The 112,106-nt window shown below is 42.0% G+C and overlaps 4 protein-coding genes across 5 annotated transcripts; 3 read left to right on the top strand and 1 right to left on the bottom strand.

Annotated features, from left to right (window-relative positions):
- The first annotated feature begins 3,695 nt into the window (after nucleotides 1-3,695).
- ccer2 (coiled-coil glutamate rich protein 2) lies at nucleotides 3,696-32,320 on the top strand. Its single transcript, XM_062962440.1, has 6 exons — nucleotides 3,696-3,925; nucleotides 16,843-16,889; nucleotides 17,863-17,956; nucleotides 26,807-26,875; nucleotides 28,191-29,062; nucleotides 30,501-32,320. Exons 1-6 carry the CDS (start codon nucleotides 3,874-3,876, stop codon nucleotides 30,576-30,578), a joined length of 1,212 nt encoding a protein of 403 aa, XP_062818510.1. The 5' UTR covers nucleotides 3,696-3,873; the 3' UTR covers nucleotides 30,579-32,320.
- Nucleotides 32,321-32,809: 489 nt separating this feature from the next.
- Nucleotides 32,810-42,544, bottom strand: nfkbib (NFKB inhibitor beta). The gene is made up of 6 exons (XM_003229344.4): nucleotides 41,679-42,544; nucleotides 39,219-39,324; nucleotides 37,942-38,170; nucleotides 37,128-37,216; nucleotides 35,879-36,112; nucleotides 32,810-35,741 (listed from the first exon to the last, which is right to left on the bottom strand). The coding sequence occupies exons 1-6, from the start codon at nucleotides 42,113-42,115 to the stop codon at nucleotides 35,703-35,705; spliced, it is 1,134 nt and encodes a 377-aa protein (XP_003229392.1). The 5' UTR covers nucleotides 42,116-42,544; the 3' UTR covers nucleotides 32,810-35,702.
- A 22-nt stretch (nucleotides 42,545-42,566) lies between these two features.
- sirt2 (sirtuin 2) lies at nucleotides 42,567-52,711 on the top strand. The gene is made up of 16 exons (XM_003229343.4): nucleotides 42,567-42,718; nucleotides 42,852-42,931; nucleotides 44,472-44,517; nucleotides 45,400-45,516; nucleotides 45,779-45,820; nucleotides 46,452-46,558; nucleotides 46,662-46,718; nucleotides 47,562-47,630; nucleotides 48,034-48,163; nucleotides 48,274-48,333; nucleotides 48,904-48,959; nucleotides 49,098-49,174; nucleotides 49,271-49,322; nucleotides 50,263-50,330; nucleotides 51,715-51,781; nucleotides 51,921-52,711. The coding sequence occupies exons 1-16, from the start codon at nucleotides 42,703-42,705 to the stop codon at nucleotides 52,080-52,082; spliced, it is 1,206 nt and encodes a 401-aa protein (XP_003229391.3). The 5' UTR covers nucleotides 42,567-42,702; the 3' UTR covers nucleotides 52,083-52,711.
- Nucleotides 52,712-52,858: 147 nt separating this feature from the next.
- On the top strand, nucleotides 52,859-104,069 carry rinl (Ras and Rab interactor like). Of its 2 annotated transcripts, none has more exons than XM_062962437.1 (13): nucleotides 52,859-58,484; nucleotides 60,680-60,861; nucleotides 63,962-64,086; nucleotides 64,260-64,401; nucleotides 67,059-67,170; nucleotides 80,308-80,380; nucleotides 81,737-81,825; nucleotides 83,286-83,633; nucleotides 88,115-88,768; nucleotides 96,846-97,160; nucleotides 99,545-99,673; nucleotides 101,334-101,506; nucleotides 103,562-104,069. In XM_062962437.1, exons 3-13 carry the CDS (start codon nucleotides 64,034-64,036, stop codon nucleotides 103,916-103,918), a joined length of 2,445 nt encoding a protein of 814 aa, XP_062818507.1. In that variant the 5' UTR covers nucleotides 52,859-58,484; nucleotides 60,680-60,861; nucleotides 63,962-64,033; the 3' UTR covers nucleotides 103,919-104,069. The 2 variants fall into 2 exon arrangements, with proteins under 2 accessions (XP_062818507.1, XP_062818508.1); XM_062962438.1 differs by having other exon boundaries at nucleotides 52,859-55,331.
- The last annotated feature ends 8,037 nt before the right edge of the window (nucleotides 104,070-112,106 follow it).

Below are 112,106 nucleotides of genomic sequence, written 5' to 3' on the forward strand. Positions count from 1 at the left end.
CCCCCCAGTAGGGGCTGGAGCGATCCAGGGGGGCGGTGATTTATTTATTTATTTATTTATTTACAGCATTTATATTCCGCCCTTCTCACCCCGAAGGGGATTCAGGGCGGATCACATTACACATATAGGCAAACATTCAATGCCTTTTAAACACAGGACAAAGACAAACAACATAGCTCCGAGCGGGCCTCGAACTCATGACTTCCTGGTCAGAGTGATTGATTGCAGTTAATTGCAGCTGGGCTGCACTCCCGTCTGCGCCACAGCCCCGATGATGGCACCTATTAGGACCTGGGGGCGGGGCCAGGGCCGAGCACCTGAGGTGCCTGTTAGGACACCCAGGGGGCGGAGCTAGGAAAGGGGGCGGGGCCTCCTTTCAAGAGCCCGAGACAGGGCTCAGCCTCTATACTTCTCCTGAGAGGCCTTTTAGGACTAAAGGGCGGGGCTAGGTAAGGGGGCGGGGCCTCCTTCCAAGAGCCCGAGACAGGGCTGAGCCTCTATACTTCTCCTGAGAGGCCTTTTAGGACTAAAGGGCGGGGCTAGGGAAGGGGGCGGGGCCTCCTTTCAAGAGCCCGAGACAGGGCTCAGCCTCTATACTTCTCCTGAGAGGCCTTTTAGGACTAAAGGGCGGGGCTAGGTAAGGGGGCGGGGCCTCCTTTCAAGAGCCCGAGACAGGGCTCAGCCTCTATACTTCTCCTGAGAGGCCTTTTAGGACTAAAGGGCGGGGCTAGGTAAGGGGGCGGGGCCTCCTTTCAAGAGCCCGAGACAGGGCTCAGCCTCTATACTTCTCCTGAGAGGCCTTTTAGGACTAAAGGGCGGGGCTAGGGAAGGGGGCGGGGCCGCCTTCCAAGAGCCCGAGACAGGGCTGAGCCTCTATACTTCTCCTGAGAGGCCTTTTAGGACTAAAGGGCGTAGCTAGGGTAGGGGGCGGGGCCTCCTTTCAAGAGCCCGAGACAGGGCTGAGCCTCTATACTTCTCCTGAGAGGCCTTTTAGGACTAAAGGGCGGGGCTAGGGTAGGGGGCGGGGCCTCCTTCCAAGAGCCCGAGACAGGGCTGAGCCTCTATACTTCTCCTGAGAGGCCTTTTAGGACTAAAGGGCGGGGCTAGGTAAGGGGGCGGGGCCTCCTTCCAAGAGCCCGAGACAGGGCTGAGCCTCTATACTTCTCCTGAGAGGCCTTTTAGGACTAAAGGGCGTAGCTAGGGTAGGGGGCGGGGCCTCCTTTCAAGAGCCCGAGACAGGGCTCAGCCTCTATACTTCTCCTGAGAGGCCTTTTAGGACTAAAGGGCGGGGCTAGGGAAGGGGGCGGGGCCTCCTTCCAAGAGCCCGAGACAGGGCTGAGCCTCTATACTTCTCCTGAGAGGCCTTTTAGGACTAAAGGGCGTAGCTAGGGTAGGGGGCGGGGCCTCCTTTCAAGAGCCCGAGACAGGGCTCAGCCTCTATACTTCTCCTGAGAGGCCTTTTAGGACTAAAGGGCGGGGCTAGGGAAGGGGGCGGGGCCTCCTTCCAAGAGCCCGAGACAGGGCTGAGCCTCTATACTTCTCCTGAGAGGCCTTTTAGGACTAAAGGGCGGGGCTAGGGAAGGGGGCGGGGCCTCCTTCCAAGAGCCCGAGACAGGGCTGAGCCTCTATACTTCTCCTGAGAGGTCTTTTAGGACTAAAGGGTGGAGCTAGGGTAGGGGGCGGGGCCTCTTCCCAAGAGCGCGAGACAGGGCTGAGCCTCTGTATACCTCCCCTGAGGCGCTTGTTAGAACACGGGGGCGGGGTAGAGGTTCAGCCCTGTCAGGCACTTGGGAAGAGGCCCCGCCCCCTCCTCTAACCCCGCCTCCTGTGTCCTGGCAGGCACCGCAGGACAGGGGTAGAAGCTCAGCCCTGCCTCAGAGCTCGTAACTCCGCCCATCCCAGTCCTGGCTGCTCATTTGTGGCCCCGCCCACCTCCCCTCAGCCCTGCATCTTGGACTAGGGGAGAGGCTCAGCCCCGCCCTCTTGAGCAGGAGCCACGCCCACCCCTCTAAGCCACGCCCCCTTTCCAGGCAGCGCTGAGTCATATTTTTTCTGGAAAGGGGGCGGCAGGCCAAATAAGTCTGGGAACCACTGCACTAACATGAAGGCATGTAAGTGGGTAATACATGATAATAATATATAATAATTAAATTATTACTATTATAATATAACCTCCCTAGGTTATATGGAAAATGTGAGTGTTTATGCCTCCAGAGGTTTAGCCCCAGATCTGCATACATATATGTGTGTGTGTGTATATATATATATATATGTATGCATGCAGCAGGGAACAAAAATAATATTAAGTGGTGCCAAACTGCGTTCATTCTACAGTGTAAATAGTAAATAGGAAGATAGTTCCATCTTGTCTTCTGTGCCATAACAACATGCTATGCTAAATTTATAATAATGTATAAATATATAATATATTGTATATACATATAATATTGATAATAATATTATAATGGAATACAATATTATACTACTAACAATACAATATAATAATATTAATTATCTATATATACAAAAGGGTAATGAAATTTCGGCCTAGGACAAAACAACAAAACTACACATCCCAGAAACACTAAACTTGGCAGCACAACCCCTCATCCATGCCTCTACGTTCATACAACAAAAAGAAAAGAAAAATAAAGTCCCAATTAGAGGGAGAGGAATAATTGTTTTTATCCAATTGCTACCAGTTAGAAGGCTAAGCTCCGCCCACTTGGTCTCCTAGCAACCCACTCAGCCCAGGGGTCAGGCAGAGTTAGGCCTCACTTAGGCCTCTTCCACACTGAGAAGGAAGTGAAGCAGTGTGTATTACCAAAGTCATTATTATTACTATCATTACTAAAAGTTTGCAGGTTTGAATTGGGGGAGTGGAGAGAGCTCCCACTGTTAGCCCCAGCTTCTGCCAACCCTAAAGTTCAAAAACATGCAAATGAGGGTAGATGAATAGGTACTGCTCCGGTGGAAAGGTAATGGCGCTCCATGCAGTCATGCCACATGACCTTGGAGGAGTCTAAGGACAACGCCAGCTCTTCAGCTTAGAAATCGAGATGAGCACCAACCCCCAAAGTCAGACACGACTGGACTTAATGTCAGGGGAAAACCTTTACCCTTTTCCTTAACTACCACCAATTCCTCAATACTTTATTTCCCATACCACCATACTTCACCACAGCAACGCGTGGCCGGGCACAGCTAGTATATTATATATTAAGTGTAATATTGCTAATAATATTACCATATAATGATATAGTACAATATAGTAATTTAATGCTTATATTGTGAAATGCTAATAATATATTGTATGTTCATTTGATTTGTAAGCCGCTCTGAGTCCCCTTCGGGGTGAGAAGAGCGGGATATAAATGTAGTAAATAAATAAATAAATAATAATAAATAAATGCTCCTTGAATGGCTAAAACCTCCCTCCGGTTAATGAGCTTTCCTGCTGCAGGCATCATTAAGATATGCTAAGTCTCTTCTTTTCTCCAGCTGGAAATGCTGCAATGCTGGAAATGCTTTAGAGGAAAGGACTGAAAGCATGCATTTGCAATTATTATTATTTTTTGCCTTGGAGCAGCATCTGGACCGGTCTTTGTGTGTGTATATAGATGTTCCAATTGCATTCAGGTAAGGAAAGTGCCTCCTGCCTTTCAATGCAGGTGACATCACTTCCTTCGCAGCCTATTTAAAATCCAGCCCCCCTTCTCCTTCTTCTCCAGTGTCTCATCTGAGCCTCCGATCATCTCATCGCTGGCACACAAAGAAGCGTGTCCTTCAGCATCCAAGGGCAAGAGGAATCCTGCATCCATCCTTTTGGCCTTTTATCCATCTCGGCTCCCAGCGCAAACCTGGCTTTTGGAGATGGGGACCATCCTGCCTTTGCAAGCTATCGTCCTGCTGTGCCTTTGCAGAGGTGAGTCTCCATGGGACCCAAAGTTGTTCCTTCCATCCGGGATGGGGACCTAGTTTTGCTAAGCCGAACTAGGAAAATGAAGCATTTACTTCCTTCCCATATTTCTCTTTACTTAAAAAAAGCCATTTATACTTTAATCCTAAACTTTACCCCTTGCAGTTTTATTCTGAACTCACTTTTAAACTTCATCTACACTATAGAATGAATGCAGTGTTGTCCCACTTTAAACAGCCTGCATTGCTTTAAATGTTGTGAGCCACTCTGGGTCTCGATCAAGTGAGAAAAACTGGGTATTATTATTATTATTGTCACACATGGTACTAGGTAATAACAATCCTAATACAAATAATAAGTGCCATGGCACAATGCTATGAATAATAATAATAATAATAATAATAATAATAATAATAATAATAATAATAATAGTGTCACTCATGGCTATGGGTAATAATAATTCTAATACTAATAGTAAGCGCCATGGCTCAATGCTATGGGTAACAACAACAACAACAATAATAGCCTCAATCATGGCTATGGGTAATAACAATAATAATAATAATAATAATAATAATAATAATAATAATAATAATAATAATAATAATAATAATAGTGTCACTCATGGCTATGGGTAATAATAATCCTAATACTAATAGTAAGCGCCATGGCTCAATGCTATGGGTAACAACAACAACAACAACAATAATAGCCTCAATCATGGCTATGGGTAATAATAATAATAATAATAATAATAATAATAATAATAATAATAATAATAATAAGTGCCACAGCTCAATGCTATGGGTAATAATAATAATACTAATAATAGTGTCACTCATGGCTATGGGTAATACTAATAGTAAGTGCCATGGCTCAATGCTATGGGTAATAACAACAACAACAACAGCCTCAATCATGGCTATGGGTAATAACAATAATAATAATGATAATAAGTGCCATGGCTCAATGCTATGGGTAATAATAGTAATATTATTATTGTTGTAGTTATTGAATGCTCAATGCTAATAATACTAATAATAATAATAATCTCACTCATGGCTACAGGTAATAATAACCCTAATACTAATAACTGACATGGCTCAATGATATGGGTGATAACAGTGATAATAATAATAATAATAATAATAATAATAATAATAATAATAATAATAATAATAATAGCCTCACTCATGGCTATGGGTAATAATAATTCTAATCGTAATAATAAGTGGCATAGCTCAATACTATGAGTAATAACAGTACTATGGTAATAACAGAACAATATCAATGATGATGATGATGATGATGATAATGATGATGATGATGGCCTCACTCATGGCTGTGGGTAATAATAATCCTAATACTAATAATAAGTGTCATGGCTCAATGCTATGGGTAATTAATAATAATAATAATAATAATAATAATAATAATAATAATAATAGCCTCACTCATGGCTATGGGCAATAATAATCCTAATACTGTAAGTGCTATGGTTCAATGGTATAACAGTATTATTATTAGTCAGTGTTCAAGGATAATAATAATTATAATAATAGCCTCACTCATGGCTATGGGTAACAATAATCCTAATACTAATAATAAGTGCCATGGCTCAATACTATGGGTAATAACAGTAACAACAACAGTAACAATAACAACTGCCCATGGCTGAAAGCTATAGAATAATGTGATTTGTAGTTTGATGAAGCACCAGAAGTCTTGGGCAGAGAAGCACTTGGAAAACTACAATTCCCATGATTCTAGAACATTGAACTAATAACTGTTAAAGTGGTATCAAACTGCATTAATTTTGCAGTTTAGATGCACCCAAAGATTGCAAAGCATGTCTCCTTTTTGCTGCTTGATATTTTTTGCTAACTTTCTTTATAGAATTGAATCATAGCACTTATTAGGATTACTATTGCCCATAGCCATGAGTGAGGCTATTATTATAATTATTATTATCATTGAACACTGAATAATAATAATACTGTTATTACCCATAGCATTGAACCATAGCACTTACAGTATTAGGGTTATTATTGCCCATAGCCATGAGTGAGGCTATTATTATTATTATTATTATTATTATTATTATTATTATTATTTACCCATAGCATTGAGCTATTATTAGTATTAGGTGAATGCAGCTGAAAATGACGGTGCCCTTAACTTGGATTGAATCCCAACCTTTTAAACATTTCAGGGATAGTAGCAATGACTCATTTGTGTTTAAGTTATGTATTTGCTCCAGTTAACTGGGGTTGAGATCCATGAAGTTCTTTGAGTCTTCCCAAACAGCCCTCTGCAGTTTGTGGAACCTTTTCCATTACTGTGGTCTTCACTAAAATACTATAATTCCCACCATCCCCAGTCCAAGTGGCAGACTGGGATTATGGGTTTTGCTATCCGGTGCACCTAGGAGGGCTTTGGGTTGTGATAAGGCTTTATAAATACATACATCTATATATATAAAAGAGTGATGGCATCACAGCAATTCACAAAACAACAAAAGTACAGGCCCCCCAACCTCAAAATTTGACAACACAACCCATCATCCACGCCTCAAGGTTGATACAACAAAAAGAAAAGAAAAATAAAGTCCTAATTAGAGGGAGAGCAATAATTTTTTTTATCCAATTGCTGCCAGTTTAGAGGGCTAATCTCTGCCCACTTGGTTGCCTAGCAACCAAGGGACAGCCAGGTTTCAGTTAGGGGACAGGCCGATTTAGGCCTCACTTAGACTTCTTCCACAGATTATCTAATTTGCACTGGATTATATGGCAGTGTAGACTCAAGGCCCTTCCACACAGCTATATAACCCATTTATAATCTTATATTATCTGCTTTGCACTGGATTATCTTGACTCCACACTACCATATAATCCACTTCAGTGTGCATTTTATACAGCTGTGAAGAAGGGGCCTCAGATCATCCAGTTCTAAGCAGATAATTTAAGATTATCAATATACAGTAGAGTCTCACTTATCCAACGTAAACAGGCCGGCAGGATAAGTGAATATGTTGGATAATAAGAAGGGATTCAGGAAAAGCCAATTAAACATCAAATTAGGTAATCGTTATACAAATTAAGCACCAAAACATCATATTATACAACAAATTTGACAGAAAAAGTAGTTCCATGCGCAGTAATGCTATGTAGTATTTACAGTAGTCTCACTTATCCAACACTCGCTTATCCAACGTTCTGGATTATCCAACACTTTTTTGTAGTCAATGCTTTCAATATATCGTGATATTTTGGTGCTAAATTCATAAATACAGTAATTACTATATAGCATTACTGTGTACTGAACTACTTTTCTGACAAATTTGTTGTCTAACATGATGTTTTGGTGCTTAATTTGTAAAATCATAACTTAATTTGATGTTTAATAGGGTTATCCTTAATTCCTCATTATCCAACATATTCGCTTATCCAATGTTCTGCCGGCCCATTTATGTTGGATAAGTGAGACTCTACTGTACTGTATTTACAAATTTACCCCTAAAATATCACAATGAATTTAAAACACTGACTACAAAAACATTGATTATGAAAAGGCAGACTGCGTTGGATAATCCAGAATATTGTATAAGCGAATGTTGGATAAGTGAGATTCTTCTTTAATATGAAATAATTACTGGGATAGAATAATGCAGAACAATATAATCTCTAAAACCAGGACAGTAAATAAACAGGGGAATTCCACACAGGAAACAATCGGGGCCAGCTAACACCTCCCAACAAAGTATTCCCATCATCAAAGTCTGGAAAATCCTCTGTTTTCTCAGGGCCACAGACAGTAGAAGCACATAAAATATCGCAAACAACACCACTCTGAAAACAAGGGAATTCCAGACAGGAAACAATCAGGGCCAGCTAACACCTCCCAACAAAAAATTCACTCAGGGAGGAAACAGCCAGGCTTTAAAGCTGCAAGGCCATTACATCCTAATCATTTTTCCTAATTGCAGCATTCATACTTGCCTCCAACAAACAAAAAAAACCAATCAGAAATATTGTATATTCACAACCTTTCGGAAATAATATCCCCTGATGGCGCAGCGTGTTAAAGCGCTGAGCTGCTGAACTTCTGGACCGAAAGGCCACAGGTTTGAATTGGGGGAGCGGAGAGAGCCCCCACTGTTAGCCCCAGCTTCTGCCAACCCAGAAGTTCGAAAACATGCAAATGTGAGTGCATCAATAGGTACTGCTCTGGCGGGAAGGTAACGCCGCTCCATGCAGTCATCCCACATGACCTTGGAGGAGTCTACGGACAACGCCAGCTCTTCGGCTTAGAAATGGAGATGAGCACCAACCTCCAGAGTCAGACACGACTGGACTTAATGTCTGGGGAAAACCTTTACCCTTGAACTTAACTACCACCAATTCCTCAATACTTTATTTCCCAGACCACCAGACTTCGCCACAGCAACGCGTGGCCGGGCACAGCTAGTGTGTGTATATATGTGTGTGTGGGTGTGTATTAGAAAATACCCGGCATGTATTAGAAAATGCACTAAGATGTGGGTAAACTACAACTTCCAACATCGTGGGGCAATTCCCTTCAATCCCTGCCAGTATTCTAAATTGGGTATATTTACCAAGTGTGGTCCAGATCCATTGTTGGTCAGGTTCACAGTGGTCTTTGATTGTGGGTGAACTACAACTCCCAACATTGTGGGGCTATTAATTTCCTTCAATCCCCACCAGTAGTCAAAATTGGCCATGTTGGGTCTGTGCGCCAGGTTTGGTCCATATCCAGTGTCATTTAAGTTCACAGGGCTCTCTAGATGCGGGTGAACTATAACTCCCAAAATACAAGCTCCACCCCTCCCAAAGCCCACCAGTATTCGAAGTTGGTCATGTTGGGTATGTTTACCAAGTGTGGTCCAGATCCAGTGTCATTTAAGTTCACAGGGCTCTCTAGATGCGGGTGAACTATAACTCCCAAAATACAAGCTCAACCCCTCCCAAAGCCCACCAGTATTCAAAGTTGGTCATGTTGGGTATGTTTACCAAGTGTGGTCCAGATCCAGTGTCATTTGGGTCCACAGGGCTCTCTGGATGTGAGGTGAACTATAACTCCCGAAATCAAGAGTCAACCCCCCTCAAACCTTATATGGATGCAGAAAGCCCTGTGACTCCTGCCACCTATGTATAATATTTCATTATACAGTAACAATAAACCATAATATAGATCTACGCTCCTGCCTTCCTCAATTCCTAGACCTTTACAAACTACTTATCCCCTTTGCTAATAAATTATCCTCTATTCTTTTCCGGGGGGGGGGGGGGCATCTACATTGTAGAGTTAATGCAGTTTGATACCACTTGAATTTCCATGGCTCAATGCTATGGAATCCTGAGAGTTGCTGTTTCCCAACCTTCTTTGTGAAAGAGTGCAAACTACAGCTCCCAGGATTCTATAGCATTGAGCCATGGCAGTCAAAGTGGTATCAAACTGCATTAATACTGCAATGTAGACGCACCCCGTAACGATTCCAACCATGGTCACAATCCAACACTCAAACTATTATTATTATTATTATTATTATTATTATTATTATTATTATTATTATTATTATTATTTATGACACAGCAAACAAGATAGACATGCTGGATTTCGTTTCACAAAATCACAAGTCGAACACTTTCCAAGTGTCTAGGACTGTGTGATGTATTTTCAGATGATGCGTGCAGATCCCAGTCGGGTGGCCTTTTGCAGTTGGCAGATCATGATTTTGTCAATGTCTATTGTTTCCAAATGCTGGCTGAGATCTTTTGGCACGGCACCCAGTGTGCCCATCACCACCGGGACCACCTGTACTGGTTTCTGCCAGAGTCTTTGAAGTTTAGTCTTGAGCTCCTGATAGCGGCTGAGTTTTTCCTGTTGTTTTTCGTCAATGCGACTGTCACCTGGGATGGCGACATCAATGATCCAAACCTTTTTCTTTTCCACAACTGTGATGTCTGGTGTGTTGTGTTCCAGAAGTTTGTCAGTCTGGATTCGGAAGTCCCCCAGTATCTTTGCATGTTCATTTTCCAATACTTTTGCAGGTTTGTGATCCCACCAGTTCTTTGCTGCTGGGAGGTGGTACTTGAGGCATAAGTTCCAATGAATCATTTGGGCCACATAGTTGTGCCTCTGTTTGTAGTCTGTCTGTGCAATTTTCTTACAGCAGCTGAGGATATGATCAATGGTTTCGTCAGCTTCCTTGCACAGTCTGCATTTTGGGTCATCAGCTGATTTTTCGATCTTGGCCTGAATTGCATTTGTCCTGATGGCTTGCTTCTGGGCTGCAAGGATCAGGCCTTCTGTCTCCTTCTTCAGGGTCCCATTCGTGAGCCACAGCCAGGTTTTATCCTCATCAGCTTTTCCTTCAATTTTGTCGAGGAACTTTTCATGCAATGTTTTGTTGTGCCAGCTGTCAGCTGTAGTCTGTAGTGCGGATTTCTTGTACTGGTTTTTTGTCTGCTGTGCTTTGAGAAGTTTCTGATTTTTGACTTCAATCAAAGCAGGCTCTTCACTTTGCTTATTATTATTATTATTATTATTATTATTATTATTATTATTATTATTAATAGGACCTGGTATCTGTGGTTTCATTTATCCATATCCTACCATAGATGTCCTCTCTAGTCATTTTCTATGCAGTCTAGGAATGGATAGATGCAGATATCATACGATACTCAGTTTTCCATCTGTGTTTGGTAAGATTCAGGTGTATCACTTTACCCAATCTACTAATATTTTAAGATTATTTTGTCGGAAGGGATCCCCAAAGGTTATCTAGTCTAACCCTCTGCTATATAAGATCGCACAGTCACAAGGCTCCCAAGAAATGGTTATCCAAAACAATATAAAGAGGCCACAGATTGATGGATCCCAATGTTGTATTCTTATGCAAGGAGACTTGGAGGAGTTGGCTAGTTCTACTCAGCATCTCTTTCCATTGTTTTGCTGCTCTGAACCTGTTCTTATGCAATCCTCTTATGCAAGGCGAACAATTAGATCACCTGAACAGCTCAGCACTGGCTTACCTTCCTAAACCACGAGTCCCCTTTGTCTCTATATTTACTAGAAGAGCTAGGAAGAAGAACATCATCCTCTCAAGGCAGTTTAAACCCATAATCTCCCATCTTCTAGGTCCAAACTGCAGCCTTAATTCCCAATTTCATATTTATAGGAGGTTAAATCTGAAAGCTTGAAGCTGCATCTCTGTTATTAGTAGTATTAGCATTAGTAATATTGATATTAATATTAATATATTGCTATATTATTTCATAATATTTTATATTATTAGTGTTATCTACATTAACATATTATTTCATAATATATTATCATAATTATTATAACTATATTATTATATAATATATAATAATATACTTTATAATTATTATAAAAACATACTTTTATTATTGATATTAATGTAATGATATATTATTAATTTATAATATATTATTATTGGTATCAATATAATGATATATTATTATTTCATAATATATTATTACAGTAGAGTCTCACTTATCCAACATAAACGGGCCAGCAGAATGTTGGATAAGCGAATATGTTGGATAATAAGGAGGCATTAAGGAAAAGCCTATTAAACATCAAATTAGGTTATGTTTTTACAAATGAAGCACCAAAACATCATGTTTAACAACAAATTGGACAGAAAAAGTAGTTCAATACGCAGTAATGCTATGTAGTAATAACTGTATTTACGAATTTAGCACCAAAATATCATGATGTATTGAAAACATTGACTACAAAAATGCGTTGGATAATACAGAATGTCGGATAAGCGAGTGTTGGATAAGTGAGACTCTACTGTATTATAAAACATACTTTTATCATTGATATTAATGTAATGATATATTATTAATTTATAATATATTATTGGTATCAATATAATGATATATTATTATTTCATAATATTTTATTACTAGTGTAATTGATGTTAATACTATATTATGTCATAACATATTATTACATATTATATATTATTATTGCATAATATATTATTATTAATATACTACCTGTTCATTATAAAATATATTTTTATTATTGCTAGAATGCAATATATTATAATATATTATTACTAGCTGTGCCTGGCCACAGTATTGAGGAATTGGTGGTAGTTAAGGTAAAGGTTAAAGGTTTTTCCCTGACATTAAGTCCAGTCGTGTCTGACTCTGGGGGTTGGTGCTCATCTCCATTTCTAAGCCGAAGAGCCGGCGTTACCCGTAGACACCTCCAAGGTCATGTGGGATGACTGCATGGAGCGCCGTTACCTTCCCGCCGGAGCAGTACCTATTCATCTACTCTCATTTGCATGTTTTTGAACTTTAGGGTTGGCAGAAGCTGGGGCTAACAGTGGGGGCTCTCTCCGCTCCCCCGATTCAAACCTGCGACCTTTCGGTCCAGAAGTTCAGCAGTTTAGCGCTTTAACACACTGCGCCATCAGGGGATATTATTTCCTAAAGGTTGTGAATATACAATATTTTTGATTTTTTTTGTCTGTTAGCTAGCCCTGATTGTTTCCTTTGTGGAATTTCCAATTTCCCTGCTTTCAGAGTGTTGCTCTTTATTTACTGTCCTGGTTTTAGAGATTATATTGTTCTGTATTATTGTATCGCAGTAAGGATTTCATATTAAAGTAGAATCTCACTTATCCAACATTCGCTTATCCAATGTTCTGGATTATCCAACGTGTCACGCCCGAGGCAACAGAGCACCAAGAACCATACACGGAGGCCAATATCTATCTAATATCTTTATTAAGTAAATATATAAAAGTAATAAAAACAAGTGAAGAATATAGTTCAGAAGCAGACCTTCCAAATGAGGTCAAATATAGTCCAAAAATGTATTGTCCAATAAATGATATTAGAGTTCAAAGTTTTTAATCCACTTAACCGAAACACACACTATTGCCAAGCAATAGTGTGGGGAAAATGCCCAGAGTCTTTGAAGTCCAAGGTAGCTTGAGAACAAGGCTGGAAACAAACTTGAATCATTTAACAAGGTCCGTGACTAGGAACAAGGCGAAACAGAGATTCTAAGAACAAGGTCCGTGGCTAAAAACAAGGCTAGACAAATCTTGAATACTTGATCCAGAAAGCAAGGAACTGGGGTTGCGGACTTTGCGAAGTCCACACAAGGCTGGAAACACAATGTTGCTCCTGAAGCTGCTCAGTTGACTCCGCAACAATTCTAACGTGCCAGGCACCTATATTGGGGTCTCGTTTTCCCGCCAACGACCTCTTTCCCTAGAGAACGGGAAACGAAACCCAACTTTGTCCAGATGTGAAACTCCTTAGAATTTCCCAAGGGAAGCATGGCTAATCAGCCTGTTGTTTAGCTGCAATCCGTAAACTCCTGCGAGTCTGTTCTCTCACTCCCCTGTCTGCAGAATAAGACTGCCTCCTAGGGAACGGGGGTGAGGAATGCCCAAGGTCTGTTTTACTGGGTTCTTGGGCGAAAACATCAGCATCCGGCAGCTGGAAAGATTCCGGCTCTTGTTGAAACGGTGAAAATCCCATGTTTTCATCTTCATCTGTCACAATGGCACTAGGAGCAGGACTACAAGGCCCATGAGGCATCACACAACGCAGTCTGCCTTTTAGTAATCAATGTATTTGTAGTCAGTGTTTTAAATACATTGTGATATTTTTGTGGTAAATTTGTAAATACAGTAATTACTACATAACATTACTGCACATGGAACTACTTTTTCTGTCAAATTTGTTGTATAACATGATGTTTTGGTGCTTAATTTGTATAATGATTACCTAATTTAATGTTTAATCGGCTTTTCCTGAATCCCTTCTTATTATCCAACATACTCACTTATCCAACATTTTGCCAGCCTGTTTATGTTGGATAAGTGAGACTACTGTATATTTATAATCTTATATTATCTGCTTAGAACTGGATTATATGAGGCCCCTTCTTCACAGCTGTATAAAATGCACACTGAAGTGGATTATATGGCAGTGTGGAGTCAAGATAATCCAGTTCAAAGCAGATAATATAAGATTATAAATGGGTTATATAGCTGTGTGGAAGGGCCTTGCGTCTACACTGCCATATAATCCAGTGCAAATTAGATAATCTGTGGAAGAGGCCTAAGTGAGGCCTAACTCTGCCTGTCCCCTGGGCTGAGTGGGTTGCTAGGAGCCCAAGTGGGCGGAGCTTAGCCTTCTAACTGGCAGCAATTGGATAAAAACAATTCTTCCTCTCCCTCTAATTAGGACTTTATTTTTCTTTTCTTTTTGTTCTATCAACCTAGAGGCGTGGATGATGGGTTGTGTTGTCAAATTTCGAGGTTGGGGGGCCTGTAGTTTTGTTGTTTTGTCGGTCGCCGGGATTCCCTCACTCTTTTATATATATAGATTGCATAATATTATATTATTATTCCATAATATGGTATTATTATTGCTGTTTGATTGTGGAATATATTACCTTGGAAGACGATGGATTCTTGTTCTTGCACAGTGACTGGATGTCCATCTGTCGGGCGTGTTTTAGTTGTGTGCCCTTTCTAACTATTAGGATTCTAGGATTGTGAGATTCACTTGACACATCCCCTCATTAAACAAGATCCTCAAACAGAACCGAGAAATGCTGTTCGTCAAGCTTCGTAATAATAAAGTGTTCCAATTTAATAGATCTAACCCTCGTCCCACAGCTGAAAAACAGCAGTTTATGCTTCCTTTGAAAAAAACAATTAGGAACATGCTGTATCAGGAGGAACAATGCCAAGTGCCTTCGAGGTCTTTGTCAGCTTCTGTTGAACAGCTGTTTCTCATACAATTTTAATAAGTCTGGTTCAGGTAGAATTCAAATAAAGGGAATGTGCCACATCACCTGGACATGTTGGGATATTATGAAATCCTCTATTATATTATTTCACTGCAATGGAGACAATACAAAAGGCATTTCATAATGACAAAGGCAATAGTGTTGTAAATCCTGGACTCCTGAAGTGGTTTGGCTTTGCCTTCTTTTGCCATCTAAGACCACTCTGAACTCCATCAACAATGGACCTGGAACTAGCATGGCACACAGAGCACCCATGACAAACAAAACAACTGGAGGTCTTTGGTGGGATTTATAGGAGTTGTAGTTCACCTATATCCAGAGCGCACTATGAACCCAAACAAGGATGGATCTGGACCAAACTTGGCATGCATACCCAATATGTCAACATTTGAATATTGGTAGATTTTGAGAGGAATTGGCCTGGACATTTTGGAGTTGTAGGTACTGGGATTTATAGTTCATCTGCAATCAATGAGCACTCTTAACTTTACCAAAGATGGAATTGTACCAAACTTGGCACACAGAACTCACATAACTAGCAAAATATACTGGAGGTATCTGGGAGAAATTCATCTTGATTTGGGGAGTTGTAGTTCACCTACCATGTTTCCCCTAAAATAAGACAGTGTCTTATATTATTTTTTACTCCCAAAGATGCGCTAGGTCTTATTTTCAGGGGATGTCTTATTTTTCCATGAAGAAGAATTCATATTCATTGTTGAACAAAAAAAAACCCCACATTTATTCTATACTGTACAGTAGTTGTCATCACAAACCAACATAACTAAACCAGACAAACTGTGACTCCTGTCAAGAATTTCTTGTTACTACCATTATTTACATATACAACTGGTATGTAAGCCGCCCCGAATCTCTCTGGAAGAGAGGTATAAAAATAAAATTATTATTATTATTATTATTATTATGACACAGCAAACAAGATAGATATGCTGGATTTCGTATCACAAAATCACAAGTCGAACACTTCCCAAGTGTCTAGGACTTTGTGATGTATTATTATTACAGTAGAGTCTCACTTATCCAACATTCGCTTATCCAATGTTCTGGATTATCCAACGCATTTTTGTAGTCAATGTTTTCAATACATCGTGATATTTTGGTGCTAAATTCATAAATAGAGTGATTACTACGTAGCATTACTGCATATTGAACTACTTTTTCTGTCAAATTTATTGTATAACATGTTTTGGTGCTTAATTTGTAAAATCATAACCTAATTTGATGTTTAATAGGCTTTTTCTTAATCTCTCCTTATTATCCAACATATTTGCTTATCCAACGTTCTGCCGGCCCGTTTATGTTGGATAAGTGAGACTCTACTGTATTATTATTATTATTATTATTATTGACACAACGACGTTGTATGACACAGCAAACAAGATAGATATTATTATTATTTACATTTACTGATCCTGCATGCTCTGGTGTTCTGTTTGGCGGGCATAATTCCAAATAAAAACTTTGAAGGTCTTACTTTTGGGGGAGGCCTTATATTTAGCAATTCAGCAAAACCTCTACTAGGTCTTATTTTTTGGGGATGTCTTACTTTCAGGGAAACAGGGTACATCCAGAGAGCACTATGAACCCAAACACCGATGGATCTGGACCAAACTTGGCACAAATATCTGATATGCCGAAATTTGATTACTGAAGGAGTTTAGGAAGAATTGACCTTCCTTTCTGGGAGTTGTAGTTCACCCACAGCCAGGGAAACTGTGACCTCCACCGATGATGGATCTGGACCAAACCTGGCACATAGAACCCCCATGACTAACCCAACATCCTAGAGGGGAATGACTCACCATAGTGGGAGTTGTAGTTTACCCTACAGCCAGAGAACACACTGAACCCCACTGATGATGAATCCAGAGCAAACTTGCCCAACATAACAAACTTTAAGTACTGATGGAGCTTTTTGGGGTTAACCTGGCATGATGGGAGTTGCAGTTCACTCACAACCTTATGCATTTTGTACAATTTAAAAAATGACTATTTCAAATAACCCTGGCAATGCCAGGTGCCCAAACTAGTTTATATATATTTTTTGTTTTCCTTTTCAGCCTTTGCCTTGCCGCTAACCACTCAGCTGTCAGAAGAAGATGAAAAGGTAAGGATAGGAAAAATAGGAGCAATGGAATACATGTCCCATCTGTCTGGATTTATTAAAAGAGACAATAAAAGAGACAATTAAAATAGACAATTAAAAGAGACAAATAAAGCTAAAGATAATTCTAATCTTGGACATGCTTAAAATTTTATATAATGTGATTTTATTTTGTAATGGTATCTGTTTTATATGAATTGTTGTTTTGTAGATTGTTTTATATGAATTGTTATTTTTACATTGTTTTTAGGCATTGAATTTATGCCTATTTATTGTAAGCCGCTTTGAGTCCCCTCGGGGAGAAAGGCGGAGTAAAAGTGATGTAAATAAATAAATAATAAATAAATGGAAATACAGTAGAATCTCACTTATCCAACATTTGCTTATCCAACGTTCTGGATTATCCAAAACATTTTTGTAGTTAATGTTTTCAATATATCGTGATATTTTGGTGTTAAATTCGTAAATACAGTAATTACTACGTAGCATTACTGCCTATTGAACTACTTTTTCTGCCAAATTTGTTGTATAACATGATGTTTTGGTGCTTAATTTGTAAAATCATAACCTAATTTGATGTTTAATAGGCTTCTTCTTAATCTCTCCTTATTATCCAACATATTTGCTTATCCAACGTTCTGCCGGCCTGTTTATGTTGGATAAGTGAGACTCTACTGTAGCTGACAATGAAATTACAGGCATTGCCTTCTTCTTGGCTTTCAGGTAGCAAATGAGTTGCTAGCTGGGGGTGATGGGATTTGTAGTCCAACACATCTATGCTGGGAAAATGTTTGAAATTAAGTGAAAGAAGAGGGGTAGAAGAAAGGACCCCTACATACTTGCGCTGGTATAATTGAAATAGAGTGAGATATTCTAGATTTCAGTCTTAATAAATATAGGGTGATGGCATAAGGAAATCTGGGTTGGAATAGGAGATGCTATAGGGACCATATGTCTTTCTGATTTTCCATACCAGGTGACCAAATGCATCACCGAAATCTTGGCAGATACCCTTTCCGGACCCAGCCCGCATCCAGTGACCAGCAAATGCATGAAGATATTAAGAGAAGGTAAGTGGATGTTGCTATGAAAGAAACTAAAGCAATATCCAGTGGTTTTTAATGTTAGTAATTCTGAGTCTCCTTTGGCAAAGAAAAAGCTGAGTATAAAATAATAATATTACTACGCATTATTATTATTAATTCCCTACTGTGAAATAATAAATTCTTTCTCTTGACTCCTGATGAAATGACTGTTCTGTTCTCTTATGGGAAACGTTTTGATCAAAGATGATCTATTATTGTTGTTGTTGTTGTTGTATGACACAGCAAACAAGATAGATATGCTGGATTTCATATCACAAAATCAAAAGTCGAACACTTCCCAAGTGTCTAGGACTGTGTGATGTATTATTATTATTTACTGACTCCTGATGAAACGGCTGAGCTGTTCTGTTCCCTTGGGGAAAAAGCTTTTGATAAAAGGTGATCAATAATAACAATAATAGATAATCTTTGATCAAAGAGTTTTCCATAAGAGGGTAGAACAGTCTAGTCATTTCTTCAGGAGTCAAGAGAAATAATTATTTCACAGGATGGAAACAATGATATTATTATTATTATTATTATTATTATTATTATTATTATTATTATTATTAATATTTATACACTGATTATTATTATAGATCACCTTTGATCAAAAGTTTTTCCCCAAGAGAACAGTTCTGACCAAGACACAAAACAGCTCACATTATTATTATTATTATTATTATTATTATTATTATTATTATTATTATTATTATTTTATGACACAGCAAACAAGATAGATATGCTGGATTTCGTATCACAAAATCACAAGTCGAACACTTCCCAAGTGTCTAGGACTGTGTGATGTATTTTCGAATGATGCGCACAGATCCCAGTAGGGTGACCTTTTGCAGTTGGCAGATCATAATTTTGTCAATGTCTACTGTTTCCAAATACCGGTTGAGATCTTTTGTCACGGCACCCAATGTGCCAATCACCACCGGGACCACCTGTATTGGTTTCTGCCAGAGTCTTTGAAGTTAAATTTTGAGGTCCTGATGGCGGCTGAGTTTTTCCTGTTGTTTTTCATCAATGCGACTGTCACCTGGGATGGCAACATCAATGATCCCAACCTTTTTCTTTTCCACAACTGTGATGTCTAGTGTGTTGTGTTCCAGAACTTTGTCAGTCTGGATTCGGAAGTCCCACAGTATCTTTGCGTGCTCATTTTCCAATACTTTTGCAGGTTTGTGATCCCACCAGTTCTTTTCTGCTGGGAGGTGGTACTTGAGGCATAAGTTCCAATGAATCATTTGGGCCACATAGTTGTGCCTCTGTTTGTAGTCTGTCTGTGCAATTTTCTTACAGCAGCTGAGGATATGATCAATGGTTTCGTCGGTTTCCTTGCAGAGTCTGCATTTTGGGTCATCAGCTGATTTTTCGATCTTGGCCTTATGTTATGATTGAGCCTCGTGGCTCTGTTACTGACAGGCGTGGGCGTAAGACTCCTCGAGAGTCAGATACTCTCGAGGAGCGAGAGAGAAAAAGACTGCGAGACATATTTGCAGCACCATCTGATGAAGAGTCTTTCGAGGGGTTTACGGAGAGAATGGAGGAGGGGCAGGTTAGCTCGGAGGAGGATGAGATGGATTGGACTCGGGTAAGGGAGGAATTGGGTGCCACTGGCCATGATGGGGCAGAAGATGAATGGGGACCTTCAGGATCAGATCCATGGCTTAGCTGGAGGGATGGGACGGGATCCACAGCTGGAGATGCTGCTGGGCGTAGTCAGAGGTGTTCCAGCTCTGACGAGGAAAGTGATGAGGAAACGCCCGGGTTAAGGAGGACAGCTGACAGTGATGAAGATTTGTAACTGGCATAAAATGGGGCTTGAGAGCAATTGCAAATTGCGTTGGGCAAGGTAATCTGGGCAAACGCTTGGGATCCGTGTGTGTGTGGGACGCTTCCCTGAAGACTTGTGTGCTTTCCTGTGCTGAGACGTAAGTTGATTGGAATCCAGGGTCAGACGGCGGGAGGGATTGTGTGGGCATTTGTTTGTGCAAACCTGTGCTTACTCTTATTAGCTTGACCTTCCGTCGTCTTCTTGACGGACGCCATCTCCTGCTTTGAATACCCGGACTGAACTGACCACGGCTTGGCTTCATCCCCTTCTTGGACTTGGGAAAACTACAAACGTCTGCTTCTGGCTTTGAACTACGGAACGGAACTGGTCTACTCTACTGTTGCATTCCCTGGCTGATTTGTTCGTGCTGGAAATCCTGTCTGCTGTGTGTGTGTGGGAGCGACGCAAGTTACTGTAAACACTGTGTTGGCAGCAGAGAGGAATCTGCTGCCAATTAGCTGCATTCTTTGTATCTTTTGTTCTTGGCTCTCGTTTTGTTTATATTCAGGCTGAAGCAAGCAGTTTGTTTTTTACCCGGATTAAACTCCGGTTTAATCCGGGTTATCTTTTGAACATTTATTTTGCCCCTTTTTGCTCCTAAAGGCAAATACTGCCTGGCCCTTGTGTTTTACGGGCTTGTTTTGAGTTCTGTAACCTAATAAACTCTGTTACTTTGAATCTCGTGGCGTTCTGTCCTTGACAGATTGCCCAACGCCCATAAAAAGTTTATTGCAGCAATAAACCCGTCAGGAAGACGATGGATGAATTAAGGGCCAAGTTTGACCAACTGCAAACGGCTTTTACCGTAAGCCAAACAGCTTTTGCTGTGAAAGGACATGTTTTGACTCCTGAACGCTTTGACGGAACCAGGTGCAAGTTGCCAACCTTTTTGGCACAAGTGGAGCTTTATTTTTCTCAGCTCAGCGTTCATGCTTTTCCTACAGACACTAGTAAGGTGGCCTTTATTTTGAGTTTGTTGACCGGTCCCGCAGGACAATGGGCCACTAATTTAATTTTGGGCAATGACCCAGTCAAGGACAATTTGAATGATTTCAAAAAGTTGTTAACTGATACTTTTGGGCATCCTCTCCGCACAGAGAATGCTGGGTGGGCTTTGTATCGGTTAAAACAGGGAAAGGGGACTGTTTTGGATTACTTAAATAAGTTTAACATGTATCGCCACCAGCTGGATTGGGGGGAAAATGCATTCATGCTTTTATTTACTGCTGGGTTAAGTGATATGCTCCAGGATGAATTAGCACGCTTGGAGCCGGCTGAAAGTTGGGACGCCTTAGTTGCCAAGGTGCTGCGCTTAGACGCAAGGTTCGAGGCTCGTAAACACTCAAAAGCAATGTGTGCGCCATCTATGCATGTAACCAGGGCACCTGTGGTGATGGGGGAAGAGCCTATGGAGCTTGGGGTCTTTAAAAAGCTGTCTACCGAGGAAAAGAGCCGTAGGAGGCAGCTGGGCTTGTGTTTGTACTGTGGGAATGCTGGGCATTTTGCCAAAAACTGTAATGTGAAACCTTCCCAGCTTTCGGGAAAAGGCCAGCCCTAGTGCGACGTGAGTCCAACGCACTAGGGCTCCTCAAGCAGTCAACTGAGGGGAGGAAGCATGTTTTCGTACCCATTACATTATCTGTTGGGGGAAGGGAACTTGTTTCTACTTTGGCACTGCTGGACTCAGGGGCTACGGTCTCTTATGTAGATATTGAGTTTGCTAAGAAGCATGGCATTCCTAGAGTGCGCAAGGCATGCGACGTGTGGGTGGAAGGAGCAGATGGGAGACTGCTGGAGACTGGGGTGGTTAACCATGAAACCTCAGCAGTAACGTGGGAGGTGCAGGGAGTAACGGGAACGTTTGTGTGGGATATTACAAGCTTGCCTAGATATGATGTGATCCTGGGGATGGATTGGCTAGCTGTAGTAAACCCACAAGTAGATTGGGCTACACGTAAGGTGATCTTAAAGAGGCAGGATTGTTGCACTCTAAATGTTACTCACTCTGATATGGAAGGAGTGCCTGCTGAGTATGGGGAGTTCTCTGATGTATTTTGTAAAAGGGATGCGGACAAATTACCACCGCACAGGCCTTATGATTGCGCCATCAAGTTGGCAGAAGGTGCGAAATTGCCAGCAGGGAGGCTATATGCCTTGACTGTACCGGAAAGGCAAGCTTTGCGGGAGTTTCTAGATGAAAATTTAGCCAAGGGGTTTATTCGCCCATCTAGTTCTCCAACTGCGGCACCAGTATTCTTTGTAGCCAAAAAGACTGGGGAACTTAGGCTGGTCTGTGACTATCGGATCCTAAACAAATACACCATTCGGGATAGGTACCCACTACCCTTAATCTCAGAACTGTTATCAAGGGTGCAAGGGGCTAAGGTCTTTACCAAGCTTGACCTGCGGGGGGCCTATAACTTAATCCGTATACGGGAAGGGGATGAGTGGAAGACGGCATTTAATACGTGCTTCGGATGCCACGAGTTCCGAGTCATGCCTTTTGGGCTTTGTAATGCTCCCGCGGTCTTCCAGAGGTTCATGAACGATGTGTTTAGGGACCTAATTGACCAATTTTTAGTGATTTATTTGGATGATATCTTGATTTTTTCTAAGGACGAGAAAGAACATCGTCAACATGTCAAGCAGGTTCTGCACCGTCTGCGGGCTAATGGGCTCTTTGCCAAGGCTTCCAAGTGCGTCTTTCATGTGCCTGAAGTGGAGTTCCTAGGTCATGTAGTGTCAGGTAGGGAACTTAAGATGGACCCACATAAGGTTGACGCCGTCAACTCATGGCAAGAGCTAAAGACTAAGAAGGATGTACAAAGGTTCTTAGGTTTCGCTAATTACTACCGGGAATTTATTCCGAACTTTGCAAAGCTCACGGTACCTTTGACGCAGCTTCTGCGCAAGAAACAGCCATTTGTGTGGGGGCGGGAAGCTCACGAGGCGTTTCTACGACTTAAGTCTAGTTTTCAATCGGACAACATACTAACCCATCCTGATGTTGACAAACCGTTCGTGGTAGAAGCGGACGCTTCTAGCTACGCGTTGGGGGCTGTATTGTCTCAGAAGGATTCCTCAGGGACCTTGCGTCCCTGTGGATTTTACTCGCGGCAACTAACACCCTTCGAGCAGAACTATACCATATGGGAGAAGGAGTTGTTGGCGATTAAGGTGGCGTTTGAGGTGTGGCGGCACTGGCTTGAAGGGGCACGGCACCAGATCGTGGTCAGGTCTGATCACAAGAACTTAGAGCACTTGCAAACAGCAAAGAAGTTAAACCAGCGTCAAATCCGCTGGGCTTTGTTTTTCTCCAGGTTTAACTTCAAGGTGCAGTTCGTGGAGGGGAAGGCAAACTTGCGGGCCGATGCTTTATCCCGCAAGCCGGAATTTCAGACCAATGAGCAGGTAGTATGTCAGACCATCTTGCCTACTGCCTCTCTGTGTGTTGTAGATAATGAGCTTGGGTTACATGACCAGATCCTTGAGGCTCAGAAGGATGATGTGTGGACTCAGGAGCAACTGATGCTGCTCTCTGCAGGTAACCGTACCATACTGCCGCATCTCCAGGATCAAGACGGGGTATTGGTGCGTAGGGGGCAGGTTTACGTACCAGTGGGGGCCCTCAGGTTGGAGGTGATTAGAGCCCACCATGACGAACCCATGGCTGGGCACTTTGGCAGGTTCAAGACCATACAGCTTATCACCAGGAGCTACTGGTGGCCAAAGATGCGGCAAGACATTCTGCGCTTTTGTGACAGCTGCGCCGTTTGTCAGCAGAGTAAGACGCCTGTTGGGCGCCCTAGAGGGTTGTTGTCGTCTTTACCTGTTCCGGAGAGGCCATGGCAAATCATTTCCATGGATTTTATTTCAGATTTGCCTAAGTCTGGGGGTTATACTTGTATTTGGGTGGTGGTGGATTTATTTAGTAAACTGGCTCATTTTATTCCTTGTTCAACCATTCCGGCGGCCCCTACGTTGGCCTTACTATTTACAAAGCACATCTATCGTTTGCACGGAGCACCCGAGGTGATTATTTCAGATAGGGCTCCGCAATTTGTGTCACGCTTTTGGAAACACTTCCATGAGTGTTTGGGGACTAAGTTAAACGTGTCTTCAGCCTTCCATCCGCAAACGGATGGACAGTCGGAACGGGTTAATGGGCTCTTAGAGCAGTATTTGCGTTGTTTTTGTTTAGATCAACCCACGGCTTGGATAAAGTGGTTACCGGTGGCGGAATTTGCTTACAACAATGCGGTGCACACGTCTAGTCAGCATACGCCATTTGAGCTTACTTATGGTTTTCACCCACGGGGAGGTGTGGCGCCGTCGACCAATGTGGTCTCTTTGGACCCTGTGTACCGCTCTACGGAAATGGCTGCATTGCACGATGTTGCCCGTCGCTTACTGTTGGAAGCTAAGGCAACGCAGAAGACTCAGGCTGACCGCCACAGGCAGGCAGGGGAGGAGTTGGAAGAAGGGGATTTGGTGTGGTTATCTTCCAAATATATTAAGCAGGCTGGGGGAAAGTTTGCGCCTCGGTTTTTGGGTCCCTTTCCTATCGTTAAAAAGATTTCTTCCGTTGCGTTTCGTTTGCGTTTACCGTCTAGTTTAAAGGTCCATCCAGTCTTTCATCGTTCGTTGTTGAAACTTGATACCTCTAGTCGTCGTGGTGCTATAGCAGAGGGTATCACTGCCACTTCTCCACCATCGGGGGAGGAGGCCTTTGTGAGAGGGGATAGTGTTATGATTGAGCCTCGTGGCTCTGTTACTGACAGGCGTGGGTGTAAGACTCCTCGAGAGTCAGATACTCTCGAGGAGCGAGAGAGAAAAAGACTGCGAGACATATTTGCAGCACCATCTGATGAAGAGTCTTTCGAGGGGTTTACGGAGAGAATGGAGGAGGGGCAGGTTAGCTCGGAGGAGGATGAGATGGATTGGACTCGGGTAAGGGAGGAATTGGGTGCCACTGGCCATGATGGGGCAGAAGATGAATGGGGACCTTCAGGATCAGATCCATGGCTTAGCTGGAGGGATGGGACGGGATCCACAGCTGGAGATGCTGCTGGGCGTAGTCAGAGGTGTTCCAGCTCTGACGAGGAAAGTGATGAGGAAACGCCCGGGTTAAGGAGGACAGCTGACAGTGATGAAGATTTGTAACTGGCATAAAATGGGGCTTGAGAGCAATTGCAAATTGCGTTGGGCAAGGTAATCTGGGCAAACGCTTGGGATCCGTGTGTGTGTGGGACGCTTCCCTGAAGACTTGTGTGCTTTCCTGTGCTGAGACGTAAGTTGATTGGAATCCAGGGTCAGACGGCGGGAGGGATTGTGTGGGCATTTGTTTGTGCAAACCTGTGCTTACTCTTATTAGCTTGACCTTCCGTCGTCTTCTTGACGGACGCCATCTCCTGCTTTGAATACCCGGACTGAACTGACCACGGCTTGGCTTCATCCCCTTCTTGGACTTGGGAAAACTACAAACGTCTGCTTCTGGCTTTGAACTACGGAACGGAACTGGTCTACTCTACTGTTGCATTCCCTGGCTGATTTGTTCGTGCTGGAAATCCTGTCTGCTGTGTGTGTGTGGGAGCGACGCAAGTTACTGTAAACACTGTGTTGGCAGCAGAGAGGAATCTGCTGCCAATTAGCTGCATTCTTTGTATCTTTTGTTCTTGGCTCTCGTTTTGTTTATATTCAGGCTGAAGCAAGCAGTTTGTTTTTTACCCGGATTAAACTCCGGTTTAATCCGGGTTATCTTTTGAACATTTATTTTGCCCCTTTTTGCTCCTAAAGGCAAATACTGCCTGGCCCTTGTGTTTTACGGGCTTGTTTTGAGTTCTGTAACCTAATAAACTCTGTTACTTTGAATCTCGTGGCGTTCTGTCCTTGACACCTTAATTGCCTTTGTTCTGATGGCTTGCTCCTGGGCTGCAAGGATCAGGCCTTCTGTCTCCTTCTTCAGGGTCCCATTCGTGAGCCATAGCCAGGTCGTCTCCTTATCAGCTTTTCCTTCAATTTTTTCAAGGAACTTTCCATGCAATGTTTCGTTGTGCCAGCTGTCAACTCTAGTTTGTAGTGCGGTTTTCTTGTACTGGTTTTTTGTCTGCTCTGCTTTGAGGAGTTTCTGATTTTTGACTTCAATCAAAGCCGATTCTTCACTTTGCTTTACATATTCTACCAGGGCATGTTCTTCTTCTTCGACTGCTTGTTTTACTTGCAAGAGTCCTCTGCCCCCTGGTCTTCTAGGCAGATATAGCTGGTCAACATCACTGCGAGGGTGCAGTGAATGATGAATGGTTATTATTATTATTATTATTAATAATAATTATTATTATAACAACCCACAATGCCATCGCTTCTTGGCCTTTTGGCTAAGATCAAGGACCTGAACTACAAATCCCATGCTTCTGAATGGGATTGGTCTACAACTCCCAGCATCAAGTTGTGTGAGATTTGTAGTCCGTAACAGTGGCGTGTCATGGTCTGCTCTTGAATTGCTGGAATCCTATTTATATAGAGGATGCCATTTATCACAAACCCGCCACATAGTAAATGGACTGGGTCTATATTAAAATAATTTGAAATGTTTAATCAAACACTTGATTCATTTCCCTTTTTGTTAACTACCTAGACACACACATACACACATATATATACTCATTTTTCTGGTTGAATACAGAGCTTTCCCACAAATCCGCAGTGTGTTTTCTACCTACTGCATGCATGGTGGAGATTTTGGCATGAATGAGGTTTCTGGAAAGTAAATTTTAAGAGATATTGTAGTATATTGGGTCAATTTTCCTACTGAGGATAGGACAATTCTGACATTTCACCCTTGCCTTTACAATGTATGTCATAATTTCTATTGGAAAGAGAACAGCCCTTGTTTGCATAATCAGATAATCACTATAGCTTCTTCTTAGATGCTTTGAACTTGGTATATGTGATATGGATGGACATAACCTACTATTGTTTTGTGTCCATTTCAGACGAGAGAGTCCTTGCGATGCTCCATCACCAGCATCTCCTCTCGGAGCTGGAAGAACTGGCCCATCAAGGTTATAATTTTTTAATTTTCCTGGAACTTAATGAGCTGAAAGTCACATATATTCCAACTGCTTCTATACTGTCCTGGTTTCCCTTTCCATTTTCCTCATTATCTTTGATTTACTTCCATTCAAAATGTTGAAATCGTCTGTGCTTGGTTAACGCAGTAGGAGTGGATTGAATCTTACTGCTCCAAACCCAAACATATAGCTCAATGTTTGTGCCTGTTTTTAATTGATTTTGCTCCTTTTTTGACCACACTTGGATGCAGATCAGCCACATGCATCCCAGTTTTCATCTGGGAAATGCTGAAATGTATGAAATTGCTACACACAGTGGCTGAAAGATGTGATTCCTGTATCATTTCAAGGTGGAGGCATCTTAGGGGGTTTTGTTATCTGCATGGTATATTCCACACAGCTGTTAGATACTGTCAAATGAGATTTTCCTGACCTAGTTCTTGTGACATCACAAAAAAATTTCCTTCTTAAATGTAATGCTTTGTCCATGAAATCTTAGGCTCTGAGATAGTCTTGGTTAGAATTATTATCAAGGGTATACGTGAATATATATATATATATATATATATATATATATATATATATATATATATATATATATATAAATAAAGGGTAATGAAATTTCGGCCTAGGACAAAACAACAAAACTACACATCCCAGAAACACTAAACTTGGCAGCACAACCCCTCATCCATGCCACTACGTTCATACAACAAAAAGAAAAGAAAAATAAAGTCCTAATTAGAGGGAGAGGGAGAATTGTTTTTATCCAATTGCTGCCAGTTAGAAAGCTAAGCTCTGCCCACTTGGTCTTCTAGCAACCCACTCAGCCCAGGGGACAGACAGAGTTAGGCCTCACTTGGGCCTCTTCCCCACTGCCTATAAAATATAGATTATCTGATTTGAACTGGATTATATGGCAGTGTAGACTCAAGGCCCTTCCACAAAGCTATATAACCCATTTATAATGGACCTAATGTAAGGTAAAACCTTTACCCTTTACCTTAACTACCACCAATTCCTCAATACTTTATTTCCCATACCACCATACTTCACCACAGCAACGCGTGGCCGGGCACAGCTAGTAATAAATATAATTGTAATTATAATTGGCAACCCGATAAACTGAAGATCTCCAAGTCATCCTATACTCCACAGGCCTGTTCAGGTCTTGCAAACTCATGGCTTCCTTGACTGAGTCTAGCCATCTATAATGTGGTCTTCCTCTTTTCCTTCGGCCTTACTAAGCATTATTGCATTTTTTAATGAGCCATGCCTTTTCCCATTTCTCTCTGTTGGTCTTTAGAGAATTTAAAACATCGCCTGGGCCACGACGCCTGGGAAGGAGAAAATGGTGGGCAGGAAGAGGTGAAGAAGAGGGACACGAAACCCATCTTCCAGAGAGAAACTACCACTGAGAAGATGAGCGAGCAAAGTGGAGAAAGGAAGGAAGAGGAGCTGAAAGAGTATGAGAAGACAGAAAAAATGAAAGAGAAGGTGAAGGAGGAGAAGGTTTCCGAAGGAGAGGCCCACCGTCAAGCTTTGGAGGAGCAGGTCAAGGAGCTGATGGAGGAAGAGGAGGAAGGGAAGAAGGAAGAGGAGGAGGAGGAAGCGAGGAAGAAGAGGAGGAGTTCCTCGGAGACTTGGTCTTCTAAGGAATATTTTGGCCACGTCAAGAGCAGAGGTTCAGGTCAGCCCAAGATCAGGGAGGGGATGCTTCAGGGGGACCAAGATGAGAGAAAAAGGAATGGCTTGGTCAAGAGGCGCTTCAACCTGGAGGAGGAGGAAGACGAGAGCGATGAAGAAGAGCCGAGGAAGTATCACCACCGAGGGTTCAACGAAGGCCGTCACCATGACTGGGATGAAGAGGAGGTGAAGAAGAGGCCATACCTGGCCAAGCGAGTGGCTGAGAAGGCCAGCGATGAGGAGACCTCTCAGTTTGAAGAGGAAGAGAAAGGAGTCAAGATCTCTAACTCGCAGAGCCACCTCCATGGAGGATTGAAACCATGGCAAGAAGAGCAAGAGGAAGAAGTAGGTGGGTCAAAGCATAGGCACCACCATAAAATCAGTGGTTTGGACCTCAAGAAGAGGCATGAGAAGGATGCCATGTACCTGAAGGGACGATATCACAGCCACGATGCGGAGGAAGAAGAAGAAAGAGAGGCCAGCTCAGATGAGGTCAGTATCCATTCTCCATGATGTAGTGGACAGGTTCCTTGAGGTTTGACTTCCTTGTTGGGAAGGCAAAGAGGTGTACTGATGTTTGAGATGGAGACCCTTATGCCAACTCTTTGAAACAGAGCACCATTTTTCCTGAGCATGAGAAGTTTCCTGACTCATAAACAAAAATTCCAATTCCAAGCATTGCATCTTGGCTGCAATAGTAATCTGCAGTTAGATAACCTTCATGTTTCCCTTTTTGGCAGGGACATATCTAATTATTCCTCTGTTGTCCCATTTTAAATGAGCCCTGATAGATTAGAAATGAATGGCTACCTGTGCTGATTTTCTAATATTTAGGACCTGTGTTCTTTCTAGTGTTTTCATAATGGTGTTGTAGTTGTGTATTGTATTATATTGTAGCATGGAAAGGAAAATACAAGGAACTGAACCAAAAAAATCTTCATGATTGAACAAATAATATAAATCTACTCTTTGTCATAACTGTTCCTGGAGGGAGGGAGGAAGAGGGAGGGGGAAATGGATAGATATAAGCAATAGATGTATAGAACTGTAAAGGATAGAATGTAATCAATAGAAAGTGTTTTTGGGGTAAAAATAATATATTGTTGCTGCTGCTCAGTCGTAATATATTGTTGGATATATGCAATTGTGACAATGTTGCAAATTAATTACATCTAACCAAATTAATTTAAAAAGTATTTTATTATAGCACTAATATCCATGAATAAGATATACCACCTCTCCATCCTCAAATACAGTAGAGTCTCACTTATCCAACACTCGCTTATCCAACGTTCTGGATTATCCAACACATTTTTGTAGTCAATATTTTCAATATATTGTGATATTTTGGTGCTAAATTTGTAAATACAGTAATTACTACATAGCATTACTGCGTATTGAACTACTTTTTCTGTTAAATTTGTTGTATAACATGATGTTTTGGTGCTTAATTTGTAAAATCATAAACTAATTTGATGTTTAATAGGCTTTTCCTTAATGCCTCCTTATTATCTAACATATTCACTTATCCAACATAAACTGGCTGGCAGAACTTTGGATAAGTGAGACTCTACTGTAATCTTTAAAAATCTAAAGGCATGTCATGTAGAAGATGTACATGACATGTACTTGTTTTTGGCTAAAGCATGTAGCCGTGGATTCACACCTAAACATTAGGAATAATTTACTGATTGTAGGAACTGTTTATCAGTGTGATAGACTGACCCTGAGGGTCTTGGCCTCTCCTTCTTTAAACAGAAGTTGGTTGGGCATCTTTCAGGTATGCTTTAGTTTTGTAATCCTGTGTGGAAGAAGGAGAGTTAGACTTGATAGTCCTTGAGGCCTCTTCTGACTTCTGATTCTAAATCAAAACATTTTTGTCCAATGCAGCTAATGAGGGGCCCTCTTCTCTCACTATTTCTGTCTACAGAAACTGAAGAAGCTGGAAGAGATTGAAGAAGAGTTGAAAATGGCTGCTGAGAGGCTTGAGAAACTCAAAAGGGGGTAGCCCTTCCACTGCTGTTTTCGGGAACAGAGTGGGCAGCGAAAGGGATCACCTTCTGCCCAGTCTTTCCCCTCTTCCTTCCTTTGCAATCTTTGTAAATATATCTTCTCTCTCTCTAGCTTGGCTTTGGACTGTTAATGGAGCTTTCCCTTGCTTCGAAAGAGCCCCTGTCCCCAACCCAAAAAACCACAATCCCTCCATCCCTACCATCATCTTCCCCTAAAGGCAAAAATACTTCAATGCCCAAATTGTTCAACATTTGGGGAAACTAACTGCTCTTCAGGATTTGCTTGCCTACTTGCAGGATACTTGGCATACTCTAAAAGCTCTATGCAGCCTTGTTGTTTTTCACCTCTATAAACACAGCAGGAAATGGGGAAACTTGAGTCATTCAGATATTTCCGTATCGTGGTTTGAGTGTTGAAATAGGATCCTGGGAAACCAGAGTTTGAATCCTCACTCAGCCATGGAAACCCACTGTTGAGCCAGTCGCTCTCAGCTTCAGTTGAAGGCAAAGGCAAACCCCTTCTGAACAAATCTTACCATGAAAAATCCACAACAGGGTCCCTTTAGGGTCGCCATTAAGTCAGAAATGCCTTGAAAGCACACAATCCCTTACGATCCACCTTAGTGCTTTATGGTTTAGGAAATGAAACCCAAGAGACTGGAGAAAGTCACTCCTCACACGCCTTTGCGACTGTAAAAGCAGGGAAGACAGTCCTTTATCCATATGGTCGGCCATTAATATTAATGTGAGCACCAGGAAAATATACATTGATTCAATGTATTTCCAAGGGAACCTGAAGCCCTGAGCTTAAATCCAGGCCCTCAAATAGTCACATCCCCTTCCTAAAATAGCATCATGGGGTGGTTTCCCATCTTTTTAATTTTTCATCCCACAAAAACTCGCAATGCAGCCCCTTAGGCTTAGCTACTGGCAGTAAGAGAATTCTGCCAAAGCATGCTGGCATTTTCATGGTGGACTTTGGCAACACCAACTACTGGCCATCTGTCGGGGGTGCTTTGAATGCGATTTCCTGCTTCTTGGCAGGGGGTTGGACTGGATGGCCCATGAGGTATCTTCCAACTCTACTATTCTATGATTCTATGAATATTTCCCACCCAAGAACATCTCAATTTGAGTCTGGCCCATGAGTTCACAGCAGTTCCCCATGAACCAAAGGAACCCGGTGTCCACAGAAACGCTTGATCCAAACGCCAAGCTTTTCACCTGTAAGACAGGTGTGTGCCTCCACAAATAAAGGTGGAACTCTATCAGAAGTTTGGTGTAGGTAGTTCCTAACTCCAGCATTCTCTGAAGGGTGTATTGCAAAATGTAAATGTTCCCCCCTCTGTAGGCAACAACTTAAGCTCCAGGATTAAGGCAGGGACTTTTTTTGTAGTGTATAAAAGGAACCCCCTCCCATTAATGTCTTACCTCCAGGTTTTTAAACTTAGTTTTGCTATGGCAGTAATCCCCCAGCCATTCCTTGACCCATTTTGTATTCACTGCTTTGTGACTGTTCAGACTGAAATCTTCTATCTCTTTACCAAACCTCAGCTGCCTCTTCAAGCATCAGTACAAAGGCAGAACCATTTTGGGAAGATGCCTTATGCAGTCCTGGGGATATCTGGTTTGTTTACCTGCCTAGGTATTGTTCTGCTTGGATACTGGCAGCTGAGGCAAGGTTTGCTTTAATTGCCAGTGTGGAGTCAACTTAATAAAATGATGATTAAAAAAATAAGTAGCGTGTTAACTGGAATTGCCTTGTGTCCTTTTGTGTCATCTTAATACTTTTAAGAGCCATAAACCCTCTTTGTGTTTTGAGCTCAGCATAATTCCTCAACTGAAATGAGATTGAGCACAATGTGGAGAGAAGTAAAAAAAGGTAGAGACATGGAGGGATTCCTCCGTGCAAAATGCCACTTCTTTCTAAAACCTCTACCTGTACATTAGGGATATTTATACCTCTTGCATTTATTTACTTTTCCAGCCCTGTGATGATTCAACCAGGAGCCTAGAAGGTATTCAAACAAGCTCAGCTGCGGCCATCTAAAATCTAATTGCTTCCAATGAGGTTTCCCCTAAAATATTCATTATATTTAAGCTCTGATTTTCCAACATATGCAGGATGACCATCTTGTTGTCGTCCCATGTTTCAAACTTACTGGTTTTCCATCATATATGGAGAGCCCTATCTCAATTTGAAAACAAACACACATACACACAAAGGCACACAGAAATCCACAGCTTTTAATCCGATCTGTTTAAAGAGAGACCTACATAAGACGATAAACACAAAAGAGGCATAGACTGAACTGAGTCACAGACGTGGAATAAAACACAGGAAAACCACACTGTAGCTTTGAAACAGCAAGCCACAGGGAAGGGGAGAATACATTTTTGAGATTGGGATTCAGAGTTTATGTGCAATGCCTGACAGTTTTCGTCTTTGATGAATATACAGAGGCTGGGTATATATTTGAATGAGACAATGCTTAATCTATCCAAAGAACCCAGTGCATTGGGCAGCTTCAAAATTCAGCTTATCAAATGCTGGCAGAATCCAACCATTCTTCTGTGCAGCCATGGCACCATCTCCCAAACTGTTTAGCACAGGGCAAAGTGAAGCCCTGTTTATGCAATGGACTACAGCTCCCAGCATTCCTGAACTACTGCAGCCCACCAGTCTACTTTCTGAATCCCCTTATCTCTCATTCCTAGTCTAAAATTTCAACTTCTGGAAACAATCAATGGCCTACTCATCATTGTGGCCACACATATGGCCACAATGATGGCCTCTGGCTGTGCTCAGCCTCCCAATAACCATTCCATCACTTTCTTTTCCCATCTCCAAGTTTCCCTTTTTGCTGCTTTTAAGGGTTGCAGAAGTCCCAGGGCTCCACCTCAATGGAGGAGCCTAGGACCATGGAGAAAGCAATGTGGAAAAGTTATATACAATGCTGATGGAGATACAACCTTTGTGCCAACAGAGCTCAGGGTGGCAGATGGAACTGATCAATGCACACACTCTGGCAAAACTGATGCCCCTCTACAAAGAGGAAATGGAGCTCCTAACCACTGGTTATTCAAGAACCCTAGAAAATTAAAGTTGGGAGTTTGTCACAGAAGGGATTTCCCCCTCTTAGGAGGCAGCAGCTGAAACTGAGGAGACTCCCAGGAATTTCATTCAAGGCTCCCAGCCTGGCCTCGAAGAAGAGTTTTGGAAAGTTATCTTTTTGGCACTGCAATGCTGCCTAGGTGGATTCTGAGAATTGTAGTCCCCAAAAGCTAACTTTTCCAAACACATCCTCCCAAAGGAAGAGCTGACTTAGAGAAGGCAGTGCTTTCTAGTTGGCTGGCCCAAGAATGTCACTCCACTGGGACTCTTATGTTCATCCCGGATGGAAAAGTTTGCATTTTCTAACCTCCCATTGCGGAAAATAATAGGAGCTGCACTGCTTAAAATCCCAGTCATCACTCTCTGTCCTTTTCTGAATTTGGAAAGAAACAGAAGAATATCCCAAGAGTTTGATGTGAGTAAGAAAAACTAACGGATGTGCACCGCTCTGGCCGTTTCAGTTTTGAATTGTGGCAAACCTCTCGTCCGACATTCTCTGGAATTCCCCTTGCAGTTGCTGGGCAGCCAATAGTGAACTATGTTTCCTTCCAATTCTTCCTCCCAGCGCTGCTAAAAGTAGTTCATTTGGCTCCAATAAATATAAATTGTGGCAGAAAGAAAAATGTATAATAGAGATGGAGAAACTGTGCTCCTACTCCAACTTCCATGAGCCTAAGCCAGGCATGGGCAAACTTTGGCCCTCCAGGTGCTTTGGACTTCAGTTGGTAAGCTGTTAAGAATTGTGGGAGTTGAAGTCCAAAACACCTAGAGAGCTGAAGTTTGCCCATACCTGGCCTACGCCCATCCCAGGCAAGGCTCAGGAATGCTTGCTGTTGGGTGCTGGGGACACCTTTAAGGGTTGCAAGATCCCCATGTCTTGATATATACAAAAGGCGGGGGAAGAAAGTAGCATGAATCTAAAGGGAGGATATACACACGGGGAAAGCAGGGGATGGGGAGAAATAATATATCCAGAAAGAGGTAGGTCGAAGGCCAGAAAAGCATCTATGCAACTAAACTCAGCCCTGTGCTCTCACTAGCTCTTATAAAGAACCGCACTTGACAGTGGTTTTACTTCTAGGATTGTAAAAAAAGAGAGACAAAGGAGGGCTATGGCACCTAGCCTTGGAGGCAAATTACCATAATGAAAAAGTCTTTGTAAGCTCAGAGTCATCCCAGGATCCATATCCTGCCAAAAAGCAGTCATTGTTCCACCAACTGCCACCTGCCCTTCCCTACTTAGGACCCAAACCTTGCCCATCTTAAAAAGGCATGAAAGTGAGCTTAGAACTGGAGGAACAAAAGGAGCAAGCATGGCACAGAGCATGCTGGCATACTGACCCCAAATCGCCCACAAAGTGACATGTAGTACTTAGGCCTGCTTTGAGTTGAGAGACAACAGATTCCGTGTTAGAAAGAACCCCCATAAATCTAGAATAGTTCACACTTCGGGCCTAGATATGGACTATTGTCCCAGCTCCAGTTTTCACTGAGACCATGCTTAAGACAGAGGCAAGATGCAGAAGGTGGGAATGGGAAATATCTAAAGAACAGAATTCTACCTCAAGGCAGCTAATACCCAAAGCCAGGCATAGACAAACTTTGGTCCTCTAGGTGTTTTCGACTTCAACTCCCACAATTGCTAACAGCCTCTGGCTGCTAGGAAGCATGGGAGTTGAAGTCCAAAACACCTGGAGGGCCGAAACTTGCCCACACCTGCCCAAAGCACATTCTTCATTGCTGGATATCAAACATCAAAACAGACAGAAGCCACAAGGGCTTGGGAAACCAGACGGGAAAAACAAAGCAACCACAGAGGTTACGTCGGAATGGGGTGCCAGGATCTGCTCGAAACTTGCAGCCCCGCTTCTTATAAATAATACAAATCTAGCTCACAGTGACGATGCAGTTGCTACAGAAATCACAGCCAGCTGCCACAGGGGGAGGTGTGTTGCGAGAATGGGGAGCCCCAGGAGACAAACAGGATCCCCTCGAACTGGTCTTCCTAATGCCCACGGTTGATGACGATGTCGTCATACTCCTCCTGAGGAAGAACAAAGCACCGCCAGTTTTACACCCAGAACTAGGTGGAGCTCACCGTTCTTCTTTGACATAATCCCATCAGCAATCCCGTGGCGCATATATTCCAAACACGGTGTCCCTTCTTGGGATAAAACTCACCTCGCTATTGCTATCCAGACTCTCCTCTGAGTCCCAATCGGGCTCCTCTGAGCCAAAGGCTCGCAAAAGCTGTGCGATTTTTTCGTTGGGCCGGTGGATGGCACTGTACATGGGGGTGTAGCCGACGTACATCCGGGCTTCGGGGTTGGCTCCGGCACGCAGCAGGTGCTCCACCATTTCAGGACTCTGTGCCTCCACAGCCAGGTGAAGGGGGCTTCGACCACAACTCAGCTCCTGCAAGGCAAGAAACAGTGAGGGAGATTCAGACGAACACATCCCACTAAGCTAGTATATGCTTGTGTATGTGTGTGTGAGCAAACCTGTCAATGATTATTTATGAAAATAAAAAACTGAATAAAGAAATTTCTATTTTTTAACCTCTAGGACAATGATGGCAAGCTTTTGCGCTTGGTGTGTCAAAATTCACCAAAAAACCTAGCATGACTTGGGTGGTGTGTCACTTCGAGAGAGAAAAACCATAATTTCGCAATATGTATAGTTTAAATAACAAAAATGTATAATAGTAATATATAACTGTATTTAATAAATCAAAAACTATTTACTACCCTTATTTCCATGTACAACGATCTATGGTACCTCTTGCAGTTTCCACGCTGATTTCTCTCTATTCTAGTTTCAATGTAGTCTTGAATAATGAATAATATAATAGTAATAATATGATAATATACTACTACAATAATAGAAGAATAGAATGATTATATATATATATATGCATGTGTGTGTGTGTGTGTAATGTGCATAATTCCCATGGAGTAAACAACAAAACCACTGGACCAAATCACATCAAATTTGGCCACAAAAGACATAGTCATCCAATCAATCTGCAGGCAGCAGCGTGTCAGCTAAAATGGCTAGGCATCTCAGTGCTGACACACGTGTCATACGTTGGCCATCACTGCTCTAGGATGTCTAATTCTTCCAGCATGACTATGTAATTGACTTCCATTGAAAGGTAGCCACAGAAGTGCATTGTGAGACCTAGAAATCCCTAGGGATTTCCTCTAGAATGTTCTTAGGTCTCCCAGCATGACTAGAGAAAGTTGACCATAGAGTCACACTCTATGTGAGATTCCTAGAGACCATTTTAATCAGATCCATGAACAATTCATCATAATTCTGGTTCTCGGGAGATGGTATAAAATTATCCCTGTGGCAACACCGTGGCTTATGGTTCTCCTGAGCATGACAAACACATGCACACATAATCAATAATATTGCCAAAACTAACCGGTTTGTTGATATCTGATCCTCCAGAGACCAAGAGACCGACCATGTCCAAGTCTTTCCTCAAGACTGCAAGGTGCAAAGGGGTGAAGCCTAGAGAAAGCGAGAGCAGACAATTATCGCTTGAAGAAACAATGCATTTTTCTTGTTACAATTAGATAGCATGCATGTAAACTTTCGCATGAATAAATTATACAGATCAAATGTTTCACTGCTATCGAAATGATCTCAGTTATTAAGACTGAGGTATATAAAGCTTAGTAAATCTTGACTAGGAGCAGCAAAACCACAATTACTCTTTCTATTTCCCATTGGATTTCAATCTAGACCTTAAATATTTAGGCCTGAATCTAAGGCCCCTTCTACACTGCCATATAATCCAGATTATCAAATCAGATAATCCACATTATTTACTTTGAACTGGATTATGTAAGTCTACACTGCCATATAAGTCAGTTCAAACTAGATAATCTGGATTTTACATGGCAGTGTAAAAGGGGCCTAAGGTCAATCCCAACTACAGCAGACATGGAGACGCGTTAAAACTCAAATAAGTAATGACTAACTTGGAGGTCTTTCATTCAGAAGGGTAGCCATAAGTCAAAGTTGTTTTGAAGGAAATTATTACCCATTAATGCATTCCTCAAAATGAGAATTACCAGTGGCCTTAGAAAACCTGCACTGATTTTTGCCTCTTTGCTCATTCCTGCCCCCTCCATAACTATGATGACTACAAACTCGTGTATTTTGAGCCTCTTGTTGGTCTTTTGAGAGGAGAATGCAACTTATTCCTGAAAAGGAAAATCCCAAAAAGATACCATCATAGTTGGTGCAGTCCAGCTGGGCTCGGGAACTGTTCCCTTCGCAAGGCCTTTGCCCCAGAACGGGTGCCAGGAGTTGCTGGGCGCATTCTCGCTGCCCTTCCCGACAGGCCAAGTGCAGTGCTGTGTGGCCGCCTTTTTCCTGCACGCAAAGGCCAGCTCCCGCAGACACCAGCTTGCCCACGAAATCAGAAGCCCCCAAGATGACTGCGATATGAAGCGCCGTCTGGGGACAGAGATAAGAATGAAATCATCAGCCTGGAGCAGTGTGTTTTCCCCCCTAAAGCAGGCATGGCCCAAGTTTGTCAATACCTGCCCTAAATACTCTCCATCTGTATTTTAAAACCTTAATTAATGGATCTGCATCTAAGATTGGTTTAAATGTCTAACTTTTTATATACCAGGCCACATTATTTGTCCAAGACCAAGTCTGACTGACTGGCAGAAGCCTCCAGAGACCGAGGAAGAGATGTTTCACATCAAATGCAATCTGATTTTTTAAAATTGAAAATGCCAACATGCTCCTTCACTAAACTATGGTTCCTCCTCAGGCAAGTTTTGGCAATATGTGACTTTTTCTCTCTGTGGCTCTATTGGCACTGATCATTTAGCTCCAAACTGCTTCAGCTAGAAACAAACCCTCACCAAAGTGCAGAGAGGAAAGCCCTTAATGTTCTGTGATTTGTATATTACATGGGCCTCAAGCCAAGTTCTAGGATTTCCTATATAATTATCTGCAAACAGCATATTTGGTCCTAAACAGCTTGGGATCACAGTATGAGAATTGTGTTGTACTCCCCTATAAACTAGATCAAAACCTTTTCTAGATACTCTTCTCCAATTACATCTTCTTTCAGAGATGAAGCAAGTGATAAGTAGAGAGAACGCCTCTATATTGTAGCATCTTTCTAAAGAGCTCAGCTGAGTACCTTTCTAGGCCACATGGGAAAACTGCTGTTCTAATTGATAGTTTAGCTAGCATCTTGCTATTTAAACTTGTTTTTTGCTCCAACTATTTTTTAAAGAATGTAATTTCCCTCCTTTAGCCATTATTTTTATTACAATTTTAGCTTTGTTTTATTTACTATTTACCAATTGCTCACAAAATGAACTGATGACGGAAAAACTGGTTATACTTCTTTCTAATTAAGCAAGCAAAGTGCTACATTCTTTTTTGAGTTACAGAACAAGGCCATTATGTTTACTGCTGCTGCAGCTTTGAGGAATGAAGAAACACATTTCTTACAATGTAATGCAGTGTCTTCTCAACTCACCTGTCCAAGGTCATTCTGAATGTCCAGGTAATCCGTTCCTTGCATGAACTGGAGGATGGAGTCCAGGAAAGCCTCGTGTTCATGGATGACAGCCAAGTGGAGAGCTCTGGAGGCAACAGCAAAGAAGAGATACTCAAAAAGCGCAAAACTCAGCTGCATGGGAACATGTCCAATAAAGAAATGGGAACTGAAAGAACAGATCTCATGTGTACACTTTCCTGGGTCAACAATGGAACGTGATCCAAACTCAACAAGTTGAGAAAGAACTGCAAAACGGCAGTATTGTAAAGTCTGGAGGGGGATAGGGATGGTTATGTCATTTTGCTTATCATTCAATTGATGTTTTCCCCTCACCCTGGGATAACCCTCAACTTTTCCATAGGTCATATCAAAATCCAAAGGTGCCCTCAACGTATACATGAGGATGACTTATACATAAGTATATAAGGCACGTGGAACATCAATTCTTTTTATGTCGTAGATGCAACTATAGATATTTCAAAATCCAAAAAAACCCTGACATCCAAAACACTTGAAGTTCTGAGCACTTCTCAACATGTATTGAAGCAAATTTGGAGTCTTGGAAGTATTTCAGACTTTGGAGCATTTTGGATGTCGGAATTCTAGACAAGAGATGCTTAACCTGCCTTAAGAAAAGCACACTACTATTGTCACTATTACAATTACACATACTGCATTTACTCAAATCTAATGCTCACCTTTTTTGGCTAAATCACCTTGTCAAAATTTAGGTGCACATTAGATTAGTATAACATGATAATCTTAGTGCTGAGCCAAAGCATAAAGGAAAATTGCTTCAGGAGTGTCTGGAGTTCCTATTTGAGGGATGTCATCTCTAATTTATTTGCCATGGCTCAATGTCATGCAATGCTGGGATCTGTAATTTGGTGAAGCATCAGCATTTTTGGCAGCCCCCATGATCCCAAACTACAGGCTCCATGATTCCATAGTATTGAACCAAAGAAAGTAAAGTGGATTCATTCCACAACATAGATGCATCTCAAGGTTTTTATTTTTGTTGCTGGAAGCTTTGGTGCTCTAACACTTTTTTAAAAAAAAGAAGGAATTCTAAGCAGGCAGCAACTGTAATGGGCAGATTACAAAGAATGCACCTTTTGCTGCTGTGTACTACATTTGTCAGTAAATACCCAAATTTACTCAAGTCTAATGTGCCACTGAATGTAATGTGCACCTCAATTTTTAAAACCCCAAAACCAAGAAACAAATTATTTGCTGGCTAATATAATGCACAGCAGCAAAAGGTGCACTATTTGTAATATGCCCATTACAGTTGCTGCCTGCTTAGAATTGTTTGTTTAAAAACAACTGTGTCAGAATACCATAGCTTTGAGCAATGGAAAAGAAACCTTGGGGTACATCTCTGCCACAGAATGAATCCATTTTAACCGTCTTGGTCATGGGGGCTGCAGTTTCACAAGGCCTTGAGCTTTCTCTGCCAAAGAATGTGAATGCCTCATCAAACTACAAATTCCAGGATTACATAGCATTGAGCTGCAGCCATTAAATTACAGATGACATTCTTCAAATAGAAGTTCCAGGTGCTCCTGAAGCAGCTTCTGCTTTGGCTCTGCACTAAGACTGCTGTATGATGCAAATCTAATGCAGCACTGGTTTTGACAAGATGATTTAATCAAAAAAGCTGAGTATTAGATTTGAGTAAATACAGTGCTTTTTGGTTTCAGGAATTTGAAAGTGGAGGTGCGCATTAGATTTGATGGCGACACAATGCCAGACACATGGTCACGAATAAATGCAGCCTGATTGAAATGGTGGCAAACTCCCGGCATTCTGTGTGACTCAAAAATGCCTGAATAACTCAAGGCTAAGATCTGCACTACGGTTGTTCGCCCAGTACCGCTCCCTTTAAAGGGCAGAGTGCTGTCCAGTAAGAAAGAAACACAAAACAGAAATGCAGGCTTGGGCAAATTTCGGCCCTCCAGGTGTTTTGGACTTAAATTCCCACAATTCCTAATAACCAGTAGTTTGCCCATGCCTGCCTTAACACAATGGAAATGAAAATGCTGAGATGGACACTTGGCACGACACTTCTCAACCATGTCCCAAATGATGACATCCATCAGAGATGAAGATTAAAAGTGATCTGCAAGAAAACGCAGGAAGCAAGATTCCGGTGTTGTGAGAAGAGAACCAACATCAGCAGCACAGTTATACACCCACCCCTTAGTGCAGGCATGGGCAAACCTCGGCCCTCCAGGTGTTTTGGACTTCAACTCCCTCAATTCCTAACAGCCTACCCGCAGCCAGTAGACCATTAGGAATTGTAGGAGTTGAAGTCCAAAACACCCGGAGGGCCAAAGTTTGCCTGTTTCCTTCCAACACGATTTCCAGTTTAGCATCATCACGGCTTCCCTCCACAGAGCCTAAGCAGGTTCGGTGTGGCCCAGCCACCTTACGTACGTATCGCCATCTTCAGTGACAAAGCCCAGGACATGATGGAGCCAGGCCTCGGGGGTCACTGCCGTCGCAATGGGCCCTTCTTCTTCACCTTCGAGGTGCACGGCCTGGACTCCATCCGCGATGCAGCTAACGTCCTCCTCTCCGCCGCCCAAGGAGTCCCCAATAGCCGAATCCAGGCGCTCCAGGTCCTCATCTTTTTCAGCCAGGGCTTTGTGGGAGTCCCTGGGGTCGGAAGTCACGGCTTGACAGTCTCCAGGCCCCATCTCCACGTCACCCTGGGCAACGACAAAACCGCCATCTTCCTGAAGCTGGCCCAGTTGGCCTTCGCTGAGGGAACCCAGCCCGCTGTCACACCAGTCGTCGCTTCCAGAAGTCGAGTCGCCTCGCTTGGGCGACCTGGGCCCGCTCTGAGCCACCTGCCCTTGCAAATAGGCCATGGAGGGAAGAGTAGGCCTCAATTATACCATACAGGCCTACACTGTGGGAGTAGGCCTCAACTACTTCCAAACAGGCCTACTATGAGAGTAGGCCTCAACTGCCACCCAGGCCATAAGAAAGGAAAAAGAAAGGAAGCCCCAGTCACTGTTCAAAGCGCTGCTCTAGCTTCTTCTGCCATCGAAGGGGAATTTGAGCAACCTGGGGAATCCCCACACAACAATCCTCTGTCGCAGTCACAGAGGCATGCCGGGATTTGTAGTCTTTTTCCGACTAACATCCGGGTATCTTGCTTTTTGAGAGGCTCGTTTCAGGCGCCATTTTGTTTCCTCTCTCAAAGTGGGGCGGGTTAGAATATCGGCGATTGGTCGGCGCTGGTGAATCTCTAATAAGCCGTGACGTCACTTGTTGTGGTCTCGCGACGCACGGTTGAAAGCCGCTTGCTGATTGGTTGTGACTGCGACGGCTTTCTGGGAGCTGTAGATTTCCGCTCTAGGTGACGACTTCCGGCCTGGGGGTTTGTTGTTATTCTCTCTCTTCCACGGCTCCGGTCAGTCGCGGTTTCCGCGGCGGCGGCGGAGGATGCTTCATGGAGAGTCGGGAAGGTAAAGATAGGCCTGTGGAGAGGGGTTTAGCGGGGAAGGGAGACCTGAGGCCTAGTGGGGCCCGGTCTTGGCCCGCCAGTGTCGGGTAACCGAAGCAACCAGGATCCCTTTGTTATGCTTCCTTCTGTCACAGACCCCGGAGCTGCCGCCACCTCCTCCGCCAGTAACGAAGCCGATGCGGCCGCAGAGAGGGAAGCAGCGTCCGGCTCCTCGGTGAGAAGGAAAATGGGCTCAAATTCTGACCCTCTATCAGAATTTTGTGTCCGTTTAGTGACCATTTTTAAAGTTGCACCTTATGTTTAATTTTTGTTTTCTGTATTTTATAATAATAATAATAATAATAATAATAATAATAATAATAATATAAACTTTATTTGTATTCTGCTCTACCTCCCCAAGGGGACTCAGGGTGGATTCCAACAACAAAAGCAAGAAGCAGTTAGATCAGGCTGGTAGGTTGTTAGGAATTGTGGGAGTTGAAGTCCAAAACACTTGGAGGGAGGGCCGAAGTTTGCCCATGCCTGAGCTCGATGGACTTCAGATAAGAGTGAATTACCCAAGAATTTAGAACAGGGGTCCCCAAACTAAGGCCCGGGAGCCGGATGCGGCCCTCCAAGGTCATTTACCTGGCCCCCGCCCTCAGTTCTATAATATAATATTTTTATATCATATGTATAATATATTGTATATACATACAATATTGATAAAATATTATAATGCTATACAATATAATACTAATAATAATACCATATAATAATATTAATTATATGTTATATATTACATATAATATTACAGTATAGTGGTATAGTTCAATATAGTAATATATAATGCTAATATTATGCTACCGTGTTTCCCCGAAAATAAGACAGTGTCTTATATTAATTTTTGCTCCCAAAGATGTGCTAGGTCTTATTTTCAGGGGATGTCTTATTTTTCCATGAAGAAGAATTCACATTTATTGTTGAACAAAAAAATGAACATTTATTATATACTGTACAGTAGTTGTCATCACAAACCAATATAACCAGACAAACTCTGAATCCTATCAAGAATTTCTTGTTACTACCATTATTTCCATCTACAGCTGGTATGTACATTTACCAATCCTGCATGCTCTGGTGTTCTGTTTGGCGGGCATGCTTCCAAACAAAAACTTTGCTAGGTCTTACTTTCGGGGGAGGCCTTATATTTAGCAATTCAGCACAACTTCTACTAGGTCTTATTTTTCGGGGATGTCTTATTTTCAGGGAAACAGGGTATGCTAATAATATATTGTATGTACATACAGCTGCTCTGATTCCCCTTCGGGGTGAAAAGGGTGGGATATAAATGTAGTAAATAAATGTAGTAAATGAATAAATAATTAATTTTAGACTTAGGCTCACACAAATTCTGAAATTACTTGAAGGCACACAACAACAATTCTAATTAACTTGACTATCTCATTGGCCAGTAGCAGGCCCACACTTTCCATTGAAATCCTGATAGGTTTATGTTGGTTAAAATCATTTTCATTTTTAAATATTGTATTGTTCTTTCATTGTTGTTGTTGTTGTTGCACTACAAATAAGACATATGCAGTGTGCATAGGAATTTGTTCGTTTTTTTTTTCAAATGATAATTCGTCCCCTCAACAGTCTGAAGGATTGTGGACCGCCCCTCTGCTTTAAAAGTTTGAGGACCCCTGATTTAGAATCTTCTCTTATTCATTCCTTAATCCTTGCTCTCTTTCCCTGACCCTTTTTCATTTCAGGGTTCCGATTCTGATGACGAAGGTGGGGCTTCTGGATTGACCGAAAGTAGGTGTTCTGTTCAGAGTAATCTTATGCTTGTAGGAGGCTGTGGGGAAGGCATACAGGCAGTCCCCAAGTTATAGGCACCTGACTTACAAATAACTTGTATTTAAGAACAAGTTCCAGGGTGAATTCACTCCTGGAAGAGTTATTATTGTGGGGAAAAGGTGTCTCCACTGAAGCTTTCTCACTAACTCGCTGAAGTTTCTACAACAAGCCACATTTTTGAAACTCCAATTATCACAGGGACAGAAAGTGAGATTAAATCTTCTGAACAGGGGCACAGACCACAAAACAAACTCCACGGAGGTGTGAGAACCCTTCCCTGTGCTATCCAAAGTTTATATATATATATATATATATATATATATATATATGTGTGTGTGTGTGTGTGTATATATTGGAGTTACACTTAAAAATGTACACATTCAACTTCAGAACAGGCCCTTGTTCATAACGTGGGGACTGCTTGTATTTGGGGTCTGTTTGAAATGTGCTTCCTGAGTTGGTTCAGCCTCTAAGAATATCATATAGCTAGGTGTTTGGAATCTTTGTCTCCAGGTTAACAATCCTTACTTATTCTTTCCTCCTGGTACTTAAAGATAGAAAACATCCAAGTTCTAACCGTTCCGTTTTACTGATGAAATCTAGTGATTCTCCCAAACAGGGTATACAAGCCATGAGTCTGTTCCTTGTTTTCATTATCATTTATTCCACTGTTATGTGAGACTTTCTCTTATTTTGATTAAAGAGTCTGTCACACTTCAGAGTTCACATTTTATGAAATTGCTAGATTTTTTCGGACTGCATAGGACCTTATTTCAAGCATGAACTCAATTGCTGAGAGCCAATGGGGCTAGTTTTAAAGATTTCTCCTTTTTTTTACAGTGGAGTTTTTGCGAAATCTCTTGTCCCGGACATTAAACTTGGGCAGCGAGAAGCCTGAAAAAGTGCTGGATGAGCTGACCTTGGAGGGAGTGAGCAGATACATGCTGACTGAAAAATGTAAGCCAGTTCTCCCTTTGAGGGTGACTTTGGATTTAGGTTGGAGGCAGTATTGTCCTATTCTCCTTTAATTCTACGGGGCTTCCGAATTCTGAGACAACCATGCAATGCTGAGACAAAGCGGTGCTAAAGAGAAGTTGAAACAGGCTTATGATCTCTGAAATTAATTTATACTAACTCAAAATGTGGTGGGATATAGGTGCGAGATACTTTTCTGGAATGAATGGTTCATAAATAAAGTATGTCTCCCTTTCTTTTGCAGGCAAAAATGTGGTGTTTATGGTTGGAGCAGGAATCTCGACTGGTGCGTGTCACAGGGGCTATATAATAATAATAATTATTATTATTCTTATTAAGGTGTTGCATGGTTTCCAGGCTGTATGGACGTGTTCTAGCAGCATTTTCTTCTGACGTTTTGCCTTCATCTGTGGCTGGATCTGATGGTAATTGCGCAGGCATATATACTCCACTTGCTTTACTACCATCAGATCCTCTGAAGATGGCAGCCACAGATGCAGGCGAAATGTCAGGAAAAAATGCAGCTGGAACATAGCCATACAGCCCCAAAACCACAGAACACCCCAGTGATTTCAGCCAAGAAAGCCTTTGACAATACATTATTCTTATTATTCTGCTGTACTGAGTTCTCTAAAGTTTATTTTCTATCTTAGAAAAGAAGCATAGAAAATAAACAATCCCCTGAATTTTAAAATGAACAACCTGCTTATTTCAGTTGTTTTTCCACAAGTGATATTCTTGATTTTTTTGTGTTTATGAAAGTGATAAGTAATTTCATCTTTAGGCCTGTATGGTTGTTAAATAGAAATGTAACAACTATCTGCAGAATTGAGGGTAAGAATGCATCTCCAGCTGCTTGAACTACTGGTTCTTTTTCTCTTCTGAATGTATTAATGAAATCCCTTTGCACCTTCTAGCTGCTGGGATTCCAGATTTCCGCTCCCCAGGGACAGGGCTCTATGCCAATCTGCAGCAGTACAACCTGCCATACCCTGAAGCCATCTTTGAGATCAACTACTTCAAGGTACTACACTGAGTTTCCTGCTTGTATCTAACATCAGTTAAGTCCACTACATTCAGTTTTATTTTGTTCACACTATCAATTCTTTTTCTCTGTCATGATTTAGAAACACCCGGAACCATTTTTTGCTTTGGCCCGGGAGCTATACCCAGGACAGTTCAAGGTAAGCTAAAATGTTTCAGAAGTTTGATTATTTCCAAGACTAACTTTAAAATAGTTGGATGTGGGTTCTTTGTGATGAATATTAAAATAGATTTCATACTATCTTTACAGCGTATCATAGCAAAAATCAGTTGGGTTGCTGTGAGTTTTTCGGGCTGTATGGTCATGTTCCAGAATAATTTTCTCCTGTTCAGTCTGCATCTATGGCAGACATCCTCAGAGGTTGTGAGGTGTGTTGGAAACTATACACGTGGGGTTTATATATCTGTGGAATGTTAAGGGTGGAAAGAACTCTTGTCTGTTTGAGGCAGGTATGAATGTTTCAATTGGCCACCTTGATTAGCATTGAATATCCTTTCAGTTTCAAGTTCTGATTGTTTACTTCCTGGGGGAATCCTTTGTTGGGAGGTGCTAGCTGGCTCTGATTGATTCATGTCTGGAATTCCTCTGTTTTCTGAATGGTGTTCATTTTTTACTGTCCTGATTTTAGAATTTTTTAAATATTGGTAGCCATATTTTGTTCATTTTCATTGTTTCATCCTTTCTGTTGAAATTGTCCACATGCTTGTAGATTTCAATGGCTTTTCTGTGTTGTCTGGCATGGTAGTTGTTAGAGGGGTCCAGCATTTTTGTGTTCTCAAATAGACCTTGAAATTGAAAGGCAATTCAGTGCTGATTAACGTGGCCAGTTGAAACATTCACACCTGCCTCAAACTCCTGCAATTCCTAACAGCTGAAGGGCCAAAATTGGCCCATACCTGATCTAGGAAGTCTGCAGGTTAACTTCTCCCTGATTTTTTTTATTGATGAGGAGAACAGTTTAACTCTTTTACTCCTTTTTCAGCCCACAGTTTGTCACTACTTCATGCGCCTCCTAAAAGAGAAAGGGTTGCTGCTCCGTTGCTACACACAGGTGAGGGAAACTGTTCTTCCTCTTGAAAAAAAGAGAGAGCGGTATACCTATTATATTTGTCTTGTTACAAAAGGCTGGACCTGCAACAATTGGAGAGGAAATATCTAGTGCCCTGGGTGGCATTTTTTAAAGAATCTGTGTGGGTGGCTTTCAAAAGTAAAAAAAAAAAAAAAGGAAAGCAGAATACATTAGTTGTAACTGGGGTGATAGTTCTGGGGCATATCTCAGTTAGAGATCTTGAAGTGGGGTTGAAGTTCATAAAAACTGGAAACCGCTGCACTGAGACTTGGGCACAAAAAGGGGCTTTGGATATGAGGGAAAGAAACAGAGACAATTCAATAAGGGGGCTATAGATTAAACATTATTTTTCCTACACTTTTATTTTACTCAATCTATTTCCCAGAACATTGATACCTTGGAGCGGGTAGCTGGTCTGGATCATGAAGATTTGGTAGAAGCTCATGGCACCTTCTTTACCTCGCACTGCATCAGCCCCACCTGTAAGAAGATGTACAGCTTGGAGTGGATGAAAGGTGGGGCTTTGGAGTGGAAGGTGGGGAGGGATTTAATCATCTGAATGTTACCCATTCCTTGATGTAAAGCTTTAAAGAGTCTAAAAAGTCTCTTTTCTATTTCCTTTCAGAAAAGATCTTTTCCTCTCTCATCCCCAAATGTGAAAAATGTCAGAGTGTGGTGAAGCCAGGTGAGCACCCCCTTTGACAAGTCTCTTTTAGAACCGTGAGCACACCATTTATAGCGCATTTTGGTATGTGCTATAAATGTTAGATTTCCATTTTGGCAGATTGGATTTGGAATAATCTTTTGTGTTAATGATTTGAGTTCAAGGGCCAAAGAACCATCTGGTGAATGGAATTGCCAGCTAAAAGATTTAATCAAAAAGCCAGGGTGACCCTTGCATGAGGCTGTTGCAGCCAATGTACCTCAGTGGCTCTGGAATTTTATGCCGTGCAGGAATTATGCAAATTAATTTCTGATTATTATTGCTTTGCATACTTTATCCTCCCTTTGTTAATCATGGAAATAGACCCAAAGCTTGCAGTTCTAACTTGTGAAAATCATCTTCAGGAACAACTCTGGCTTCAAGAAACTTCAGATTTCTTGCATAAACATATCATCATAGCTGTAAGGTTTAGAGATGTGTTCTTTTATTTATTTTAGTAGAAGGTGGGATCTTTGAGTAGCTTTGTCCATAGAAACCTAGCACACCTGAAGCCCTGGCAATGTTAAGTCTCCTTTTCCCCTTTTTACTCAGATATCGTGTTCTTTGGGGAAAATTTGCCCTCTCGGTTCTTCTCCCTGATGCAGTCAGTAAGTGTTTGAGTTATTTACCTTCAGGGTCAGGGCTCTAGTAGTCACAAACATGCCACCCCTATAGTATTTTTGTTGTGTTCATAGTCCTGGAGAACAGCCCTCTGACTCATTTTCTTTTGCTTACTCTGTTTGCAGGATTTCCAGAATGTGGACTTGCTTATTATCATGGGCACTTCCCTTCAGGTCCAGCCCTTTGCCTCACTTGTTGCCAGGTAGGTGAACCTCGGTTGTATGAACATTTTGGCTAATGTTACTCGTCAAGATATATCCATGTTTATATTTTCCCCTTATTCCTCTTTCTCTTCCAGAGTCCCCACAAACACCCCACGGCTTCTTATCAATAAAGAAAAGACAGGGGAGGTAAGGCCAAGTTTGGTTCACTCTTCTTTTGTCACATCCTGAGTTCATATTTTTGACAAAAGGTTTCTCAATGATTTGAGGATATTGCCTTGAGTGCTTCAGTCAGAGTAGGAAGGGCACATTAGTAAGATTTAGCAAACTTAATTTCCTCTGTAGATTCCATATGTTAGTTGAGAAATCAGGGCCATCAACAAGGAAGGGGGATTCCTTTCACAGCTGATTGTTGGTGCAAGGAGATACGTTTGTGACTGTAATGAGAAGCATGCTTGCAACTCCATCCCACTTAAACAAAACATATGTATGGACAGGGATTGAAATAAAGGCTTTTAATAAAGACTTTGATCTTAAGCAAGGATGTCAAAGTCATTTTCATTGAGGGCCACATCAGCCTGTCAAAGGGCAGTTGTATCCATGGATGACAAATCTGTGGATAAAGAGGGAAAATCTTTTTTTACCCAGTTGTTGGTACTCTAGTTTTTACCCAGTTTGGGTCCCTGGATGTTGCAGAATAACAGCCCCAATCACTTTTGACTTTATGCCATGCAGACTGGGGATAACGGGAATTCCAACTCAACAGCACTTGTGGCTCCGAAGTTGGACAAAAGTTAGAGGACGTTTTAAAGTCAGGCATTGTATTCACAAGTTTTGTATCTAGATTCAAACCCCATTCTCCTGATTCAACAGAACAAACTGTAGCCTTCTAGATGTTACTGTATTACAACTCCCATCAACTCTAGTCATGCTGTCTAATGATGAGGAATATTGAAGTTGTAGTCCAGCATCAGGAGGGCCCCATAAAATGACATGGCAGGCTTGATTTGGCCCACAGGCCTTGATCCAAATATTGATCCAATAAATGTTATAATGACAGCTATATCTTTAAAAAGCACACACCAGAATCACAAGTGTCATCATGTTACATCTCTTTATCTTATTGCAGAGTGACCCTTTTATGTCCTTGATGGGCTTTGGCTGTGGGATGGACTTTGACTCAGAAAAGGCATACAGGCAAGTAATTGCAGGGACCCGGGATGGAATGGTGGGGATATAAACCAAAGACTTATATTTGGGGTCTGGAGTGCTGCCAAGAAAAAGTACATTGGTATTGTCAAGGCTTCCAAACGAAGGGAACTTGGAGTGTGTGATACATTGGAATTCACCTCAGTAAAAGATATGCAGTTCTCCTGGTGCTGTATGGTGCCGTATCATTAGTGTAAGTCAGGCATGGGCAAACTTTGACACTCCAGCTGGTAGGTTGTTAGGAGTTGTGAAAGCTGAAGTCCAAAACACCTGAAATGTGAAAGTTTGCCCATGCCTGATATAAGTAGTTGTGGAAGACACTGAGCTCAACTGACTGGCATTGGAGAAGTTGCCAAATCTCTTTTGCTCCCTTAGCCCAGTGGTTCTCAACCTTGGGTCCCCAGATGTTTTTAGCCTACAACTCCCAGAAATCCCAGCCAGTTACCAGCTGTTAGGATTTCTGGGAGCTGAAGTCCAAAAACATCTGGGGACCCCAGGTTGAGAACCACTGCCTTAGCCCACCGTTTGTAGGGAAATAAGAAAGGATTTTTTTTAATTGTTCACTGAGATCATGCATGGAAATTGCCTGGGCTACTTGGAAACCAATACATAATAATTGTTACTATAATAATTATAGTAATAATTATTATTTATTTCTAACCTGCCCTCTCTCCCCGAAGAGACTCGGGCTGGTTTACACATACAAAATGCAAATATTTGATGCCATATACAATCATAAAAACACAAGCAAATATGCATAAAAACTTAACATGATAAAATAATAAAATACAGATCATAATTAAAAGTGCATATAAAATAAACTCAATGGGAGAGATGACGTTTGGGCCTCCTAAAGTGCAGTAACCAAGTACTGTTCAGATGGAATTTAGAGATGTAATATATAGGCATGAAGTGGCCGTACTGTGTGTTATCCCTTACTAAGAAAGCAGTCAGGAGGGGACGGGTTTTTTTCCTCACTATTCATCTGCTTCTCCATTAGGCTATGGAGCAGAGATGGATTTTAAGATATTTTTTTAAAGGATGGGAGGGAAGGGACTCTTCTCACCTCAATAGGGAAGGTGTTCCAGAGTGACCACAGAGAAGGCCCTCTCTCTCGTGCCCACCAGCCATGCTTATAAACCGGGATCCAGGTTCTCAAATAATCTGTGCTCCAACAGTTTAGGGCTTTATAGGTAATCACTAGCACTTTATATTTAGCCCAGAAGCAGACCGGCAGCCAATGGAGCTGCTGTAACAGAGGAGTTATTAGCTCCCTGAACGGTGCCTCAGTTTGCAACCTAAAATACAAAATGTTGTTCACTGACTCAGTTCTTTTTGGGGGGATTTTACATCCCCATTTCTTCTCTCCCAGGGATGTTGCATGGCTTGGAGATTGTGATGAAGGCTGCTATGCTTTGGCTGAGTTTTTGGGATGGAAGGTATGTGTCTTGTTATGGGATCATTGCGAGGAATTAAAAAGAGTGTCTCTTGGTACCAGAGAGAGAGAGCAGATTGCCATCCATACACAATTTGCTTCTCTATCCATCCCTAGCTTTATTTCTTTTTTTCCCTCCACAGAAGGAGCTTGAAGACCTGGTGAAAAGTGAGCATGCCACCATTGATGCCAAGTCAGGGCAGGCGGTTGGTGATGGGGCGAGCGCCTCCCGCCCTCACATGAAGGACCACCAGCAGAAGCCGTCCCCAAAGAGAGAAAGGCCTCCTCACCCCCAAGATGAATGAAGAGCTTAGACCCGATGGAAGAGGGACCCTTTCTGTGGATGAATTAAAAATCAAAACTGACGTTGGCTGAGTGATCCTTGTGGCTTGTAAAGCATTCTTTCAGGGATGGGGCCAGAGAAAAGATCGCCCCCGAGGTTTTTAATCTGGAAGTTCAGTGGGGAATCCTAGAGACTGTGATGACTTGTGCAGTGAAAGAGACCAAAAAAACACATTCAGGAAGTTTTTCATGGCTTGGGTTTTCTTGGAGTGTTTGCTTGGAAGGCCTACTAAACTGAAATCATGGCTGCAATGTTGGAGAGTTAAATTAGCAATACAAATGTTTCTTTATGATTTTTAAAAACCTTTGCTGTTAATTTGCAACTAACTAGCTAAAGAAAATAGTTCTAATTGGGGCGATGGCGAGATGGACAAAGGAGTGTTGACTGTACCCTTCGTGCACTTATCCTTGAGAGGTAGCTTTGGTTTGGCCAAAGAAGGCAGCTGCTGGAAGGAATGCGTCAAGATGATATGATCTATTTTTTCATTCTTGCAAGATGGCAATTTTAGATGTGTTTTAAGCCATTGTCTCTGTCGTTTGCAGTGAAGCTACCAGAGTGGCAATTAAAATCAAGCACCTTGATACTGGAAAAGGGTGTTGTGTTTTTGTCACTGTGTGTGTCCCATCGGCTGTAAGTACTTCCGCAGATTCAAAACCGGCTTCTTTGGGGAGCTGCAGGATGGTTTTGGAGATATATGTTTGTGTGTGTGAGTGTGATGGGAAAACTCTCAAAATCTGCATGGATGCCATCTTGTTGAATATTTTAGAAAGATAAATACATTGTTTTTGACATATGCACCAGTTTCTTCCATAAGGGTTGGAGCTATTTCATAGAGTAGAAAAATAATGGTCTAGTTACTTCTGTTCTTGAAACTCTGCAAGATGAAACATTTGAGAAATTTGCCAGTGAAGCTTGATACTAGTGGCTTGCTTTTTAATTGCTGACTGGCTTTCTGTGTTTTTCACTGACTGCCAGACAGGCAGAATTTCAACAATGCAACATCCCAGCCTTAAAACCCAGAGAATTAGTAAGGAACTCTGCTGACTTAATTAGATTTCAAATCTGATAACATAGTGTAACAAAATTTGAAAAAAAAATCTGTTCCTGATTGAAAATGTATTTTCTGTTTAATTGTGCAGTACTTACTTTGAAAGTAGTTGTTATACTCGAGAAAAATTATTTTTTATTCTTCTGTTATCTGAAATCCAAAAGTTTGTAATTTTCCTTAATGAAACTATGCCATTTTTTAACCTTTCAGAACAAGGTTTTTGCAGTTTAATCAACCTTTTCCCATGGGCTTCTGTGAGTTTTCCAGGCTGTATGGCCATGTTCCAGAAGCATTCTCTCCTAAGGCCCGGGCTGTTGCGCAGGCTGGAGAGCAAGCCAGCTGAATCCAGCTGCAATGAATCACTCTGACCAGGAGGTCATGAGTTCGAGGCCCACTCGGAGCCTATGTTTGTCTTGTCTTTGTTCTATGTTAAAAGGCATTGAATGTTTGCCTATATGTGTAATGTGATCCGCCCTGAGTCCCCTTCGGGGTGAGAAGGGCGGAATATAAATGCTGTAAATAAATAAATGTTTCGCCTAATCTATGGCAGGCATCCTCACAACCTCTGAGGATGCCTGCCATAGCCGTGGGTGAAATGTCAAGAGAGAATGTTTCTGGAACATGGCCATACAGCCCGGAAAACTCACAGCAACCCAGTGATTCTTGTCATGAAAGCCTTTGACTACTTTTCCCATATTTTTATGATAGAACCAGTTAGGAAATGACATTTATAACCCAGGAACAAAAATTGTATTACTTAGTGTAATCTTTCGACGAGCGGCCATTGGAACCATAGTATGCACTTAAAATCAAAGAAGCAAGGCAAATAAATGTATGCTGATACTCCAGTCATGCTGTATGTTAATACTGTATTTCTTCAGTTCTAAGACTCACTCCCCCTCAGATAAACATATTTAAGAATGGGGAACATTTTAATAATAACATTATGTGTACCCTGCCCCCTCTCCCCGAAGGGACTCGGTGTGGCTTACATCAGATACAGAAAATAATATAAACAATGAAGAATAATAAACAATGCCTCTTCGTAGAATTAAAATGACACAATAGTATAAACATTAATAAATAACAGTTTCAAAGCTATTTGTCCTCTAAAAACAGTATAAATATAAACACAGTTTAAACTAGTCATAGAATCATAGAATAGTAGAGTTGGAAGAGACCTCATGGGCCATCCAGTCAAACGCCCCGCTAAGAAGCAGGAAATCGCATTCAAAGCACCCCCGACAGATGGCCATCCAGCCTCTGCTTAAAAGCCTCCAAAGAAGGAGCCTCCACCACAGTCCAGAGCAGAGAGTTCCACTGCTGAACAGCTCTCACAGTGAGGAAGTTCTTCCTGATGTTCAGGTGGAATCTCCTTTCCTGTAGTTTGAAGCCATTGTTCCGTGTCCTAGTCTGCAGGGCAGCAGAAAACAAGCTTGCTCCCTCCTCCCTATGACTTCCCTTCACGTATTTGTACATGGCCCTCATCATGTCTCCTCTCAGCCTTCTCTTCTGCAGGCTAAACATGCCCAGCTCTTTAAGCCGCTCCTCATAGGGCTTGTTCTCCAGACCCTTAATCATTTTAGTCGCCCTCCTCTGGACGCTTTCCAGCTTGTCAACATCTCCCTTCAACTGCAGTGCCCAAAATTGGACACAGTATTCCAGGTGTGGTCTGACCAAGGCAGAATAGAGGGGAGCAGGACTTCCCTGGATCTAGACGCTATTCCCCTATTGATGCAGGCCAGAATCCTGTTGGCTTTCTTAGCTGCCGCATCACATTGTTGGCTCATGTTTAACTTGTTGTCCACAAGGACTCCAAGGTCTTTTTCGCACACACTGCTGTCAAGCCAGGCATCCCCCATTCTGTATCTTTGATTTCCATTTTTTCTGCCGAAGTGAAGTATCTTGCATTTGTCCCTGTTGAACTTCATTTTGTTAGTTTCGGCCCATCTCTCTAGTCTGTCAAGATCGTTTTGAATTCTGCTCCTGTCTTCTGGAGTGTTGGCTCTCCCTCCCAGTTTGGTGTCGTCTGCAAACTTGATGATCGTGCCTTCTAACCCTTCGTCTAAGTCGTTAATAAAGATGTTGAACAGAACCGGGCCCAGGACGGAGCCCTGCGGCACTCCACTTGTCACTTCTTTCCATGATGAAGACGACGCATTGGTGAGCACCCTTTGGGTTCGTTCGCTTAGCCAATTACAGATCCACCTAACCGTAGTTTTGTCTAGCCCACATTTTACTAGTTTGTTTGCCAGAAGGTCGTGGGGGACTTTGTCGAAGGCCTTCCTGAAATCCAGGTACGCTACATCCACAGCATTCCCTGTATCGACCCAGCTTGTAACTCTATCGAAAAAAAGAGATCAGATTAGTCTGGCATGACTTGTTTTTGGTAAATCCGTGTTGACTATTAGCAATGACCGCATTTGTTTCTAAGTGTTTGCAGACCACTTCCTTAATGATCTTTTCCAGAATCTTGCCTGGTATCGATGTGAGGCTGACGGTAATACTCAGTTTCTGTTAGCAAGATACCTGACATGATTAATGCTTTGATGGTCATTCAAATCTTGTTGGATAATTAGATAATACTCTAGCCATTATCAAAACCTTGCTTAAATAGCCAAGTTTTCAATTCCTTACTGAAGGTTGAAAGAGTGGGTGCTTGCCTTATTTCCTTGGGGAGAGCATTCCAGAGTCGAGGGGCCCTCTCCTTCGTCCCCACCAACCTCACTTGTGATTTTAGAGTCGCAGGTGTATCTTAACGTATTTTCGTTGGTGGGACTGAAATTAGGGTGCGCCTTACAATTGATTGTATCTTACAATTGAAGAAATACGATAGTATTGTTTCCCTCCAGGCATAAATCTTTATGAAATTAAAACAGAACCATTTATCCACAAGAGGGAGACGTTGACATATTTGGGGGAATTAAATGTATGTGCAGAATAACCCAAAAATTCTTTAGAAGAGGGGAAAGCCCTAAGCAGGAAGTGGCCTTGAATTGCTTCAGTGTGGGCTATGCATGTTTAGTGGGCACAGAATACTAAGACAGTGTGTATCTGTTTGTTCGTATGCACAAAATGAGAGAAACCATGGCTGGCAGGAACCCTGAACAATAGCATTCTACACTACAATTTGCAATTAAAAATATTTATTTAAATAATATTTATCTCTATTTTTAAACATTTGGAGAAATAAACAAGATAGTCCAGTCTCCCTCCTTGTAAATCTCATTCTGCCTATCTGGGCTTACTCTGAGAAAGGTTCTGCTTCCCATCATTTTTAGGTGGAAAAAAATTAGGACTCCCCAAGATAATATTTCCATCAATTGTAATGGGATGTTCTGTACAGCAAGACATTTTCTGGTCTGCATAAACCAGCATTCCACCATTTGAAGTCTTAACAGTGGTGTTGAACTACACTTGTCCTCACATCTGGATGCATGTTAATGGAAGTTCTCGTTCAATAATACATGTCCAAATCCAAACTTATCTTTGCTTCGCCATAACCATATTTGTCTTGGCTAATAGGGAATGCTGCCAGAAACTGTGAAGGCAGCAAATGATGGTTACATCCAATACATCTTCCCTGGAAATGAAGAGTACAGAGGCTTTTTGTCAAAACAGGTTTGCTCAAAAGGCTTGGCTTGGAAGATGATCAAAACATCGGCATGGCTTGTAAGCCGCCCCGAGTTCCTTTTGGGAAATGGTGGTGGGGTAGAAATAAAGTTGGGTTACTATTATTATTATTATTATTATTATTATTATTATTGACACAATGACATAGTATGACACAGCAAACAAGAAAGGTATGCTGGATTATTTTATTATGACACAGCAAACAAGATAGGTATGCTGGATTATTTTATTATGACACAGCAAACAAGATAGATATGCTGGATTATTTTATTATGACACAGCAAACAAGACAGATATGCTGGATTTCGTATCACAATATCACAATATCTATCTTGTTTGCTGTGTCATAATAATAATAATAATAATAATAATAATAATCCAGCATATCTATCTTGTTTGCTGTGTCATACTATGTTGTTGTGTCAATAATAATAATAATAAAACCAACTTTATTATTTTATTATGACACAACAAACAAGATAGACATGCTGGATTTCGTATCACAAAATCACAAGTCAAACACTTCCCAAGCATTTAGGACTGTGTGATGTATTTTCGGATGATGCGCGCAGACCCCAGTCGGGTGGCCTTTTGTAGTTGGCAAATAATAAACCAACATTATTATTATTATTATTATTATTATTTGATAGAAAATTGCTTCACCCCCTGTGCAATGTATGAGGAGCTCTGCAATGTTTCTTGCAAATATATGTAAGAGTGTACAAGCTACTGGTTCAATGCTCTTGTTCTGCACAGCAACTTGGCTGTCAAACGTGTGAGACAGAAATACAATTTTAAAAATAAAGCGAAATCCTTGATCCACCATTTTGGCCTCGATTAGACTAAGTGTAGCAGGAACAATTCTTTTTAGAGCTTTGCCAGAGATAAAGTGGGATAGAAATCATAATAATACAGTAGAGTCTCACTTATCCAACACTCGCTTATCCAACATTCTGGATTATCCAACGCATTTATTGTAGTCAATGTTTTCAATACATTGTGATATTTTGGTGCTAAATTAGTAAATACAGTAATTACTACATAGCATTACTGCGTATTGAACTACTTTTTCTGTCAAATTTGTTGTATAACATGATGTCTTGGTGCTTAATTTGTAAAATATAACCTAATTTGATGTTTAATAGGCTTTTCCTTAATGCCTCCTTATTATCCAACATATTCGCTTATCCAACATTCTGCTGACCCATTTATGTTGGATAAGTGAGACTCTACTGTAGTAATGGTAATGGTGGATATTTTGATGGGTGGGAAAAAGTAGAGGAATCGTCTTTCAGCCCAATGGGCTGCATTGTAATAGTGGGGGGGAAGTATGTAAGCTTAAATCTAACTGCCTATTAAATGAAGCCTTAAGACAGGCATTTTGATGACCATGATAATAATAATACTTTTTATTTTTTATCTGCCTCTCTTGTCGGTTCGAGGTGAGGAAGAACACAGTCAAAACATAGGAACATAATCCAACCTTGCAAAATAATAGCGATATCTGTATAAAAATTGGAAAAACCCCAGAGAGTGATGTTGTGTGGAGAGGGAAGTGATATCCTTTTGGGGGAATTTCAGGAAAGCTGGAAATGGTGTCAGGGCTGGAGTTTCCCAATCCCTGGATTACGGTGCAGCGCCAAGAGAAATTTCAAGTTCAACCAGGACTAGAATCCCAAAAGGGTTAGCAATAATGCCTTTTAAAAAAATCTTTTATTTATAATTATGGTGATACAATAAAAAGAAGAGAGCCGCATGTAAATACCCCCCCACACACATACACAAAAAAACCCCCCAAAAACAAACAACCACAACAGCAGTTACCACTACCCCGCGACCCTCCCTCCCCTGTATATGGTCTTCCAGTTCCCCTGCTCTGCGGTTGCTTCTTACTTTTCCCCTTTCTTCCCTGAACAATATTCTTAGAACCCAAGAGTAACTGCTCTTAAACAATATTTTTCTCTATATTTCCAAGTCTCTTTTTTTCCTTGAAATATTTACTTAATTTATCCCAGTCTGTTTTTGCATCCATTTTTTTTGAGATTATCTGCATTAATGTGTCCATATTTCGTATGTCCATTAATTTCAACATCCATTGTTCTAGCGAGGGTATCTCCGTTGTTTTCCAAAGTTTTGCGATCATGATTCTGGCGGTACTTATCATGAATGTAAACAGTTTTTCATTATTTGCATCCACGAAAAGGTCTGTTAACCCTAGTAGAAAGTATTCCGGTTTTAGTGCAAGTTTTATTTGTAATATAGTCTCCATTTCTTTCTGTATTATTCTCCAGAACCTTTTTATCTTCTTGCACCCCCACCACATATGAAATAAATCTCCCTTCTCTTTTTTGCATTTCCAACACTCTTCCCCATTCTTGCCCTTGTTAATTTTTGCCAGCTTTACCGGTGTAATGTACCACCTGAAGTAAATTTTATACCAACTTTCCTTTAACGATGTTGAATATGTGTATTTTAGTCTCTTTTGCCAGCATCTTTCCCATTCCTCAAACCTTATAGTATGTCCGAACTCTCTTGCCCATGTGGCCATGTTTTCTTTAACATGGACCTCTTCTGTTTCCCATATCAGCAGCTGTTGATATAATATTTTAATTACTTTTTTTTCAAGATTTAAAATCTTGTCCCATACTGTTTCATTCCTTTCAAAATCCTATTTGGCTATCTATTTTAAAACCTTCGCTGATCTGCCAATAGTTTAGCCAAGTTATAGATGTGTTGTCGAAGGCTTTCATGGCCGGGATCACAGGGTTGATCAGAGCACAATCAAAGCCCTGACAGACCGTGCACAAAGAATCTGCGAACCTCACCTCCTCCAAGGTGAACTCAACCACCTAAACTGGGCTCTACAGGCCAATGGAGACTCCACCACAGACATCAGAAGAGCTGCAAGGCCAAGAACAAGCCATGAGAGTCAAGACAAAGATCCACCCAGAGGAAAGGTGTTCTTACCATACATCAAGGGAACTACTGACCGCATAGGGAAGCTGATGAAGAAGCACAACCTACAAACTATCTACAGACCCACGAAGAAAATCCAACAAATGCTACGGTCAGCGAAGGACAAGAGGGATCCTCTCTCTTCTGCAGGAGTCTACCGGATACCATGCAGCTGTGGACAAGTCTACATAGGGACCACCAAACGCAGCAGCATTGCCCAAACAAGAGTCAAAGAACATGAAAGTCACTGCAGACTAATTCAACCAGAGAAATCAGCCATAGCAGAGCATTTGATGAACCAGCCTGGACACAGAATACTATTTGAGAACACAAAAATGCTGGACCTTCTAACAACTATCATGTCAGACTACACAGAGAAGCCATTGAAATCCACAAGCATGTGGACAACTTCAACAGAAAGGAAGAAACCATGAAAATGAACAAAATCTGGCTACCAGTATTAAAAAACTCAAAAATCAGAACAGTAAATAAAAAGCAATACTCTGAAAACAGAGGATTTCCAGACATGAATCAACCAAGGGCAGTTAACGACTCTAAACAAAGGATGCCCCAGAGGCAGGAAGAAGACAGCAGATAAGCTTTTCAATGCTAATTAAAGTGATTAACTACGCAACATTCACACTGACCTCTCTCACCCTAGACTTTCCACAGATATATATTAACCTCTTTGCTTAGTTTTCTCCATACCTCACAACCTCTGAGGATGCCTGCCATAGATGTGGGCGAAACGTCAGGAGAGAATGCTTCTGGAACATGGCCACACAGCCCGAAAGACATACAACAAGTTATAGATGGTTCTATTTTTTTGACCTCCTCGTATGAATCTGATATAATGCCTTATGTTGACAATCCCTTTCTGCCCTGCATTAGATCTCTCTCTTGTTGCTTTTTTTTTTTTTCAGTGTCGAAGACCGGGACCACGTGAAGGCAATCAGCAAAGGTGCAAAAACCACATCCCTGCCTTTGTCTCCTCCATTGCTGCTTGCGGTGTGGCGTTCCTGGCTCGCCTTTCCAATCCTCTTTCCATGGTACAGACCCTTTTTTGCAGCATCTTAGGACCATCGGCATCCTTCCCGTTCGCAAGGTAAGGCCTTTTGTGTCCTTCACGTCTTCTGCTTTTGTCCTAAACTTCTGTGACCTTTGAATAAAACAGGGACCTTAAACCACACATTTAAGACAGACTTCATGAAAAGCAATATATGGATAGGCACAAGCTATGGAAGCTAAGTGGAACCTCTGAGCAATCTACTTTATACTGGGAACAAACAGGAAGGCAATTACAGTAGAGTCTCACTTATCCAACACTCGCTTATCCAACGTTCTGGATTATCCAAGCCATTTTTGTAGTCAATGTTTTCAATATATCGTGATATTTTGGTGCTATAATTTGTAAATACAGTAATTACAACACAACATTATTGCATACTGAACTGCTTTTTCTGTCAAATTTGTTGTAAAACATGATGTTTTGGTGCTTAATTTGTAAAATCATAACGTAATTTTATGTTTAATAGGCTTTTCTTTAATTACTCCTTATTATCCAAGATATTCGCTTATCCAAGCTTCTGCCGGCCTGTTTAGCTTGGATAAGTGAGACTCTACTGTACCTTAATATCAAAGGGGCTGGGGAGGATATTAAGAGTTTCATTGTTGCAAGAGCTATTCAACAGAGGAATAATAATAATAATAATAATAATAATAATAATAATAATAATAATAATACATTTATTACCCACCTCTCCGCACAGCTTGAGACAGTAGTTGTGGATTTTCCTTTGGAGGTTTGCAGACAAAATTTGGATGGACATCTTTCAGGTGTGCTTTAGTTGTGTATTCTTGCATGGCCAAGATAGGCCATTTGGTCTTTTCTGACTCTTTAAGATTCTATGATCTACACTGTTATTTGTTGGAAACAGGTTACAAGACCAAATGCATGTTTTAAATCTCATTTTGGAGTTTTATAAAAAAATTAACTGGACCATAATTCACCTAATAATAAATTTGACCTCATAATGCAGCCAAATGTAGAAACTCTGCAAGAGAACTTGCATTTTAATGCTAGAGCAGCCATGATCAACTGCATGTTTTCTTGGTAGTCAAAGCTCTCAAATATTTTAGCATCGTGTAGAAGTCATCATCGCATAATTATACAGGTGGATTATCTATATTTGTCATGAAAATCGTGCTTTTTCTTGACAGCGGACAACAATGACAAGTTGATCTTTACTTGTTGGGAAGAGGGCTTCAACCCCGGTCGCCATCTTTCCAGCCAGTTTGCGCACATGGATTGCCAGATCCCTTGTGCATGTTAGTAGCTGAATTATCTGCTGTGTCCATGAATGTTGATTTTCATAACCAGATTAATTGAGAAAGGCACCTTCCCTTTAACTGGATATTTTTGAGTGAAAAATCTCACCAAGAAAACTCTTTGCCGCCTTCTGAGGTTGACTTGCCCAAGGTTTGCTGATTTGCTGGTTTTTGCAATTGCTTTAAGTAATGATTTAGTTCCAGCTTGATGGAAGTTACAGTCCTTGAAAACTAGGCTCAGTTTCTCAAAAAGCCACGAATCCTCTCCTGTTCATTTTGGGAACTCAATGTTTATATTGCTAAGAAGCTAGTATTGGTCACTTTTGAGCCTCCTTTAGTCAAGGAAAAGTGGGTTTTTATTATTATTATTATTATTATTATTATTATTATTATTATTATTATTTTATTATGACACAGCAAACAAGATAGACATGCTGGATTTCGTTTCACAAAATCACAAGTCGAACACTTCCCAAGTGTCTAGGACTGTGTGATGTATTTTTGGATGATGCGTGCAGATCCCAGCAGGGTGGCGTTTTGCAGTTGGCAGATCGTGATTTTGTCAATGTCTATTGTTTCCAAATGCCGGCTGAGATCTTTCGGCACGGCACCCAGTGTGCCCATCACCACCGGGACCACCTGCACTGGTTTCTGCCAGAGTCTTTGCAGTTCAATCTTGAGGTCCTGATAGCGGCTGAGTTTTTCCTGTTGTTTTTCGTCAATGCGACTGTCACCTGGGATGGCAACATCAATGATCCAAACCTTGTTCTTTTCCACAACTGTGATGTCTGGTGTATTGTGTTCCAGAACTTTGTCAGTCTGGATTCGGAAGTCCCACAGTATCTTTGCATGCTCATTTTCCAATACTTTTGCAGGTTTGTGATCCCACCAGTTCTTTGCTGCTGGGAGGTGGTACTTGAGGCATAAGTTCCAATGAATCATTTGGGCCACATAGTTGTGCCTCTGTTTGTAGTCTGTCTGTGCAATTTTCTTACAGCAGCTGAGGATATGATCAATGGTTTCATCTGTTTCCTTGCACAGTCTGCATTTTGGGTCATCAGCTGATTTTTTGATCTTGGCCTTAATTGCATTTGTCCTGATGGCTTGCTCCTGGGCTGCAAGGATCAGGCCTTCCATCTCCTTCTTCAGGGTCCCATTCGTGAGCCAGAGCCAGGTCTTCTCCTTATCAGCTTTTCCTTCAGTTTTGTCAAGGAACTTTCCATGCAATGTTTTGTTGTGCCAGCTGTCAGCTCTAGTTTGTAGTGCAGTTTTCTTGTACTGGTTTTTTGTCTGCTGTGCTTTGAGGAGTTTCAGATTTTTGACTTCAATCAAAGCAGGTTCTTCACTTTGCTTGACATATTCTGCCAGGGCATGTTCTTCTTCTTTGACTGCTGAGTCCTCTGCCCCCTGATCTTCTAGGCAGATATAGAAGATATTATTATTATTATTATTATTATTATTATTATTATTATTATTATTACTATGGTGTCATCGTTATTTTCTGGATACATTAGAGAACTGGCATGGGAGTCTTACTGTATTTTTTTAACCTTGGCAATTGTATGCAGCTTGCAGACCTTATTTGCTCACTTCTAATTTACGGTAACTTTCCTAATATGGGAAGTACTTGTTATCGCAACCGGTTTCTTTCTGGTTCCGGCAAACATTTCCAGCCCTTCTCTCCCCAGGAATATTTAGCAGCAAGGCTAAAGCATTGTGGTCCATTTCGAACTGTGCTGTTGTTGATGGGAGTCACCTTTTCACCGTATTTGGGTTAAAAAGGGAGATGGGAAAATAGGACTTTTGCTGTTAGCCTCAGGCCTATGGCAATCTACAGCCTCCCTGGTCCAACTTTCTGGCTTGTTCTCCTCCTTCAGAAGCAAAAGAGAAGATCTGTGGATGAGGGGCACTTAAGGACTGACTGCTTGTCTGGGCATTTGGGATGAAAGATGTCTGAAATCATGCCGGAGGATGGCAAAAGCCCTGCAGGAAAGGAACTTCGGTAAGTAAACAGCAGCAAAGTGGGAAGAGATCTGCAAAAGCAAATTCTTGTGGGCATTTTTGCTCTTTTGACTAGTCCACGCGTGGGCAAACTTTGGCCATGCGTGGACTAGAGTGATTTCAGAAGCTGTATTTAACCTCCTTTTAACTTTCTTGGTTCTCTTCCTTCTACAGCTTGCAGCCGGCACTAGTCAACGGAAGATGCGAGAATCCGATCCCGCTTCTGGACAGACTTTCCATTACCAGGGGCATCTGGGACCTCTGCAGTGAAGACCCGGCACAGGCTGCAGAGCTGCTCTCAGTACAACTTCCTGGGGTAAATTAAAATGTCTTTAATTAATTTTATACAAATCATAATTAATCATTCTATGATGGGGAAAGGGAGAGGATTCCCTTCCTTATATCATAGCCATCTTTAGATATCTGAAGGGACATAAGGTAGAAGAAAGAGTGACCTTGTTTCCTGCTGCTAGAACATGAACCAATGGATTAACATTACAAGAAAGAAAATTCCCCCTAAACATGAGGAACAACTTCTTATGTCGGTGATAGCAACCTTCTCAAGCCTCCTCTATTTAATGTTTTGTCTGTTTTATAATAGATCAATTTATTTCCTGAAGTGTATGTCTTATTTGGTTAGCAGTTTTCTTAGCTCTATGTACTTAAAGCTGTGGGAGGGGCCGCAGACCATGTGACTGGTTCAGTGACTGTTTAGAATATTCAGTTTTAAAAGGATGACAGTTAAAAGTCAGTTGAGGCTTGAGTCTGTTGAATACAGAAGCCATTCTTAGAAGTCAGTTGAGGCTTGAGTCTGTTGAGTGCAGAAGCCAGTGTTAGAAGTTAGAAGCCAGTTGAGGTTTGAGTCTGTTTGAGTGCAGAAGCCAGTGTTAGGAGTTAGAAGTCAGTTGAGGCTTGAGTCTGTTTGAGTGCAGAAGCCAGTGTTAGGAGTTAGAAGTCAGTTGAGGCTTGAGTCTGTTTGAGTGCAGAAGCCAGTGTTAGGAGTTAGAAGTCAGTTGAGGTTTGAGTCTGTTTGAGTGCAGAAGCCAGTGTTAGGAGTTAGAAGTCAGTTGAAGCTTGAGTCTGTTTGAGTGCAGAAGCCAGTGTTAGGAGTTAGAAGTCAGTTGAGGCTTGAGTCTGTTTGAGTGCAGAAGCCAGTGTTAGGAGTTAGAAGTCAGTTGAGGTTTGAGTCTGTTTGAGTGCAGAAGCCAGTGTTAGGAGTTAGAAGTCAGTTGAAGCTTGAGTCTGTTTGAGTGCAGAAGCCAGTGTTAGAAGTTAGAAGTCAGTTGAGGCTTGAGTCTGTTGAGTGCAGAAGCCAGTGTTAGAAGTCAGAAGTCAGTTGAGGCTTGAGTCTGTTTGAGTGCAGAAACCAGTGTTAGAAGTTAGAAGTCAGTTGAGGCTTGAGTCTGTTGAGTGCAGAAGCCAGTGTTAGGAGTTAGAAGTCAGTTGAGGTTTGAGTCTGTTTGAGTGCAGAAGCCAGTGTTAGGAGTTAGAAGTCAGTTGAGGCTTGAGTCTGTTGAGTGCAGAAGCCAGTGTTAGGAGTTAGAAGTCAGTTGAGGCTTGAGTCTGTTGAGTGCAGAAGCCAGTGTTAGGAGTTAGAAGTCAGTTGAGGCTTGAGTCTGTTGAGTGCAGAAGCCAGTGTTAGGAGTTAGAAGTCAGTTGAGGCTTGAGTCTGTTGAGTGCAGAAGCCAGTGTTAGGAGTTAGAAGTCAGTTGAGGCTTGAGTCTGTTGAGTGCAGAAGCCAGTGTTAGAAGTTAGAAGTCAGTTGAGGCTTGTGTTTCCTTGGAAGTAGACTGTTATAAAAGTGAGCTATACAGAGCAATATAGTTTTAAAGCGACTGTTAAAGACCATAAGTAAAAGATACAAACTAAAACATTTTAAAGCTTAACCTGATAAGAAATAAAGACATGAAGTTAGGAGTAAAACAAAACATTATTTTAAAGAAGTCTACTTGAATCTTTGTCTGCTGAGAGCGTTGAATAGAAACAAAATATTTACATGTCCAGTGATCTTCCATTACCCAATAAACTAAAGGAAATTTGCTACCCAATGGGTTATGATCCTAACAGGTCATAATCCAATAGCCCAATATCTTTGCTTCCCTGTACTGTTGGATAGTAGTATAGAGTGACACTCCATCTTTGGAAGTCATTAGTGGTTTGAATGATCATCTGTCGGGAGTGCTTTAGTTGTGTATTCCTGGATGGCTAGATGCTTAGAGTAGATAGCCTTTGCAGAATCAGTTCTATGATTCTGTTCTTCTTTTTACCTTTGCTGGCCTAATGCCTCCCAGAAGAATTGAACTACTGGCTTGAAATGGCAATGAATGTAGTCCAATTCATCTTGGGGGCACCAAGTGAATAAACGCTTGAAGCTGCTTCATATATCAGCCATAGTAACCCCCATGTTGTCAACTGTATCTGAGTCCTATAAAGCAAAAAGGTGGTTTCCAGTTTGCCTTTGAATCATATGTTGATAGAAATGTAAAAGCTTTGGGGGAGAGACCTGTATCAACAACCCTAAAATTTGGAAAATTGGGAAGAAAAAAACCAAGAATGTTACAGTGTAAAGAAGACTAGAAATACAGTAGAGTCTCATTCATCCAAGCCTTGCTTATCCAAGCCTCTGGATTATCCAAGCCATTTTTGTAATCAATGTTTTCAATATATCGTGATCTTTTGATGCTAAATTCATAAATACAGTAATTACAACATAACATTACTGCGTATTGAAGTACTTTTTCTGTCAAATTTGTTGTATAACATGATGTTTTGGCGCTTAATTTGTAAAATCATAACCTAATTTGATGTTTAATAGGCTTTTCCTTAATCCCTCCTTATTATCCAAGATATTCGCTTATCCAAGCTTCTGCCGGCCCGTTTAGCTTGGATAAGTGAGACTCTACTGTAGACTGTAATGTTGCTTTATAACCGAAGTAAACAGTTGTCCAACCTCTTTCTTTTTTCTGTGGCCAGACATTTGTTGTGATCAGAAACAAAGCCAAAGATGCCAGAACTTTGTTCCTTCAAACCCAAGAAAGCCAGAGCGATGCTATCTGCCATTTTCCCATTAAGGAAGACAATTCAGGTGAGTTGAGGCACAAATTTAATACTTTTCCCATCAGCTTTAGTCGGTGTCCTGGCACCGCCAACTCTTGTCCTTCCCTTCCGAAACCTTGGTTTCTTTTTCAAAGCCTACCTCAATGGCCCTCCTGTCCCTTCTTGGACATTTTGCAATGCCACTTCCTTCTACTTAAAAGGGGAAGAAGAATGGAGAAATTACCAGAGCTCAGTCGTGGCAGGTTGAATGCTCCTGGAGCAGATTGTTTTTTTCAAGGGCTATTTAGGAGAACTGGGATTGCCTTTCTGCTTTATATTCTTCCAACCAGCTTGGTTTATTTTTAAACCCATCTTTTTTGGACGTCATATTATCCCTCTGTGAGCTCAGGTAAGGGATATATACTCAAATGTTGGCTTCCAAGGACTTGTGTGGTTTCTCTCTGTCGTCTTCTAACAACCCTGCAAGGTAGGCCATGCTGAGAGAGAATTCATAATCTAATAATGGTAAGGAAATGAATGGAGACATGAAATGGGGGAGCAAAAAGACCTTTCCCATCAGTAGTAAGGGTTGAACTTTGTATCTACTGAAGAGTGAATGAGCATGCACTTCCAGGGCTTCCTGATGTTTCCTGCCAAAGAAGAATAGGGCTTTTTCTGTATGTTATAGATCAGTGGTTCCCAACCTGTAGTCCGTGGACCACCAGTACTCCCCAAGAACTAAAATATGGTCCATGGCCTCACCATTACTACACCGTTGCAACAAGAGCAACTGGTCTCACGAAACCCTCTTATAGTGCCGAGGCAATGGGGATGTGGGAAGGGAAAGAGGCTGACTACTCACGAAAGGTGCAACAACAAGCCTCCTGACTGCTGCTTCTCCTCCTCCTCCCTCCCCCTGAACGGAGCCGTTCTATGTTGTTACACCTCTAGGCAGCGAGAGCACTGAAAACCAACACAGATGCCAATAACAATAATATCTTTATTAAAGCAAGTAAAGTTCGAAAAGAAAATAAGCACAAAAGTTGAGTATGCAATTGACCTTTCAGGAAAGATCAAAATTAGTCCAATAAGTGAAAGTCTTATGTACAATATTAAGGTCCAAAGTCCAGAAACCGAAACACACTCAAACTCGGCTTGAGTATTGAGTGGGGAAAAGGAGCAAGGTAGCACAGATGAGTTCTCTGGAGTAAAAATCTCAAAGCAGGAGTTTAAGGCAAGGCATGAGCTGGAGCTGAAATGCAGTCCAAACTTGGGCAAGATGGTAGACCGGTGCCCGGTCTATTCAGGAGTAAGCGCACCGTCAGACCGCTTGGATTCCAGGAGCTAGAGACAGTGATGCTTCTCAGAAAGAAGTAAAGTTGACACCACACAGGAAAGTTTCCAGCGCAAAACTTTTATGGAAGTTCATAAGCTCCCCCAAACCAGGTGCCTGACTAATTCTTCCCAAGAGAACTGAGCTTGCCATAGTCACTGCGCCAAGTGTCTGACTCCCTAATTCTTCCCAAGAAAACTAAGCTTAGCCATAGTCACCACGCTCTGCTAATCTGGCGCTTCTCCGCAAGCTTTGTCTCTGCAATCTCTCTGTTTTCAAGAAGGCCCTGCGATCAAACACTAACCCGTCAGGAGAATCTGGGAGAGCCGGCACTGTCGCAAGGGCATCCTTAATTGGCGCTGGCTCAGAAATGTCAACAGGAGGCATCTGGAAAGGAGTTGAATCTTGCTGACATGGGAAAAAACCAAAATCTTCGTTCTGGTCAGCAATGACCACAGGGTCAGGGGCCAAAGGTGCCTGAGGCATCACACATGTGGAGCCTGGAATTTTAGTTTTCAGGCCTGTTCCTGGAGTTATTTGGAGTTCTGATTCACAAAAATTGAATTGGATAAACCACATTGACTCTAGGTTATTAAATACGGTTTTTTGTGGGCAAGCAGATGGCGACTGCTGGATGGCATATGTTCTGTATCAGAAACTAGAGCTGATGTGGTTTAGCCAATGCAGTTTTCTGAACCAGCACCCCAAATAACCAAACCGAATCTATAAATGACCAAAAACTGATTCATAACCCTTTTGATACTAATGTTGGAGTGGGCCCTGCTAAAAAAAAAAGTTTGGGAACCACTGGTATAGATACTTAACTACAGGATTATATTTCTGTGTACAGTGGATGTCCACTGGGGTTTGATTCCAGGACCTTCCCTTGGATACCGAAATCAAGTCACAATAGTGAAGTAAAATTGCAACCCTTATATAAAATGGCAAAAATATGGTTTTTGGATTTATTTATTTTTTACAAGGACAGGGAATATTTTCAAGCCACACATAGTGGAAACTGTGGATGCAGAGGTCTTATTGTATTGCTAATGAGTGTGTTTTAGCATCTGTGTAATGGGGTGCTAAAGGTGTGTTCATGTGGATGTCATTCATATTAAAAAGCTTATATAATTATTTTATTTTTATACCCTGCCACCATCTCCCCAAAGAGACTCGGGGTGGCTTACATGTGGGAACAAGCCCAAAGCATACAACAATATTTGTATTCATCGCCTGTTTTTAACATTTTATTTTGTATGTTGACCTTTTATGACTGTTTTATTGATGCTGATGTGTTATTTTTGAGTAATTTGTTTTATTGTCTTGCTGTTGTTGTTATACTGTTGTGTTTGGGCATGGCCCCATGTAAGCAGCCCCGAGTCCCTTTGGGGAGATGGGGCGGGGTATAAGAATAAAGTTATTATTATTATTATTATTATTATTATTATTATTATTATTATTATTATTATTATTTACCAGCTAAAACACAGTTAAAAATATAATAGCATATAATAGAACATGTAACTGTCCAATTAAAACGATGTGAGAAATGGCAAATCCCACTCTGGACATTATTCGACAGACATACAAACCCCACTTGCCTAGTTTCCAACAGACCTCTCAACCTCTGAGGATGCCTGCCATAGATGTGGGTGAAAAGTCAGGAGAGATTGCTTCTGGAACATGGCCATACAGCCCAGAAAACTCACAGCAACTCACAATTCCTTGCTAGAGACTTATATAGTGTTGTAGTTTAGGACACTACAGCTCTTCCTGCAGGGAATTCCCATTCTCTTACCAAACTTCAAATCTCCGTGTTTTATAGAATGAGTCCAAGGGAACCAAATGGCTGCAATTGTACAATATGAATCCACTTTCAGTTTTAAAGAAAACAAGCATTTCCCTTCCTTCTTTGTTTCTTTACCAAGCCCACAGTCTTCTGTGAAAGCGCTCAACGTGCACAGAAGCCGACTTGCGCTTCCGTCCTTCCGTTTCCTCCTCTTCTCATTTATTGCTTCTCGTAAACATTCAGGCAAGAGTTTTTTTAAAACAGGAAGGAAATTATCCCCATGCACTTAGTCGAGCTTAACCACTTGGAGAATCAATGAGGCCAGTAATTGTCTTCTGGAGAGGAAGGAGAAAGGGAAATGGAAAGCCTCAGATAAGGGAGGGCTGTGAGAATCCAAGTTTCTGTTATTTCAGTCTAATTTGGAGATGGGCTCTTCTGGCTTCTAGAATAACAAGTGCTAGCTGTACATTTCAGCTTTGCTGTGACACATGTTCCCTTCTCTTACCTTTTGGCTTCTTCCTACACTCGAGTATAAGCCTAGTTTTTCAGCCCTTTTTTTAAGACTGAAAAAGCCCCCTTCGGCTTATACTCGGGTGAGGGTCCTGGTTGGCTTATATTTGGGTCAGCTTATACTCGAGAATATATAGTACATTTATTATTTTTCTCTATTATTATTGGTATTATTACATTTATTATTTTTCTCTATTACTGTTGCTACTACTGTGTTTCCCCGAAAATAAGACAGTGTCTTATATTAATTTTTTCTCCCAAAGATGCTCTAGGTCTTATTTTCAGGGGATGTCTTATTTTTCCATGAAGAAGAATTCACATTTATTGTTGAACAAAAAAAATGAACATTTATTATATACTGTACAGTAGTTGTCATAAACCAGCATAACCAGAAAAACTGTGAACCCTATCAAGAATTTCTTGTTACTACCAATATTTCCATGTACAACAATCTATGGTACTTACATTTACCAATCCTGCATGCTCTGGTATTCTGTTTGGTGGGCATGCTTCCTAACAAAAACTTTGCTAGGTCTTACTTTCGGGGGAGACTTTATATTTAGCAATTCAGCAAAACCTCTACCTGGTCTTACTTTCAGAGGATGTCTTATATTCGGGGAAACAGGGTATTACATTTATTTTATTCTGTTTTTATTTTTATTATTAATACATTTATTATTTCACTCTGATATTATTACTGCATTTTTTATTTTCCTGTTTTTATTATTATTACATGTATTATTTTACTCTTATTATTATTAAAAGGATACATAAGCACATTTACATTGAAGAAGATAATAATGCTTTAATCAGAGTTGGACAGTCTTATCTTAAATTTGAGCTTTATGTAAATATTCAAAAACATTTAACTTACTAATGCCTCAATTAATGTAATTTTATTGGTATCTATTGTTATTTCTGAAATTTACCACCCTCGGCTTATTCTGGAGTCAATGTTTTCCCAGTTTTTTTGTGGTAAAATTAGGTGCCTCGGCTGATATTTGGGTCGGCTTATACGGTAATTAACTTCAAATGCATAGCTTGAGATAGCACTGAGTGCGTCATTTTGCTACTTACAGGCCTGTCCAATTCAGACAGAGTGCTTCTGAGCATGTGCAGAGTGTGTTTTTCTCAATCCAACATTTTATCTAGCATCTAGAGTTAGGGGGAGCTACAGCCCCTCTTCTATTTATTTATTTATTATTTGCTACATTTATACCCCATTTATTATTTGCTACATTTATACATTTATACCACCGCCCTCTTGTAAGGGCGGCTTACACGTTATATGTACATACAATATATTATATTATTAGCATAGTACAATATAAGCATTATATGTCACTATATTGTACTATACTGTACCTGTCACAGACAGAACGCCACCAGATAAGATTCAACACAGTTTATTAAAGATACAGAACCAAAAATGCCCGTAAAAAACAAAGGGCTAGGCAAACACTCGCCTTCAATATGAAAAGTCACTCAAAAACGGTTCAAAAGATAAACCGGATTAAACAGGAGTTTAATCCGGGTTAAACCAAAAATGCTTACTTCAGCCTGGCACTTTAAACAAACAAAAGCTGGTAAACAAAGATTCAATAAAACATAAATACTGGCAGCAGATTCCTCTCTGCTACTCAAAAGCTGTGGTTGAGTAACTAAGTTGTTACTCCTCCGTGCAGCGGGCGAACTCCGGGTCCAAACACATCAATCAGGGTAGCAGCGGTCAGCGGGGTCCCAATCCGGTCCAAGGTCGAAAGCCAGGTACAGACGTCTTTAGTTCACCAGTTCCACCGAAAGCCACAGAAGGGATAGTCCGAGGTCGTAGTCAGTCAGTCAGTCCAGCGTCATTCCAGAGTAGGCAATTAATGTCCGTCAAAAAGACGACGGAGGTCCAAGCTATTAAGATTAAACACAAGTTGCACAGGAAAAGCCCACACAGTTCCTCCCGCCGTCTATGCCCAGTGTCCTTGGTAACTTACGTATTCAGCAAACGAATCACACCCGTCTTCAGGAAATTCCCAACAAGAGCCCAAGCGTTCGTCCAGATTACCTTGCCCAACGCAATTAGCCCTGGATTCTAAACCCCATTTTATGCCAGTTTACAACTCCTCATCGCTGTCAGCTGTTACCCTAATTCCAGGTGCCTCATCATCATCCTCCTCATCAGAGCTAAAACACCTTTGACTACGCTCCACAGCATCCCCAGCTGTGGATCCCGTTCCATCCCTCCAGCTCGTCCACGGGTCTAATCCTGAAACCCCCCAGTCGCCTCCCACACTATTATTGCCGGTGGCACCCAAATCCTCCCTCACACGAGTCCATTCCATATCATCCTCCTCTGAGCTAACCATCTCTTCCTCCATTCCCTCGGTAAAACCCTCAAAGGAGTCTTCGTCAGTTGGTTCTGCAAAAAAGTCCCGCAGCCGTTTCCTTTCTCGCTCCTCAAGAGAGTCTGACTCCCGAGGAGTCTTACGACCACGTCTCCCAGTATCGGAGCCATAAGGCTCAACCATAACAGTACCACTATATTGCAATATTATTAGTAATATTACATGTAGTATATAATATACAATTATAATAGTATATTGTTAGTATTATATCGTATTACATTATAATATTATCAATATTATATGTATATACAATATATTATATTACTGTATTCGTATAGGATAATATGAGTATTATGTGTGTTATGATTGAGCCTCGTGGCTCTGTTTCTGACAGGCGTGGGCGTAAGACTCCTCGAGAGTCGGATACTCTCGAGGAGCGAGAGAGAAAAAGACTGCGAGACATATTTGCAGCACCCTCTGACGAAGAGTCTTTCGAAGGGTTCACGGAGAGAATGGAGGAAGGGCTGGTTAGCTCAGAGGAGGATGAGATGGATTGGACTCGGGTAAGGGAGGAATTGGGGGCCACTGGCCATGATGGGGCAGAAGATGAATGGGGACCTTCAGGATTAGACCCATGGCGTAGCTGGAGGGATGGGACGGGATCCACAGCTGGAGATGCTGTTGGGCGTAGTCAGAGGTGTTCCAGCTCTGACGAGGAAAGTGATGAGGAAACGCCCGGGTTAAGGAGGGCAGCTGACAGTGATGAAGATTTGTAACTGGCATAAAATGGGGCTTGGGAGCAATTGCAAATTGCGTCGGGCAAGGTAATCTGGGCAAACGCTTGGGATTCGTGTGTGTGTGTGGGACGCTTCCCTGAAGACTTGTGTACTTTCCTGTGCTGAGACGTAAGTTGATTGGAATCCAGGGTCAGACGGCGGGAGGGATTGTGTGGGCATTTGTTTGTGCAAACCTGTGCTTACTCTTATTAGCTTGACCTTCCGTCGTCTTCCTGACGGACGCCATCTCCTGCTTTGAGAACTCGGACTGAACTGACCACGGCTTGTCTTCCCCCCTTCTTGGACTTGGAAAAACTACAAACGTCTGCTTCTGGCTTTGATCTACGGAACGGAACTGGTCTACTCTACTGCTAAAATCCCTGGCTGCGTCTGCTCGTGTTGGAGATCCTGTCTGCTGTGTGTGTGTGTGGGAGCGACGCAAGTTACTCTAAACTCAGTGTTGGCAGCAGAGAGGAATCTGCTGCCAATTAGTTGCATTCCTTGTATCTTTTGTTCCTTGCCTTTCGTTTTGTTTATACCCAGGCTGAAGAAAGCAGTTTGTTTTTACCCGGATTAAACTCCGGTTTAATCCGGTTTATCTTTTGAACATTTACTTTTGCCCCTTTTTGCTCCTAAAGGCAAAAATTGCCTGGCCCTTGTGTTTTACGGGCATTTTTGAGTTCTGTAATCTAATAAACTCTGTTACTTTGAATCTTGTGGCGTTCTGTCCTTGACAGATTGCCCGACGCCCATAAAAGGTTTATTGCAGCAATAAACCCGTCAGGAAGACGATGGATGAGTTAAGGGTCAAATTAGACCAATTGCAAACGGCCTTTACCGTTAGCCAAACCGCTCATGCCGTGAAAGGACATGTTTTGACTCCTGAACGCTTTGACGGAACCAGGTGCAAGTTGCCAACCTTTTTGGCACAAGTGGAGCTTTATTTTTCTCAGCTCAGTGCTCACGCGTATCCTACAGACACTAGCAAAGTGGCCTTTATTTTGAGTTTGTTGACCGGTCCCGCAGGACAATGGGCCACTAATTTAATTTTGGGAAATGACCCAGTCAAGGACAATTTGAATAATTTCAAAAAGTTGTTAACTGATACTTTTGGGGATCCTCTCCGCACGGAGAACGCTGGGTGGGCTCTGTATCGGTTGAAACAGGGAAAGGGGACTGTTTTGGATTACTTAAATAAGTTTAACCTGTATCGCCACCAGCTGGATTGGGGGGAAAATGCATTCATGCTTTTATTTACTGCCGGGTTAAGTGATATGCTCCAGGATGAATTAGCACGCTTGGAGCCGGCTGAAAGCTGGGACGCCTTAGTAGCTAAGGTGCTGCGTTTAGACGCAAGGTTCGAGGCTCGTAAACATTCAAAAGCAATGTGTGCGCCACCCATGCATGTAACCAGGGCACCTGTGGTGATGGGGGAAGAGCCCATGGAGCTTGGGGTCTTTAAAAAGCTGTCTACAGAGGAAAAGAGCCGTAGGAGGCAGCTGGGCTTGTGTTTGTACTGTGGGAATGCTGGGCATTTTGCCAAAAGTTGTAACGTGAAACCTTCCCAGCTTTCGGGAAAAGGCCAGCCCTAGTGCGACGTGAGTCCAACGCACTAGGGCTCCTCAAGCAGTCAACTGAGGGGAGGAAGCATGTTTTCGTACCCATTACATTATCTGTTGGGGGAAGGGAACTTGTTTCCACTTTGGCACTGCTGGACTCAGGAGCCACGGTCTCTTATGTAGATATTGAGTTTGCTAAGAAGCATGGCATTCCTAAGGTGCGCAAGGCATGCGACGTGTGGGTGGAAGGAGCAGATGGGAGACTGCTGGAGACTGGGGTGGTTAACCAGGAAACCTCGGCAGTAACGTGGGAGGTGCAGGGAGTAACGGGAACGTTTGTGTGGGATATTACGAGCTTGCCTAGATATGATGTGATCCTGGGGATGGATTGGCTAGCTGTAGTAAACCCACAAGTAGATTGGGCAACACGTAAAGTGATTTTAAAGAGGCAGGATTGTTGCACTCTAAATGTTACTCATTCTGATATGGAGGGAGTGCCAGCTGAGTATGGGGAGTTCTCTGATGTATTTTGTAAAAAAGAAGCGGACAAATTACCACCGCACAGGCCATATGATTGCGCCATCAAGTTGGCAGAAGGTGCGAAACTGCCAGCAGGGAGGCTGTATGCCTTGACTGTACCGGAAAGGCAAGCTTTGCGGGAGTTTCTAGATGAAAATTTAGCCAAGGGGTTTATTCGCCCATCTAGTTCTCCAACTGCGGCACCAGTATTCTTTGTAGCCAAAAAGACTGGGGAACTTAGGCTGGTCTGCGACTATCGGATCCTAAACAAATACACCATTCGGGATAGGTACCCGCTCCCTTTAATCTCGGAACTGTTATCAAGGGTGCAAGGGGCTAAGGTCTTTACCAAGCTTGACCTGCGGGGGGCCTATAACTTAATCCGTATACGGGAAGGGGATGAATGGAAGACGGCATTTAACACGTGTTTCGGATGCCACGAGTTCCGAGTCATGCCTTTTGGGCTTTGTAATGCTCCTGCGGTCTTCCAGAGGTTCATGAACGATGTGTTCAGGGACCTAATTGACCAATTTTTAGTGATTTATTTGGATGATATCTTGATTTTTTCTAAGGACGAGAAAGAACATCGTCAACATGTTAAGCAGGTTCTGCACCGACTGCGGGCTAATGGGCTTTTCGCCAAGGCTTCCAAGTGCGTCTTTCATGTGCCTGAAGTGGAGTTCCTAGGTCATGTAGTGTCAGGTAGGGAACTTAAAATGGACCCACATAAGGTTGACGCCGTCAACTCATGGCAGGAGCTGAAGACTAAGAAGGATGTACAAAGGTTCTTAGGTTTCGCTAATTACTACCGGGAGTTTATTCCGAATTTTGCAAAGCTCACGGTACCTTTGACGCAGCTTCTGCGCAAGAAACAGCCATTTGTGTGGGGGCGGGAAGCTCACGAGGCATTTCTACAACTTAAGTCTAGTTTTCAATCGGACAACATACTAACCCATCCTGATGTTGACAAACCGTTCGTGGTAGAAGCGGACGCTTCTAGCTACGCGTTGGGGGCTGTATTGTCTCAGAAGGATTCCTCAGGGACCTTGCGTCCCTGTGGATTTTACTCGCGGCAACTAACACCCTTCGAGCAGAACTATACCATATGGGAGAAGGAGTTGTTGGCGATTAAGGTGGCGTTTGAGGTGTGGCGGCACTGGCTTGAAGGGGCACGGCACCAGATCGTGGTCAGGTCTGATCATAAGAACTTAGAGCACTTGCAAACAGCAAAGAAGTTAAACCAGCGTCAAATCCGCTGGGCTTTGTTTTTCTCCAGGTTTAACTTCAAGGTGCAGTTCGTGGAGGGGAAGGCAAACTTGCGGGCCGATGCTTTATCCCGCAAGCCAGAATTTAAGACCAATGAGCAGGTAGTATGTCAGACCATCTTGCCTACTGCCTCGCTGTGTGTTGTAGATAATGAGCTCGGGTTACATGACCAGATCCTTGAGGCTCAGAAAGATGATGTGTGGACTCAGGAGCAACTGATGTTGCTCTCAGCAGGTAACCGTACCATACTGCCGCATCTCCAAGATCAAGACGGGGTATTGGTGCGTAGGGGGCAGGTTTACGTACCAGTGGGGGCCCTCAGGTTGGAGGTGATTAGAGCCCACCATGACGAACCCATGGCTGGGCACTTTGGCAGGTTCAAGACCGTACAGCTTATCACCAGGAGCTACTGGTGGCCAAAGATGCGGCAAGACATTCTGCGCTTTTGTGACAGCTGCGCCGTTTGCCAGCAAAGTAAGACGCCTGTTGGGCGCCCTAGAGGGTTGTTGTCGTCTTTACCTGTTCCGGAGAGGCCATGGCAAATCATTTCCATGGATTTCATTTCAGATTTGCCTAAGTCTGGGGGTTATACTTGTATTTGGGTGGTGGTGGATTTATTTAGTAAACTGGCTCATTTTATTCCTTGTTCAACCATTCCGGCGGCCCCTACGTTGGCCTTACTATTTACAAAGCACATCTATCGCTTGCACGGAGCACCCGAGGTGATTATTTCCGATAGGGCTCCGCAATTTGTGTCACGCTTTTGGAAACACTTCCATGAGTGCTTGGGGACTAAGTTAAACGTGTCGTCCGCCTTCCATCCGCAAACGGATGGACAGTCGGAACGGGTTAATGGGCTCTTAGAGCAGTATTTGCGTTGTTTTTGTTTAGATCAACCCACGGCTTGGGTGAAGTGGTTACCGGTGGCGGAATTTGCTTACAACAATGCGGTGCACACGTCTAGTCAGCATACGCCGTTTGAGCTTACTTATGGCTTTCACCCACGGGGAGGTGTGGCGCCGTCGACCAATGTGGTCTCTTCGGACCCTGTGTACCGTTCTACGGAAATGGCTGCATTGCATGATGTTGCCCGTCGCTTACTGTTGGAAGCTAAGGCAACGCAGAAGACTCAGGCTGACCGCCACAGGCAGGCAGGGGAGGAGTTGGAAGAAGGGGATTTGGTGTGGTTATCTTCCAAACATATTAAACAGGCTGGGGGAAAGTTTGCGCCTCGGTATTTGGGTCCCTTTCCTATCGTTAAAAAGATTTCTTCTGTTGCGTTTCGTTTGCGTTTACCGTCTAGTTTAAAGGTCCATCCAGTCTTTCATCGTTCGCTGTTGAAACTTGATACCTCTAGTCGTCGTGGTGCTATAGCGGAGGGTATCACTGCCACTTCTCCGCCATCGGGGGAGGAGGCCTTTGTGAGAGGGGATAGTGTTATGATTGAGCCTCGTGGCTCTGTTTCTGACAGGCGTGGGCGTAAGACTCCTCGAGAGTCGGATACTCTCGAGGAGCGAGAGAGAAAAAGACTGCGAGACATATTTGCAGCACCCTCTGACGAAGAGTCTTTCGAAGGGTTCACGGAGAGAATGGAGGAAGGGCTGGTTAGCTCAGAGGAGGATGAGATGGATTGGACTCGGGTAAGGGAGGAATTGGGGGCCACTGGCCATGATGGGGCAGAAGATGAATGGGGACCTTCAGGATTAGACCCATGGCGTAGCTGGAGGGATGGGACGGGATCCACAGCTGGAGATGCTGTTGGGCGTAGTCAGAGGTGTTCCAGCTCTGACGAGGAAAGTGATGAGGAAACGCCCGGGTTAAGGAGGGCAGCTGACAGTGATGAAGATTTGTAACTGGCATAAAATGGGGCTTGGGAGCAATTGCAAATTGCGTCGGGCAAGGTAATCTGGGCAAACGCTTGGGATTCGTGTGTGTGTGTGGGACGCTTCCCTGAAGACTTGTGTACTTTCCTGTGCTGAGACGTAAGTTGATTGGAATCCAGGGTCAGACGGCGGGAGGGATTGTGTGGGCATTTGTTTGTGCAAACCTGTGCTTACTCTTATTAGCTTGACCTTCCGTCGTCTTCCTGACGGACGCCATCTCCTGCTTTGAGAACTCGGACTGAACTGACCACGGCTTGTCTTCCCCCCTTCTTGGACTTGGAAAAACTACAAACGTCTGCTTCTGGCTTTGATCTACGGAACGGAACTGGTCTACTCTACTGCTAAAATCCCTGGCTGCGTCTGCTCGTGTTGGAGATCCTGTCTGCTGTGTGTGTGTGTGGGAGCGACGCAAGTTACTCTAAACTCAGTGTTGGCAGCAGAGAGGAATCTGCTGCCAATTAGTTGCATTCCTTGTATCTTTTGTTCCTTGCCTTTCGTTTTGTTTATACCCAGGCTGAAGAAAGCAGTTTGTTTTTACCCGGATTAAACTCCGGTTTAATCCGGTTTATCTTTTGAACATTTACTTTTGCCCCTTTTTGCTCCTAAAGGCAAAAATTGCCTGGCCCTTGTGTTTTACGGGCATTTTTGAGTTCTGTAATCTAATAAACTCTGTTACTTTGAATCTTGTGGCGTTCTGTCCTTGACAATGTATTATCATATTGTTATACTTTTGATAACAACCACTGTGAATTCTGGTGGGGTTTTTTTTTTATAATGCACAGTATCTGCTCACTATATAACCCCAAATCAGTGACATCACTAGAGTTGGGGGTCACTTAGTGCAATGATCCATGGCATTACCTTGATGGACCTCCTCTCAAACCAGACCAAGACCACAATCTTGTAGCTTAAAGTACTAGACAATGTGACAAAATTGGCAGCTATGAAGCAGCAGTGTGTACTTGTAGCACATGCAAACAAAGTCACATCATTGCAATTGGGTAATAATGACGGCACTTGTGCATTAGAAGGTTCCAAAGGTAAATCATTATAAGGTTTTGGCCTCATTGAAAAAGGAGTCATTTTGGTCTCATTCTTTCTAATGGGGTCACCTGTTGTGATCTGCACTCACTGCACTCTTCTCGTCTTCAAATAACTTCTTCAGGGAAACTGGAAACCTGTTCTCTGTCCTGATTGTTGTTTTTCTCCTCGCAGCTTTTCATCTCGAAGGTTCCCTCCTGCGTTTCAGAAATGTATTGGAACTGGTCAGCTTTCATATCGTGAGCAGGTGAGTGTCTGTCAATATAGAAGCACCCAAGGGATATTGATCCAGACTTCCTCTTCCTCCATTCGAATCCAGTGGGTAGATTCATATTGTTTGTCTATTCCAGGGGTCCCCAAACTTTTTAAGCAGAGGGCCGGTCCACAATCCTTCAGACTGTTGAGGGGCCGAATTATCATTTGAAAAAAAAAATACAAACAAATTCCTATGCATACTTCATATGTCTTATTTGTAGTGCAACAACAACAACAACGACAGAGCAATCTATATATATAAAAGAGTGATGGAATCCTGACAACCGACAAAACAACAAAACTAAACACCCCACAACCTCAAAAACTGACAGCACAACCCCTCATCCACGCCTCTAGGTTGATACAACAAAAAGAAAAGAAAAATAAAGTCCTAATTAGAGGGAGAGGAATAATTGTTTTTATCCAATTGCTGCCAGTTAGAAGGCTAAGCTCTGCCCACTTGGTCTCCTAGCAACCCACTCAGCCCAGGGGACAGGCAAAGTTAGGCCTCACTTAGGCCTCTTCCACTCTGCCTATAAAATACAGACACCATCAGACAACGCCACAGCAACGCGTGGCAGGGCACAGCTAGTACAATATTTTAAAATGAAAACAATTTTAACCAACATAAACCTATTAGAATTTCAATGGAAAGTGTGGGTCTGCTACTGGCCAATGAGATAGTCAAGTTAATTAGGATTGTTGTTGTTGTTGTGTGCCTTCAAGTCATGTCAGACTTTAGCCGAGCCTAAGTCTAAAATTAATTATTTATTTACTGCATTTATTTACTACATTTATATCCCACCCTTCTCACCCTGAAGGGGACTCAAAGCAGCTGTATGTACATACAATATATTATATTATTAGCATAACACAATATTAGCATTATATATTACTATATTGAACTATACCACTATACTATTATATAATATGTAATATATACATATAATTATTATTATTATATGGTATTACTATTAGTATTATATTGTATAACATAAGATTATTATCAATATTATATGTATATAAAATATATTATATTATTAAAACTGAGGGCGGGTGCCAGGTAAATGACCTTGGAGGGCTGCATCTGGTCCCCGGGCCTTAGTTTGAGGACCCCTGGTCTATTCTTCTGAGACCACAAAGGCCATCCAGTCCAACCCCTGACATGCATGAAAAGCACAATCAAAGCACCCCTGACAGATAGCCATCCAATCTCTGTTTAAAAACCTCCAAAGAAGAAGCCTTCTGGAAGGCAATTGGCTGAAGAAACCTGGAGAAGCCGAGGTCCCTCTTTGTTGCTATCTCAGTTGCTCTCTTGGATAATGTATTTGGTATTTGCCTTTTCTAGGGATATCTTGCCCTGCCGGCTGAGGCTCCCAGATGCCTTCCAACTTCCATGCAAATCTCAACTGTATGCAGTTGCTGCACTGGGCATGAGTGAGTGCAATTTAATGTTTATGTACTTTCAATTACTTTCCAGCCTATAGTTTCCCTAAGTACAGAGATTTTCAGAAGAAATTTGCCATTGTCATCCTCTGAGGCTGAGAGAGTATGACAAGGTTTCCCAATAGGTGCAAGGCGCCTTCAACCACGTAACTTAACAAGGAACAAAGGAGAGAGCACGTGTCTGCATGACTTTGGAGACACGTCAGTGGAACAGAGAAGGACCAAGCACAGAGTTCTAGATGCCACTAGATTGCAACTCCATCAGCCCCAGAAAGCACAGCCAACGATTAGGAATGTTGAGAGTTAGCTCCAGCTTCTGCCAACCTAGCAGTTTGAAAACATGCCAATGTGAGTAGATCAATAGGTACTGCTCCGGTGGGAAGGTAACGGCACTCCGTGCATTCATGACCTTGGAGGTGTCTACGGACAACGCCGGCTCTTCAGCTTAGAAATGGAGATGAGCACCAATCCCCAGAGTCGGACATGACTGGACTTAACGTTTAACTTAACTAAACCTTTACCTTTACCTTTATGCTCCGTATAGCTAGCCCCAGTTAGTAACCTGGCTACTGCTCTTTGCACCAATTGCAGTTTCTGAGCCGTCTTCAAAGGCAACCTCACGTAGAGTATAGTAATCAATTCTAGATGTAACTAGACATCTGGATCACCATGGCAGGGTATAAATGATGATAATGATAATAAGGTCTTGTCCATCATTCTGTCAAATAACCTGACAACAACAAATAGTCCATTTGCTTTCAGGTATTTTGTTACTCTTTCATTTATGGTAAGCTTTAAAGACTTTAACTTGTTGCAGCAGGGTTATTTGGAGCATTCACAACCAAAAATGGTATCTTTGGGCAACGATTAAATGGGGTTCTGTATCGTGTCGGTTTTTTGTCTCTGTTTGAAAGATCTTTCAGCTATTTTTGTGGGATTTTTTTTTTCGTGTCAGGAGCAACCGGAGTTGCTTCTGGAGTGAGAGAATTGGCTGTCTGGAAGGACGTTGCCCAGGGGACACCCAGATGTTTTTGATATTTTACCATCCTTGTGGGAGGCTTCTCTCATGTCCCCGCATGGAGCTGGAGCTGATAGAGGGAGTTCATCCCGGGTGGGATTCGAACCTGGCAGCTTTCATGTCAGCAACCCAACCTTCAAGTCACGAGGGTTTTATCCCCTAGGCCATCGGAGGTCACAAGAAGAAGCCCAAAGCATTTTTCTATAGCAGATTCTGCATGAAAATGTTGAGGTAGAGACCCTATGGGCGAATTAGTAGTTTGGACCCAAATAATGTTTATGAGGGTATTTTTGAGGTTCACTGAGTAAGGATTTGCATTCTGGTCTCTTGGCATCCTAGTCTAACACTTTTGCTAAAAGCCTCTCAAGAACACAGCAGATAAAAAAGGCAGGCCATCTCGGCATTCCTCATTCTCTCTTTGTTTTCTTTTCAGAATTCTGGACAATGCCCCTTAAATCCGGCAACAGGCTGCCATCGGCCAAAGAAGAAGAGGATCCCACTTGTCCCAACGGAGAACCTCTTGAGGCCAGCCGGCCATCCTGCTCCATCCGAGTGACATCCGAGAACAAGGCGCTCTGCATCATCAACCCGCTTTTCCTCTCGGTGCACAGCGATGTGAGTTGGCTTGACCTCGCACCCGCACCCTGCCGCTTGGCCAGCAGAAGGGAGCCTCTCCAGGAGTCTAATGGCTGTGCCAAAGCGGCATCCAGGGAGCCGGGAGTCCGGCAGCGGAGTCAGAATCGCCCCAGATCTCTTGAGGGAGAAGAGAAGGCACTGAAAGGTAAGGAAGAGTTATGAGACTCCCAGAAATCCGCGGTTCTTTTCTCAAAGTATAAGGCCAAGTTTTTCATGTGAGTAAATGTCCTGTTCTTTATTACATATGAGTAGACTCCAGTTCTCATATAACTTGACTCAAACCTGCAACCGGTTTCGACTCATAGGAGTCTTCGTCAGGCGGTTGGGTCTACAAATAATACATATCATAAATATATACATGCAATTAAATAATTTGTACAGAAAGTTTACGAAAAGTTTACAAAAGATTATATTCAGGCACTTTACTTACTTCAATAATCAACAAAGGTTCAACTTTTGAGGTGAGAAATTCACCATCAGTTTTCTGAATAGGTGGATCCTAAGGGGACATAGATAGTGGCTAAAGGTAGTACAGTAGAGTCTCACTTATCCAACACTCGCTTATCCAACGTTCTGGATTATCCAACGCATTTTAGTAGTCAATGTTTTCAATACATCGTGATATTTTGGTGCTAAATTCGTAAATACAGTAATTACAACATAACATTACTGTGTATTAAACTACTTTTTCTGTCAAATTTGTTGTATAACATGATGTTTCAGTGCTTAATTTGTAAAATCATAACCTAATTTGATGTTTAATAGGCTTTTCCCTAATCTCTCCTTATTATCCAACATATTCACTTATCCAACGTTCTGCCGGCCCGTTTACGTTGGATAAGTGAGACTCTACTGTATTACATTATGACATGAATAATAGAACATATATAGAAGAATATAAAATCTGTGAACCCAAAGAAGGCTGTGATACTCACAGTCTGTCTTTATTAATATAATTAATTAATTTTAAAATAGTGGTAAAATTTGACAATTCCTGTTACTTCTCACTGCTGCTCTTTTTTTAAAACCCATAAAGGAAAGGAGAAGTGGAAGAACTGGCCCACAGATTTGGGCTGTGGCTTTTTTTTTTTTTAAAAAAAATTGATATTTGAATCTGCGGATGCAGGATCTGTGGTTATGGAGAGTTGAGCATATCCTCAAACCATTTCGTACCCTCCAAATCCTCCATTTTCCTTTGTAGTCACTTCCCCTTGTGATTTTGGAAAGGGCTGCAGCAGAAAATTGAGATATTTATACTTGCTGAAGTGGTGCAATCTGACTGTAAGAGCTGTTAAATAGTGGAACTCACTGCCTCGGAGTGTAGTGGAGGCTCCTCCTTTGGAGGCTTTTAAACAGAGGCTGGATGGCCATCTGTCAGAGGTGCTTTGATTGTGCTTTTCTTGCATGGCAGAAGGGGGTTGGATTGGATGGCCTCTGGGGTCTTCTCCCAACTCTGTGATTCTATGGGATGGGTCTAGATCAGGTATGGGCAAACTTTGGCCCTCCATGTGTTTTGGACTCCAACTCTTTTGGAAAAAATGCAATCATAACCTTATTAAAAAGGAAACAATGATGTCTTATCTGTTTAGCAAATGTGAATCTCCATGAACACGTGGAGACCACCTTTTGAAAAACCACTAGTTAGAAGTCAACCCTTTGAACAAGTGATATTCATAAGTATTCATGTAATGGCACACAGGTAACTCAGCTGTTAAACTGAAGAACCATGTCTTTGAACTGCCAAGGACGAAGACATGCCACTACAAAAATATATTTGGTTAGCAAGGATGGTTGTTTCTTTGAAGTTGAAATTGCAGTTGCAGTTGCCCAAAAGATATACAGTATATACACTAAGATATACCTTGAAACCTCTTAGTTTAAAATATGCACTGAGAGATTAAAAAATGAAGTCTTCTTTGAAAAATAACATACAGTAGAGTCTCACTTATCCAACATTCGCTTATCCAACATTCTGGATTATCCAACACATTTTTGTAGTCAATGTTTTCAATACATCGTGATGCTTTGGTGCTAAATTCATAAATACAGTAATTACTACGTAGCATTACTGCATATTGAACTACTTTTTCTGTCAAATTTGTTGTATAACATGATGTTTTGGTGCTTAATTTGTAAAATCATAACCTAATTTGATGTTTAATAGGCTTCTCCTTAATCTCTCCTTATTGTCCAACATATTTGCTTATCCAATGTTCTGCCGGCCTGTTTATGTTGGATAAGTGAGACTCTACTGTATCTTGTTTACTCACAAACATCTTGTATTAATTCATCATACAGTCACATTTCTTATTAAAGTTCAGTTACAGATAGAATGTAGTTCTTTGTGTTGAGTACACAGGGTATCATTCTTAATCAATAATCCATAGTCAAAAGTATAATTGTACTCACTGAAGTCCAAAATCATACTGTATCCATTGAAGTCTCTAAAACGTACATGCATCCACCTCCACTGAGGTCTAAAGCAGACTGATAGCATTGAAGTCCATAAACAACTTGTTCCGTTGAAGTCCAAACACATACTGATAACAAAATGGAGTCTTGAGTCTGAACATGCTGAGCACAGTCACATGTCTATAGTTCCTCCCACACCAAAGAGGTACAGTCAAACTGGCAAATCACCTTATACATACAATACAGGTTAGCAAGTTCCCTTTTCCCCCTAAAATAAGACATCCCCAGAAAATAAGACCTAGTAGAGGTTTTGCTGAATTGCTAAATATAAGGCCTCCCCTGAAAGTAAGACCAAGCAAAGTTTTTGTTTGGAAGCATGCCCAATGAACAGAAAACCAGAGCATGCAGGATCAGTAAATGTACATACCATAGAGTGTTGTACATGGAAATATTGGTAGTAACAAGAAATTCTTGATAGGATTCACAGTTTGTCTGGTTATGCTGGTTTGTGGTGACAACTACTGTACAGTATATAATAAATGTTCATTTTTTTGTTCAACAATAAATGTGAATTCTTCTTCATGGAAAAATAAGACATCCCCTGAAAATAAGACCTAGCGCATCTTTGGGAGCAAAAATTAATATAAGACACTGTCTTATTTTCGGGGAAACACGGTGTATACATTAACAAAGAAACAGTGAAGGCTTGGAAGGTTGATATTTCCAACAAACTCTCACAATTCTGGCTGTTAGGAATCGTGGGAATTGGAGTCCAAACACCTGGAGGGCCAAAGTTTGCCCATGCCGAATGTAGGGGGAAACCCACTCTTCCATTAAAAGTACCACACACATTTTGAAACTAATTTCACCAGCGTCCTTCTCCCCCGTTGTTATAGATGACGGGAGAGATAACAGCAAGAGAGATCCTTTTGAAAGGCCAAAAAGTCCGGTTTATTATTTCAGCTGAGTCTCTGGAAGTGGAATCTCTTCCAAAAAAGCAAACCAGAGAGCCGTGATCAAGGCGTTGACTTGCCTTTTATACATTTTCAGACAAAGAACATGCTTCTACATACATCTCGTCATTAGTACGTCACTTCACATGCTTACATACATGGACATAAATACAGTAGGGTCTCACTTATCCAACACTCACTTATCCAACGTTCTGGATTATCCAACGCATTTTTGTAGTCAATGTTTTCAATACATCGTGATATTTTGGTGCTAAATTCGTAAATACAGTCATTACTACATAGCATTACTGCGTATTGAACTACTTTTTCTGTCAAATTTGTTGTATAACATGATGTCTTGGTGCTTAATTAGTAAAATATAACCTAATTTGATGTTTAATAGGCTTTTCCTTAATGCCTCCTTATTATGCAACATATTCGCTTATCCAACATTCTGGCGGCCCATTTATGTTGGATAAGTGAGACTCTACTGTATATCCCATATTCTTTTTATCCATTCTTCCACTTTTGGTATTAATTTCTGTTTCCATAATCTTGCAAGAACTAATCTGGCAGCTGTTATTAAGTGTGTAAAGATTTTGTCTTCATTCTTTCCCCACTGATTATTCGTCATGCCCAATAGAAAGAATTCTGGGAGTAGTGGTGTAAAGAAGTGTGTTTTTATTTTGATTTATAGATGTCATGTTTAATTTCATTGTAAAAGTCATGTTTAACTATGTTTAAAAGGGTAAGTAAGTATTAGTTACCAGTGCGTGGGGGATGGTAACCAGCTCAGCATTCTGAGGCAGGTTGCCATAGTAACGAGGGCGGAGCCAACCGCCGTTTGGAGGAAAAGGAGGGAATGTCTTAAAAAACAGTTTAGTCTGTGATCTTAGTCACAGGGAAGACACTGGTTCCAGGTTAGGGAAGCCAGGGAAGCTCAGATCTCTAGTTGTGTTAAATTAAGCAAGTAAAGTGACTTGTTTAGGTTTATTCGTAGAGTCTGAGTAGTAAAGGGAAGTAATCCCAGTTAGATCCAAAGTGATCAGTTGATAGCTTTGCAACCATTATCTAAGTGCCTTTAAAGAAGTTACTGTAACCACTAAGCTCTGTGCCTGAAATAAACTTGTTATTGTTTTTTCATCATCCAAGCCTCTGTCACATATATTCTAGACTAAGTAACGCTACCATACCATTTTTGGCACATTTTGAAACTAATTTCACCACCGTCCTTCTCCCCCGTCGTGGTGCTGTCTTTCAGGTGACCCTTTGACTCCCTCGGCCTCCACTCAACGGAGGCTCTTCCTTCGCAGTCCATCCTGGAACAGTTCTGAAACCCTCCCCGATGATCTGCCCTCGTCCCCTAATACCCAGAAGGACGTCAGGTCCCCGCATCGCGTCTCCTGGATAGAAGGCGCCCCTGCCGAAGCCTTTCCCACTTGGCCGCTGAAGAACTCCAGCTCTGAGTCCTCCCTTCTGAGTGAGACCCTGTCCCTGCCTCTCATCCCGGAGCTGGACTCGCTCTCCATCAGCAGCGTGGAGGACGAAGCCGAGGGCCTGCCTTCCACTCCGGGTGCAGCGCACAAGAGGCGGCCCTGCTCCTCCGCCGTCTTGAGCAACAAGGTGTTCCGCCGCCTCTCTGCCGTAAGCCTAGCCCTGGGTGGGTTCCTCTCTGCTGACCGTCGGATCTCCAAGCGGGTGCAGGAGCTGGCCCAGGACCCCTCCTCTTACGTGGGAGGCCTGGTGCAGAGCTTTGTCGGGCACCTCCTCCGGGGCGGCGGGCTGCGGCACCCCACCAGCACCGAGATGCTGCAGGAGATCCGGCAGATGATCAGCAACCTCAAGGGCTACTTGTGCGAAAGCTCGGAGCTGCGCACCCTCTGCGAACACTATGAGGTGGAAGACATGGACCTGGGTATGGAACGGGGAAGGGTTTTGGGGCTGGGCTTGGATCTGGAGTCAGTCTCGAGGGTCCTTCATGTTAAGAAAGTTGTGATTGTGTTGTAGAAGGCTTTCAGGGCCGGAATCACCGGGTTGCTGTGAGTTTCTGAGCTGTATGGCCATGTTCCACATCTATGGCAGTACAATACAAATTATACAAATTAGAGATTTATACAGTCCTCCATGAGGAACATGAACTCTGGTGGGCATTGGACTCACAAACTCTGAATATAGAGTTTTACTTTCTCTGAATATAGAGTTTTACTTTCTATGAATGTATGTGTTTTGGTAACACATGGATTATATTTTGGTTTAATTGCTGTTGTATAGTTCATATCGTTGGATTGCATTTCTAGCTGTAGTGGCCTCTTGCCTGTCCACATCTATGGCAGGCCACACCTATAGAATCATAGAATCATAGAGTTGGAAGAGACCTCATGGACCATCCAGTCCAACCCCCTGCCAAGAAGCAGGAAATCGCATTCAAAGCACCCCCGACAGATGGCCATCCATCCTCTGCTTAAAAGCCTTCAAAGAAGGAGCCTCCACCACGGCCCGGGGGAGAGAGTTCCACTGTCGAACAGCTTTCTCTCACTGTGAGGAAGTTCTTCCTGATGTTCAGGTGGAATCTCCTTTCCTGTAGTTTGAAGCCATTGTTCCGCGTCCTAGTCTCCAGGGCAGCTAGCTATGCTAGATAGCACCTCCCAAAAAGGGATTCCCGCAGGCAGGAAGCAACCAGGCTTTGAAGCTATAATAATAATAATAATAATAATAATAATAATAATAATAATAATAACAATAATAATAACAACTTTATTCTTATACCCCGCCCCATCTTCCCGAAGGGACTCGGGGTGGCTTACATGGGGCCTTGCCCAACACAATATAACAACAACAACAGTACAATAAAACAAATATCCCAGCAATAAAAGCACCAGCAACAATAAAACAATCATATAAATCAACATACAGAGTAAAATGTTAAAAACAGGAGAATAAAACACGGATCTGGGCCAAAGTGCAGAATATTTCAAAAGGGAGAGGTAGATAAAAGGCCATTCAATGCCAGTTGCGACATTCACACTTGCCTCAAACAGACAAGAATTCTTTCTCCCACCCGGAACATTATTCCACAGATATATAAAACCCCCGTGCCTAGTTTCCAACAGACCTCTCAACCTCTGAGAATGCCTGCCATAGATGTGGGTGAAATGTCAGGTGAGAATGCTTCTGGAACATGGCCATACAGCCCAGAAAACTCACAGCAACTCACAATTCCTTGCTAGAGACTTGTAGTTTAGGACACTACAGCTCTTCCTGCAGGGAATTCTCATTCTCTTACCAAACTTCAAATCTCAGTGTTTTATAGAATGAGCCCAAGGGAACCAAATGGCTGCAATTGTACAGTATGAATCCACTTTCAGTTTTAAAGAAAACAATGCTTCTGGAACATGGCCATACAGCCCAAAAAACACAGCAACCCCAAGTTGTGATTATTAAACAGCAATTGATTTACACTGACCATTTAATGCAGTTTGAAGCTAAGTTCAAATTGTGGTGGCTAGATATCAAATACCCCTGAGAACACACAAATTAATGCCCTTAATGTACATTAGTGCTCTGAAGTTTGTGTAATCACTATCCAGGCCCCAAACTGGTTGCAGGATTTGCTATGTAATTATCTGCACAGAGAAAACAGTTTAAGATTAACTTACCATATATACTCGAGTATAAGCCGACCCGAATATCAGCCGAGGCACCTAATTTTACCACAAAAAAACTGGGAAAACATTGACTCCAGTATAAGCCGAGGGTGGTAAATTTCAGAAATAAAAGTAGATGCCAATAAAACTACATTCATTGAGGCATCAGTAGGTTAAATGTTTTTGAATATTTACATCAAGCTCAAATTTAAGAGTGTCCAACTCTGATCCAATCGTTATTATCTTCTTCAATGCAAATGTGCTTATGTATCCTTTTAATAATAAGAGTAAAATAATACATGTAATAATAATAATAATAATAATAATAATAATAATAATAATAATAATATAACAGGAAAATAATACATGTAATAATAAATAAAGTAAAATAATAAATGCAATAATAATAGTAAGATCAGAGTGAAGTAATAAATGTATTAATAATAATAATAATAATAATAATAATAATAATAATAATAGAGTAAAATAAATGTAATAGTAGCAACAATAATAGAGAAAAATAATAAGTGTAATAATACCAATAATAATAGAGAAAAATAATAAATGTACCATATATTCTTGAGTATAAGCCAACCAGGACCCTCACCCGAGTATAAGCCGAGGGTGGCTTTTTCAGTCTTAAAAAAAGGGCTGAAAAACTAGGCTTATACTTGAGTATATATAGTAAGTGGTCAGTGTAGATGTGCCCAACATGTGCCTCCTTGTAGTGGCAGGAATTAGTAAACTTTATAAGAAGTCGGGTTGAATCTGACAGCCATCCTCAGACAAGTTGCTGGCCATCTCAACAGGCTCCCGCTTCTCTCTTAGTGATTTATCCATAGATCTTTCAGGGACTTGAACATAGGATCTGGCTTGTTCTTAGATATGTCACATGGCTGGTCCTGAATAGATTAAACTAGTCCACTATTCCATCACCAGTATCAAAGTCAGATTCAGTTGCTCTATATTGAATCAGGGGTGGTACCATCTGCTCCTTCATTCTAGATGACAAAATATCATAGGTAACTCTCCTTGGTCACCTTGCTATCCTTTGTTAAATGCTGCAGATTAAAACCAGGAAACATTTGTCAAAATCAGGATGTCCTCAAGGTGGCAAAAGGTACTAATGGAGTAGAATTGGCACGCTATGAAAGGCTGCAGCAGTTTGCTTTTGCCTGAGCTTACAGGGAAGGGCTTTCCTTTCCCCGTTAGATGAGTTAACTGAGTCCAGACTGCTTTTTCACTTGGACCTCAGTTTGACAAAATGATTTTTTTTCTGCTCCCAAAATGGAAATGCATTAGGTTGGTTTTTGAGCAAGCTGATTATAAATATGTCTCATCACCACGTCTCCGAGCAACCCAAATTACCTCTGTGGTTTGTACGTTTGGGCCACGGCCGGCTTGCAACATTACTAGCTTCCACGTAAGCAGGAGCACGACGTTCATGAAACCACCGGCTTCGTTGTGGTTGGAGGCAGCGCCGTATCCGGCAAAAGCCGTTGGAGGAAGGGGAAAGAAAGCACAGCCGAGACACCAAGCCAGCCTCCTTTAAACAGGAAAAAAAGCCCGACCTCAAAGATACCCACAAACAGTATTTGGATCTAATCTGCTCATTTGCCAGTCAAGTTATCTACCTTGGAAATTTTCATGCAGAATCTGCCGGGAAAAAAATGCTTTGGGCTTCTTGCTGTGGGCCATTGAAATCAAGCTGAAAGATCTCTCGGAGACAAAAACCAACCCCAGTAGACTTCTACGAATGTTAATTTTTGACCAAAGATCCCATGTTTGGTTGTAAAACTGCTGCAAAATGTTAAAGCCTTTTAAGTTTGCCATAAATGTTAATGCATAGTCACAGAATACCTGAAAATGAATGGACCCAAGTTTTTTGATAGTTTGATGGATAGGACATTAGTTATGTCTCATTGTTGTGTGCTTTCAAGTCATTTCCAACTTATGGCAACCCTAAACCTACAAGATTAGGGTTCTTGGACGATATATATTTATCGTGTCAGTAGCAAATTGAGGATACAGTTATAATGTACTAGCTGTGCCGAAGTATGGTGGTATGGGAAATAAAGTATTGAGGAATTGGTGGTAGTTAAGGTAAAGGGTAAAGGTTTTCCCCTGACATTAAGTCCATTATAAATGGGTTATATAGCTGTGTGGAAGGGCCCTGAGTCTACACTGCCATATAATCCAGTTCAAATCAGATAATCTGTATTTTATAGGCAGTGTGGAAGAGGCCTAAGTGAGGCCTAACTCTGCCTGTCCCCTGGGCTGAGTGGGTTGCTAGGAGACCAAGTGGGCGGGAGCTTAGCCTTCTAACTGGCAGCAATTGGATAAAAACAATTATTCCTCTCCCTCTAATTAGGACTTTATTTTTCTTTTCTTTTTGTTGTATGAACGTAGAGGCATGGATGAGGGGTTGTGCTGCCAAGTTTAGTGTTTCTGGGATGTGTAGTTTTGTTGTTTTGTCCTAGGCCGAAATTTCATTACCCTTTTATATATATAGATTACAATATAATATTATGAATATTATATGTATATACAATATGTTATAATTATTATATATTATTGTAAATTATATTGTATATATATGTGTGTGTGTGTATATATATACATATATATAAAACTAGCATAGCATGTTATTGCGGGGAGGGGCCTCCAGCTGATGCAAAGAGACAAGATAGTCACAGAATATCTGAAAATGAATGGACCCAAGTTTTTTGATAGTTTGATGGATAGGACATTAGTTATGCCTCATTGTTGTGTGCTTTCAAGTCATTTCCAACTTATGGCAACCCTAAACTTAACAAGATTTTCTTGGACGATATATATTTATCGCGTCAGTAGCAAATTGAGGATACAGTTATAATGTATTTTAAAACAAACAAAGTTTAAAACTTGGCATTACACTAGATTTCCTTTGATGAGATGCTGGCCACTTGGAGTGCCTCTGGTATCACTGTGAGAAGGTCCTTCATTGTGTATGTGGCAGGGCTCAGGCTGCATTGTAATAAGTAGTCTGTGCTTTGCTCTTCTCCACACTCGCATGTCGTGGACTGCTTTGTAGCCCCATTTCCTAAGATTGGCTCTGCATGTCGTGATGCCAGTGCACAGTCCAAGTCGCCAAGCCTTCTGTGTGCCCAGCAGGGAGTTTCTCATCTGGTATCAGCCACTGCTTTAGCCTGCCTCTTTTGGACTCTCACTTGCTGAGATGTTCCTGCGCATCTCTCTGTGGATCTTAGGAAGCTGTTTCTTGATTTAAAACATTGGCTTCCTGGCTGATATCTGAACAGCGGATGGGCTGGAGATGTCACTGCTTTGGTCCCTTCATTACAGGCTGCTACTTCCCGACAGATGTCAGGTAATGCAATACCAGCTAAACAGTATAATTTCTCCAGTGGTGTGGGGTGTAGACATCCCATGATAATGCGGCATGTTTCATTAAGAGCCACATGCACTGTTAACGTGGTGAGATGTATTCCACACTGGGCATGTGTATTCAGCAGCAGAGTAGCAAAGTGCTACTCAGAGTAGCAAAATTCCCGGGTTGCCCCGGTGGCACAGTGTGTTAAAGCACTGAGCTGCTGAACTTGCAGACCGAAAGGTCCCAGGTTCAAACCCCGGGAGCGGCGGGAGCGGCCGCTGTTAGCTCCAGCTTCTGCCAACCTAGCAGTTGGAAAATATGCCAATGTGAGTAGATCAATAGGTACCGCTCTGGCGGGAAGGTAACGGCGCTGCATGCAGTCATGCCGGCCACATGACCTTGGAGGTGTCTACGGACAACGCCGGCTCTTCGGCTTAGAAATGGAGATGAGCACTAACACCCAGAGTCAGACATGACTGGAATTAACGTCAGGGGAAACTTCCCAGGTTGTGCCAGTCAGATTTCATATGATGTTATTTCTAGCACCCACTTTTTGCTTGAAATTCAGGCAGTGGTTCTTATAAGTGAGAGCACAGTCCAGAGTAACTCCCAGGTATTTTAATGTGCTACAATGCTCCAAAAGACTTGGGCTGAGAGTGTGTGACTTACTTAAAGTTGTCCAGTGGGTTTCCATGGCCATGCGGGAAATCAAATTCCAGATTTGTAGTCCAATGCTCACTTCTCCATGTCATGCCTTCCAAAGGGGACATGTGTGTCCAAGCAATATACAGGGTTTGGTCAAAAGGGCAACAAGAAAGCAAAATCAGGACAGTTGGAAGATATGGATACACTTGGAACGGTGACTGCTTCAAGAAACCTTTAATTGTTTATTATTATTATTATTATTATTATTATTATTTTATTATGACACAGCAAACAAGATAGATATGCTGGATTTCGTATTACAAAATCACAAGTCGAACACTTCCCAAGTGTCTAGGACTGTGTGATGTATTTTCAGATGATGCGCACAGATCCCAGCAGGGTGGCCTTTTGCAGTTGGCAGATCGTAATTTTGTCAATGTCTATTTTTTCCAAATGCCGGCTGAGATCTTTTGGCATAGCACCCAGTGTGCCGATTACCACCGGGACCACCTGCACTGGTTTCTGCCAGAGTCTTTGAAGTTCAATCTTGAGGTCCTGATAGCGGTTGAGTTTTTCCTGTTATTTTTCCTCAATGCGACTGTCACCTGGGATGGCGACATCAATGATCCAAACCTTTTTCTTTTCCACAACTGTGATGTCTGGTGTGTTGTGTTCCAGAACTTTGTCAGTCTGGATTCGGAAGTCCCACAGTATCTTTGCGTGCTCATTTTCCAATACTTTTGCAGGTTTGTGATCCCACCAGTTCTTTACTGCAGGGAGGTGGTACTTGAGGTATAAGTTCCAATGAATTATTTGGGCCACATAATTGTGCCTCTGTTTGTAGTCTGTCTGTGCGATTTTCTTACAGCAGCTGAGGATATGATCAATGGTTTTGTCGGTTTCCTTGCACAGTCTGCATTTTGGGTCATCAGCTGATTTTTCGATCTTGGCCTTAATTGCCTTTGTTCTGATGTCTTGCTCCTGGGCTGCAAGGATCACGCCTTCTGTCTCCTTCTTCAGGGTCCCATTCGTGAGCCATAGCCAGGTCTTCTCCTTATCAGCTTTTAATAATAATAATAATAATAATAATAATAATAATAATAATAATAATAATAACAACAACAACAACAACTTTATTTTTATACCCCGCCCCATCTCCCCGAAGGGACTCGGGGCGGCTTACATGGGGCCTTGCCCGACACAACAATCAAATAACAATAACAGAGCAATAACACAATTATCCCAATAAAAACAATTTTCCTTCAATTTTGTCAAGGAACTTTCCATGCAATGTTTTGTTGTGCCAGCTGTCAGCTCTAGTTTATAGTGCGGTTATCTTGTACTGGTTTTTTGGCAGAAATATACAATGCCAGAAAACTGCACAATTATTATTATTATTATTATTATTATTATTATTATTATTATTATCAACACAACGACGTTGTATGGCACAGCGAACAAGATAGATATGCTGGATTTCGTTTCGCAAAACCACAAGTCGAACACTTCCCAAGTGTCTAGGACTGTGTGATGTATTTTCTGATGATGTGTGCAGATCCCAATAGGGTGGCCTTTTGCAGTTGGCAGATGGTGATTTTGTCAATGTCTATTGTTTCCAAATGCCGGCTGAGATCTTTTGGCACAGCACCCAGTGTGCCCATCACCACCGGGACCACCTGTACTGGTTTCTGCCAGAGTCTTTGAAGTTCAATCTTGAGGTCCTGATAGCGGCTGAGTTTTTCCTGTTGTTTTTCGTCAATGCGACTGTCACCTGGGATGGCAACATCAATGATCCAAACCTTGTTCTTTTCCACAACTGTGATGTCTGGTGTGTTGTGTTCCAGAACTTTGTCAGTCTGGATTCGGAAGTCCCACAGTATCTTTGCATGTTCATTTTCCAATACTTTTGCAATTATTATTATTATTATTATTATTATTATTATTATTATTATTATTATTATTATTATTATGTTTATAATCCACTTTTTCTTTCCACAAGGAGACTCAAAGCAGCTTTAAACTTACACCTAAGAGTACAGTAGCAAACCTCTGAATAAATCATGCTAGGGAAACCTTGTGATGGGGTCACAATATGTTGGAATTGGCTTGGAGGCACATACAAGAACAGAGTTCAGATTTCTGTATATTAGGGAATTTTATTAGCTGAACTTTCAGTTCCGTGATCCTAACTCTCAACATTGTTAGCTATGCTTTCTGGGGCTGATGGGAGTCAAAGTGCAATGCCATCCAGACGTCCGCACTGTGCCCTTTGTCCCCGCTCCGCTGTCAAAGTCACACAACCACTTGCTCTCTCTTTGGTTCCTTTCTGCCAGGTTACGTGGTGGAAGGCGCCTTGTACAAGTGTATCCTCAAACCGCTCCGGGACTCGGTTTACGCACAGCTGCAGGACTTCCGCTCCCAAGACGGGACCCTGGACAAGCTGCGCGGGCACCAGGCCACTATGCGCGAGCAGAGCCTGGCCGAGATGGGGGTGGTTTCCGGGGTGCCGGACCCGGCCGGCTTGGAGCGCCTCCAGACCAAGCTCAGCCTCCTGCACCAGGCCTATTCGCCCCGAAAGAAGGAGACCCAGATGCTGAAGGTCTGCAAGATGCTCTACGAAACCATGAACCAGACTCCCGGCAGGACAGGTATAGAATAGAATAACTTTATTTAATTCTTTACAGGAGTCTATTGTATCACCGGGAGTGTAAAGAGGTAGGAAATGTTTATACATATTCTCTAACATACAAAGAATTTCCATCTACAATATCTTCTATGCAAATGGATTCTTATCATCTGGCGTTCACGTTGATCTTTCTGTCCTCTTATATTGTCCCACTATTGTTGTTGTTGTTTAATTTATATCCTGCTTTATCTTTCCCGAAGGAGACACAAAGTGACTTAACATAAAAGTAATAGCGTACAATATAAAATACTGTATATACAGTAGACTCTCACTTATCCAACATAAACGGGCCAGCAGAACGTTGGATAAGCGAATATGTTGGATAATAAGGAGAGATTAAGGAGAAGCCTATTAAACATCAAATTAGGTTATGATTTTACAAATTAAGCACCAAAACATCATGTTATACAACAAATTTGACAGAAAAAGTAGTTCAATACGCAGTAATGCTATGTAGTAATTACTGTATTTATGAATTTAGCACCAAACTATCATGATGTATTGAAAACATTGACTACAAAAATGCGTTGGATAATCCAGAACGTTGGATAAGCGAGGGTTGGATAAGTGAGACTCTACTGTACTCGAGTATAAGCCTAGTTTTTCAGCCCTTTTTTTAAGACTGTAAAAGCCCCCCTCAGCTGATACTCGGGTAAGGGTCCTGGTTGGCTTATATTTGGGTCAGCTTATACTCAAGAATACAGTAGAGTCTCACTTATCAAACATTCGCTTATCCAACATTCTGGATTATCCAACACATTTTTGTAGTCAATGTTTTCAATACATCATGATATTTTGGTGCAAAATTCGTTAATACAGTAATTACTACGTAACATTACTGCATATTGAACTACTTTTTCTGTCAAATTTGTTGTATAACATGATGTTTGGGTGCTTAATTTGTAAAATCATAACCTAATTTGATGTTTAATAGGCGTTTCCTTAATCCCTCCTTATTATCCAACATATTCGCTTATCCAACGTTCTGCCGGCCCGTTTATGTTGGATAAGTGAGACTCTACTGTAATAGCGTACAATATAAAATACTGTATATACTCGAGTATAAGCCTAGTTTTTCAGCCTTTTTTTTAAGACTGAAAAAGCCCCCCTCAGCTTATACTCGGGTAAGGGTCCTGGTTGGCTTATATTTGGGTCAGCTTATACTCGAGAATATATATTACATTTATTATTTTTCTCTATTATTGTTGTTACTATTACATTTATTTTACTCTATTTTTATTACTATTAATAATACATTTATTACTTCACTCTGATCTTATTATTATTATTATTATTATTATTATTATTATTATTATTATTATTATTGCATAATAATAATAATAAGATCGGGCTGTGGCGCAGGCTGGTGAGCAGCCTGCTGCAATAAATCACTCTGACCATGAGGTCATGAGTTCGAGGCCAGCCCGTGACAGGGTGAGCACCCGTCAATTAAAAAATAAAAAATAGCCCCTGCTCGTTGCTGACCTAGCAACCCGAAAGATAGTTGCATCTATCAAGTAGGAAATAAGGTACCACTTATAAAGTGGGGAGGCAAATTTAACTAATTTACAATGTTGGAATGAGGAAGTGCTGTCACAGTGGATGATGAAGCAGCTGCTCCCCCCTCTGGCCAGAATCGAACATCCCCTCAGGAGGTTAAATTGCCTCTGTGTCTGTCTCTGTCTTGGTTCTATGTGTATATGGGCATTGAATGTTTGCCCTATATGTATATAATGTGATCCGCCCTGAGTCCCCTTTGGTGTGAGAAGGGTGGAGTATAAATACTGTAAATAAATAAAATAAATTTATTATTTTACTCTATTTATTATTACTTGTATTTATTATTATTATTATTATTATTATTATTATTATTATTATTATTATTGTTATTAAATGTATTATTTTACTCTATTATTATTAAAAGGATACATAAGCACATTTACATTGAAGAAGATGAGAATAATGATTTGATCAGAGTTGGACAGTCTTATCTTAAATTTGAGCTTTGTGTAAATATTCAAAAACATTTAACCTACTGATGCCTCAATTAATGTAATTTTATTGGTATCTATTTGTATTTCTGAAATTTACCACCCTCGGCTTATAGTGGAGTCAATGTTTTCCCAGTTTTTTTGTGGTAAAATTAGGTGCCTCGGCTTATATTCGGGTCAGCTTATACTCGAGTATATACCGTATACAAATACGCAAACGTTAAAACAGAATTAAATATAAACAGTATTTAAAAATTACAGTTAAAATCCATTAACACATATTCAAAGTCTCCTCTGAGCCTGTATAAAAAGTGTTCCAACTAATTGTATTATCGGTTTACTTATACAAACTCAGAGCCGTTCGGAGCTGACGATTTCCTCCCGGTTCTGATCTATATGCTGGTGAACTGTGACATCGTTTCGGTGCAGTTGGATGTGGAGTATATGATGGAACTGATGGATCCCAGCCAGCTGCAGGGAGAAGGTAATTTAATGCTAGTATTGTACTATACAATATAATGTATTGTATGTGAATGTAATTTGTAAGCCGCTCTGAGTCCCCTTTGGGGTGAGAAGGGCGGCATATAAATGTAGTAAATAAATAAATAAGGTATGGTGACATCTCACATCCGGACCAGTTTCCATGCCGTTTGATATGCTGAGATCAGTTAGGGTTTTTGCTGTTGCTCAAGCCCCATCTACACTGACATATGAGGTAGTTCAGGGCAATGAAATGGCATTATGAAACTTCATTTTGGGACAGTGTAGATGGGTCCTTGGATGTCATGCCTACAGTTAGTATTACTAGCAGCCCCCAAATATCAGTCAGTCTATCTATCTATCTATCTATCTAGCTATCTATATAAAATACATATATACATGCACGCACACATATATCTATAATAAACACACACATAAAATCACATATACATATATACACACACATACACTATATATATATATATATATAGTATATATATACACACACACACACACACACACATATATATATACACATACACTACTTAATTACTATATACTTAATTTCTAGGAGCCCCCAAATATCTATCTATCTATCTATCTATCTATCTATCTATCTATCTATCTATCTATCTATTATACATATAAACACAAACACACACATATTATTTATATATACCAGTATATGATATTATACTAGGATCCCCTAAATATCAATGTATCAATCTATCTGTGCATATATATATATATACACACACACACACACACACACACACACACATATACACACACAAATACACACACACACATATTATATGTATGTATACTAGGAGTCCCCAAATATCTATCTATCTATCTATCTATCTATCTATCTATCTATCTATCTATAAATATATATAAAATACATACATACACGCACGCTCACATATATCTATAATACACACACACATAAAATCACACACACATATATATATACACACATACACACATACATACACACACAACTTAATTACTATATACTTAATTTCTAGGAGACACCAAATATCAATCAATCTATCTATATATATATATTATACCTATAAACACAAACACACACATATTATATATATGTACCAGTATATGTATACCAGTATATGTATATATATAATATTATACTAGGAGCCTCCAAATATCAATGTATCAATCTATCTGTGCATACACACACACACACACACACACACACACACACACACACACACATATTATATGTATGTATACTAGGGAGTCCCCAAATATCTGTCTGTCTGTCTGTCTGTCTATCTATCTATTATACACACACTCACACACGCACATATATGGTTAAAATTAAAATGCATGTTAAAATTCTCAAGTTAAAATTGACCGGGTTATGTCCCAGTTATGTCCTTCTATATAAGGAACATGGGGACATGGTTCAGCATAATGTAAAACTTTGGTCCAAACTTCCCTGTTTTGCTCCTGGCAAACACTGGAATTAATTGAACAACAGTGATCTGCCTCAAAGTACATTTATGGTTCCAGCAAGGTGGAATTCTACTCCAGGAAGCATTTTACATAAGAGTGGTCAAACTGTAGCTGCCTTGAGCTTGTGCCCTCCACTCATACGTTTGCATTTTTACCTGGCGTTTCCTTTCCCCGTGGCCTAGGTGGATACTACCTCACCACCTGGTTCGGGGCCCTCTTCCACATTGCCAACTTCCAGCCGGCCGCCATGATCACTCGGCAAATCAGCGTGGAGGCCCAGCGCTCCATCCACCAGTGGCACCGGAGACGCACCATCCACCCGCACCACCACCACCCCATACGGCGCCATTCGCAGGTAAAAAAGGTGTTCTGTCACACGCTGGGCCTGTAACTATTGTCTTTTTGTATAGGACGTATACTTTATGCTCAGCGGGAAGCCAGGGCGCCTAAAGAGAAGTTGTTGAGGATTTTCCTGAAAAGGATGGCCTTTGAGTCTTTAATGAGATAATAAAGTCTTTATTGATGAACAAATAATAAATCTTCAAGGAGTCAAATAACACTTCAAAGTTTCCTTAATAAACTGTTGGCCCTTTCAGTCTTGTCCCCAGGGGACAGGCAATTGGCTTTGGATAACTGTGCTTTCTCTATCAGAAAATCCTCTTATAACCTCTCCCAGGCTGTCTATTATCTGGGCCTAGCTGATCTGGGACCCACTGCCGACTCCAAATGCGTCTGGGTATTGAGTGGACCTACCAACCAAGGCTTGCAGATGTTTCAGCTGGGGTTCTGTGGATCTGTGGTGCTGTTCCATCTCCGAGGTTTCTATGAAAACTTCAGGGCTGTTTCCCTTAGGAGCTGTGAGGCTGAGAGGCTGTGAGCTCTCAGCCAGAGCTTTTGGGACCTTTTCCCTGGAATTCCTGTTTCTGATTTCTCGGATGTTCTGTATCCCCGGATGTGCTTGAGATGTGAAGCTTTTCTACGGGACGAGCTGGTCTACGTCCTATAGCTTAGCTTCCTAAGTGAGACTAATTTAAAAATGGCTCCTTCCCTCCCAGAGCCCTGAACAAGGGGCGGAACCAAACTTAATGATGATTGACAGGCAGCCTGTCCTATGATTGCAAACATTTGCAGCAAGAAAATAAAGTTGAAGCTTCTGGTACAGCCGTACCAGCACAAAAGGAGTGCAAAGGACGCCCAGTGATGGGCGAAGAGACCAGGAGACAAGGCTCCATTCACATGTGTCAAACTCAAGGCCCATGGGGGCCAAATCCAGCCTGCCACAGCATTGTATATATAGATATTGGACTACAACTCCTGTCTTCCTCATCATTAGAAATCATGACAAGAGCTGATGGGAGATGTGATACAGGGAACATATTGTTTTGTCAGAATAATGGGGTTTGGATTTAGATGCAAATCTTGTGGATATGAAGTCTGACATTGAAATAAATGCTAGGGAAGGGTTCACTCTAGTAATCCCTAGATCCTTTTGTGCAACCCTATCGCTAAATTTCAATGGAAGTTGACCATGGAATTGTACTGAAAGATCAGAGTCCTGGAGAGAGCATATTATTAATATTATAGTGTTAGTACAGTAGAGTCTCACTTATCCAACATAAACGGGCCGGCAGAATGTTGGATAAGCGAATAGGTTGGATAATAAGGAGGCATTAAGGAAAAGCCTATTAAACATCAAATTAGGTTATGATTTTATAAATGAAGCACCAAAACATCATGTTAGACAACAAATTTGACAGAAAAAGTAGTTCAATACGCAGTAATGCTATGTAGTAATTACTGTATTTATGAATTTAGCACCAAAATATCATAATATATTGAAAACATTAACTACAAAAATGCGTTGGATAATCCAGAATGTTGGATAAGTGAGACTACTGTATTAGTATCATTAGCATTATATCCTGCTAATTGATGTTATTAATATTACAGTAGAGTCTCACTTATCCAACATAAACGGGCCGGCAGAACGTTGGATAAGCGAATATGTTGGATAATAAGGAGAGATTTTAAAAAAAGCCTATTAAACATCAAAATAGGTTATGATTTTAAAAATTAAGCACCCAAACATCATGTTATACAACAAATTTGACAGGAAAAGTAGCTCGTTACGCATTAATGCTATGTAGTAATTAGATTCTATTCTGCTAATTAGTATAATTGTTATAAGCATTAGTATTATTAGCATTTACATCCCACTTCTTCTCTCCCAAAGTGGCAAATGCTAGAAATCATACAATATGCAAATTAAAAGCCAAAGCGTACAAACATTAACATAGAATTAAACACAAGAGTTTTTTTAAAATACATAAAACCGTAATCAAATCCGCAAATAATAATTGAACCCAAGTCTTTGGAAGTCTGGTGATAAAGTGATCTTTCTCCTTTTCAGAATATCCTCTATATCTCCTTCCACGAACCCTTCAACAACCAGAAGACAGTCGCAGTCACCGCTGAGATGACCACGGCTTCCGTTTGCGCAGTTTGTGCGGAGAAGTTTGGCGTTTCTAAGGGTGAAGCCTACGGTCTTTTCTTGGTTTCGGGGGAGTCCTCCCAGCTCCTGGCTGAGGACAGCCACCCACAGCGGGTCCACTCCGGCCTCCTCCGCTCCAAAGGAGACCCCGCGAGTTTCGTGTACAAACCCAAAGACTGGGCCTTGCCTGCCACTGGTCATCTTCCACTTCAGGATCACAAACGTTTGACTGATCCCCTTGAAAGCAGGGACACCGAGCCATCTGCGGCCGATTAAATGCTAACCTTGGACATTCACAGAGCGGAGTCCTTCCTTCTAACTGCCTGGTTTCATTGATTCTAAGATACGTCCCTCGACATAAGCATGTCTAAAAATTAAATATGCCTTGGAATCTATATCTATATAAATAAAAGTCAAAATACCCGCATTTCATCGCATAATAGTCGTCACTGCATAATGGTGACCAAAATGGTATTTTTGTGTTCCTCACATAATATTCGCGCCCTCATTTTTGAGTACAGAAAATGGTATTTTTGTGTTCCTCACATAATATTCGCGCCCTCATTTTTGAGTACAGAAAATGGTATTTTTGTGTTCCTCACATAATATTCGCACCCTCATTTTTGAGTACCCCAAGTGGTATTTTTGTGTTCCTCACATAATATTCGCGTCCTCATTTTTGAGTACCCAAAATGGTATTTTTGTGTTCCTCACATAATATTCGCGCCCTCTTTTTTGAGTACCCAAAATGGTATTTTTGTGTTCCTCACATAATATTCGCGTCCTCATTTTTGAGTACCCAAAATTGTATTTTTGTGTTCCTCACATAATATTCGCGCCCTCATTTTTGAGTACCCAAAACGGTATTTTTGTGTTCTTCACATAATATTCGCGCCCTCATTTTTGAGTACCCCAAATGGTATTTTTGTGTTCCTCACATAATATTCGCGCCCTCATTTGTGAGTACCCAAAACAGTATTTTTGTGTTCCTCGCATAATATTCGCGCCCTCATTTTTGAGTACCCAAAACGGTATTTTTGTGTTCCTCACATAATATTCGCGCCCTCATTTTTGAGTACCCAAAATGGTATTTTTGTGTTCCTCACATAATATTCGCGCCCTCATTTTTGAGTACCCCAAGTGGTATTTTTGTGTTCCTCACATAATATTCGTGCCCTCTTTTTTGAGTACCCAAAATGGTATTTTTGTGTTCCTTGCATAATATTCGCGCCCTCATTTGTGAGTACCCAAAACGGTATTTTTGTGTTCCTTGCACTCAAGTGTTTAACCTGCCTTGCCTTCAGAAAAAGATGAAAGGAAGAAGGAAAAGAGAGAGGGAGAATCAACCCAAATGGCTCTGCATTTTAAAAACAAACAAACAAACAAATGGAGCTGTTTGTTTGAGGTTGGATCCTCCCTCCTTCCTTTTTGGAGGCAAGGCAATTTATTTTTAAAACAGATACTTTTTTCCTCGTGTAATAGTCGCATCCCCTTTTTGATGAAAAAAGTGCAACTTCCAGGTGTGAAATAACCAGGGCCAGTTAACACCTCCCAACAAAGGATTCCCCCAGGCAGGAAGCAGCCAGGCTTTGAACCTGCAATGCTAATTAAGGTGGCCAATTGCAACATTCACACTTGCCTCCAACAAACAAGAGTTCTTTCTCTCACCCTGGACATTATTCCACAGATATATAAACCCCACTTGCCTAGTTTCCAACAGACCTCACAACCTCTGACGATGCCTGCCATAGATGTGGGTGAAACATCAGGAGAGAATTTTTACGTAACACGACCATACAGCCCAGAAAACTCACAGCAACCCAGTGATTCTGGCCATGAAAGCCTTCGACAACAGCAACTACAGTAGAGTCTCACTTATCCAAGCTAAATGGGCCGGCAGAAGCTTGGATAAGCGAATATCTTGGATAATAAGGAGGGATTAAGGAAAAGCCTATTAAACATCAAATTAGGTTATGATTTTACAAATTAAGCACCAAAACATCACGTTATACAACACATTTGACAGAAGAAGTAGTTCAATACACAGTAATGCTATGTTGTAATTACTGTATTTACGAATTTAGCACCAAAATATCACGATATATTGAAAACACTGACTACAAAAATGGCTTGGATAATCCAGAAGTTTGGATAAGCGGATGTTGGATAAGTGAGACTCTACTGTATATTTGTTTAATAATAATGGAGAAATCCCCCCACCATCCAGCAGAGGGCAGTGTATATCTACCAAGCCAGACACTCAAAGGCTCTTTGTTCTTCTTCCCAAAGGAGTTGGACTGACAGAATCTGGCTAACAGTTCTGGTCAGCAACCAGTTTTGGGGGAAACCCCAAAGGCCATCTAGTCTGACCCCCAACCATATGGAGAATACATTCCTAAAGCACTCCTGGTGTGTATGAAACAAATTTTGCGTACAATGAACCACCAGAAAGCTAAGATGTGACAAGTGGAAACATCTGGCTTGAAAACATTCCATGTGAAAGGGATCTCGGAACTGAACATGAGCCAACAGTGTGATGCGGCAGCTAAAAAAGTCAATGTGATTCTAGGAGGATTGTGTTGAGCTCAAGGGCAGTCATAGTCCCACCAAAATCTCATTTGTTCAAGTGTCATAAGGAAGAGCTGTCTATCTCATGGTAAGAGTTCTTCAACAGTGGAACTCACTGCCTCAGAGCGTGGTGGAGTCTCATTCTCTGGTTGGTTTTCAAGCCGAGACTGGATGGCCATCTATCGGGAGGGCTTTGATTGTATTTTCTTGCTTGACAGAAGGGGGTTTGGACTGGATGGCCCTAAGGATCACTAGGATTCTACGATCCATGAGGATGGAAAGGGTTAAACAATGCAAGGAGACTCCTGCAAGGCCTGCAGGGTTTCTCCCTGAAGAAGAAAGGGAGGCCAAGAGAGAGGCTCCTTCTCTTCCAACCCACCCATCCAGGTGTGTTCCCTTCCCCTTTCTCAGACTTCTTCCAAGGAAGCCTGTCTCCGCTTTGCCAATGGATTCCTGTCCAGACAGGTCTATGGCGGAGAGAGATCTCCTCCATTGAAAGCTGCTCCCATTGCAGCCCACCTTCCCCGGGGCCTTCCTTCTGTCTTTTGCGTAAAGAACCGCAAACAGGTGCAAGTACCTGAGGGGAGGGAGGCTCAGACTTTCTAAACAGATGTTTCCTATCCTGCCAAAGTCCCAGAAACTCTTCGCCACTTGGCATTAGCTCTACGCTATCTTGGGGAGTTGTAGTTTGCTGAGGCACCAGCCCTCTTTGGCAGAGAAGGGTTGTCAAACTACAACTTAACATTATTCCATAGCATTTAGTCATAGGACTCAAAGTATTGCCGAACTGAGTTCATTCAACAGTGCAGAGGCACCCGGGGTTGAACTGCATGACCTGTGGGTCTCTTTCTAAGTTTGTGTGCTCCAATATTGTATGGCCATCTGTTGGGAAGGATCAGATTGTGTCTTCCTGCTTGGCAAAAGGGGGTTGAATTGGATGGCCCTTGGGATCCTCTCCAACTTTAGGATTCTGTGATCAAACAGAGATTGTATGGTCATCTGTTGGGAGGGATCGGATTGTGTCTTCCTGCCTGGCAGAAGGGGGTGGTACTGGGTGGCCTTTGGGATCCCATCCAACTTTAGGATTCTGTGATCCAACAGAGATTGTATGGCCTTCTGTCAGGAGAGATCGGATGATATCTTCCTGCCTAGCAAAAGGAGGTCAGACTGGATGGCCTTTGGGGTCTCTTCCAACAGAGATTGTATGGCCTTCTATCAGGAGGGATTGGATTGTGCCTTCCTGCCTGGCAGAAGGGGGTGGGACTGGGTGGCCTTTGGGATCCCTTCCAACTTTAGGATTCTGTAATCCAAAAGAGATTGTATGGCCATCTGTCGGGAGGGATCGTATTGTATCTTCCTGCCTTGTAGAAGGGGGTTGGATTGAATGGCCTTTGGAATCCCATCCAACTTTAGGATTCTATGATCCAACTGAGATAGTATGGCCATCTGTTGGGAGGGATCGGATTGTATCTTCCTGCCTTGCAGAAGGAGCTTGGACTGGGTGGCCTTTGGGATCCCATCCAACTTTAGAATTCTATGATCCAACAGAGATTGTTTGGCCATCTGTCAGGAGGGATAGGATTGCGTCTTCCTGCCTGGCAGAAGGGGGTTGGACTGGGTGGCCTTTGGGGTCCCATCAGTATTGTATGATCCAACAGAGATTGTATGGCCATCTGTCAGGAGGGATCGGATTGTGTCTTCCTGCCTGGCAGAAGGGGGTTGGACTGGGTGGCCTTTGGGATCCCATCCAACTTTAGGATTCTATGATCCAACAGAGATTGTATGGCCATCTGTCAGGAGGGATCGGATTGTGTCTTCCTGCCTGGCGGAAGGGGGTTGGACTGGGCGGCCTTTGGGATCCCATCCAACTTTAGGATTCTATGATCCAACAGAGATTGTATGGCCATCTGTCGGGAGGGATCGGATTGTGTCTTCCTGCCTGGCAGAAGGGGGTTGGACTGGGTGGCCTTTGGGATCCCATCCAACTTTAGGATTCTATGATCCTATTACTGAGCGGCATTCCATGGACGCTGATATTAAAAAACAAGGGAGTTAAGGATGGATGGGAGTTTTTCAAAAGTGAAATACTCAAGGCGCAAATGCAAACAGTGCCAACAAAGAAGAAAAATAAGACAAGTGCAAAGAAGCCAGAATGGATGTCCAAAGAACTTCTAACTGAGCTAAAGCTCAAAAGTGACATGCACAAGAAGTGGAAAAGGGGAGAAATCACCAAAGAAGAATTCAAACGTATAGCCAACACCTGTAGGGAAAAGGTTCGCAAGGCTAAAGCGCAAAATGAGCTCAGGCTTGCCAGGGACATAAAAAACAACAAAAAAGGCTTTTTTGCTTACGTTGGTAGAAAAAGGAAGAAAAAGGAGGCGATAGGGCCATTGCAAGGAGAAGATGGGGTGATGGCGACAGGGGACAGGGAAAAGGCAGAACTACTTAATGCCTTCTTTGCCTCGGTCTTCTCAGAAAAAGAAAGCCATCTTCAACCTCAGCAACACGGAATGGATGAAGGATTGGGGGAAATCCAACCCCAAATAGGGAAACAAGTTGTCCAGGAACACCTGGCCACTCTAAACGAATTCAAGTCCGCAGGGCCAGATCAGCTACACCCAAGAGTACTGAAGGAACTAGCGGAAGTTATTTCAGAACCACTGGCAATTATCTTCGAGAGTTCTTGGAGAACGGGAGAAGTCCCAGCAGATTGGAGGAGGGCGAATGTGGTCCCTATCTTCAAGAAGGGAAAAAAGAACGACCCAAACAATTACCGTCCGGTCAGCCTCACATCAATACCAGGCAAAATTCTGGAAAAGATCATTAAGGAAGTGGTCTGCGAACACTTAGAAACAAATGCGGTCATTGCTAATAGTCAACACGGATTTACCAAAAACAAGTCATGCCAGACTAATCTGATCTCTTTTTTCGATAGAGTTACGAGTTGGGTCGATACAGGGAATGCCGTGGATGTAGCGTACCTGGATTTCAGTAAGGCCTTCGACAAAGTCCCCCACGACCTTCTGGCAAACAAACTAGTAAAATGTGGGCTAGACAAAACTACGGTTAGGTGGATCTGTAATTGGCTAAGCGAACGAACCCTAAGGGTGCTCACCAATGCGTCGTCTTCATCATGGAAAGAAGTGACAAGTGGAGTGCCGCAGGGCTCCGTCCTGGGCCCGGTTCTGTTCAACATCTTTATTAACGACTTAGACGAAGGGTTAGAAGGCACGATCATCAAGTTTGCAGACGACACCAAACTGGGAGGGATAGCTAACACTCCAGAAGACAGGAGCAGAATTCAAAACGATCTTGACAGACTAGAGAGATGGGCCAAAACTAACAAAATGAAGTTCAACAGAGACAAATGCAAGATACTTCACTTTGGCAGAAAAAATGGAAATCAAAGATACAGAATGGGGGACACCTGGCTTGACAGCAGTGTGTGCGAAAAAGACCTTGGAGTCCTCGTGGACAACAAGTTAAACATGAGCCAACAATGTGATGCGGCTGCTAAAAAAGCCAACGGGATTCTGGCCTGCATCAATAGGGGAATAGCGTCTAGATCCAGGGAAGTCCTGCTCCCCTCTATTCTGCCTTGGTCAGACCACACCTGGAATCACAGTGTCCAATTTTGGGCACCGCAGTTGAAGGGAGATGTTGACAAGCTGGAAAGCGTCCAGAGGAGGGTGACTAAAATGATCAAAGGTCTGGAGAACAAGCCCTATGAGGAGAGGCTTAAAGAACTGGGCATGTTTAGCCTGCAGAAGAGAAGGCTGAGAGGAGACATGATAGCCATGTATAAATATGTGAGGGGAAGTCATAGGGAGGAGGGAGGGAGCTTGTTTTCTGCTGCCCTGCAGACTAGGACACGGAACAATGGCTTCAAACTACAGGAAAGGAGATTCCACCTGAACATCAGGAAGAACTTCCTCACTGTGAGAAAGGCTGTTCGACAGTGGAACTCTCTCCCTCGGGCTGTGGTGGAGGCTCCTTCCTTGGAGGCTTTTAAGCAGAGGCTGGATGGCCATCTGTCGGGGGTGCTTTGAATGCGATTTCCTGCTTCTTAGCAGGGGGTTGGACTAGATGGCCCATGTGGTCTCTTCCAACTCTACTATTCTATGATTCTATGATTCTATGTTTCTATGATCCAACAGAGATTGTATGGCCATCTGTCAGGAGGGATTGGATTGTGTCTTCCTGCCTGGCAGAAGGGGGTTGGACTGGGTGGCCTTTGGGATCCCATCCAACTTTAGGATTCTATGATCCAACAGAGATTGTATGGCCATCTGTTGGGAGGGATCGGATTGTGTCTTCCTGCCTGGCAGAAGGGGTCAGACTGGATGGCCTTTGGGGTCCCATCCAACTTTAGGATTCTATGATCCAACAGAGATTGTATGGCCATCTGTCAGGAGGGATCGGATTGTATCTTCCTGCCTGGCAGAAGGGGTCAGACTGGATGGCCTTTGGGGTCCCATCCAACTTTAGTATTCTATGATCCAACTGAGATTGTATGGCCATCTGTCAGGAGGGATCGGATTGTATCTTCCTGCCTGGCAGAAGGGGTCAGACTGGATGGCCTTTGGGGTCCCATCCAACTTTAGTATTCTATGATCCAACTGAGATTGTATGGCCATCTGTCAGGAGGGATTGGATTGTGTCTTCCTGCCTGGCAGAAGGGGGTTGGACTGGGTGGCCTTTGGGATCCCATCCAACTTTAGGATTCTATGATCCAACTGAGATTGTATGGCCATCTGTCAGGAGGGATCGGATTGTATCTTCCTGCCTGGCAGAAGGGGTCAGACTGGATGGCCTTTGGGGTCCCATCCAACTTTAGTATTCTATGATCCAACTGAGATTGTATGGCCATCTGTCAGGAGGGATCGGATTGTATCTTCCTGCCTGGCAGAAGGGGTCAGACTGGATGGCCTTTGGGGTCCCATCCAACTTTAGTATTCTATGATCCAACTGAGATTGTATGGCCATCTGTCAGGAGGGATCGGATTGTATCTTCCTGCCTGGCAGAAGGGGTCAGACTGGATGGCCTTTGGGGTCCCATCCAACTTTAGTATTCTATGATCCAACTGAGATTGTATGGCCATCTGTCAGGAGGGATTGGATTGTGTCTTCCTGCCTGGCAGAAGGGGGTTGGACTGGGTGGCCTTTGGGATCCCATCCAACTTTAGGATTCTATGATCCAACAGAGATTGTATGGCCATCTGTCAGGAGGGATCGGATTGTATCTTCCTGCCTGGCAGAAGGGGTCAGACTGGGTGGCCTTTGGGGTCCCATCCAACTTTAGTATTCTATGATCCAACTGAGATTGTATGGCCATCTGTCAGGAGGGATCGGATTGTATCTTCCTGCCTGGCAGAAGGGGTCAGACTGGATGGCCTTTGGGGTCCCATCCAACTTTAGTATTCTATGATCCAACTGAGATTGTATGGCCATCTGTCAGGAGGGATCGGATTGTATCTTCCTGCCTGGCAGAAGGGGTCAGACTGGATGGCCTTTGGGGTCCCATCCAACTTTAGTATTCTATGATCCAACTGAGATTGTATGGCCATCTGTCAGGAGGGATCGGATTGTATCTTCCTGCCTGGCAGAAGGGGTCAGACTGGATGGCCTTTGGGGTCCCATCCAACTTTAGGATTCTATGATCCAACTGAGATTGTATGGCCATCTGTTGGGAGGGATCGGATTGTGCCTTCCTGCCTGGCAGAAGGGGGTTGGACTGGGTGGCCTTTGGGGTCCCATCAGTATTGTGTGATCCAACAGAGATTGTATGGCCATCTGTCGGGAGGGATCGGATTGTGTCTTCCTGCCTGGCAGAAGGGGATTGGACTGGGTGGCCTTTGGGATCCCATCCAACTTTAGGATTCTATGATCCAACAGA

The sequence above is a fragment of the Anolis carolinensis genome, unplaced genomic scaffold, assembly GCF_035594765.1.
Source record: "Anolis carolinensis isolate JA03-04 unplaced genomic scaffold, rAnoCar3.1.pri scaffold_10, whole genome shotgun sequence".
NCBI lineage: Eukaryota > Metazoa > Chordata > Lepidosauria > Squamata > Dactyloidae > Anolis > Anolis carolinensis.

Excerpts from the sequence above, each read along its gene's own strand:
- ccer2 (XM_062962440.1), top strand. The coding sequence starts at position 3,874 with ATGGGGACCATCCTGCCTTTGCAAGCTATCGTCCTGCTGTGCCTTTGC. Across the intron at positions 3,926-16,842 it reads CCTGCTGTGCCTTTGCAGAG|CCTTTGCCTTGCCGCTAACC; the intron begins GTGAGTCTCCAT and ends TTTCCTTTTCAG. Across the intron at positions 26,876-28,190 it reads GGAAGAACTGGCCCATCAAG|AGAATTTAAAACATCGCCTG; the intron begins GTTATAATTTTT and ends GTTGGTCTTTAG.
- sirt2 (XM_003229343.4), top strand. Across the intron at positions 42,932-44,471 it reads AAGCAGCGTCCGGCTCCTCG|GGTTCCGATTCTGATGACGA; the intron begins GTGAGAAGGAAA and ends TTTTCATTTCAG. Across the intron at positions 51,782-51,920 it reads CTGAGTTTTTGGGATGGAAG|AAGGAGCTTGAAGACCTGGT; the intron begins GTATGTGTCTTG and ends TTCCCTCCACAG.
- rinl (XM_062962437.1), top strand. The coding sequence starts at position 64,034 with ATGTCTGAAATCATGCCGGAGGATGGCAAAAGCCCTGCAGGAAAGGAA. Across the intron at positions 83,634-88,114 it reads AGAAGAGAAGGCACTGAAAG|GTGACCCTTTGACTCCCTCG; the intron begins GTAAGGAAGAGT and ends GCTGTCTTTCAG. Across the intron at positions 101,507-103,561 it reads CCATACGGCGCCATTCGCAG|AATATCCTCTATATCTCCTT; the intron begins GTAAAAAAGGTG and ends TCTCCTTTTCAG.
- nfkbib (XM_003229344.4), bottom strand. The coding sequence starts at position 42,115 with ATGGCCTATTTGCAAGGGCAGGTGGCTCAGAGCGGGCCCAGGTCGCCC. Across the intron at positions 39,325-41,678 it reads GTCACTGAAGATGGCGATAC|AGCTCTCCACTTGGCTGTCA; the intron begins GTACGTAAGGTG and ends TGTTGCCTCCAG. Across the intron at positions 38,171-39,218 it reads TTCAGAATGACCTTGGACAG|ACGGCGCTTCATATCGCAGT; the intron begins GTGAGTTGAGAA and ends CTCTGTCCCCAG.